Source organism: Phoca vitulina, unplaced genomic scaffold (genome assembly GCF_004348235.1).
Source record: "Phoca vitulina isolate PV1807 unplaced genomic scaffold, GSC_HSeal_1.0 scaffold4, whole genome shotgun sequence".
NCBI classification, from domain to species: Eukaryota; Metazoa; Chordata; class Mammalia; order Carnivora; family Phocidae; genus Phoca; species Phoca vitulina.
The window spans coordinates 54240039-54371750 of record NW_022589707.1 but is presented as its reverse complement, the minus strand read 5'-3'; the positions used below and the strand labels follow the sequence as shown (position 1 = coordinate 54371750).

The following is a 131712-nucleotide window of genomic DNA, read 5'->3' as shown; positions in this document are numbered from 1 at the left end:
TGGAAAAAAAAAAAAAAAAAATATATATATATATATATATATATATATATATATTTTAAAAGAAAAGGGGTGCAAAAATCCTATCTGCCTGAAATAATGCTGTAAAACCTATGATTTCAGGGAAGGGCAAAAATATCTAGAAGAGGAAGCTTAACATGGAAATAGTACCAGCCAAATTGCTTAATACAGATCCATGTGGCAGGAAGTGTCATGGCAAGAAATGGTCTAGCCAGCTGATGCAATTTCTGACCAACCATCAAGCTTTAACAGTCACATCAAATTGCCCTAAGCTGGGATCAGCTATTTGGTTTTCTTTTGGGGGCACTTAGTCATCCGAATAGCAAGATGGGACTGTGGACCAAATAATGTTTAAAGTCTTATCCATCTCTCAGTTTCTAGCTCTGACTTCATTCGAATTTCACTATGAGGAAATTGGCTACCCAATTTATATAAAGCTGCATTTTTGCAACCACCTTATGCCAAAATATTTTATATGTAGATTAAATATCTGAAGAGTAAAAACAAAGCTATAAAATGGTTAGAAGACAATATGAGAGAATATTCTAAGTTTGGAAAGGCCCACTTAAAAAAAATCTAGACATTTTATCCCCACCAATAGCTGAGGACAACATATTTGTAACACATAAAAGAGAAAATGAATTAATACTCCTAATATATACAATGATTAAAGAAATATAAGAAAAAGAAACCACACAAAAGATACGTAAATAATACGAAAATAAAAGTTCTGGAATACCTATAGGCAGCCAAAAAATATTTTTAAAATGTGCTGAACTTCACTGTTAGCCGGGAAATGCAAATTAAAACCAAATGCAATACAATTTCATACTCATTGGATTTGCAATAATTAAACTGATAGCACTAAGTGCTGACTAGGGCCTGTGAAAATGAATAGTCTTATACGGTTTTTAGAAGAATAAAATGGGCATGATATACTTGGAAAATACTTTAGATCTATCAGATTTTAAAATAGAAATATAATTTGATCCATTAGTTTCACTTTTACAAATCCATTCTTCAGAAAGAGTGGTATTCATATGTATAAAATCCTGTAGGTTTAAAAATTATTTGTAAAGCAAAAAGCCCAGAAAGGTACACCAACATAAGATCAGTACATCAATATAATGTGCCAGAAGACAGCGCTTTTTAAATGAGATAAATCTTTATGTACTTCCCTAAAAAAAGTAGTGCATGGTAAGTAAAAATTGCAAGGTAAAACCAAAAGGCATACCATTTTGGTTCATATATGCATATTTATATGTATGTGTATATATGTATATTTATTTGTGTGCTTCTGATAATGATGATGATTCTGTTGATATTGTTGATGATATAGCTAATACATACTGGCTGTTACCTTGTGCTAAGCCCTATCCTAAGCACTCTACATGGATTGACTCAACTAATCCTCAAAACTACCCTACCAGCTAGGGATTAGTTTTCTCCCTTTTTGAAAGACCACAAACAATTATACCTGAGACACAGAGTAGGTGACAGAACTAGAATTGATTTCAACAGTTTGTCTCCAGAATCTGCTTCTCTTAAACCTTTCACTGAAATGCTGTGAACAGGTCCAGCCTGAAACAGGACAGTGGACCACACAGCCTGGTTAGTGTTGTCAAGCTCTCAGAGTCCCACAGATGCTAGATTCTCCACTGAGCCAGCCAGGAACATTTGGAGAGCTCTTGTGATTTTTTAAAGGCCTGGGCTCCTTTTCTTCTCCAACAATAAGCAGTTGGATTCTATCTTTGATGTTTCAGTTAATATCTCTAGGGAATAAAATGATGGAAAGTTAATGAATATAATATACTAAGGTCCTATTAGATAAAGAATAGTTTTGGGGGAAAATATTGGCACCTGTTGGGTGAGAAGCTTTTAATTGGAGCCACACTAATATCGATTTGAGAATATTAATAATTAAGAACTGAAAGCAGTGAGGAGAAATGGTCTATATTTGTGTATAGTTATGCAACAATGGTGAGCCGGAGATGAGCCTGTTCACATTCTTACAGTCAGACAATTACATTAACAATCAATAAAGGCCCGGGTGCATAACTGGCTGCTTATATTTCTCTTTGTGAAAGTTTTGAGCAATCAAGAGACTATCAAAAAAAAAAAAACAAAACACATTAAATGGCATTTTTGTCAGGATCATGTGGAGATTATCAAGCACTTTTTTTTAGGAAAAAAGTGCAGTGATTTCCAAGGCTAACTCAAACCAGATGCAGTCTGAAAGTCAAAGTATTTTCCAGTGAGAAAACTGTCTTTTTTAGGGAATTTCAGGGCAATTCAGAATCATTCAACTGTGCAGATACATGCTGCATTTTTGTCTCATTCTGTACAACAAATGTGTTTTTTAAACTTCTTTTCAAAGCAGTTATTTTGACAGTCATACATATCTATTGCTATGTGTTTTAAATTAAATGTAAATGCTATCCCAGAGCCAATAATAATTAATATTTACTGGGCACATTCTATAAATGTGCTAGTTACTTGTTATGTACCTTTTATGTACAATTTAATTTAACCTGTACAACAGTGTGCACATGTTTTTATATGTATGTGCCCAGTATATATTCATCATCACTATTTTACAGATGGAGATGTTGAGGAGGTTACTAATTTGCCAAAGGCCACACTGCTTATAAATGGAACATCTGGAAATAAAATCTAAGTAGCTCTGTTTCTCCAGATTCCTAACTATTATACTCAGTGCCTCTAAGAGCTATAACCATGCAGGGGGCAGGAAACAGACTTCAAGTATCTTTTCATCTCTAATTTTATCACTGGAAAACTGACTGCTAAACTGTATCTCCTAAACTACAAAGTATTTGACATATTTGTTTGTCTATAAAATTTGACACACACACAAAAACGGCTTTTTATTTTTCTCTGAAGTTTGAGGAATGTCTTTTCCACATTGTCTAGGATGGGAGATACAACATCAAGCCAAGATAACCGCCATTATTTTTTAACAACTGTTGAGGAACATTCCATTTTTTCATTGGTTGAAATACAAAGCAAAAATACTCAAATGTCAAACTATTTTCCTTTTAGCAAAGTAGAACTTTAAACTTTTGAATTCCAATTTCATCATAAAACTTTTCAACTTCTCTTAGCAGATGGACAGAGCACGTTCTGCAGAAAAGATTCACTTTTACAGTCTCATAATCCCAAGAAGGAAAGTTGAAAGCTAGAAAAATTGAAAACCTGTCCTGGTCATCCAAATGACACAAGAAAGTCAACCGCCTGATGACCTTTTGAAAGATGTGACCCTTTTCTAAAGAATGAGTTTGGTTTACTTGACATGACAAGTGGAGGAAGCCAGCTGGTTCCATTAACCTATTGGAAAGCCTACTCTGCACAGACCTCCAGAGCGGTCCTCATCATCTTCCCCCAGATTTTAGTACTCATAGCTTGAAATGTTTAAATCGTCACAAACCTTAAAAATACATGCTACTAATTTCCAACTAGTATTTTATTTTATTATTCTATATCCTAATGGTCTTAATTGCTATCCTCTTCCATAAATGGCCTTTATTATGTGACTGCAATATTTATTTAAACAATGGCAAAAATGCAATGTATTATTCCTTAAAGACAAAGGTAAAAAGGGTAAAAACATCCCATTCTCATTTAGAGATAAAGTAAAATATTTATGAATAAAAATGACACAATGTCACTTTATTTATTTTTTAAGATCTTATTTATTTATTTGAGAGACACACAGAGAGAGAGAATGTAAGCGGAGAGAGGGAGAAGCAGACTTGCCACTGGGCAGGGAGCCGGATGCTGGGCTCAATCCCAGGACCCTGAGATCAGGGCCCGAGCCCAAGGCAGAAGCTCAACTGACTGAGCCATGCGGACACCCCAACACAATGTCACTTTAAATTCCTCCAGGAAAGAAGTTGGGGAGAGAGAGATAAAAATGAAATTGGTAAAGTGATAATAGTTGTTGATATTGTGTGATGGGCATATAGGGGTTCACTATTCTCTTAGGCCAACTTTTGTGTAAGAGTACAATTCTCCATTATAAAACAATTTTGTTAAAAAGATAATAAACTTGGGCTTTGTGTGGTTTTAAAAATGATTTTGCTATAAATGCCTTCTGAAATATTTATGAGATGAATAAATCTCCTAGAGCTGCATGGCGGGATACATTTGGAAGAGTTTACGATGCCATCAAAAGACCAGCCACATTTAGGATGAGTATGGCCTGACATGTCTCTCATTTCCAAAACACCTGGCAGGAGTGGGCTGCCTTTTCTTATGTGTGGTAATCCTTGGTGAGTTTTCTTCCTCTCTGAGTGTGTGGGGGCAGTTCCTGTCTACAGACCTTGCTTTCCCTCTCATTGAGCAATTTCCAAATTAAACCGGGAAGTAATGAATATTTACTATAATCAAATAACCTTGTAAAGGAAGAGAAAGGATTTTGTTTGTTTGTTTGTTTTGGTTTGGTTTGGGTTTGTTTGTTTGTTTGTTGGCAATTTCCCAAACAAGCTGCAGAAAGCAATTGCCCAAAAAGAGATTGGTGAGGGAAATTGTTAAATGTTATTGGCGCAGTTTAAACCAAGTCATTTGTTTTAAGGAGGATTTTCTATATTAAAATACTAGTTGGGGCGCCTGGGTGTGGCTCAGTCATTAGGCATCTGCCTTTGGCTCAGGTCATGGTCCCAAGGTCCTGGGATTGAGCCCCACATGGGGCTCCCTGCTCAGCGGGAAGCCTGCTTCTCCCTCTCCCACTCCCCCTGCTTGTGTTCCCTCTCTCGCTGTCTCTCTCTGTCAAATAAATAAATAAATCTTAAAAAAAAAAAAAGACCATTAGAATATAGCTGAAAGAGAAGAAATATTTTCCTCCTTTTTTTTTTTTTTTTTTGCCTTTTCTTACTCTAAGTACTCACTAAGCTTCTTCCTCTTTGCTGTTTCCTTGATTCAATAAATAAATACATTTTGGGGTCATTGTAAGTTTTGGAACTAGACCACAAGAAAGGCCAATATATGCAACATAAGGCATTTTTTTCCTTAGCCATCATTGAATGTAATGATAGTTTGTAAGGCTGCAAGATTTCCGGTCACAGAAACAAGTATTTTTCTATGCATTTTTAAGCCAGATAGCAATAAAATAGTAAATTAGTAACCCAGGTTTTACAATCCATGTGAAACACTTCCTGAGTTAAAGGTTTTCCTTTTTGTCACACAGCTAAAAGAATATACAGGGATAAAAGGGATTAGAACCACTATATTCATCTCCAATAATTCTCTCTGTGCTATTCTATAGGACTCCTTAATTTCTTTAAATCCCTACATAATTTTTTATTATCATAGGTCTAAGTTCTATGTAACTTTTATGTACTGATATGCCAACATTAAAAAATATATATATATCAGATAGATAGATTTTAAAATTTTGTTGCTATTTCTATTTTATTTATTTATTTTATTTGCCTTGGGATTTTTGGATCTCAGGTGCACAGAATTGAACTCCTTGGGTCATGGAAAATTTTTATTGTCAACCAGTGTTTTATTTCGTGATTCTTCCCATTCATTCCTCCATCATCAATCCCCTTCCCACACCCACCTGACACTTACTCACATGCAGTTAATTTGCACTCTTCCATGCAACAATCCACATAGTTTGTGGTCATTTGTAAGTATGTGCATCCTTGAAATTTCTTTCTTTCTTTCTTTCTTTCTTTCTTTCTTTCTTTCTTTCTTTCTTTCTTTCTTTCTTTCTTTCTTTCTTTTTCTTTCTTTCTCTTTCTTTATTTCAGAGAGAGAGAGAGGGCACAAGCTGGAGGGGCAAAGGGAGAGAGAGAATCTCAAGCAGATTCTGCACTGAGTACACAGGCCCACGAGGGGCTCGATCTCATGACAATGAGATCATGACCTGAGACGAAACAGAGTCAGTCACTCAATCAAATGCACCACGCAAGCGCTCCTGAAATTTATTTCTAACATAGGTATGCTTTTAATGGCATAAATGGTGTCACATTCTGTTTCTTACTATTTTATTCGATTGTATGGTTTTGAAATGTGGTTACACAGCTATTTCTTCCATGTTGCTCATTGGCTCTGACACTGTAAGTATTCCTCTTATGCATATCCATATACCACACTTTACGTATACAGATGCCTATTTTAGAACTCCTGGGTTGCCTTTCTACCACAATATGCCTTGGGGGGCATCGTTTTACATGTCTTCTGGTGCACCTGTGAAGAGCGTCTCTGGGGGGCAGACCCAAGAGTGAGAGTTTGGGGCACAGAGTATGTGCCTATGATTTTCACTATTGCCAGATTGTTTTATAAATGGCTACATTGTGTTGGAGCTGTGCTTCTCAATACTATATGAGATTTCTCATTTCCCCACACCTCCAGCAGCCTTTGATGTTATATCCCAAATTTTTAGCAAGCTGATGACTCTACATTGTGTAACAGCCTCAGCAAGAGTCACGGTGGTTGTAGAGATGAGGTGCATGAACTCAGAGCCATCCTGGTTGGATTCAGATTCTAGCTCTTACCATTGAATACTTGTATAATGTATACTTGTGTAACGTTCTGTTCCTGATTCCTGATCTGTAAAATGAGATCATAATAATATCTAGTTCATAGAGTTGTAAGAATCGGGGCACTTATATTTTAAAAGCACTTAAAATAGTGCCTGGCCAGAGTAAGCACTCAAATATGGGCTGTTTCCGCAGTTCCTCCAGTGAAGGTAAGGCCCAATTCAATGAGCGCTCTTCATATATTTAGTGGCCATTCAAATTACTCCACAGCTTTAAATTACCTTTCTCTAAGGTTCTTTGACATGATTTTTGCTGAGTCCTTTCTCCTTGTATACATTCTAAATCCTTAGTTTTTTATGGAAATTGAAAGATTTTTCACACAGTCTACTGCTGATGATTTAACTTTGTATTTGTCATCCTATTTTGAGGGCACATCTTTTGTTCAATGTAGTAAAGCTATCAATTTTCCCCTTTATATTTCATGCAATTTTTAGTGTTGTTTAAAAAGTCTCTATTCTGAAATCACAGACACATCCAATTTTATTATTTATAAAATTTATAAAAATACTTACAAAAATTAATTAGAATAATTACATTATTTTATTTCTTTTGAATTTATATTTCATTTTATATCAATCACATTCTTTTTTTTAAAAAAATTTTATTTATTTATTTGACAGAAAGCAAGAGAGCACAAGCAGGGGGAGCAGCAGAGGGAGAGGGAGACGCAGGCTCTCCACTGAGCAGGGAGCCCAATGTGGGGTTCTATTAGTTTGTCAGCAGATTCTTTTAGACTCTTGATTTTCAGATTATCATCAGCAAGTAATGAGTTTTAATTCTTCCTAGCAATTCCTAATACCTTTTATATCTTTTTTTGGTCTTCTCATATTGTCTAAGACTTTCTGTGTCCTGTTGAAGAGTAGTGAAATATTTGGTTTCTTATTTTTTTAACCTTAAATGAAATCCTTCTAAAATTTTTCCATTTGATATGTTATTGCTATACTTCATTATTTTGTCATTAAAGTAAGAAAATCCCTTTTCTACCTAGTTTTTTTTTTTAAGATTTTATTTATTTGACAGTGAGAGACACAGTGAGAGAGTGAACATAAGCAGGGGGAATGGGAGAGGGAGAAGCAGGCTTCCCAATGAGCAGGGAGCCCAATGCGGGGCTCGATCCCAGGACCCCGGGATCATGACCTGAGCTGAAGGCAGATGCATAACGACTGAGCCACCCAGATGCCCCTCTACCTAGTTTTTTAAGAATGTTGTACATGTGGGGGTTTTATTTCTTTTTAATCTATTGAAATTATTATTATTTTAAAGAAAACACATTTTTTATTTGGTTGGATAAAATTTTATTTATAATATTAATGTTGATGTTCATAAATGAAACTGAACCATAATTTTATTTTCTTGAACTGTCTTTATTGGTATTTGTATGCTATAATAGCCTCATTAAAATAATATTATTTATTGAGATCAAGCCCCAGGATGGGTTCCATGATTGGCATGGTCTGCTTGAGATTCTCTCCCTTTCCCTCCGCCACTGTTTCCCCCCACCCCGTGCACTCTCTTTCTTGCTCTCTCTCTCTTAAATAAATAAATAAATAAATAAATAAATAAATATCAACAAATAAAATAAAAGCAAGCCACATATGAATGTGCTCTCCATTTAGGTTGAAATGTGTGTGATTATGCACGTATGTATTTGTATGTGAATAATAAAATGCGTTTAGTGAGAATTTTACTCTCTGGTAAGAATTCTTTCAAGCACTTTATCTGTATGAACTCATTTAATTGACACAGCAGTTCTATCCTATCAAATGTCTCCCCCGAGAGACAAGAAAACTGAGCAGCCAAGGAACCTGCCACAGACCACACAGCTAGAACTGGCAGAGCAGGACACTGAACCCAGGACAGATGGCTCCAAAGCCTGTGCTCTTAAGCACCAACATGGAGACAGGTGGGTGGATGGATGACCAGAGATAGACAGATGGAAAGACAGAAAGATGATGCATGAATATGTCTGTATACTCAAACATTTGAAAAGGATATGCACTGAATTGTTACAATGTTGCAACCTCTAAGAGGTAGAATTTCATGGGCCAGAGATAGGCGTTCACTTCTTAATTGATAAAATGTTTGTCAAAATGGGGAGCAAGAAAGATACCATTATGTGTAAGTGTAATTCCCTTATCATTTTTCAAATAAAAATAAAAGTTAAAATTATGGCATACTTTCCAAGACTCTAAAACGACCTGGGATTTGTTCATGCCTAACAAATCAGGGTTTCCCAGAGGGGAGGATGAGATTTTTGGAAATTCTACATGTTTTCAGCCCCCACCCCCCCCCCAAGTGAAAAGACCTATGTACCATAGGGGATAAAACAAATTACAAATCAAAAGGTAAAGTTTCATGTCATGATCTTAATTTGGTTTAAAAATGTTATCAGAACTTACCTGTGGGTTGTGTGATTAGAGCTAATTTGAACCTTATTCATAGTTGGTACTTTAAAAATCATCTTCAGTAAACATAACCATTGTGATCAGAAAAATTCACAATAAATATTAAAATAAAAAATTAGTGGGAAAAAATAAAAAAGATTCTTGCCTTTCAAAAGTCTCCCAAGTATCTTAGTGTCCCACAATTTCTTTGGTGAAACAAACTGCCTTCCATTTTCTCCTCAGTGGGCCTCAGTTGGAAAAATGAGCACCAAGTGTCTAGGGAATCATTATTGAATGGCTTACTTTTAATTTTTGTCACTTCAGGAGACGGACTGAGTAGATCTGGAAGTGATGAGGCTCCCTTTGCCAGGTTCAGAGCAGTGTTCTCTGAAACACATAAAAGACAAAACAAAACAGAACTCTTCAAAAATCCTTTCAATCAATTTGGATAGTCTGTAAAGCCTGTGATTTTAGGGAAACCTCAAAATATCGAGGTAAGAGGAAGCTAAGAGTAAAAGGAATAACCAACTGCTTAATTTAAACTCATATTGAGACACTGAGTCAAGAAGAGAATTTGCTAAAGGAAGTGATTTTTGGTAAGTGAGAAGCAGGTCTTCATGCCTTAACTCTTTTAAACAACCTGCCATTTTGTTTAGGTGAAGTAATTAACCTTATTTTTGTAAGTCCGTGCACACAAAATGATGATCTGATCATGTTTCATTTCCATCATTCTCTATGGTCATACAGTTCTGACATTCAAATATTCTAAGTAGTTGTGGATATAGTCCATGAAAATCTGAAGTTATTTCTCACAGGCTGGTAAAGTCAGGGCTACACACAAAACTGAATGAAATGTTAATTGTGATAATTAGTAAATAGATATATTTAGAAAAATCAGGCAAAGAAAAGCTGCTATAGTCTCAAGCATGTTAGCCTCAATTTTATCATATTTTAAAACCAGAATTATCTTTAGATCTCTATCTGCATAAACACAAACTTAAAGCAAAAATTATCATAAATCAGAAATCTCCATGGGACTTCAGATCCTCAACCTTTCCTTTTGTCATAAGCATTCCCTAATATGTGAACTCCTAAAATAATGATGGTGTTTTCTCCCAATAGTCTTGCAGGGGTTAGCTATTTCCTACATAATAAAAATAATAAATGACTTTTCATATATAATGAAAATAGTAAAAAAAAAAGTTGCTGAATCAACCTGCTGTAGTAAGTAGGTTTACAAGAAATGAATTATTTATCAAAACAGCAGACATTCACGACCAATAAAATCGTGACCATAGTACTGAGTCATGACAATGTTTTCATAGTGTTATGTATAATTTATTTAAAATTATAATTAATTAATGAAAAGGAAAATCATAGATTCTGACTGAAGCTGGAAAAAAAAGGTGAATTTTTTTTTTTAAAGTTCTAGTTTGTCTAGTATGGTCAGGAACAATTTAATTACGACTTCCCTAGAGTGTATTTTCCCTTCTAATAATCACACAACTTTGATATGTACTGGGGCTAAGGGCCCTTGCTAATTATTAACTGTGTTTATTGACTGTGTTCTCACAGCTTTGGCATACATTATCACTTTTAATCCTCACAACACTCAACTCTTCTGACTCTAGGTTCCATACTTAAACTCTCAAATCATTTGGTAAATCAAACAAAAGTGATTGCTATTTAACAAGACTACCAATAAAACAAATGTATTTTTAATTACATTATTTCATTATTCATAGACAAAAGAAAATAAATAAATGTCAACCTTGAAGTATTTCCCTCTCCTGGAAAAAAAAATATACACTTCCTGTCTTCTGTATGTATTTAATTTCAACAATTCTGTGGTCACAATTCAGTAATGGAAATAAAATAAAATTGTCTGAGCTCTAAGATTCTGCAACTTGAGGAATGAAGATCACTTGGAAACGAATTTATTTTTGTTTGTATGTTTTTATTTTTGTTTTATCAACTCATCCCAATTAATAGCACAATGAATCAATTATATTCTTTAATTTTGTTATTTATTTCAAGGATTAAACTGTGCAACATTTCCCCTTGAGCATTAGCCTTCTAGAAGAACACCAGTCTTGAATTTAAACACAGTCCTCACACCTCAAACCTCTTGATTCTTAGTAAAAGACTTAATTACCTTGCCTGTTTAGACCTGGACTAAGAGAGTATTGGTAAATTGATAAAAAAAAAAAAAAAAAAAAGGTAATGTAATCCAAAATCAACTATTCAACCACATCGATTCAATGTGTATTACCATAAGGCCAGAGAAGAAAATGATGAGACCCAAGTCACTGAGCGAGCCTACAATCTTGTGAGAGAAAACACACTTTCCAGTGTGGTAACTGCATACCAAGAGCACTGGGAGCATGCAGGTTGCTGAAATTCAGTAGAGCCAGGGTAATAATGATGTTGAGTCTGTGTATTTTTACTTAAACCTTAAAGAATTGGTAAGATAGATATGGGAGAAGGACTATAACACAAAGGAGAGAAAAGAATCCACTTTTAAGAATCTAGGATATAAGAGAGAGAAAATATAGGCACGGACAGGAATTTGTTATCTGGTTTTAGGAAACTTTTTTGTGTGGAAAATGGGCAGTCCTTATTTCAGTTAGACTTAGAGACATTATTGTTATAGGAGTGCATTTAGAGAGGTGGATTAGCCACTAGCCACTATTCTAGGTTTGTATTTATTTATCCATTTAATATTCATGACAATCCTACGAGGTATTTTTTTTTTTATTGGTATTCCCATTCCACAGGTGAGAAAAATGAGACACAGTAATGTTAGGTAACTCGTCCAAGCTCAATCAGTTGAAAAGTACAGGAGCCATTACTCAGCTCGGTCAAGGCCCTACTATACACTAGGGCACTCACTTCGAGGCATGCCTCTCCTGAAGATGGGACTCAGAGTCATAGCAAGAAATGGCAGCTGGGATGGACTGAGAAACATTTTGGTTACCCTAGTTGATTAAATGTGGAGATAAAATGAGAATGCTGAGTCAAAATTACATCATGTTAATGAAATTAGGAAGAGGAGAAGCATGTTTGGAGGGAATGATGAGATTGTTTTGAACATGCTGAACTTGAACTTGGCAGGATCAATTTAAGGAGGTCTGTCTAGCAGGAAGCTGCAAATTTAAGTCTAAAGGCTGCTTAGCCAGGACAGAATGGTATGATAGAAGTGAGTTACTTGCCTCAGGCACAAAATTTAAGGGGAATGGAAAAAAAGTAATCAAGATCAATAATATTTCAATGTGATACTTGTAAAAATATCAAAATCAATGCAAAAAAATGACAACCCAAATATCAAAATTTTAAGAAAGATCAGTATTTTTCCTTTCCCTTAGTCTCCAATATGGCCCCAGATAGCATTATTAACAATTCTACCTTTATTTGAAAATTTTTAATTTTTATCATGATTTTTGCATCAATTTTGATTTGTTAAAATACTGCCTTAAAAGAGAATTGGTCTTGGGGCGCCTGGGTGTCTTAGTCAGTTAAGCATCTGACTGTTGATTTCAGCTCAGGTCATGATCTCAGGGTTGTGATATTGAGCCCTATAGTCAGGCTCCATGCTGGGCATGGAGTCTGCTTAAGATTCTCTCTCTCTCCCTCTGCCTCTCCTCTCTCTCTCTCTCTCCAGAAAGAGACTGGTAAAGTCAGGGCTAAAAAGAGAGAGAGAGGGAGAGAATTGATCTTGATTACCGAGCTTTTTTGTTGCATCCTGAAATTTTGCATCCCAGGCAGATGCTTCATTTGTCTTACCTTAGTCCTGGCCGAAGAAAGAGGAAATTCCACGTATCTGTACCAAAGTTCTTTTTTATTTCTTCACTAAAAAGAAATTATTTCCTTTTATTTTTTATTTCTTCATTAAAAGGAATTCCTTCACTAGCAGGAAAGAAATTATTACTAAAACTGAAACTGAATTTAAGTGATGACTCTGGTTTTTAAGTTACCTTGTGTCCAGATCACCAGTTCTCATAATTTTTCACAAGAAGGAAGAGAACAAACAATTTCTCCTTTACAGATAAGGAAACCAAGACATATAATGACTCAGTGACAAAGTTAAAACTAAACTTCTTGGTGTTGCATGGGACATGCTAGATCAGAAGCTTCCCTGGGGATAAATTGGAAGAAAAAAGAATATGAAGTATATTTATGTGAGCAAATCTTAGCTAAATAATTGGACTGAAAGAATGAGTTTTGGTAAACAGCCTTGAATTCCCCCTCAGCCATTTACAGCTGGGCAACCTTTGACAAGTTCCAAAGCCTTACTTAGTTTTCTCATCTGTAAAATGAGCCTCATTATACCTACCTGTTATTGTTTTGGTTGGGTGGGGGGAAGAGACTACAGCTAATGATATTTATCAATCAGCATCTCAACCTATAAGCACATGATACTCACAAAATAGGAAAATCCCAGAAGTTTTTTGTTTTTGTTTTTGTTTTGTTTTGTTTTAGTAGGCTATATGTAGAAGTAGAAGGACAGAAAAACCAAGAAGGATAATGCACCTGGTTGCTGGAAACCAAAGAGAGAGAAAAAGCGACATAGAGTTACAGTGACTTGGTAGAAGGGACCACGTAAATAAATATTCTGGCCTCACTCTTCTTTCTTCCTTTGATTTCCAACCAAACCCTAAGCTAGAGGTTATCAGAGACCAGTTGCTTTATTCCATGCAAGTCAGCCCTAAGGGAAGACTGTAGGATGCAGAAGGGTGGAGAAAGCACCTAGAGGAGCAAAAGAAAGCTGACTCCCACAAAAATAATAGCTCATGATTAGCGAGCATTTTACATGTAACAGACACAGATGCTTTACTGTGTCATTTCATTTCATCCAAATAATGTTCTTTATGGTGAATACTATTTTCCCATTTTATAGATGAGGAGCCTGAGATTTACTACAATTTGCTAACTTGCCGAAAGCCTCAGAACTAAGAGGTGTAGGCAGGAATTGATGTGCCATAGCCCATCACTGCAGAACAATAAATTGTAGTGTTTCATAATTATCATCACCACCCTCAAAACCATTTAATTCCAACCCCTCCAGCAATTATATTTCTAGGAATTTAACTCAGTTATAATAATGCATGTGCATAAAGAAGTATGTTCAGAAATGTTGTTTACAACACTGTATTAGCAAAAGATAAAAAATGTAAATGTCTATGAACTTGGACAGATTAAAGAAGCTACAGTACATTTATAAGATGATATTTCTATTTACCACATAGTAAAAAAGGCAGCTCTAGGAGCACTGTGTATTAATATATATTGATAATATCGTTTAAGAACAGTGTGTATAATACCGTTTCTATTAGAAAATAGAAATATTATCTATATTCTAGTAGCTAAAAGAGTGTTTTTGGAAAAATACATAAGAAACTGGTAACTTAGTTGCCTCTGGGGAAAGCAATTGGGTGGCAGGTGAAATGAAGTTAATTTTTTTATTTCACAACTTTGTACTTTTGAAATTTTTCCCGTAGTCATGTAATACCTACATAAAAAACATAAATTAATTAAGGGAAAATTGAATTGTACATGATTAGGGACCTTCTGGGGACTCTTGTAATTTGGGAAACAGTGAAAGAAAATGCACATGAATAAAAATCAGTTTTCTTAATCTTCAGATCCTGAGCAATTTGCTTTTTCAATAACAAAATCCTTTGCCATACCAGCTGTGGTTAAAAGAATGCAAAATAAAGAGTAAACTTCCACATGTATGACACAGGGCTGCAAAAGCAAGAACTGTAGGGTAAACGATGAGAAATTGGGCCCTTGAAGCCAGGTACCAGGTAGGTCACAAGGCAAACTGCGCATAATACCAAAAACACAAACAACGCAGCGTGAGAACACCCCAGGAGGACGGCTATTTTTTTCAGCAACTTTCCTGGCCAAATGAAGCAGGTGGCAAAAACACAGCTCCTGAACCCCAGGGGATTTACAAGAGCTCGGTCCTCTGCATAGGACTGGCATCAGCCTTCCAGGTTTTCATCCCCTCCAAGAAAGCTGACATTTTTGTTTGTCACAGCATTTTCAAATTGGAAAGATCAAGACAGAAATTTCGGCTATCAGGAATGGAGAGACTGGCCAGTGAAATGAAGGAGCTGGTGACGAAGATGACTGTTGCCTGGACAGCCATTTTTTTTTTTTTTAAAGAAGGATGCGCCCACCAGAGTTTAAATTGTTGATCTCCTCCATGTGTTACCAGAAAGAAATGTCCTTCCTTAGACTAGGAGGCAGTTTCAGGAATTTCTGTAAATTCCCTCCGGATCTCAGGATTTCTGAGATTCTGATCCTCCTGCTAACTCGGAGTAGGGCGTAGAAGTTTGGTGCTAGGCGCAGCTATGAGAATGGAAAGGGATGCCCTACTCCCGGAGCGACTGGGGCTCGGGCACTTAGCCCCTCCCGCTTCCGAGCCCCGCCCCCCGCAGGGCGAGTCCTATAAAGTCGCGGCGAGCCGGGTCCCTCCGGCCGGTCTCGGATTAGTCCCACTTCGGGATCGACTTGATCGCGCGTCCCTTTCCGGAGCAGTGCCTGTCGGAGCCATGTCCCAGGGCCTGTACCACGAGGAGTTCGCCCGAGCGGGCAAGCAGGCGGGGCTGCAGGTCTGGCGGGTCGAGAAGCTCGAGCTCGTGCCGGTGCCCCAGAGCGCTTACGGCGACTTTTACGTCGGGGATGCCTACCTGGTGCTGCACACCGCCAAGGCGAGCCGGGGCTTCACCTACCGCCTGCACTTCTGGCTGGGTAAGGGGGTGCAGGCAGCGGGACCCCGACGCGCCCAGGTCGCGGAGGGGCGAGGCCGCGGGAGGCTGAGATTGGCAGGCTGGAGGTGGGGGTGGGGTGGGGGGACAGGGGAACCGCACACGGGAAGGGCCTGGGACCCGTCGCGCCTGTCGCGTCCCCTCCGGGCGGCCCCCTTTGGGCTGGCCGCCTTCTCCACGCCAGAGTCCGCTCTTGAGAACGCGGCTGCAAACGCGGGGCACAGAGTGGTCGGAAGCAGTCTTACCCCACGGGCTTTGACCTCTGTCAGGCCGGTCTCCCGGGCTTGGAGGCTGGTTCCTCTCGCTTCTCCCCCTTGCATCTTCCAGTTTGGAAACCGCGCTCCCGCGCAGGGCCGCTGCTTAGCGCACCCTGGCTCTGACCAAGCCCCGCTCACCTTCCGACAAGTTCAGTCCTGGTTTCCCTGTCAGGGAGGAGATGAAGTCAAACAAGTTTGTAGGAATCCGCCGCAGCTGTGGAGAGGTACCCCCCCACACACACCCCCGCCTCCCTTTTCTCTAGTTAATTTAATTTTTTGCCCTTGGGCCCCAGCTTATATTTCTCCACACATTTTGGCAGTTAATGCTCTGGGCGACTTTAAATCAGAATCCACTTGCTCCACACTGCTCACACGGTCGGCTAACAGAAATTCCTGCTGATCAGGATGTTGGCGACCCTGGGTGGAAAAGAGAAAAAAATACAGATCTTGTCAATATAAATAAATAGCTTTATATGGCACATGTATTATTTAAATGAGTTGCTTTATTATAATAGTTATTTGTATTATTGTTATTTATCTATTTGAACAAGGACACAATGTGAAACAAAACAGCTCCTTCAGCAATAGTAATTATTTTGGGCGGCACTTGCGCCAGGTTGTCAGAATACTGGGCCTTGTGTGTTCTACTTTTTCCACCTTCTACTTTTACTCGTAAACATCCTGAACGTCCAACCTCTCCCTGTAGGATCCTGTGCCAGTGGACACACCCCGTCTAACAACGTGCCGATTATCTGAGACTTAGGGCCTTCTTTTAAAACTAGCTTGCCTCCCCTGGACTTCTCGTTCTTTATTTTTAGCTTTATTCCTGAGCCTGTGGGGAGACCACACAAAACCACACACACACGCATTTTGAAGTCCTTGAAAAGCCATCATTTTTATTTCTAACATCTGAAGAACTTAAGAAATAACATGGCAGAAACGATTAAGAAGTGATGTTCTCAACGGTAGTGAACCCCTGAAACAGACACTCCAAGTGAGAAATACAAAGAGGGAGAAGGATTGTTTTTATTATAGCGTTTGATGTTAAAATTTTGTGCTTGCTTGACGAAGCTCAAGCTGAGTTCCAAACACTTTTTGGTTTCCCAGTGCAGTGTCACTATTCCTACGATAAATAGACAATGATCTACTTATATTTTATACCAGAAATCACTGAAACGTTAATATAAAACCATGTTCATGAATGAATGATGCCAGATAGAATAGTAATGTCCTCATCTTGGTCTTTCTATTCAGAACTTGGATCTAGAATGAATAAAAGCGTCTGAAATGCCACATTTGTAATTTTGGTGAATTAAGATATGAAGGGACCTCATATCTTGCTGTAGACAACAGTTTGTCAGAAGACTGCAAGAGGCTTTGAACACAGTTTGTGGGGGTTTTTTGGGGGTAGTGGTGGTTATTCTATGGGTTCTTTCTTATCCAAAGAAGCTCGCTCATTAAACAAATTGTTTTTTAGGGTTTACAGATTCACATTAACTCAATCATTCATTTAGTGCTCACCAATTTTGAAAACTGTAATAGAAAATGCTTTGGGCAAAAACACTTCATGATTGTCAAGATCTACTAAAACTGAAGTTAATAGTGTGTTAATTAATAAGTTAATTCATTCAATAATTATTCAATGTGCCCAGCATTGTGTAAGGCATTTCTGCATGTGACTGATTTACGAACCTTCTCCGAAAGTTTATAATCTCAAAGATACAATAAGACAAAAAGTGATATAACACAGGCAGAACGGCTAAACGCTGTGAAAGAGACAGTGTCTATAGTTATGGGGAAGCAGGGAAGGAGAGAAGCTGTGACAGAAAAAAGGAAAATGAGGGTGATTGGAAGGGATCTTGTCCAAGAGAGAATCCTGGGGAACGTGGAAAAGTTTAGAGTAAAATGGTCCACTGGGCCTTTCGATGGAATTGTTCGGCAGCTCTTCCTACTTTAGTTCCCGGAAGCAAGCTGGATTTCATCCAAAATCTTCTACCCTAAGACCTAAATTTGGGTGAATTCATGAGGATTAATCAGAGAGACAGATTGAGGAAACGTTCCAAGAGGGAGAGCTGAAAGTTCAGGGGGAAAGGAAGTTTAACTAAAGGAAATCACTAAACTAGAACTAAACTCAGAAACTAAAGAGTCCTCTTTCCTGCCTTGTCTCTCAGAGGCTTTCCATGATACCCTCACGTATCTCAGATTATTTCCTTTTATTATTTTCTCTTTTACTTACTTTACTAAGTAAGAATTTGTTGCATATAACTTAAAAGTTGTTGCACTGGTCCTTCCATAAAAACCATTTCAGCTTTGTACCTAGCCGTTTAAATGCATCTACCTTCTGCTTCTCGTTACTTAGAGCATCATGTCTATGAGCACAGCTGGATGATAAAGCTACTCAGTCACATCCTGGACCTACGCTACAAACACCCACCCTCATCATTTCTCTTTTCCATTTTTAAACTTTACATAAATGTATTTGAGAGCAGTAAACATTTGTAGTATATCTGGTCTGTGCTAGCTTCTATGCAAGACACAGGGAATCCAAAGAATTAGATTACAATATACAGTGTATAATTCAAGGAACTTATAATATATAAGGGCTGGTGAGGGTGCTGAGAAACCAGATTTTTATACATTGCTTGGGGGGGGGAATATAAAATGGTACAGCCATTATGAAGAAGAGTTTGACAGTTTCTTACAAAACTAAACTTGCAACTACCATATGACCCAGCAATTGCATTCATGGGCGTTTATTCCAGAGAAATGAAAATTTATATTCATGTAAAAACCTACACATGTCCATAGCAGCCTTATTTGAATAGACAAAAACTTGCTTCAGTCCAGATATCCTTCCACGAGTGACTGATTAATCAAATTGTGGCATATCTATAACAGAGAATATTACTCAGCAAGAAAAAGGAACAAACTATTGATACATACAATTCAGATGAATCCCCAGTAAATTATTCTGAGTGAAAAAAACCAATGCCAAAAGGTTCCATACTGTGTGATTCCATTTATATAACATATTTGAAATAACAAGTTTAGATTTGTTGTTATCAGAGGTTAGGGATGGGGTGGGGGGGGGTGATACAGGTGGGAGATGGGGTAGTTATAAAAGGGCAACTTAAGGGATTTTTTGGTGATATAACTATATAGTATCTTGACTGGGATGATGAATACATGAATTTACAGGTGATTTAGAGAACTAAACACACATAGAAGAGTACAGGTAAAACTGGGGAAATATGAGAAAGACAAGTGGATTGTATCAGCCTCAATATCCTGATTTTTGCATGCTGTACTATACTGTGCCTATATGCTTGTGGTTTAGTATATTGTGGTATACGAGACTATACTCTAGTTTGAAAAATGTTACCAATGGGGGGAGTTTGGTCTGTCGATCTATGTCTCTCCTCCTACCAATACCACACTGTCTTAATTATTGTACCTGTATAGTAAACCTTAATATCAGATAGAGTTATTCCTCTTATTTTTCTTTGTCAAGATATTTTAACTCTTTCAGGGCCTGTGCCTTTTCATATAAATTTTACAGTAAACTTATATAATCCAAATAAACCTTCCTATGATTTTTATAGGAATCGTGTTAAACTTGTAGATCAACTTGGGGAAAATTAACATCTTTATTATATTGGGTCTTACAGTCCATGAACGCTATGTCTTTTTTTTTTTTTTTGAACACTATGTCTTTATATTTATTAAGGTCTTTGATTTTTTTCATTAACATTGTATAATTTTTAGCATATAGATCATGTACCTGTCATCACATCCCCAAAACAATTTTAGGAAGTTTGCCGCAGATGTACAAATATAATGTAAGGCAACAGAATATAAAATAACATAACACAAAAGAACATATCATAACTTGAAAGACATTGGTAAAAGACATCAGAAAAGGGAAAATAAATGAGGTCATAAGCAAAATTCATAGAGCAAGTTCATACGTTCCTGAACATTGCTAAAACTGCATCATGATATCACTGAATTGGATTCTAGTTTTCACATTCAAAGGCTGGTATTGGCTTCTTTAGGATCTTTCAACTTCTTTAGAGCAAGGGTTCTAGTTTATTCATACTGATATGCCTTGGCCCAGCACAGTACACAAGCATCAAAAAAATGATAGCATAATTTAATTAACTTACTTTCAGTTCATTCGTTAATTGCATGCCTGTCCATTTATATCCGTGTAAAGAAATTTGCGTTTCAACTTGTGCTCAAGTAAGAATGTTTATGTCAAACACATTATCCTTAACACTTTCGATATTAATCTTGATTTAAACTTCCCTCTTAAAACATCTCTGTGCAAATCTACATCTATGTCTTTATTAGTATTCTCATTTATGGATGGGAAAGTGGGCAGAATGGCACTAATGTTCTTTCTGACTGCAAAGTCGCATATGTGTTTTTTTTCCTGTGACCACAAGTTTATAAAATTGTTACCATGTCAAATACTCTTACAGCTAGTGGATTCTTTTCCTGAGAAGATAAGTTGCTACACAGGTTCCCTTTGAGAGTAAGGGAGGAATGTAAAGAAATACAGTTCTTCCATTAATATAGCTGTTTCCCTTTCAGCTCTGGTGAATACTCTCAATTGGGGTTTCCTGTGAACCGTAGTATTGTTACGGCTTCTAAACTTTTCTACATCAGTTATCTGCGGAGGAAAATAGCATAACCCAGTCACCACAAAATGTTACTGCTAATGAAATTCTGAGTGTAAAAAACTATCAATTGCTATTGTAGTTTCTAAGAGCCTGTGCTTCAGAATCACAGAAACCTGCCTCTGTGTCATATTCTACCAGAGGTCAACTTTATGATGTTACTCGGCCTCTCAAAGCCTTTACTGGGTCTGTTGTACGTAGTGGAAAATATTTTTGCTGCATGTGTTAGCTTGAAGATTAAATGAGATCATCCATGTAAACCACTAGCACAGTATCTGGCCCATATCAAGGATAGTATAAATGTATAAATGTTGGCTATTATTATTTCTAGAATCATTGATGATTTTTACACAGCTCCTATGTAGTAAGGGTTTTGAATTTGAGTTTCCCTCAGGACTGGCTCGGATCCTTGGGCACATGGAAGATGCCGGTGCTGAAGAATTGGTGTTTTGACCTCAGCGAGGTTGCCTGGATGGGATTTATACTAGAACTGTGAAAATTAAATGTGTGTTGTGTGTTAAATTCTTGGGTTAATAACACCTGTGACCACATTCACATTCAATAGATGTGAATCTTATTAAGATTAATAAGATGTGAATCTTATTAATCTCTTATTCTCCCTTTCCACGTAGAGAATATGATCTTACACCAATAAAATAATGAAGTGGGGGCACTAGGACTTAAAAATAGGGATAAGGTCAAGTGATATTCATTTTCCCATTCTAAAAACCACTTGCTTTTCTAAAGCTATTTATCTATGGCCTATGATGTTCATATTCCTTACAAATACTAACATATTGGCATCTTGATGCTAATAAGAGCTAAAACAATTGGAAAACATTCTCATAGTCTGATCTGATTAGCCAACGAATCCGAATCCTACTAGAGTGTAGTGCTACATCTTCTTGAACATATACAGATAGCAGTGTTATGTCTTGTTTTTTTAAGATTAACTTATTTATTTTAGAGAGAGAGAGAGGGAGGGAGAGAGAGCATGAACGGGAGGGGCAGAGGGTGAGGGAGAGAGAGGGTCCCAAGCAGACTCTGCAAGGAGCACGGAGCCCAACATGGGGCTCCATTCCACGACCCTGAGATCATGACCTGAGCCAAAACCAAGAGTAGGACAGTTAACCGACTGTCCCACCCAGGTGCCCCCGGCAGTGCTTCTTTTAAACAGTTTTTAAAAAGAATTGAAAAGCAAGAACAAAACAATTCTTGTAGCTATTAACAAAATAATATTTTTATATTACAACATTTCTGTCAAAAGATTGTTCTGCTGAAGACGGTTTATTGTATTGATGTATATATAATTCAAAGAAAATTTCTGAGCCTTTCGTATCAAAAATTCTGCCTTAGTCATTTTCCGGGCTTGAGAAATGCAGTGCTGTCCTTTGCTGTTTCAGGAAAGGACTGTACTCAGGATGAAAGCACAGCGGCTGCCATCTTTACTGTTCAGATGGATGACTATTTGGGAGGCAAGCCAGTGCAGAGTAGAGAACTTCAAGGCTATGAATCTACTGATTTTGTTGGCTACTTCAAAGGAGGTCTGAAATACAAGGTAAGCCGCTCCCTTGAACTCTTTCCATTATGACCCCCTTTCTCTTCCCATGCATCCACACCTCATGTCTTCAGAGAGTGGAAGTTCATTGAGGGCAGGGTTTTTTTGTTTTGTTTTTGTTTCAATCTGTTTTGTTTACTGATATATACTAGTACCTGCTGGATACATAGTAGGTACTCAATAAATGTTTGTGGAACATGAGTGTAATATGTGAAATGTTCTGGATTGATTTCATTTAATAGGTTAATTTTTAATAAAGTTAAGAGCTTTCAGAAATGTTGTCACAAGAAAGCCCTTTAAAATTTTGTGGAGTTACTTCGATAATTAAATATTAGCAACTTGGGTATTCACAATTTCTGTTAATGCCATTCTAGAGAACCTCTGAAGTTGCTGCAAATGACCCAAGACTTGGGAATCTCAGTTGTTCTGGAATGTCTTAATGCAATATTTATAACAATTATAATTCCAGCTACTTCTATAGAAAGAACTATACACACATTTCTCAAATAGTGTGGTTTGATCTTGGAAATGATACAAATGAAACAAACCATTGAGTTAAATATATGTGTGGTTCAGCCTCACAAAGTCAAATATACCCACACTGCTACACACACATGCACACAATTTATGTGTTTTGGCCTGAAACACTGATCATCAACCAGCTTTTCTTCTGGGGGAAAAAGAAAAAAAACAAGTTAAGTAGTTGTATTCTTTTAAGGCAACCTTCAATGAAAGACAGCCTTTTTTTTTTTTTTTGGGAATTCCCTCCATGATCCTTGTGGACTGGCCACTCTTCACAATGTCCCCTGCCCCCAAGAGTGTTCAGTTACAGTGTGAGAAATACCTCCCTAGACAAACATTTCAGAAGCAATCCTTTTCAAAATCAGACATGCTCCAACAGGTCTTCTGCAGACCCCCACCGCCTCACCCTTTAAGCCTGTTAGCTTACTAAAGACTTAAAACCTCAGAGCTAAACTAGAATTCTGAATATGTATTGAATTTATCTACTACAATGCCAGGGTTTATTTCTACTTTTGCCTGATCAGAGCCTCAGTGAATATTTTGTGATGCTATTGAGGTGAGGATAAACACATATAAATTCTCTTCTCTCTTGAAATGATGTTTTTCACTCTGGGTTATGAACAACCCTAGATATGAAACAATGTATGTATGACTTCTCATTTCATTTAATTCACATGAGTTCCTACAGTTTATGTCAAATGATCCTGAAACTTCCTTTATGTCAATGAAACCAACATTTTGAATAAGCTGGGTCATGTAGTTACTAAAAGCATGTAATGTGACAACATCCTGGTTATGACCCATTTCTGCTACATATGACTTGTTTACTTCAGGGCAAGTAAGCTTTCTGTGCTGTTTCCTCAAATATATAATGGGTATAACAACAGCTTCCTCATATAGGTGTTGTAAGGATTAGGGATCAAATTAAATAATAACGTGCATATACAGTCAGTAGGAAATTGTGATATTATTAATCCTTCTGGCTGTTAGCAGGACCTCTGAAATCAAACTCCTGGATATATATTTAAAGGTGGACATGAAAAAGCAATTTTACAGTTATAAGGTAATTATCTTCTACATTAAAATCACTTACAAATCAGCATTTTTTAGAAAGATGGTATTTGCTAATGGAGGTCAAATTTATCAGCAAAAAGATCAGTTCACTGTCTTATCATTAGTGACATTGAGCAGATGACAATGTGTGCAGTTGCAAAGTACTTGATAAGAAATTTGGAAGCAAGGATAATTTGCCACCCAGAATAGCAAAGACTGTTTTTTTAAAGATCTTATTTATTTTGAGAGAGAAGGAGAGAGAGAGGATACAAGCGGGGGAAGGGGCAGAGGCAGAAGGAGAGAGGGAGAGAATCTCAACCAAACTCCATGCTGAGCTCAGAGCCTAACACGGGGCTCAATCTCATGACCCTGAGATCATGATCTGAGCTGAAATCAAGAGTCAGATGCTTAACCAACTAAGCCACCCAGGTATCCCAGAATAGCAAAGACCACTATGTTGTACTTAATTTCATACTTACAAGAATGTGCTAAGCACTTCATGTCTATTATCTCATTTCATCCAAATAACACCCCCTAGGTGCAGTTTCTATCATTGTCGCCCTATTAAGATAAGTAAACAAAAGCTTTGAGAAACTATGTAACTTAACAAGGTCTAACAGTGGATATGTGACTGGGTGACCATCTGACTTCAGTGCCTAAGCTAGTAATCACTATACTATGATGCTCTCAATATAAATAAATGGCTCAAATATCAGGATGAATTTTTTTATTTAAGATTACTCTGTAAAACAGGGTATCGTGTCTGTTTGGAATGGACACAGTTTGGCCAAGCCTACCATTACCAAGCCAGCAGCTGCCATATTTAGTTGCCGTGTATAAGGGAAAGATTCAGCGAGGCAACATTAAGACCATCTTATCAGGTCATTTAATTCACCTGAGGTTTCTTTTTATGAGGCTTTTTAGGCTGGGGGAGTTCTAGAGGAGTAATATTTACCACTACTTCCTTTTTTTTTTTTCCTTTTTTAAAGATCGTATTTATTTATTTGTCGGAGAGAGAGAGCACGAGCACACAAGCAGTGGAAGCGGCAGGCAGAGGGAGAAGCAGACTCCCCGCTGAGCAGGGAGCCCGACCTGGGAGACTCGATCCCAGGACCCTGGGACCGTGATCTGAGCCAAAGGCAGACCCTTAACCGACTGAGGCACCCAGGCCTCCCTTACCACTGCTTCTTTATATTAAATCTCTTTCCCAAGCTCAACAAGACCCGGCTCTTAGCCATGACTGTAAATAGTGACCATCAAACATCCATCAGCCAGCAAAACTGTGTTTATGGTGTCACTGATTTAGAGGATCATCCACCTTGCTTTCATTCTGCTGTGTGAAGGTAGAAAGAGACTGGGAGCTTCTAGGTTTAATTCAAACACTATTCCAGAAATACTTACTATCAAATACCAACATATATGAAACTTACAGTTTTTCTTTTGTGCCTTTTTCACATCAAATTTTATTAAGACAAAATTAATTTTTAAAGTACTGTTAAATGTTCACAGACTATATATCACTCTGATGGTTCACTATATGACAGTAGCTTAAATGTTATGTAAGTATCCTCAGTCTGTTTTATATTTTATAACTTTTTTCAGATCACAGCGTTCTTACACTGTTTATCAGATCACAGTGTACTTATTTTTTTGAAAAGTGAAATGGCCAAGAACAGTAGTATATAGATGAAAACTTGTGTTTATTTTTATTGTATAATAGTTTGTTCATTTATGGCAATCTTGATAACATTATGGACTGAGAAATTATTATATAGTTCATAAAATTTGTGGTTATAATTGTCCTGAAGTCAACTTTTAGCCAATTGTAATAAAACCGTTCTATTCATGAGGGTCTTTTCTCTTTTCCTGGAAAATGGTGGTAATTTAAAGTCAGTGGAAATTTCGTGGCACCTGGGTGGCTCAGTTGGTTAAATGTCTGCCATTAGCTCAGGTCATGATGCCAGGGTCCTGGGATGATTCCCACCTCAGGCTCCTTGCTCAGCGGGAAGCCTGCTTCTCCGTCTGCAGCTCCCCCTGCTTGTGCTCTCTCTCTCTCTTTGACAAATAAATAAATATATAATCTTAAAAAAAAAATAAAGTCAGTGGAAATTTTAGGAATGTGCTAATGATTACATAGGCAGCTTAACTTCTTTCTCTGGATTTACTATATATGTTTATGAATAAATTTTTTAAAAATATTTTGTTTATTTATTTGAGAGAGAGAGAGCACACACAGGGAGAGGAGCAGAGGGAGAGGGACAAGCAGACCCCGCACTGAACATGGAGCCCGATGTGGGGCTCGATTTCATGACCCTGAGACCATGACCTGAGCTAAAAAATCAAGAGTCCGATGCTTAACCAGCTGAGCCACCCAGGCATCCCTATGAATAAATTTTGAAAATTGGATCATTTTATAGATTTCCTATACTGCTAATTTTCTTACCATATTATTGCAGGAGGCCTTTGAGCAATAAAAGTGATTTGCTTACGCCGCATCTTTATTATGCACATTACCTCATAATTAATTGTGGGAATAAATAAAGATTATCATTTCTAACATTTAATTAAAGGGAAAAGTAAAAAGGTAAAAGCTGATTTCAAATAAGACAAGAAGATGTAGTTGATATAGTTCATTGTTTTCCTTAGCATTTTATTTATTTATTCATTCATTTATTTATTTATTTATTTTTAAAGATTTTAAATATTTATTTGACAGAGAGAGACACAGCGAGAGAGGGAACACAAGCAGGGGGAGTGGGAGAGGGAGAAGCAGGCTTCCTGCCGAGCAGGGAGCCCGATGTGGGGCTCGATCCCAGGACACCAGGATCATGACCTGAGCCGAAGGCAGAGGCTTAACAACTGAGCCACCCAGGCACCCCTCCTTAGCATTTTTTAATTGAATATAGTTTTCTTTTGGGATGTACAACCAAATTTAGGGTATAAATACTCAGGCCTGGCATTTAAAGAAAAAAAGAGAGAGAGAGAAAGAGAAAGAAGAAAGAAAGAAAGAAAAAGAAAGAAAGAAAGAGAAAGAGAGAAATAAAGAAAGAAAAAGAGAGAGGGAGAGAAAGAAATAAAGTAAAAAGAGAGGGAGAGAAAGAAAGAAAGAATGAATGAAAAAAGAAAGAAGGAAGGAGAAACAGTTTTTATGGGTGGCTGGGTGATAGACATTGGGGAGGGTATGTGCTATGGTGAGCGCTGTGAATTGTGTAAGACTGTTGAATCACAGACCTGTACCTCTGAAACAAATAATACATTATATGTTAAAAAAAAAAGAAGAAGAAGAAGAAGATAGCAGGAAGGGAAAAATGGAAGGGGGGGAAATCGGAGGGGGAGACGAACCATGAGAGACTATGGACTCTGAGAAACAAACTGAGGGTTCTAGAGGGGAGGGGGTGGGGGGATGGGTTAGCCTGGTGATGGATATTAAAGAGGGCATGTACTGCATGGAGCACTGGGTGTTATACGCAAACAATTAATCATGGAACACTACATCAAAAACTAATGATGTAGGGGCACCTGGGTGGTTCAGTCGTTAAGCGTCTGCCTTCAGCTCAGGTCATAATACCAGGGTCCTGGAATCGAGCCCCACATCAGGCTCCCTGCTCAACGGGAAGCCTGCTTCTCCCTCTCCCACTCCCCCTGCTTGTGTCCCCTCTCTATATATTTAAAAATTTTTTTAAAATATGTAATGTTAAAACAAAGATCATAAATAGGATCCACCCACATCTGGCCAGGACTCAACTCCCCTTCTGTGTCCTAACACTGTGTGGGGCATGGGAATTTGGGGGTGGCTAGTTCTCTCCTCACTTGCTGTTGTTACCTCTGACTCTCCTCTATCCTCCTGTCTTCTTCCCTGAAATCTTGTCTGCCTCTCACTTAATGGTTTTAGAATCATTCGTTCCCAAAGGACACGAGCTACTGCTTCTTTTCATTTATGTCACAGGTTTTATCCACTGAAGGTTCTTAGTAAATACCTGCAATGTTAAGTTGAATGATTAAAACAGGAAGGACAAAAGGCCTTAAAAGAAAAAAAAAATGGGTTGATTTGCCAAGGCATTCTCTTCTGCATACTTACTGCTTCACATGCTCTGAGGTGGCTCTTTTGTCTTGGGCTGACAGGCAGTTTTGGCACGTACACCTGTGGTTTTATGTGTTTTTGTGTCTAGTTAGAAGCCTCATCTCTTTTTGTTTTGTTTTCTGTCTTCCTCCCACTGATCAGGCCGGAGGTGTGGCATCTGGACTAAATCATGTTCTCACAAATGACTTGACCGCTAAGAGGCTCCTGCATGTGAAGGGTCGGAGAGTGGTCAGGGCCACGGAAGTTCCCCTTAGCTGGGACAGTTTCAACAAGGGCGACTGCTTCATCATTGACCTTGGCACTGTAAGTATTACACACACATGCAGACGTCTAATGGAGAGTGAATTGTGTTCAGATCAAATCAGATGTACGTGCCGTGGAGGATAATCACATTTTCGACACACAGGGAACAGGTCATGTTTATGTGAGAGGCAATCATATCATAGGATGAATTGGCAAGTATTTAAATCACACAAAGTGAGACTTCAAAGTTTTTATTTTCTTTGATAGGTTTAGCATGGAGTAATGATTTAGTTCTTCCTACCATAGAACACACATAGAATAATTTTTAATATATTTACCCTCTGTCTGAATGGAGCTTCCGCTAATTATTTTTGTCCTTAATTGGGTGTGGGAAAACATTATTTGAGGGGCAAATGGAATTTCCTCCAGAAAGCAAAGTTTCTAGGATTTCAAATGGACATAGGATGAGTCTAAACAGCTTGCCTGAGGAGATTTTAGGGGATATTTTGGGATATATATCACACATTTACTACACCATACTATTTCATACTTTTTAATTATTTTAGGGTATTAAGAGAAAAGGCACAAGTATAGATATTAAGTATAATCTTAATGGGATGGGCAATATCTGACTTATGTTTTTTTCCAGGAAAAGAGGCCCCTCTGAGTTCACGTATACTTACTAATAATTATTTTTTTTAAAGATTTTATTTATTTATTTTGAGAGAGAGAGGGAGAGAGCACAAACGAGGGGGAGGGGCAAAGGGAGAGGGAGAAGCAGGCTCCCCGCTGAGCAGGGAGCCAGATGCGGGGCTCGATCCCAGGACCCTGGGATCATGACCTGAGCTGAAGGCAGAAGCTTAACCGACTGAGCCACCCAGGCGCCGCAAATCATTATTATCGGTATTATTGCAAAGTCTTGTGCTAGACTCTAGATGGTGGGATTTAAGTTGGGTCTTTTAACCTTTGTAAGGTAGAAATAAAATAAAGTTAGAATAAAAGGCATTCTCTACCATTGAAAACCCATGGGCGAAGCAGAGAAGGCAGGAGAGCACAGAGCCTTTATGATGCCCTTTTCCTTCTCCTCATGGTCATCCTTCTCATTACACCACGTATATCAGCATCCTGCTCGTCGTCAGGAACATTTCTGTGCTCAGCATTGTACAGAGACTTGCTCTGACTAGTGCTGCTTCAGTTAGCCTGAGGCTTGCACCGGCTGTGGAATTTCCTCCCAGGGCACAGCCAGTGAATGGTGAAGCCAGGATTCCACCCTGGGGATGTCTGATTCCCACCTGAGCATTTTATTTTATTGCCTCTCCATGGGCAGTATTTTGGGGAAAAGCATCAGACAAAAGCCAAAAGAGTTTATTTTCCACGTGCACAGAGAAGGGACACTAAGGGTTTTGAAAACGGAGCCCCGCAGTCAAGGTTCTGTTAAGGCAATATTAACTTAGCAACAGCACAGAGATTAAGTGTGCTAAGGTTATAAATCATTTGGAAAATGGCTCCAAGCTATAAACTTCGTGGGTTTCTCTCAGTTAGGATACACCTATAGTTTTATTACTGCTAATGTAATTCGGCTATCTTGGATCACACCAGCTTGTGTGCACAGTTGCGATCATCATATTAATAACGCCCAAAGTACAGTTCTCAGTGTCACACTTAGACATCTGCACCCAAAATGGCAGTACCACTGCCCTGAACCTCACGGTGAGTTTCTTGGAAAAGCCCTTTTCAACTTTAAATGCTAACCCGTTCTCCTAACCGGCTTCTCCTAACATTTTTATAGCCCTTTATCCCTTGATAATTTATGAAGTGTTTTAACATAGAAGATAGTATTTTTCATAGAAAAAAGAGACCTCAGTTTTCCTCCAAGCTGACTTTAATCTTAGATTCTCATCTATAAAAGTCGATTAGATGATCTCTGGGGCCCCTACACAGAAGAGACACTTTCCGTTGATAATGTAATTCATCACTGCCGTTATGTGAACACACTTCTTTCTTAAAATAGCTTTTCATGTGTAATGGAATTGCTCCACACATGCAATAATCTCTTTAATTACCATGAATGGCTTCCAGTTCAGCTTTCTACCTGCTCTTTAATCTTGAGCAAGTTATTAACCTCTCCAGAGCCTTAACTTCCTCATTTATTGTTTTCATCTTGACTCCGATTTCTGATGGTGCTTCCAACCTTAGCTGACTATGATTCACTCTCCCCTGACACAGAGTCACATCTGGAAATGACAGTTGTCATCGTGGTTTCACAAGAGAAAAAAAGCCGTAGAGGGTGGGAGCAAGTCACTTGCATTAATACAGGTTGAGGGGAACCTGTGGTTTTCTATTCTTAGTTTACATTCTTTCCACTACCCTAAGCTAACTTGGTGGGATATAAGATGGCATGGCTCTATAACAGAGTATGTTGCGATAGTTTCTGAATCTGCTCAATTCAGAATTATGTCTAATCTAGCTTAAAATCTTCTAAAAGTAGTATTGTTAATGAAATCATTATTTTGTTGAGCAAGTATTGCGCTTCCACAGTGGATTAGATGGTTGGGTGCTGTGGTAGGCAGATGGTGGTTCCAGTGCCATATTCTGTCTTCCCGTGGGTAATGTCTGCCATGGGAGTATGACCAATAAGTACAGCCTCCTATAATACGGACAGAGCCTCTATTGTGAGATTCAAGGACATTTATCTGTTTAAGAGTAAATTATCTTTATTTTATAGAGTTAATTACCTTTAATGACTTTCAAGTTGTTTCCTGCTCTCATGCCTGGTTAGAGAGACATATGGAATGATTTTGTTGCAGAGATAGCTGATTATCTCTTATGTTGTAGAAGTATACTATACCCCAGAGGGATACCCTGGTAGGAATCAAGCAGTACTTCATACACTCTAGTCGTTTATTCACATGATCTCTTTTTATGTAATAACCTTTAACCAGTTGGTATGTTGCCAACAATCTCTGAATGGTGATAAGATCTTGCAATTACCTTGGAGACTTTATTTTTGGGGTGTGTCACAGTAAACAAAGAAGGACATGGGACCAAAATTTTCTCTACTATAAAATCTTAATGAGTTCACGATTTCAAAATTACCTTCTGCATTAGAGAGTACAAAAAGAAGCCAGTGCAATTTCTTCAAGTTTGTTTTATTATCCGGGTATGAAAAAAGTAGGTTGGACCTCCAAAGTTCTCATCCAACTAGAGCCAGCTGGCCAAAACTAAGGTTATGGACATAACCTAAATCCTATATTTTGATTTTGTTTGGGGAAGTCAACTTTTTTGATGAACAATCACTAGTATTAATATGATATGCCATATACCTTTGAAACATATGCTGTTACAGGATTTGAGACTACAGAAAATATTTCCTGATATGACCATGTAACCACCTCGATCAAAAGCATGAGATTATAAAATTACCCGTTTAATCCCTTTGAACTTTAAGAAATCATCAACATTTTAGAGGATGATTTGGATAAGCTATCTTGTATTTAGTGTATTCTCAGAAAATAATATGGAACATGGCTAGATCTTAGCAATTTGGAATTTATTGAATCTTTGGAGAAGTGCTTTTGAACTGTGTATTTTAACGTTGGTGAATTTATCAATCATCAGTTTTAAAGCTATGAGGTAGTTGAGGTAGTTGTAGAAATGACTCACAAAATCACATCTAAATATATTGCAACAAAGCCATCAGTAACTACAGAATGTGAATGATAATGGAAAGAGTCTATAATTTCAAAGTTTGGGATCTGGAGCTAACGTTTTTGGAAATATGTGTCAGAGCCAGCCAGTAGTGGAGAGTCGGATTTCACAGGCGGAGGAATTTCTGTGGTGAGTTACTAATTGTGCTGTTGGGCATGTTCCGTTTCCTTGTTAACTTGTTTGGTCAGTTTGCCCCACTCGCCTTGCTATTTATAACCTATTGCCCCTCTCTCATTGTTCCCTCCTGCTGCTTTGAAACAGCAGTCTACACTTCCTCATTTACCAGTTGGTCCGCAACCCACGTTTCCTGACTTTTGCTCCCACCATTTCTTTGAATCTGTTCATCCTACGGCAGCAATGGCTTCTGCTAAATCCAGTGGACACTTTGTTCATTATCCACTCCATCCCTGTGCTGCAACTGACACTGTTGATTACTCCCTTTTATCTCAGCCTCACTCCTGCTCTGGCTTCCTGCTTTTCCTCCCTTTCAAGCCATTCTTTCTCATTCTTCTTTGCATGGTCTGCCCACCCCGTCAAGTTTTTTTTGTTTTGTTTTGTTTTTTTTAAGGATTCCACTTTTGATCATTGTCTTTTTATACATTCTTCCTGAGCAAACTTACCCTCACCCAAAGCTTCAACTACTCACCCACTGGTAAATCTCAGTTTTATAGTCTCGCTCAGAACTCTTACGGGAGATCTATGTCAGCATTTCAGACTGCCTCCCAGATATTTCTTGTATCATAAGAACCTCAAACTCAACAAGTCTAAAAATGGAACTCATCAACTTCACCCTCTCATTCCAAAATGATTTCTCCTCTTATTGTTCTTATAATGTTGAATGGAGCTACCCGTCATTCAGACCTCAAACTCCAAATCTAGAAATCATCCAGATGGCTTCTCCCAGAGGCTTTATGTTCAACTGGTCACCGGGCCTACTCTCTTCTACCTCCTGAGTGTCTCCTGAATCCTTCCCATGCTCTTTATCACCATGATACTGTCTCATTGTCCTGCACATGACACTTTCCCTCGAGTCACCATGCTTTTGCTTTGTATACATTGTTTCCTTTGCCTACAGTCCACTCTTGCTCTCTATCACTTTTCTTTGGAAAGCATCCAATATCATCTCATCTTTAAATATTCAACTCCAATGTTGCTTTTTTTATGATGTGTTCCTTGGTCTCTTCCTCCGTCCTTCCCCAGTCCCACCTCGCACCCCTGTAGAATTAGGCAAGCCTTTATCTCATATTTCCTATCACCTTGCAGACTTGCCTTGAGCATTTCCCACATTGCCTGTCCATTCATTTATCAACCTCACTCACTCACTTTGTCCTTATTAGAAGACCCAGAATTTACAGTCACTCAACAAATGTACACCTGTCCAACACAAAGCATACAGTCTCATGCAGTCATGTGGATAGAGATATAATTTTCTTTTTTTCACCTGTAGCTCAACCTGTGTTCATAGCCAAGCTTCTATTTCCACAGAAGGGTTAAAAATAAAATAATCTTGGGCGCCTTGGTGGCTCAGTTGGTTAAGCGACTGCCTTCGGCTCAGGTCATGATCCTGGAGTCTCAGGATCGAGTCCCGCATCGGGCTCCCTGCTCAGCAGGGAGTCTGCTTCTCCCTCTGACCCTCCTCCCTCTCATGCTCTCTGTCTCTCATTGTCTCTCTCGCAAATAAATAAAATCTTAAAAAAAAAAAAATTAAAAAAAAAAAAAATAATCTTGCCCTATTAAGGTGAACCTTGTTTATCATGAAAGCAAATCAAACTTATCACACCCATCCCCTTTTCCATCCCTCAGGTATAGGGGATGTGTGTATGTGATATTATGGCCTGAGGATAGGGGACCGGGTTGAGAATGGAAGTGAGTCTGGTTTGCATAGTTTAGCCCTCACTCCTCTCTAACATTCACTGAGGCCTTGCCGTTTCATTAATTCTTGAGCTTTGAGCTTTGAACTTTGGCCTCTGTCCCAAGACTTTTGCTGGAAAATATCCATGGCCTTACTTTGGTCTTTTGATATGCCCACCCTTTCTGGTTCTGTCAGCCATTATAGTAGCCTCTCTGGAATTCTGCCTTATTTTTCCCGTACCACATGCTGTTGTGGGGACACTGTACCCACATTGTACCAGTGCCCATCGGTCCGACTGCATGGACACTGCCCACTGTTGTTTCTAACTAATGTTCAGGGTCATGGATGAATATATGACAAATGTGTTGGAGGGGAATGTACTGAGCTCTTCTCAGAGATTCATTGCATCTGATCGAGTTTCCTAGTTCTCTTGTAATCCCCATACTTTTCTCTTCCTGGACCTGACCAACCAGTCTTATACCATTTCACAGTGTTGCCTACTGTGTGGTTCCTGCAATACACTTTAGTCCCTAAAGCCAAGACTCTTGATTCTTGATATGTAAAACCAATTTTCTGTAAATTGCTGCATTCTCACTCCTTCCCTCAGAAAACTTTACTCTCACAAAATCAAGGTTCTTTTAAATTAAACCTATGTTGGCTTTTGGAATTTTGTCTCTGCTATGACTTAAACTGTTTATTTTAGAACAAAAAACTAGGGGCACCTGGGTGGCTCAGTCGTTGGGCATCTGCCTTCAGCTCGGGTCATGGTCCTAGGGTCCTGGGATTGAGCCCCAGATCGGGCTCCCTGCTCGGCCAGGAGTCTGCTTCTCCTTCTCCCACTCCCCCTGCTTGTGTTCCCTCTCTCGCTGTGTCTCTCTCTGTCAAATAAATGAAATCTTTAAAAAAAAAAAAAAAGAACAAAAAACTGAGCAAAGTCTTCTTTGTTCTGGCTAAATTTGTCCTTATCTGAAAGTAATCCATTCCACTAGTTTTATAAGGAGAAAGCCTTGAGGCAACAAGAAAAGATAATGGGAAAAATAAACCTAATGTTAAATCTGTAAAATTTACCCTTCAACAAAAGTAGGGATGAATGGTATTTATTGTGCACTTGGTGTGTGCTGGGTGCTGGAGTATAAAGATGGAAACCAAATAGTCTTTGACCTCCAGGTGCTGTCAGATGGTGAGAGGCACAGACAGCTACACAGCTGGGAGTATGACGAGGTAGAAGGTAGGAAGGGCTGGAATGGAGACACAGACACATTACAATTAGAGAATAGATGAGGGACTAGGAAAGACAACTCCCAAGGTATTAGGATTTATGTTTTCATTCTCACAGTTTCACATTAGAATCATTAGGAAGAAGTTTTTAAAATATTGATGCATGTGTGATATGACCCCTGAAGATTCTGATTTTAAAGTTTTGGGATGGGACTTCAGGGTAAGTACTTTTTAGGCCCTACCCCAGGTCATTTTATTATACAGTTAACACTGAGAACCATTTCAATATGGGAAATGTCTAAAGGTGCAGGAAAATTCAGGGTTACATATCTGAAAAGAATAGTAGATCAGTTAAAAATAGTTGAGTCACCAATTTATGTGGCTGACAGAAATTATTTTTGATGAAATGTGACTATAAAACTTCTTTGATTTGCCAAATACTCTGAAGAGTATAGAGAACATAATTTTACCAACTCTCATTATTGCTATGAAAAGAATGCTCCAAAAGCTGTCACCTGGTCCCAGTAAGTGACATCACTACCAGCAGCCAAGCTAAAGGGGTCCAAGTCATTTCCACTTCTCCTTGTCCTCCAGTTTACATCCAAAGGACATTGTTGACCAATCCTGGAGGCTTTAACCTTCTAGCTATCCCTTGATTCCTCTCTTTTCCATAGCCACTGCTCTGCCCTAGTTCACATGCAATCCCTTCCTTTCTGGTCACCGAGCCTTCAGTGGCCATGCATACCCATTCCATTCATCTCCCATTCCTCAATCAGAGGTGTTTTTAAAAATACATGTATGTGTCATTGAATGGTATTGAGTTGGCTTGGCTTTGGACAACAACAAGATAGGATGTAAATAAACACCCATTCATCCAAAAACTAAAAAAAAAAGTCATGGTTTAAAGTTTAAAAATAGAAAAAGTTAGATTCCTGGAGGTATCTCACAAGTCAGTATGGTGTTTAAGTTATGCTTAGACTAGAGCCTCAGGCAGAGAGGATATCTGAATGAACTTTTATATTTTGTTAACTAGATCTAAGGGAAAAGTAAGCGCAGTAAAAATAAAGCCAGTAGAGACAAGGGAGAGCAAGGGGTCTGGCCACCCTTCTCCTTTTATAAAATTGTAGATGTATTTAGAATAAATAACTTAGCAAAGGACAAAAGAGTAACAAGGCTATGCTGAATTCTTTGCACATGTTATGAGTCAACATCACATGGGCTGGTCTGGGCGCTCCTTTAAACTCAGCTTCTGAAATCTTGCTTCCCTTCAAGGGCATCGTTGAGCATTGTTTTATTTCTCCTCTTATTTCCTGCCCCCAAATGAGGTTTGGCTGCACTTTGATGTTTTTACTTGTTAACTCTGACCACATGGTTTAAAGGAAATTTTAGAAACCTCTAGTCTATCCCCCAGTACGGTTGTTTCCATGAATATCACTCACTCACTATTATTTCTTGTTATTGGTGGTCCAAACAAATTGCCCATAACAGATTTGTCTTTACTCCCTTATTTACTTTTCCAGCTATCCAGAGTAATTTTGTTTTCCTTTAATAGTTTGTATATTGAGAGTTAATTATAATTTGACACACTCCAGCACAGGGTGTTCATGGGCAATATGTATATCAACAGATTTTGGCCAAAATTTAAGTGCATTTCAGTCTGAATTGAATGGATCCTTTCATATTGACAGGGGGCTTTATGTCCCTTCCCCCAAAGAAGTATAACACTTAGTGTTGAATTGTTAAATTCTTTAGAATCTTAGACGGTAAATAGTTGCCTCGGAAACCATGTTTGCTTTATCATTTTCAGTGTCTCATCTGCTTAAATCACCTTTACAAAAGAATTTTTATCTAAATCCCATCAAAGTATTATAAATAAAACAATTTAAATTATGAAAACTTTTTGTTGTAATAATAGTATGAACCTGTTACATCAATTTGGGCATTTTTTTAGCTCTGTGTAGCATTCTTGGGTTTTTTTAGCTCACTCTCTCCAAAAAACAGGGTAAGTTGAATTATAGGAACGTTTTTCAAGCACGGGGCCAATTGAGCACAGAGTTTCCTTGTGCACAGAGCAGAGAAGTGGTCTTGCCCAACTACCTCTGAATAGAGTAAGTGTTGGTAGTGCAGCTTATTAATAGTACTATACACATTTATTTAGCACAGTAGAGCTTTGTTAAAATGAGATGTCCTAACCACATCATCCATCCATGATAGAATTTAAATTGCTCAAATTTAATGAATTGCTAAAATTCTGTTTAAAATCTAAACAAATTTTCTGTTTAAAATCTAAAGCATGTTTTAACTGTGTTGCTGCTGTGATTGAATGAAATATATTTGCAGAAAAACTTAAGTCGCATTGAAAGAAAAGGGTTTTTTAAATAGAACTCCTTAAACAATTCTGGCTTTTGGCAATTTATAATTAAAGTCCATATTTTATTGTATTTCTTGTCTGAATTCACCACTAAAAATTAAGTCTAGGAAATAAGATGATATGTCACTTTTATAGAAATAGTAGCACAAAATTAAGTGAAAATAATAAAAGAGTAAGCATAACACAAAGCATTCATTTTCATGCCCAATAAGAAATTTTCTGTAACACTTTCTTTAGTGATTGGGTCATCTTTGAGTTAAAAAGGAAAATTTTACTTTTAACAGTTTTATTGTTTTCATGAGCATTTCCTGGATATGTTTCTTGCTATTTTAAAATTTTTTTATTGAAGTGTTGCTGACATACCATGTTATATTAGTCTCAGGTGTACAACATAGTGATTTGACAACTCTGTACACTACACAGCGTTCACCACGATAAGTGTAGGTACCCTCTGTCACCATACAATGTTACTGCAATATTATTGACTATATTCCCTATGCTGTGCTTTTCATTCCTGTGATTTATTTATAACTGGAAGTTTGTACCTCTGAATTCCCTTCACCTATTTCACCCATCCCTCTGCCCTCTGGCAACCACTAATTTGTTCTCTGTATTTATGGTAATATTTCTGGGTTTTGTGTGTTTTATTTTTTAGATTCCACATTTAAGTGAAATCTTATGATATTTGCCTTTTCATTTTGTTGATAGTTTCCTTTGCTGTGCAGAAGCTTTTTAGTTTGATGTAGTCCCAATTGTTCATTTTTGCTTTTTTTTCCCCTTGCCTGAAGAGACATATCCAGAAAAATGTTGCTAAGGCTGATGTCCAAGAGATTACCGCCTGTGATTTCCTTTAGGAATATAATGGTTTCAGGTCTTACATATAGGTCTTTGATCTATTTTGAGTGCAGTTTTGTGTATGGCGTAAGAAAGTAGTCCAGTTTTACTCTTTCGCATGCAGCTGTCCAGTTTTCCCAACACGTTGAAGAGACTGTCTTTTCCCCAATGCATATTCTTGCCCTTTTGTCATAGACTAATAGACTGTGTAAGCATGGGTTTATTTCTGGGCTCTCTGTTCTGTTCTATGTGTCTATTTTTGCACCTGCACCATGCTATTTTGATTACTGTAGCTTTGTAGTAAATCTTGAAATCATGGATTATGATACCTCCAGCTTTGTTCTTTTTGCTATTTTAAAAGTATAAACTGAGGTCTGTCAGTAATGGTGAAGAATATTTTCTACAACTGAATTTACCTGTGAGCTGATACTGCACATAAAAACTCCCAACCCAAGGTAATGTCATAGAAAATATTTGGGGATCCATGGAATACTGTAAAATTCTACATTAAATAATAATTATGTTAGTCAAATTATTATCTACATTTCTCTTCTAAACACATTTTACCAAGCTTCCATAATGCTCTACAGAAGCTAATAAAATTTAGTGTGATTTTATATAATCTCTTTGAAGTCGATGAGAGGTCACTTATATGGAGAACATAAACATCTGTTGGACAATTATATAAATGCTGAGGAAGTCAGTAGTGAAAGTTGCTAACAAGTGAGAAATCTAGAGATCTAATCTTCTGATCTGCTTCCTATATTTCGCTGTAATGTAAATATTAGAAGTTTGCTTTCTCAGACCCACTGAGAAAAGAATCAGTGGCAAAATCTCATGGAATAAGATAGGGAAGAAATCAGAGCCGAGAGCCCACGTGTATTTAGCAGAGTAGCGTGTTTTGCTGCACTGGGTAATTAGATGTTGCAGATTCTCTGCAAATGCCTGCCAGTTGCACTGTGCTCAAGACCACCAGCAGGGATTCTCAGTTGAATGCTAGAATCATCTGGGGAGTGTTCAAAAAACAGGGCTGCCCAGAACATACCTGAGAGTCCCTAAGGGTAGTGCTCAGTTTTCTGTATTTTTAAAAATCACCTTCCTACGCCACCACCTGATGATCTTAATGCATGGTGATAGGCATTGACTAATCGTTGGGGACCATTCGTTTTCACTCTTTGTAATTGCTGACCTGGGCATAGTATTCAAATTGATTCCAAATGTGAGTCTCATATTCAGATGCCCAGATGTCGAAAAGAAATGAGAAACAACAGCGGTGCACCATTCTTTTAAAAACGGAAAAGAAATGCCCCTTGATAGATTCTAGAGTGAAAGGAGTTGCAAGGCATAGTCTTTTTTTATTTTACTTCTTATAAAGACTCGAATTGCAAAAATGTGTATTTTATTCTCGAAGAGGAATATGGAATAAGTGCATCAGGAACCTGGGGGTGGGGTGAGGGGTCAGAGAATCTCCCCCAGGTCTGTGTGATTCAAATTTGGGCCCCCAGGTCCTGGAAGAGAGCCCATTTTAGGCAATCGGTAAGCTATTTGTGAATAAAGAAATGACTCTGGGCTGGAAATGTTTTATCATCCGAGAAAAGAGCCATTCTGTCTGTGGATGCCTGGGTGCTCTTTTATTTTGCTGTTGTTAATTGATGTGCTCTTTTAAACATTGCAGACACAAGGTCCTATAGCTGGTAAGTTGCAGCCTGGGTCTGTCTCCTTCACACTTAACCACTGCGCTAACCACCTCTCCAAGACGGACTGCACACAGTTTGTGTGGAACTTGTTTTGAAAGCAAGTGTAGTGCAAATACATTATTAGCATTGGTTGTCTACATGTCAATCTCTCCTTGCTAGCTTTCTCTTATTCTTCTCTCTATCCCCAACGTCTAGCTCATCATAGGCACCTAATATATGTGACATTAAAAAAAAAAAAAAAGAAAAAAGCTATTAGATAAAAATTGAAGGCTCTCTTTCTACATATACATGCCTCTCTCCATCTGTTAAAACTGTATATCTTTAAAAATCTTTCTTTGCAAACACAGAAACAGCGCTTATGTTTCTGCTTCCACTTAAATGGAACTATACTATTCGTGGCTTTATTTTATTCTTGATGGTATACCTTGAATGATTTTCTGTGTTGGCATTTAAACACTCTTCTCAGGTTTTAGGCATTAAAGAACAGTCTGCAGTCTCCATATAACAACATTTACACAGCCATCGCCCTACTGATGGACATTTGTGGGGTTTTTGTTTTGTTTCTTTGTTTTTGTAAACCACGTTTGAATACCTCTGTAGCATAGAGTCCTAGAAATTGAATTTCCTGATCCTAAAAGCACATGTAATTTTTTGATACGATACCAAACTTCCCTCAGAAAAGGACTGTGTATCAGTTTATACAACCCAAATAGAATGTGATGATGCCCATTCCTACTCCCCCACCAAGACTAGGCACCATTAAATTTTTCTTTCTTTCATTAAAACCACATTTAATGGAGAAAATGATATTTTATTATTTAAATTTTATCTATATCTTCTGAACACTGTACCCAAGTCTAAAATATACAATATTTTAATCTAAATGGCAGCTAATATAATCTACTGATTTTAGAATATATCGAACTGTCATTCTATTTTTATTTTTATAAATCTCTATGTTAAAATACAACTTTGCTATTAAGTATCTGTTTTTTCTCGGTATCATAAATATATATAACTATTATCCTATTATAGAACATTTAATGTCTTCCCAATGCCTCACTAATATAATTATATAGCAATAAAAACCCTTGTACATATGGTTTCTTCCTAATCTTTATGAATAATTTATTAAAATGAATTCCAGGGACGCTTGGGTGGCTCAGTCGGTTAAGCGGCTGCCTTCGGCTCAGGTCATGATCCCGGGGTCCTGGGATCGAGCCCCACGTCCGGCTCCCTGCTCAGCGGAGAGCCTGCTTCTCCCTCTCCCTCTGCCTACTTGTGCTCTCTCTCTGTCAAATAAATAAATAAAATCTTTAAAAAAAAAAAAATGAATTCCAGATAGTATTATTACTGGGTCATATGTCTTAATTCTTTTTATGGCTTTTGATAAGATTCATTAAATTGCTTTACAAAAGCATTAGATCAATTTTTATAATCATCAAGAGCACATTACTGTAACAGATTCTTTATTACCTTTCCGAAATATGGTAAAATTATTATTTTAAATTTAGGTAACATACAAGTTTACTTTCGTAAATTGTAATTAGTGGATATACCCAAAGCATGGTGAGATACATACTTATATTTTCCATGTTTAAAAAATGTTTACTTTATGATGCTAACTGAAAACAACAGGATACAGAATGAGGTATAAGTATGTAAAATTATATATACCTCAACAATAGATAACTTTCATTTTTTTTTTAAATATCTTTTTGTTTTTTCCTAATACTAACAGTGAGTATTACAACAGGGCTAAATGCCCTCCATGTATTTCAGGGTCAAAAGATCTGTCCTTTTCTTTTAGGAAATTTACCAATGGTGTGGTTCCTCGTGCAACAAATACGAGCGTCTGAAGGCAAGCCAGGTTGCCATTGGCATTCGGGACAACGAAAGAAAAGGAAGATCTCAACTAATTGTGGTGGAAGAAGGAAGTGAGCCATCAGAGCTCAGAAGGGTATTGTGACTTGTGTTGTTTTTTAAAGGTTTATCACTGTAAGTGGGGTGTGTGTGTGTGTGTGTGTGTGTGTGTGTGTCTGTTAGTTTTAACAAATTCTCTAATACTGGGCCTAGACTAAGATTCGGTAAGAGGAAACATCAAGGTTATCTATGTCATGATATAGAGAAAATAGAAGGTCATGACTCTTTTCTTTCACCACTGGTATGACTCTGACTTCATCTTCTGTCGTGTAGGCGGACAGATGGGTAACACTTCGACATTGAATATAAGAATATATTTTGGAAGGCAAATAATAGTTTATTCATGTGGGATTCTGAATATATATTTTTTTAATGCCATGATATTCTTCAATTTTAGCATTCATTACTTTATTAAAAGGATGAAATAAAATCTTATTCCATGAGAACAAATATACCAATATTTTAAATATTTCAATCATTTTAAACTAAGAATTCTTGGTAAGACCCTTACGATTTTAGTATAGTTGTTAAATTAATTTGAAAATTATCTCCATGTCTCTTTATACCTTTGTTATTTACTTAACAATGATAGCAGCCTTGGACATTTAGTTGTGACCAGTTTTTCCCCTTTAAGAAAACTGCAGCGAGTGCCTCAGTGTATATATTTTATATTTTCCCTTAAGATTATGAGTCAAGGGTGTAATCATATTCAGGTGTCTTGATACATGTGGGTACATTGACTCCCGTATGTTCATTCCACAAAATTTATTGAACTCCTATGGTATATCAGGCCCTAAATGTTTGTACCAATGTTTATTCCCTCATGACTTCGCAGAACCCTGTCAAAATTTACTGTTGTAATAATACCATTCTGAATCTTCCTGCATTTAATAGTAGCAGGTGGTGTCTCTGTGAGTTTTCATTTCTTGGGATAGTACACATTTTCCTCAATGACTTTCGCTATCTGCACTCAAGTTTTTCTAACGACTGTCTCTTATAAACGTGTTTTTAATAATTTTGATTTAGAGTGATTTCATGCATTAGAGTTACTTGATGTAGTGATAGCCTCAATAGCCCAGTGATCAAAAATTATATGGGATAATTTTATTGTCATAATGTCTTTAAACTTTATTTTTTTTGATAACCACCAAACACAGACTTTCATGTTAGTGATGTTTTAGAAATGACTTTTATTCAGTGGGAAAATGTTCATGGTCAAATGCTAAGAGAAAAGGCAGGATATAAAATTTTATATACAATAATATCTTAATATATAAGTTTATATGTAGGAATATAGGTATATATTTGTATATACATATATATCTGGGAGGAAATAGGCTGAAATATTACAATATTACCAATATTGTCTTTGACTCTTGGGATATGGCTCCTTGTTATTTTTTTCTTTATTTGTCCTTGCATTTTCAAAATTTATTATAATAGATGTATATTCTTTTTATTATTATTTTTTATTTTTTCATGTGTTTTCCTTTTATAATCAGGAAAAAAAGGCCAACTAAAAAAAACAAAGTAAAATTAGGGATTAACTCAGTTTCCAATAGTCATAATAACATCACTAATAAATTACACTTTGAAAACTATTCAAAACAATTTCTTGAACTTTTAATATTCTTTCAAGGCCTCTGTTCTAGAGATATAATCACTGTTTAAGTCTTGCAGATTTCATATTTGGAAGTAAAAATCTGTAAATAAGATGTATTTCTAATTGATTGTACGTCTTGTTTCAATAACTATGCTTTGCTAAGAGTGGACCCAGGACTCGTCCTGGTGGAGTAGTGAAGGGGGTGCTCTGTTAACTATCAGACTAGCTTCTCCTCTGTCATCTTGGGTCCCAAATAAGTCCCTTAACCTCTGTTGTCTCTGGTTCCTCATTTGTAAAGTGCAGGGTTAGACAGAGTGGCTTCTATGGTCCCTTTAGTTTCCAATGATCTGTGATCCCACCTTGTCTCTTAAGCAGTTTCTGTGTTTAATTACCAAATCGTCTGAACTCTGTACCAGGAAGTGAAGCCACAGGCTGAGGGCCTAAACTGTGTGTGTATACGTTTGCTTGCTTATTGGATTTCATTTAGAGTTTTGAGGGGAAAAAAGGTTAAGCAGTAAATTAATACATTAATTAATACATTACACTGTGAAAGTTAAAAAGAAAATGCAAACCTGAGTAAAAATATAACTTCAATTTTAAAATATTAGTGATAGGGATAAGGGACATAATCCTTAATGTAAAATGTGATGTTTATGTGTTAGGGGATTTTCATTTTTTGTTTTTTAAAACATTCGAGAAAACACCTACCGTGCTTTCTTTTCAGTGCATTCAATGTATACTGTATTATATTTGACAGCTCTCATTTACACAATGAATTTTCATTTTTCTTTCTTTTAAAAAGCATTTGTTGGGCTCTTTGTTTTCACAAATGTTGTTTTGTAGCCTGATTAAATAATTGTTTAAATAGTTGTTTGATGAATTAATTATGCACCTATAATAAACTAGTTTGACTTTCTAGGCTTAGTATTGTACCCATAGTGATAAAATTCAAAGAGGTCATGAACTTGTTTGGGAAAAAATTACTTTATTTTCACTAACCTCTTAATTAAAATTTTCTCCAGTTATGAATATATTTGACAAACCAGTAGCATGAGCAGCATCTGTGACTTTTCAGATCACATTATAGTTATTGTAGATAACTTTAAAATATTATTTGTGTTCATCACTTCTTGGTAATTATGATAGCTATTAGACCTGCTGTTCAATAATATTTTATAATGAGTAAATGAAGAAGCTCATATATTACTTTATCACATTTAGAAAATACATTTTTATAGCTATATTCCAATATAATAGGTTTCCATTATAATACTTTGTATCTTATTTTATGCATTTAGAAAGTATTTTTCTTAGAAGGGGCCCATAGGCTTCGGAAGTTATCCCAAGTGGTTAATATTACACGCACACAAAAGGTTTCTTTGTTGAAGACAATGGAATGTCATTTCTTTTTCTGAGACTCTAATGGAACTATTGATATTGCTAGAGAAGGATTCCAAAAATCTAAAACTCTCTCAAAATATCTTTTAAAACTGTCCTTTTAAGTGATTCATTTTTAATAAGACTCTTTTAAAGTTATTTATCTTCAAAAACTTTGAAAGTTTCTATATGAAGGTAAGTAATAACTTAAAATCAAGGACTTGCTGTAACTAAATTGATGTAACTAACTAATAGCTTAAAATATTAACTAATAACTTAGTTGATGTAACTAATAGCTTAAAATCAAGGACTTCATGTAACTAAACCAGGTACATGATGCTATTATCATTACTCCATATTTGCTGCGGAATATTCAGAGTGTGTCTTTCTAACACATCAAAGTGCTCAACACTATAAATAGTGAAAAGTACTTTTTCTGAGACTTTTTTTTTTTTTAAGAATTCATCTTTATTTCTAGGTATTTCAGCTATCTGTTCATGCTATTATAGTCCTACCATTTTAACATGGCTTATCTCTAGGATGATCATAAATTTATCCTTCAAACCAAAGCACTTTGGAGAGTAATAGGGGGGCACTAACCAGACAGGATTAGGAGACAACATGTATTAACAAGACTGTCTGGGGAAATAGGGTGTATGTTCAGCCTCTTACCTGTATCGTGAGCACTTTTAAAAACTCATATGCCTAAATATGAAAATTATCCTGTACATGGAACTAACTAAGGCCTGTAACCAAAGTCACATTTTACCCTGTGCGTGTTTTTTCTTCACTGTAAACGTATTTACCAGGAAAAGCTGCACATAAATTATGTAAAGCTTTTTTCTTACTCTTTCTTCTTTTCTTATTTAAAATAAACAATCTGTGAATGTGAAGGAACCTTAAATATGTCACTAACCCTAAGGTTCCAGACTTTCTTCATTGGTCCTATTCATCCTCTAAACATTAGGAGGGAAGCTAAAAAAGTGCCCTGAGGAAAAATTGCTAAAGTCAATAATTTATCTGTTTTATAGACTTTCAGTTTTTAAAAAAGAACATCTGGAGGATATCAACAAGAGAATGCAGAAGGGGCAAGTTTTTTGAAGTGATACCAAAAATCAAGTAATTTTTCTAATCCAGAAAGACTCTTTTCAATATAATTTAATGAACTTATGAAGTCTACAATAATTGTAAATGCTAGTGGCGGAATACTGGCAGTAAAAATATAGGGAGATTGTAAGCAACTGCTATATTGCTGAATTGTTAGCGTTTCTCACTTTTATAAAAACATGAAGGCCCCCTGGAAAGTCATGCACAATCATTGTTTTGGATTCTGGACAAAAAGAAAGGAAATTGGAAGGAAAGTTGGAATATCATGTTACATCTCAGTTAATAAGTGTTTATTGAGCACTGGGTTCGTTCCCAACGAAGCTCAGAAACTGCTTATTTTATCATCTGATTGAGATAAGCAGACACTAGATCAAGACAGAGTCAGAAAGTGGGAGCAGATGGTGAGGATCCGCAAACACCAGAAAGCATAGCTGGGTACCACCATTATTGAAAGGTTTCTCACGATAAAATTCATGTATTTTAGACTGTATGATAATAGCATATAGGCTAGATTAGCCCCCAAAGGATCTCTCAATATAGGACTTGTATTCATCTTATTATAAGTCATAATTGACAGCTTGAAAATAAAATAATCCTTTCAGTCATTCTCTTGGCAAGTTGATTGGATATGTACGACGTGCCCATCTGGATATCTTGTAAGTAAAATCTAGAGTTGAATAGTGCAGATATTTTTTAAATTATTCTTTGAGATGTCTATTTAGGCTACGAGTAAAATCTTAGTCATATTTTCCCAAAGTATTTTGCCAAATAAAATTTATATGTTGGAGCACCTGGGTGGCTCAGTGGGTTAAACGTCTGCCTTCAGCTCAGGTCGTGATCCCAGGGTTCTGGGATGGAGCCCATATCAGGCTCCCTGCTAAGCGGGGGAGCCTGCTTCTCCTTCTCCCTCTGCCCCTCCCCCTGCTTGTGCTCTCTTTTTCTCTCTCTCCCTCAAATAAATAATAAATAAAAATCCTTAATAAAAAAATAAATAAAATAAAATTTATATGTTATCATTGCCGTGCTAAGTTCCTTGAGGGAAGGAAGTAGAAGTACACTGCCTTTATGTCTATGCCACCTTTACAGCTCTCATTGCTCATTCATATTTGGATAATTGATGCAATTAACTGTGAACTATAGGGTACCAGAAACCCATTATATTTGTTTTTCTGTTTTCTAGAGGATAGTAGGACCTCGTAAAAAATCTTTACTATTTTTTAGATAATAGTGTTGGTGAAGATTTAAAAAAAAGCCACACTATTGATGGTTTTAAAATCAACTGTATTTATATAAGAGCAGTTGGTATTTAGATAAGGACAATTCATATATTTTGCTAGTCTTCTGTCTGCAGGCAGATAGTTACAACTAACCTTTTGGAAAGTCGTAACTGAATCTTGGGCTTGTTTATATTTACTGCAATACTTTCCCACGGATTAGGCTGCATGTACTTCAGGTGAAAGCATGCAGCACAGTAAGAAATAAGTAACTGGGTCTAAAACTTTTCATTCTGTGATAAAAGGCATGTTCCTCGGAGCTGTAGTTGGATAGTCTTATCTGTAGAATCCTTCCTCCCAGGTCAGGTAACCTCCCCATTTCGTGTCCAGCAACCACAAAAACCCACTTCTCTCACTGCTTAGCACACAACACTGCTGTCCACTGGCCTTGACCATTTTGCTTGGCTGTTCCCCACAGCCCTGGTGCTGCCCCTTCTCATCACTAGATTAAAAGTGAACATGCCCTGTGAACTCCAGGGAACTACACAAGTATAGAGCTTTATTTTTGAAATCACCTAATATATTTGTCTTACTCTTCCCCCAACATCAAAAGGCTGTGCACATTACTAATGCTTCCCAAGTTCTAATGCAATTTAAATTTACAGAAAAGTCAAACCAGAAGTGATTTTGAACATTAAATAACCTAAGCATTGGAATATTCATACCTCAACATGTAAAGTAAGATTAAGAAAGAAAAAAATTGGAATTTGGAAATTTAGAATTCTGTCAACATTCCTTAAAGTTTCTTTCTGGAAATGTTTGTTTAATAGCATAATCTTGGGTATTTGGATTTACATGAGATTGCATTTTAATCTTTTAACTTAAATATTATTGTATACCTAAATCAAGCATGATCATTTTGAACATGATTCTATAGAGAGTAGGAGAAACTATTTTCTGGGGATGATCTTTGATTAGATAAATCAATCCCCATTTATCTTTGTAGAATATCAAATGAATCTTGGAAGTCCAAAAATAGAAATGGGGAGCTGTTTTGAAAATCCCCCTCATGACCATTTTGGAACAATGAGTATACAGTATTTTTTTAAAGGGTCTAAAAATTTATGGAAAAGTAATACAAGAATAAAAATCACATTGCCTTTTAGCATCTGGGAACAAACATGGGTATTTTGAGCTCCTTATACGTAAGACCTAATGTTGTTTTGTAGGTTTGTAATAGCCACACACACACACACACACATACAAATCACTCAGTAAACTATTTTCTGTTGCCTTCTTATTGATTTCATTGTTAGTCACAACTCTGTACTTTGTAAGGGCAGAAATTTGAGTAGCTTGAGATATTAATTTGGTCAATAGACACAGTAAACACTTTGACACTAAGAGACAAAGATTTTGTTGGAGAAAACACTTCTCCTGTGTGCTGTCCAAGCAGCTTTAGCTTCCTTGTTTATCCCTCCTTTATTTTCCAGGGTCTTTTTGTAAATTCTTGGGAAATTGAACAATGTCTTAAATATTTTGTAATTTCCCATTCTTGGAGCATGGTGTCTGGTACATAGGTGCTCATTAGTATTTGTTGTCTGAAATAACATTATTATGAGAGCCATGTAGAAAGAGGAGGTCCATTTATGGGCTTACCCATTCAAAGATTTTTAAGTTAAAAGGTTTCAAAATATTTGCCACTCTCTCTACTTTAGTCCTGCCTAGAGAGAAAGTATCAGAGGACCAGAAAATAGAAATCTTTCCTTTTCTTCTATTGCATTATAATTAAATCATTTTCTCCATTTTGCTTTACAGCCATGATACTTAGCACATACTGAAAATCCAAAAAATTATAGTGACAAGTAGCACGTGCTGCAGGGTTATAATGCTTTCAAGAACACTGGTTGCTATAGCTCTCTCGCTCTCTCTCTTTTTTTTTTTTAGTATAGCTAATTTTATCTACCATTTACTGATAGTTCACTATGTCCCAGGCACTATTCACGGCACCATTCATTGTTGTCATTTATTTTAATGAATCTTTTATTTGGATTTCTAGTATTTAATTCAGGTACTCATTTTGTTCCTTGCCAGTTCATCCAGCGGGGAAAGTTGAAATATTCTCTTTTTTTAAGATTTATTTATTTATTTGAGCGAGCGAGAGAGAAAGAGAGAGAGAGAGAGAGAGAGAGAGAGAGCCCTCACGCATGCGTGCATGAGTTGGGGGAGGGGCAGAGGGAGAATCTCAAGCTAACTCCTCACTGAGCGTGGAGCCTGATACCAGGACCCTGAGATCGGGACCCGAGCCAAAACCCAATAATTGGATGCTCAACTGTCTGAGCCACCCAGGCGCCCCAGGAAGTTGAAATATTCTGAACAAAGATAAGAAAGATAGTAACAGTATAGTTAACCATATGCTGCAATATAATATTTCAAATAATTTACCACTTTATCACACCAAAGTTCAATTTGAAGACTTGCGACCTTACTGATCAGGTGTCACTTTTATTTAATGAACCCAAATTGATACCACTTGGCAGTCATTTCTAAATGAGGCAATTTTTCCTTTAGTTTGTGGCTCAAGTGAGGGAATAGTGTGATAAGACCTGTAAATAAGATAGTACAATTCTAGGACAGATGGACTATATAGAAGAATAGATCTTTGTCCCCACAAGGTCCATATTGGAATTAACTAAATCAATTATTAAGCTAGAATATTAGATATTAACTATTTAATATTTATAAATTTAATTTAAATATTAAACTAGAATGGCAGGTTTCATTTTAATTTTATATTATTCCTCATGTTTGTTATAATATTAGTGATACTATGTAATAAAAAAATTAACAGTAAGAGTATATTTTCTTTCAGCAATTTTAGGACAATTTCATCTTATCCCAATATATGTATGTGCATATGTATACACATATATGTAATCTGTCTAAATATGCATATACATATTTATCCATAAAAAGGGATTTTAAAGTGACTTTGTCAGGAAAGCATGGTTTGTTCAGGTAAATACAGTATATTTTCAGGGGAAAGCAAGAGGCAATCCTCAGTTCTGGGTATAACACTCTACTAATCAGGAAAAAAGTACTAACATACTGTTAAAAAATATTAAAATATTTTAAGTACCTGCACGCAAACAAACAAGAGCCATGCAAATATACAGGGAAATGAAGTCCTCTGCCATGCCTAGTGGATAAATTAAATATCAATGCTCAATTTCAATGAATGCTGGCAACTAAAAAGCAAACCCAAACTGAATATAGATTTTAATGAAGTCTGACAGAGTGCATGTGGACAAGACTAATAGGTTAATCAAAAACCATCTCAAAGCAAGCAGCAGATGCACTATAGTTAAGTGTCAGTTGCTGTGGTATTTATTCCCTGTCGTGGAGCTCTGTTGCTATGTGATGACTTAATTTCTCTCATCTTGCTGTTCTGCAGGGGTAAAGGCAAGTGGCTCGCTGGCAGGCTGAATTTTCTGTGTGTTCCTTAATCTCTCTAGTTGCGCTTTCCTTATATCATACAAGTACTTCTTATCATTAACCCAGAAATTCCATCATCTAAGAAAAAATCTGTGATAGTTTTTTTTTTTGCTGTAGAGGAGATAACAGCAGCCACCATCATGGCAAACATCCAGTGCCTGCCGTGTGACTGGCATTCTTCTATGGGCTTTACAAGAATGAGCTCATTTTGTTCTTACCACAACCCCAGGAAGTGGATACGTCTGTTACCCCCTGTCTTGGCTTGTGTTCCTCCAAAAGCCAACTCTATACAAGGACTTGGGGGCAGGCGGTTATTTGGAAGATGGTCCTGGAAGCAGCAAGTAGGAGTAAAGTGAGGCAATACTTTATAAATAAGTAGTTTACAGCTATGGGGCACTGGGGTTTAGTCCCAGAGGAACCCTATGAAAACTGTATGGAACACCCTTCAGAGTCAGCCCACAAGTGGTTGAGGTTGCTACAGGATTTAGCCAATAATTTCCCATCCTTCATTAGTTGAAGGTTGCTCCTTGGGTGTTAACTCCCCAGAATTCCAGCCTTCCTTGTGTGTGGATACAGTACAGCTCGGTGGCCAGATAATGCCATCAGACAAAGAGCAAGAGGCTTTGACCTTTAAGAAATTATCTATAGATGACCTCTCAGGTAGACCAGGGTGGGATGGGCAGAGCACCAAATGGGATCTCTATACCCTTACTTTATGGTTAAAGAAGTAAGACATGGAGAGCCTGCCTAACTTGCCCAAGGGAGAGTGGGAATGGGAGAGTGGCAACTCACCAGGCAGTCTTCATTACAGAGCAACCATCTTGAACATACAGAGAGATGGGAATCCCATCTGCTGGGAAGTTATTTTAGAACTTCCAAAATCATGCCACATGCTTCTGACAATCATACCTATTTTATGTATTCCATATCATAATACCTTTAGTAGTATATGTTTGTACTCAGTAGCTTGGCTTGTCCCTTTGTTTCATATCTCTTAGTGTCAGCATAAAATCTTTCGTCCTTACTATGGAAGGTAATACAGGGTAATTGGGGCAGACATTTTCTTGGAAGGAAAATACATTTTTTAATGTGAGTATAAAAAGTATGGAAATATTTTTCAAGCACCTCAGAGTATATGAAAGCCTTTTTGAGTTTGCTTGGTTAAATTTTGGTATGGGGAAATTTTCTGAATTATGTCGATGGAGAGGAAGTTTTCACAACTCTCTTACCATAAAACTTGGCTTAATCCAGTTAAAGGGAATATATAAATCAGGTTTATTTACCTCTCTCTAAAGGGATAGAAGGAGATAAAAAGAAATAAATTTGTGTAAATACGTGCATATGTGTATGTGGTGATAAGGGACAATGAGAAAATACTCCTAGAGGTTTGTTTAGCTCATGTTCTCACAGTAGGGGTGCTCTGTGTAGGTCTTTGTCTTCTTGTTGCCTCAGAAGAAGAATCTGTAGAAGAAAGCCAGTTTCTTCTTCTCCATTCCTCCCCTCACCCAACCAATAGTAGTTTTCCCTCTGGTAATCTCCAAAGTTGGTGAAAATAGGCAGTAAGTGATGAGGGGAGAAGCCTAAAGGCATTATGATAGAGAGCCAACCTTGAGAGAAGGGTGATCCTCTCTGGATAAGATACACTTTTTATACATCTCTGAATTTGAGAATCCCTGCAGGCTATTTTCATGTATTTAGGATTGAAAACAAATGGAATGTGTCCTTCCACTTCTATCGCTTGTCCATGAGTGTAATAGCTGGTGGATCATGTCAGACTTCCTCACTAAATTTGGAAGCAACCTCAGAATGTTTCCCTGTAGGCTGCTCTAGCAACCTCCAGCATTTAGCAAGGATAGGCAAAATCTATTTAGCATCCCTGCACTGAAAGTCAGCTCACTGAGGACAGGGGCCACGGCTAACTTATTAATCATTATAGCCCCAGGTCTTTCCTATGGTGCTGATATAGCACAGGCACTCCATACGTCAACCTTACTGATAAATAAACTGTAACTGATGTGTGCTGACTCACCAAGATAAGGTCATGTGTACAGGACTAAATGGGGAGATATGATTGAAACACATGGGAAGACCAGAGAATCTGCTTTATAACCAAGGACTAATGTCATCCTACATACCTCAATTGTGGAGAAACTTCAAAGAAGAGAAGAGAGTACTTCCTTTTCAGCATTATTATGCCCTTGCTGATACACGGGAGACTATTCTTCAGGTTTTGCTTGAAGAGGGATATTTAGATCTGTCTTCAACTTGTAGTTTTAAATCTAAAATATAAGACCTTAAGGGTACATGGTCAAGACATAGAGACTACTTAGTGGCATCATTAGATCGAGATGTAAACAAGTAATAAGTGAATAAGTAAATATAAGTCCACAGGGAGGTGTGTGGCAAGAAGTTCAGTGGTAAAATCATCATGCAAAGAATCAGAGTGGTGACTGGCAAGGTCATACCAAAGAGAGAGAATGACCCTTTGAGCAAGGCAGGTTTCATTCAGTGTATATAAGGGTGGAAAAAGGATGAGACCTGACTTTTGTGGAGTTCTCACGATGTGCCAGGGATAGTGACAGTCACTTCACATACATTATTTCACTTAATCATCCTGATGATTGTGAATGGCATTAATTATTAGACCATTTTAAGTGTGGAAACAAAGTCACAGAGTCACCCAGTAGTGGGTCCATCCAGCTCAGAGTGCCAGATTCTACCAAATGAGGATTGTCAAGAAGAAAGGTGTGATGGTCATTGTGAAACATACTAATTAGAAACTCCAGAGGCAAACAATGGGAGTGACTATTCAAGCACTAATCAGGTAGAAATGTCCAAACGAGTTTGCGGTCTTACCAAAAAAAAAAAAAAAAAAAATGATTTCCAGAAAGAGCAGATGGGCTAAAGTCTTTACCTAAGATTTGCTGTGGGGTAGCCTCCAGACTGCCAGGCCATTACCATTTGTCCAGGGAAGGGTTCCCTGAGAAGCTATTTTAACATCAGAAATGCTTGGCAGACCTGTCTTGATGGTTGAGATGGATGAACCAGGTTAACAAAGTTGATGCCACTAAAAACTTGAATATATCACAGAACCAGGCCCAGAGGGCTTTGAAAATACACCGTACCAGGGCTTCAATCAGAATTTTGGGCTCACATTCAGACTTTAGTAGTCATTATCATAACTCCCCAGATGGTTCTAATATGTAGCCAGTTAAGATAACTGCTCTGATTTAGTAAGTTGGCATTCTGGCTTATGTATTTTAATAATTTGTGAGTTAGCTTTTTCCATGTTATAGTATCTTGTAAGTTAGCTTTCCATTGTATAGTAACTTGTCAATTTGCTCTCCATATTATAATCACTTAGGAGTTGACTTTCTTGTGAGTTGGACCCTCTAAATCTAATCTCTAATATGGTGATGTTACTGTCACACTGAGGATCAGACCTGCATCATGGTGAGTTTTCCAAGGTCATGGCATTCCCTGAGTCCTCTAGAGCTACACTGTCAAATACAGCATTGTCAGACACAGATGGGTATTTAAATTAATTAAAATTAAAAATCCAGTTACCTGGTTACACTAGCCACGTTTCAGGTGCTCAGTACTTGGAGGTAGCTAATGACTACCATGTTGGACAGGACAGGTATGAAATATTTTATTTACAGAAGATTCTATTGGACAGTCCTAGCCCAGATTATTAAATAACCAAACCTCTCTTGCAGGCTCGTCATTCACTTTATCCTTTTATCCAAACATGTACTTCACATGCTTTCTCTCAGTCTAGAATGACTTTACCCACTATTTGATATATTAAATTACCCTTTTTATTTGATCCATCAGTAACAGGATAGAGGCATTTCAGAGGCAGGAGAGTACACACTGAGATCAGGAGAGCAAATGTTGGAAGATTAGGTGGAGCTAGCTAAACGGGGTCACAGCTTTTCTCAGAATTGCCTGTAATTTTATATCTCTGTATGTCTTTCCTGTTATCAAATATTTGTCTGACCTAAGCCATAAAATTCCTGGAAGCAAGAAAATATACCATAACAAGGCTATATTTCGCCTTTATAATTTTTATCTATTCACCATATGTTAACGATGGACTGATTTTTTTTCCAGTTAGGGAAAGGAAATAAGACAGGTGAATTTCTAGGTAATTAAAGTGTTAGCTCTGAGGACCCGAGAGCTTCCTTTGCTTTTTTAGTGAGACCAGAGACAGCCATGCATACTAACGTGATGACGTAAGAAGACTGTGAGGTCTCCCTTGCTGTGGGGAGCACTGCAGTAGGAGCTGGGAAGCCTGGGGTTTGCGTCCTTGCTCTTACTCTTTATAGGACTTGGACCTCTGGCACAACTCCTAACTTCTCTCATCATCAATTTCCTGATCTGTCAAGGTGAAATCACAGTTGAGAAACATATAAGACCCTCTATGTTAAATCCTCTGGGGACTTGTCACCAGCTTGGAACATTTTCATCCAGAGTGATCTGGAGTCTTGAGTTAGGTATTGTCCTTCCTCCAGAGCACATATTATCCTTTCTTTTCCTACTCTTCACTCCAAATACTTACTGCAAATTGTCCAAACATCCTAACTTTTCTGTAGAAAGTTAAAATAGAGAAAGTGTGTCTTGAGGGAGCAAATCATAAATGTTGGAATTTCATATTCCAAATAGGTGGGGCTGGCTAAAAGATTCAACATAAATAAATAAAGGCTGGTGCAAATGTGAAAATTAAGTAAAGATTGTGAAGAGAGAGTAACTTTTTTCTTAACTTCCTGGTCCTTCTTTCTAAAACAAATTTACACATAGGCCCATTTATGTTTTAAAAGAAAAAGTCACAACGGGTCATTGAGAGAAAACACAGGACGCTAAGGATAGTCTTGACCCATGTCATGAGGACCCAGAAAATCTGAAGCTGGGGGACTGTGAATCTAAAGCAAGTTGGTGTATTTGCTGTAATGATTTAGTATAAATATCTTCTGAATTATTTTGAATTGAACGCCCGTTGAAGGCAAAGAGTGAACAGCACAACAGAAGGTCTACTTTGGCATAGAACAAAATTTTATTTCCACAAATTTCCAGCCTCTCTAATGTACTTAGAATAGTGTCTTAAGTTGTTAAACATTTCTGTTATGTTACTGACAGAGAGAAGATAGAGATACTCCCATTTTTCTACTCAGATCACATCTATAACAAAATAGTACCTGTGACCTTTGGAATCACTTAATTTCTAGCTGAATATTAAGGCCCCTTTGTCACTGGTAGCCAGTTCTAGGTCTTTACATTAACAAAAGTTTCTCTGATCAAAATGCCTAGAGCATTTAGGAATCCATCAAGAATAGTTACTATGCTTTGATGAACTGAATGAGGAAGCCTGAGGGAGAAGCTGAAGGTAGATTATAAATTAAAAGGGAATTATAATTATTCCATTTGAGGTAATGAAATGGCAACTGTTTTTTCCACTGGGGAGAGAAAATAAATACAAAAACAAGAGGTCAGTATTTTTGTTTGTTTGTTTAATAAAAGCTTTTACAATTTTATTTATTAAAGGACAAATACCTGTTTGTTTGTTTTAAAGATTTTATGTATTTGACAGAGAGAGAGACAGAGAGGGAACACAAGCAGGGGGAGTGGGAGAGGGAGAAGCAGGCTCCCCACTGAGCAAGGAGCCTGATGTGGGGCTCGACCCTGGGATCATGACCCGAGCCAAAGACAGATGCCTAACGACTGAGCCACCCAGGCGCCCCCAAATACCTGCTTGTTATTGAAATTTTAAAAAATATATATAGTCACAATAGAGAAAAAATATATCCCCAAGTCCCACCTTTGAGGAAAAAAATAACTAAATCCTTCCTAATCTTTGTTTTCATGTACGTATCTCTGTGCTTTCACAAGAAAGAGTTCATACTGTAGATAATGTCTTGCAAACTAAATTTATACTTGAGATATTACGAACATATTCCTGACCATCGCATAATTTTTATAATACTTTAATGCCTGTATAGTTTTCTATTCTATCGATACAGCCTAATTTATTCAATGAATCCCTTTCATGTTGGGCATTTACGTGGTTTGTGTCTTTTAATATTGTAAAATGCTGTGATGTATTTATTAGGTTGATCCTTTGCTCGTATTTTAATTATTTCCTTGGAATGAACCGTTAGAATAGAATTATTGGGTTAAATAATTGGACCGTTTCTTGGATTTCTGTTACCTATTTCTCACCAGAGAGTGCTTAGTAGAATACAGAATCTTTCCCAACATCGGGTGTTGTCAGTTGTCTCCTAACTTGTAACAATTTTATGGGTAAAGAAGTATTATTGCTTTATTTTACATTCCTTGGTAGTGCACTCAGGTTGGTTGGACACTCTCGTATCTTGTCTGAAGCGCTGTTTGTTCGCACGACACCCTGATGTGATGGAAGACCTTCCCTCTGTCAGCCTTTGAGGCCCCCAGCATGGGCAGAGCCGCCAGGAAGGGGAGCGGAGAGAGGGTTTGGGGAGCGATGAGGACAGCTGTGGAGGGAGGAGGGCGGAACACCGTCACAGTATCGACCAGCGTGCGTGCTGCGCGGTAGACGTGCCAGAATTGCTCTCTTCAGAAAGAGAGAACTAAGAGTGTCCCCTCTACAGTCTCTGCTGTGAAACACTTTCTGCTTTATCTCCAGAGGCAAGGCCTGAGCAATTAAGTGTGAAGACCTTTCTGAAGCTCCCACAGAGGCAGCGCGCCGTGCGAGTTACGGCCCCCCACTCTGGAGCCAGAGTTCAAATCCTGACTGTCATTTGTTGTAAGATGCATGACAGTGGGCAAGTCACTTAGTCTGTTTCTTGAGGCATAAAATGGGTTAATAAGAGTGCCCAGTTGATGTGACGATGAAATGACTTAATAAATCTAACGTTCTTAGACTGGTGTCTAGTAAGTAGGGCTATGTAAGCATCTTTTATTTTTTTATTTATTTTAATTTTTATTTTTTGAGAGAGAGAGAGAGAAAGCACGCAAGAGTGGGGAGGGGGGAGAGGGAGAGAGAGAATCCAAAGCAGGCTCCACACTCAGGGTGGAGGCTGATGTGGGGCTCGATCTCACGACCCTGAGATCATGACCCAAGCTGAAAGCAAGAGTCAGATGCTTACCGGCTGAGCCACCCAGGCGCCCCTGGAAGCATCTTTTAAAATTTATGAAGTCTCAGGCATGGCACACAGTAGCGCTTGAGAAGTGTTAGCTGAAGACATGTAATACACAATAAAAGGCAATAAATATGTAAACAGATTTCAATACATGTGGTTCAGACGAGGGGTACTAGGTGTTAAAAGGTAGTTGCAAACAAATAAAATCATGAGTCTCATACAAATATAAAATAACCCATATCAAAAATTTTTATTTAAGTAATTAAGCCTAGGTGGCTCAGGTCATGATCCCAGGGTCCTGGAATCAAGCCCCGCATCGGGCTCCCTGCTCAGCGGGGAGCCTGCTTCTCCCTCTCCTTCTGCTCCTCTTCCCTGCTCGTGCTCTCTTTCTCTCTCTCTCAAATAAATAAGTAAAATCTTTAAAAAAAAAAAAATAAGAGAACTAGTAAGATATTGTAATTAGTTCAAAGAAGAATCTAAAGAACAGACAAGTGAATGGGTGGTCAGTGTTAAGATGAATTTGCTGACAAATGCAAAGCTGGCCTCTTCCACAGGGGAGAAATTAGTCTCATCTCCACCAGAAAAAATTCCTGTGCATCTCTGTGGACGAAATCATTTGCTGCTATCAATCTTCTACTGAATTAGAAAATAAAGAAAAGGAAAGAAAATAACTTTATGGTATCAGATCACCAGAAGGAGCCCCTAGACACCATCCTTGGAAAGAATCTTTTTGTCTGTTTCCAAGACTTTCCTAGTTTCCCTTGATTTAGGGAAGTATGCAACTAATTATTCTGAAAATGACTGAAGGGCGCCTGGGTGGCTCAGTCGGTTAGGTGTCCAACTCTTGATTTCAGCTCAGATCATGATCTCGAGGGCATGAGAATGAGTCCAGGGTTAGGCTCTATGCTGGGTGTGGAGCCTGCTTAAGATTCTCTTTCTCCCTTTACCCCTTCCCCCCAACCCCGTTCTCTCTCTCTCTAAAAAAATAAAAAATTAAAATTAAAAATAGAAAAATTTAAAAAATCATTAAAGTTACGGCATTGAAGGAATCTGTGATGGAATTTAAGCCTCAACACTTAGCAGTTCTGTGGAACATTCACTTCTCTTTGAGCATCGGTGAGCTTTTCTGTAAAATGAGGATAACAGTATCTAGCTCATGGGATCTCTTATAAAGATGAAACAATATGCGTCCAAAGCTCCTGACAGTGCGTGACTCATAGTAGACACTCAATAAGCAGTAACTATTCCTGGGCCAATTATAATTAGCTGAACCAACCAAAGAATAATTGCTCAGTTTTGCTTCTACCACACCCAGTCAACCTGGGTAGAAGTTACATACAGCATTCCAGAGAGCCTTGGGGAAGGAAAGTGTGTGGCTCCCACAAGGGACACTGAAAACATCAGCTTGATGAGAGAAGGGAGGTGGTAGAGAATGCTGAGAAATAATGCAGTGTCGGTAACATCCAGCCTCTGAAGGGGCTTTGGAATCCAGACAGAAGTTCTGGCTCTGTCAGTAAAGCAGCCAATTCAGCATCATCTGGAATGCAGTTCCCTGGGCCTCACCCCAGACCTGACGACTTAATAGCTGGCTGTTGAGATTGTGTATTTTATCAGGTTACCCAGATGTTGCTTGAGCACATTGAACTTTTTAAGAGTCACTGGTGCAGATAGAGGATATAAGCCTTTTTTTCTGGAGTCATATTCTTGAAACTTAGGAGTAAAGTGAAATGAGGGGCCTTCCAGCCAGTGTACAGGATAACTTTCTGGATGAAAAAATGAGGTGAGCCTGAAGGCAGGAGGGAACCGAAAGGAGTAGGTGTAACCCATCGCTCAGGTGGTGAGGGACTTCACTGAGGTGGGAATTAAGGTGACTCCAAACATTATAAAGAAGCAGAATTTAATGACTAAGTGAGTAGGAGATTCAATATGGAGGACAGGCAGTATTCAGAACTGACCTCCTGATTTTAAGTCCAGGTGAACAGAATAGAGATTCACTGACACAAATGGAGAATTGAGAATGGCCAGTTTTGTGGAAAGCTAAGTTCACTTTGGAGCATGTTAAAGGATGATGATACTTTTAAGTGGAAATTTACAGAAAATAATTGAAGGAAGGGGAGGGGTGGGGAGACTCCAAGCTTGAGTGACAGGTCTTGGCTGGAACAATAGATGAAATTTTTAAGAAACGTCATCAGATAAGGCTTCTCTGTTTCCCTTCCTCTTTAAAGTTTATCTAATTTTTGTTAAGATTTTATTTATTTAAGAGAAAGAGAGCACAAGCAGGGGGAGGGGCAGAGGGAGAAGCAGGCTCCCTGCAGAGCAGGGGGCTTAATCCCAGGACCCCCGGGATCATGACCTGAGCCGAAGGCAGACGCTTTACCAACTGAGTCACCCAGGTGCCCCTCCCTTCCTCTTTAAATTGTCAAAATATATGTTTTTTTTTCACACACCAAGGATTACATGAGTTAAATGGTAATCACTTGACAAACCTAAAATGACTGTTTAAAATTTAGGCATTATCCTACCTGTAAAAAAAAAAAAAAAAAAAGCTGTATTTACAGTCTATTTCAAAGATCATAATGTATGGCATAGTTGATAAAGAGAATATGTTTAGTTACTTTCCTCTTTCTATACAAGATGTAAAGTCCTTAAGGTTTGAGAAGATGGTTGGAAACTAATTTGTATACCCCAATGAGGTTTTTGGTAAATGCTTAGCTGTTGTACTGAATTTTAAAATGATTCTTGGACAATGTACAGCATCCCCATACCCCTGCAGTTAAGCTTGTTCCTGGTAAATCCCGTGGGTTCAATTCCCAACTGTGCTACAATCCTTTGAGAGGCTAATTAAGAACCTTGGTTCATATGGGAATTATTGTCTGAAAATTAAAAGTTAGAGTGTGCCCCAAATCTCAGACTCACTTGGCCCACTGGGAAACTTCGAAGTACTAGATATGTCCTCAACCCAAATTGTTGATTCCAAACTACTGTCTTGGTTAGAGTAGAATCACAAAAGGGTATATAAGGAGGCTTTTCCTGCTCTTAGAAGATAAACATACTTCTAGCACAGTAAAGGTGTTTTAAAAAAGCACCTTTGATTCCAAGTGTTTTGTGTCTTGATCCTACTTTTAGCAAAAAAAAAAAAAAAAAAACTGTATTATAATCATTTAGTATGTACAATAATTAAAATGTTTTATTGATCACTGTGTCAACAAAAAGATGAGCATATTCCCAGAGAAAATAACTTCTTTTTTTTTTTTAAGATTTATTTATTTATTTGAGAGAGAGAGAATGAGAGAGAGAGCACATGAGCGGGGGGAGGGTTAGAGGGAGAAGCAGGCTCCTCACCGAGCAGGGAGCCCGATGCAGGACTCGATCCAGGGACTCCAGGATCATGACCTGAGCTGAAGGCAGTCGCTTAACCAACTGAGCCACCCAGGCTCCTGAAAATAACTTCTTTAATGTGTTTTGAAACTCCAGGCAGTGCCCATACTTGAACAAGGATTAGAATTTATACACATTTTTATTGTTGCCTGGTATTTGGCAGTATGTACTTTCATACAATGTATTACAGTGAACATAAAACACATTATGCAAGGGATTTCATTGTATATGAAATATTTATTGAGTTTAAATGAATACCTTCTTTGCATGTTCTAAATTTGAATTTATGCTTATGTTGTTATAAAAGGCACATTGTTTAGATTGTTTATATTTTTTTCCTGTCCTTAACATTCTATATTTGTGTCAATTAATTTAATAATTAAGTTGCTTTATATACCTTTTTTGTGATTATAGTATGTAGAAAATCAAAGCCGATTTAAATGTACTTTCTACTAATGCTTTATGTACTTAAACTTTGGATTGTATCGTATATGCAGAAAATACATAAATACATTCATTTATTCATTTGACTATTACTTAATGAGCATCTCTTATGTTCCAGACACTGTTCTAAGTGCCAAATATACAGCAGGAAATACATCATCATGTAGTTAAGAATTTGCTCTTTATCTGATGATAATGGTACTCTACCCTCAATAATTTGATCCAAGATTTTTTTGTAATTAAACCTATAGATTGCTTCTAGAAGCAGAGGTCACAAGAAGTGACCTTCTTTGCTCTGTAACAGAAGTGAATTTAGAACTCATATTTTAATTGATTCCTGCTAGTCTTCAATAATATGAATACCTATGCTTTCAAGTGTAGGATTTTACTTTCTTGGAAGTTAGTATCATGAGCAAACTCAGTGTTTGTTGACTGAATGCAATTCATTCATTTGATCCATGAGCAAAGGCCAATGCAGTATGATTGGTGAGAAATGTTTGAGCCTGGTCATTTTAATTGCAAATATTTTATACTCTATGTCTTTAGAAATATAAGATAGTTTACTTTTTTTTTTAACTCTGCATTCTTTAATGAGCGGTCTTTATCTTTTATCTGTTCACTTTTTTCCAGGTTTTAGGGACAAAGCCGGAGCTTAGGGATGGAGACGATGATGACGACACCGTAGCAGACATAACCAACAGGAAAATGGCTAAACTCTACATGGTGAGTTCACTGTTAGTGAGTTCTATTGTTTTTACTAGACTGGATACAGCCAGGAGACCTGTTCTGGAAGGGACTCTGCTGTAGCTGATAATTCTCATTGCTCTCAAAGAGAAGTGTGTAGGTAGAATCCATTCTATGCTCTAGTATGTTTATTAAAATTCTTCTTTTTATTACTTTTTGTTATTTTTTTTAAATGTCAAATAATCAGTGAAATTACTGCTACAACTTAAATAGAATTATATAGTGTTGCCGTGCTAGTTTGCAACAATATGTTTTGATACATGACATTCAATAAAATGTTTCCTTCATGGAATAAAAATACTCAGTAAGGTTTTTCTTACAAAATTTTGATAAACTATAAAAGCTTCACGTTATTTTAAATATCTTATTCAGCCATAATGAAGGCTTTTTTTGTTACAGAAGGGCAAAGCTATCAAATCAAACAGCTGGGAGGAAACAGGGTAAAAACAACCCTGTCCTGGCCATTGGACTCCTAGTTCTATGTCACTGCTGTAGTGATGACCCCTGGATGACCTTGGGCAAGATATGACCATGCTGGGTCTCAGTTTTCTTATCTGAAAAAAAGAAAGACAGATTCCATTAGAAGATTATTCAGGTTCCTTACAACTCCAGAATTTTATGATTTTATTGCTGGTGAAGGTAACAGAAGTCACAGATACACCGGTATCTGAGACTGCTCAAATGGGATCCTTCAGGAGTTCCCTCCCCTTGTAACTTTCCAAGAGCATGATTTGGAGCAGACCACTAATCTCCCTGCAGAACTAGGTAGTCATCAGTCATCACAGGAAGGAGTTATATTTGCTATTCTTGAAGGGAACTTCTAACTCAGTTGCTGGAGTGGTGGGGGGTGGGAGGGATGGGGTGGCTGGGTCATAGACATTAGGGAGGGTATGTGCTATGGTGAGTGCTGTGAATTGTGCAAGACTGTTGAATCACAGATCTGTACCTCTGAAACAATACAATATATGTTAAAAAAGAAGAAGAAGAAGAAGATAGCAGGAGGGGAAGAATGAAGGGGGGGAAATTGGAGGGGGAGACGAACCATGAGAGACGATGGACTCTGAGAAACAAACTGAGGGTTCTAGAGGGGAGGGGGGTGGGAAGATGGGTTAGCCTGGTGATGGGTATTAAAGAGGGCACGTTCTGCATGGAGCACTGGGTGTTATACGCAAACAATGAATCATGGAGCACTACATCAAAAACTAATGATGTAATGTATGGTGATTAGCATAACAATAAAAAAGAAACTGATTTTGAATGAAGATCAAGTTACTAACTTGTGTCTAATAACTTGCGTTTTGTAAAGGGGAAGTGAATTATTTTCTTCCTAGATGGCAAAGGAAAATGTGGTCATGACTGCTGCTAAATACTCATGATTTTAATATAAGCTACACAGAAATTGTTATTCTAAAGAATTCGAGGGGGCGCCTCGGTGGCACAGTTAGTTAAGCGTGGGACTCTTGGTTTCGGCTCAGGTGGTGATCTCGCAGTCGAGGGATCGGCGTCCCACCCCCCTCCCCAGACTGTGAGCTCAGTGTAGAGTCTGCTTGGGATTCTCTCTTCCCTTTCCCTCTGCCCCTCCCCCCGTGTGTATGCGCACTCTCTTTCTCTCTCTCTCTCAAATAAATAAAAATTTAAAAATTAAGACTTCATGGCACCTCTTTTTTGTTACTGCTTCTAAAACCCATTTTCAACAGCTTAACAAATACCTTTTATGCCGCCTCATCAAATAAAACGATTCTCCCTCTTGGGCAGCATTAGGAACTGATGAAGAAATGTTTTAAAATGTGAAGATGTTAATCCTGAATCATTGCTCCCTCTAGTGGATGTATAATGTATTGGATATATGTAAAATACAAAGTCTGTTTGAAAATACTTTAATTTGGGATCGCAGAACAAAGCTGGGAAGCAGAGTCACCTAGGCAATTTCTAAAAAAACAGAATTCAAGCCCCACCACAATGCTGCAAAACTCCACCACTGGGAGGGCCCTGGAATCTGCATATTTATCAAGTGCCCAGGTGATTACCTTGCAGCCTATAAGCTGGCCTTTGAAAAACGGAATTCTAACCTGGGCATTAATATCACTTTCAATTTTGCAAGACCACCTTTAACTTTAAAAAATTGTTCTTTTTAAATTTTTTTTTAATTTTTAGATTTATTTATTTGAGACAGAGAGAGAGAGCATGCGTGCACAAGGAGGGGCAGAGGGAGAGGGAGAAGCAGACTCCCCGCTGAGCAAGAAGCCCCATGCAGGGCTCAATCCCAGGACGCTGAGATCATGACCTGAGCCGAAGGCAAATGCTTAACCGACTGAGCCACCCAGGCGCCCCTAAAAAAAATGTTGTGTGGTTATTTCCAAACTTCAAGAGTCTAAGTAAATAACTATTTGTGACAGAGGAAATTTACTTTGACAATTTGCAGGACCTAATTTGAAAACAGTCTATAAGCATAGACTGTAATGTGCCAGTGCTTCTTAGCATAGTGCTTGGCATATGGTAGGCACTCAGTAAATGTTAAATGAATAAATGTTTAAGCTTTAGCTTTTGTGTGTGTGCAATGAGTATAAGACTATTACCTAGTTGAAAAAATTGCTATAAAAATTAGTAAATAATCATGTAAAGTTCATCACTTGGTGCCTATTATATAGAAATCTCAACAAACCTTAGCCATTACTATTATCATTATTTTCTCATGCTTTAGGTCCAGTGTTGAAACTTCACTTTTTATTAATGGTTCTTTTACTCCAAAAGACTTTATTTTAATTCCATATAGTTAGCATATAGTGTTATCTTAGTTTCAGATGTACAATATAGTGATTCAACAGTTCTGTACATTACTCAGTGCTCATCGTCATAAGTGTACTCTTAACCCCTTCACAGATTTCACCCATCCCCCACCCACCTCCCCTCTGGTAACCATCAGTTTGTTCTCTATAGTTAAGAGCCTATTTCTTGGTATCTTTCTCTCTCTCTTTTTCCTTTGTTCATTTGTTTTGTTTCTTAAATTCCACATATGAGTGACATCATATGGTATTTGTCTTTCTCTGACTTATTTCACTTAGCATTATCCTTTCTAGATCTATCCATGTTGCTGCAGATGGCAAAACTTCATTCTTTTGTGTGGCTGAGTAATATTCCATTGTTTATATACATGCCATATTTTCTTTACACATTCATCAGTCAATGGACACTTGGGCTGTTTCCATAATTTGGCTGCTATAAACATAGGGGTGGGTGCATACATCTTTTTGAATTAGTGTTTTAGTATTCTTGGTTAAATATCCAGTAGTGGAATTACTGGATCATATGGTAGTTCTATTTTTAATTTTTTGAAGAACCTCCATAATGTTTTCACAGTGGCTGCACCAGTTTGCATTGCCCCCAACAGTGCATGAGGGTTTCTTTTTCTCCTCATTCTTGCCAATACTTGTTGTTTCTTGTGTTTTTGATTTTAGCCAATCTGACAGGTTTAAGTGATATCACATTATGGTTTTGATTTTTATTTCCCTGATGTTAAGTGATGATGAGCATCTTTTCATATGTCTGTTGTCCATCTGTATGTCTTCTTTGGAGGAATGTCTGTTCATGTCTTTTGCCCATTTTTACTTGGACTATTGGGGGTTTTTTGGTGTTGAGTTATGTAAGTTCTTTATATATTTAGGATACTAACCCTTTATCAGATATGTCATTCAAAAATATCTTCTCCCATTCCGTAGATTGTCTTTTAGTTTTGTTGATTGTCCAAAGGACTTTGAAGAAGCCTTTTAGGGTATAATTTGGCTCATGGATTTTTGTTGTTTTTTTTTTTTTTAATAGCTTTGTTGAGATATAATTTACATACCATACCCATTTAAAGTATACAATTCAATGGTTGTTACATTTACAGAGTTGTACAGCCATCACCATAATGTAATTTTAGGACATTTTTATTATCTGCAAACAAGCTCATGGTTTTTATATTAGGTTTCAGATGCCAGTGGATCCATGAGAGTGACTGTGGTTGCAGAAGAGAACCCCTTCTCCATGGCAATGCTGCTTTCTGAAGAATGCTTTATTTTGGACCACGGTGCTGCAAAACAGATTTTCGTATGGAAAGGTAAACCATTGATGTTGTAGCTGTTCTTCAGATTTACAGCTATTTCTTTGAAGAGGTAAAGAAAACGTCTTTTCTGATTAAAAAAAAACCTATGATTTTGAGACTTGATCTGTAAATAGCTCATGTAAAACGCAGACATGAAAACCATATTTTCTTTCTACTAGTATCATTTGCCAGGAACGATGGGGTTAAAGAAAGCATTAGGGCAATATAAAACGAATCTTTTATACATATATAGCGATCATTATGATATTAATAAATATATTTAACATACCAGGACATTTTTGCCATTCTCAGTGTCATATTTAAATTAAATTATAATTATGTTTATTACTTGGTGTGCAAGTATTTCATAATCATGTAATACCTTCCCTCTCTGGGATTCTGTCTTTTTCATTTATCCTCTATTTTAGGTAAAGATGCTAATCCCCAGGAGAGAAAGGCTGCAATGAAGACAGCTGAAGAATTTCTGAAGCAAATGAATTATTCCACCAATACCCAAGTAAGTGTGCGTGAAAATGAGCTGGCTAGAAAAAAAATTTTAAATGTGGGAGCTCATCCTATCTCCACAAAACTCATGAGAGAATTTGGTTCAAAGTAACCTATGCATGGAAGTCATTCTTCCCTTATGTGTGTGCCACATTGTGCCCCATGTCCCTAGAACCATAGCTTTGTGGAGGATGGAATTTTGCAGAAACTGGAGATCAGACCTTCCATGGGGCTGCATGATAAAAAAAAAAAAAGACCCCATCTGTTTCTTCCATGGCATTTCAGTCAAGATGATCAACCACAGTTGAATGCACTGAGAGCACTTTTCAGTTAGTCCTGAGAGCAAGTTGGGCAGACATGGGCTAATACCCACATAATATTTGGCTTCATTGACATCAGCTTAGTCACCTGACTAGGTACTCTTCCTTTTCTGAGTCTTTCAGCCTCATCCTTTCTCTTCAGTTTTATGTCCTGGCACAAGGAACATAATGAGATCATTTCTTCCAGGTCACAGATCTCTTATAAACCTAATGCAGAAAACCAGTCATATGTGTAATGGTAACACAAAAGAACTTTGTTCTTACTTCAAACATCCAAATTCAGTGGCAATCACTTTAGTTGTGACAAAAAGTACAGTTGGATTGTTTTACCTTCATATCTGATAATCTTCCATTTTACATTCACTTATGGATCCCAGCTTCTAATTTACATCTGTCATCACAGAAACCAAGACAGTCTTTTCATTTCCTTAGTTTTTTCTCCATTCCTGGATGAATGTTTTTCCCTCTGTCTATTTTCTTTTTATAATAATTATTATTGTTTTAAATTTTAGATTCAAGTTCTTCCAGAAGGAGGGGAAACACCAATCTTCAAACAGTTCTTTAAGGACTGGAGAGAGAAAGATCAGAGTGATGGCTTTGGGAAAGTCTATGTCACCGAGAAAGTGGCTCGAATAAAACAAATTCCATTTGATGCCTCAAAACTACATACTTCTCCGCAGATGGCCGCCCAGCACAATATGGTGGATGATGGTTCCGGCAAAGTGGAGGTATTTGGCTGTTCCTGTTTGTGTTTGTTTGTTTTCATCAAGTCCATTTATGCCAGTACACCTGGAAATGTAATTTCAGAAGACTACAAACTTGTCATTTTACTTGTTAATTTTACTTATTAATAAAGGTGGACCATGACTGTATATTAAATCAGGGAGTTTAAATCTGGAAGAGATACTCTCTGACCTTCAATCCTATTTTACAGTGTGTGTGTTCAGATTCCAAGAAGTTAGGTGATTTGTGCAAGATCACCTCATTATCATCTTAGAGACGTGTTGTGGAACCCAGTCATCTTGTTTCCTGGTCCAGAATTGCTCCCGCTCCTGGAACTGGGATTATCCAGTGAGGGCGAGTTGCTCTGAATGTACCAATGACCATTATTTAGACCTTTCCTTGTATGTTACAGGCATTCACAAAATCAAATTGGGCATGTGCTAAACTCATAGATATTTTTAGAGCATTCAAATTGTTTGTTGATTATTCCCATTTTTTGACAAAAAATTGCTCATAACCCCCTTATAATTCTCCCTAATTCAACTCTCTTCACCCTCTACTCTTAAGTCATCTAACTTAATGAGACCTGGGTAATGTTACGTCTTATTATAAAATATTTTAATGGCACTCCATCTTCAGCTGGGCCCGCAAGGTCTTCCAGGATTTGATCCTTGCTCTCCTTGCTGCCTCACCCTCCTCCCTCTGGCTAAAGTCTCCACTCGTCCTCCTGCCTAATTCAGTTCAGTCACAAGCTGCACCTCTTTGAGAAGCCCTCCCTCTGCCCTGGAGCAGCCTTTCTCTGTGCTCAAACCATAAGTGATATTTTTCACAGAACCATCATCTAAGGACTGCAAAACTGTTTATTTTTCTTCCTAGTGCTCTCGTTAGTTCCTGGAGGGTAGGAATTGACTATTTTATCTTTGTATTCCCAAGGCTTACTACAATGTCTGGAGCAAAGTGAATGGGAAAGAGATTTAGGAAGTAGTTTTGCCTCTTTTCAAAGACATGAAGTATGCATCTAAGCCATCGAGGGGTTGTGGGAAGTGCAAAGGGAGAAAGGCACCTCATGGCCATTGTTCCAGGGGTATCAGCTTCCGGTCTGAGCCTGTCTCCTGCTCACATGTGCTTTTCTGCAGCTCTGCACAGCCGCAGGGCCTCTTGGCAGATGTGGCTCCCCAGCACCATGTCCCAGCTGCAGTCTCCTTGTGTCGGGTCATGTTGTCTCCGAGATGTCCTCCTGAGTCGTCCCCGGACTTCGGAAGCCTGGGGGCTTTCTCTAGGCTTTTGGTCTTAGCCCGATAGTGCTGTTGTTTCTCCCCTGCTCACCAGGATGTCGTGCGTCTCTCTGAAAGCACTGCCGCTCCTTCATCTCCAGATTTCAAGGGAAGGGGTGCATCCTCCCGCTCCCCGGGAGGGTGCGCATGCGCACAGTGCCTGGCAGGTTCTCCAGTGTTACTTTCCTGGTTCATCTGCAGCTCTCATCTCTCCAACTTGGAGTGTCTTTAATCTGTGATGAGGATGAGAAACTAGAAAACAAAAACAAAAACAAAAACTGGTTCTGCCTATTTTTACCTTTTCAGTCTTATGCCTAGATGATGCCTCTTAAAAATACTCAAGTAATTGGCATCTTGATTATTTGGTCCCAATCTGCCACTCTTGCCTAAAGAAATAATAGTTTCATGCCTTACAGTGCAGGGGAAAAATGTTTTTAACAAACAAACAAGTTATCTCCTAATGGATGAAATATTTTATGCAAGTTAAGAGACATATTTCTGAGCCGAATATTTTAGTTCCTTATTCCACCAGAGTCTCGTGTTATTTTCACTAATCAATCAAACAGGAGGTATGTATTAATAGTGAACAAACGGTCAAACTGATAAAATTTCTTCCCATTGCTTAATTTGTAAGCTAGTTAGAAAAGTATTTAAAAGTTGTTTAACAATAGATCTAACCCCCCTCCCAAAATTAACTCCTGAGAAGTACTATTAGATCAAGAAAATTTTAATTTTGTTACACACATTCCATTCCTTTCAGATTTGGCGTGTAGAAAATAATGGTAGGATCGAAATTGATCAAAACTCATATGGCGAATTCTATGGTGGTGACTGCTACATTATACTCTACACTCATCCCAGAGGACAGATTATCTACACCTGGTAAGTTTTCCTCTTTCTTAAGATCTCGAGTTCCAAGGAGGACAGATTTTGCTCCAAAGTTACATTTCATCAAATTCCATGGGATATGAGGTAGAATTATCCTATAGTTACCCCAGTGAGATTTGTATAGCATGCATGTGGTATTTTCTTTCAATATGATTTTTGACTGTATTTTGTAGCCTTGTCCACAAGCAGGAAGGGTTAAATAAAAATCATCCTTTCTAGGGGCACCTGGGTGACTCCGTTGGTTAAGCCTCCAACTCTTAATTTCAGCTCAGGTCATGATCTCAGTGTCAAGATCTCAGGGTCATGAGATCAAGCCCTGGGTTGGGCTCCCTGTGCTCAGAGTGGAGTCTGCTGGAGATTCTCCCTCATCCTCTCCCTCTGCCCCTCCCCCCACGCTTGCATGCTCTCTCTCTCTCAAATAAATAAATAAATTTTTTTTTAAATCATCCTTTCTAGTCTAGGAAAAAGATTTTGGTATCTGAATGTAGTGTTCTTTTAGTGGATATATAGTTGAATATCTCACCTCCGGGGCAAACTAACTCCAGTTGGCCAGCACTCGCTACCATGTGTTCTTATTATTAAAATTCACAGAGGTCCATCCTAATTGGAGCTGCAGAGTTGCAGTGAGGCAAACCCTCTAAGGGATATATATCATTTATACTGTTTCATACTCCAGAAACCTCAAATTGATGCATTTTTTACTCTTGGTCCCCACGAAATTTGTGGCAATAAAGGAGGAAAAAATGCCAGTGTATCCACATCTTACATGGTTTTGCATAATGATTTGAGTTAATTGAAGGTTAAGATACTTAGAGTCCAGTGCCAAGGCTCTGATCAATGGGGAATGTCCAGTCAGGTAAGGTAAGTATACATACCATGCTGGGCTGTTCCAAAGGGATGGGGATTCTGCAACAAATCATATAGTGTGGGACTCTCAAACTTTTTACTAAGTGAAATCAGGTAAAATAAAATATTTCTGAGGAGACTGGAAAAAAGAAAAAAAATTTCCAAAAAGATCTTAAAACTGAGAGGTGTGGGTGGAAGGTGCAGGGGTGAAGCAGGATCCTACTTTTGCCTACATGGTGATGGCAACCTTCAGTGGGTGGGAGTGTCATGGACATGGGTCTCTGCTGATATGGTGACATTTCTCTATGGTGAGGGTCCTACCAGATGACAGAGTCACCTCTATCCTGACAGTGTGACCACTTATCACTTACACTGACCAGTGTCTTGAGCCCAACCAAGTTCAGGAGATGGGATGATTATGTTTATCCTATAGGGTCTTGGTACCCAAAGGGTGGTCCGGGAACCAGAAACATCAGCATCCCCTGGGAGCTGGTTAGAAATGTAGATTTCCAGTACCCACCTTTGGCCCACTAAAGCAAAACATGCATTTTAACAAGATCCCCAGATGATTCACATGCACTTTCATGACTAAGGCACTGCACTGCCTTAGGCAATGGTTCCTATCATATCCTGTCAGAGATTAATGTATTTAGCTACTTAACTCTGTGTTTATGATGTCATCTTCATAGCATCCATTTTTTTGGGCAGCATGTTTGTGCCAGCAAAGTGCTAGATGTTTCCATTTGTTATGTTTCTTCCTCACAACCAGGTTATTTTCGAAAGACAAAAAGGGAGGGGAGAAGCAGACAGATTAAGTAACTTAACCCAAATTCACAACTATCGTAACTAGTGAAGCAACATTTCACACCCTGATCTACAGCTCTCTTTAAGTCTAAAGCTGAGTGCAGCTATACCCTGGTATAAGCTATGTCTTTCTTTTGCAATTTCCTCTTCCAAAATTTTAATTCGGAAAAGTGTTTGTGCAAAGCATGGCATTTATAGGGATAAATCAGTTGTTCTCAGTCAGCTTTTCTTTTACATTCTGTTTCTTGGTCTTCCTCTTAACTCTGATTTGTATATAAAAAATATAATTGATTGTGGCACTTAGATCAAACAAGAAAGACTAAATAAGCAATTCAAGAGAATATTTTGAAAAATTAACAATTTGCAATCTATGTAAATAACTATGTAGCTGTAACTAAAACAGACTAAATCAGATGATAAATGTTAAATGTAGTTACTATTTCTCGAATCATTTGAAAGTATTCACCGAGCACTTTCTATGTGCCAAGCACTGTGCTAGATAGATACTAAAGATACAATGGTTAAAAAAAAATGAGCTGTGTCCCAAGATTTTATACTTTAAAAAGAAGCAGGTGATTTCAATGAGGGCACTGAACAGGCATTTCAATGAAGTATGAAGGATTTAAAAAATAAAACCAAGCTGATCTTTGGGGAATTCTAGGCAAGACACCAAGCCCACTCCTAGGGCTCCTAGAAGTGACATCTAAGTGGGAGCAGAAGTAGCAGCTAGGCAAGGGAGCAAATAGAGATGTTGTTCTAAGCAATGCAGGGAAAGTGTGCTCTAACTTACCAGTAATGACATATGGCTGGAGCAAAGTTAGGGAGCAAAAGATAAAATCAGAGAAATCAGAAGGAGCCAACCTGTGAATGGCCTTGTAACCGTCTTGGGGATAGATGAACTTTATTTTTCAGGGCATTGGGAATCAGTCAAAGAATTTGCTCGGGGGAATGGTATGATTGGCCTTCCTCTTAGAGAAATTATTCTGGTTGACCTCTACGAGAATGGGCTGGTGGGAGAAGATCTGTGGCAGGGAAGCCATTGGGAATGTGTTGCAGTAATCCAGCTGAAGGATAATGTGGCCAGAACTTAGTGTTAGAGCAACAGGGAGGGAAAGGATAAGTTGAGTTTGTAGTATTAAGGTGTTGGCATCTGAAAGACTGGCTATGGGAAACAGGGAAGATGGCCAAATCAAGGGTGACCCCAGATTTCTGGTCCATGCACACACGTGGGTAGTGTTTCATTCACTGAGATAAGAAACGTAGAAGGAGGGCAGGTTTGGCCCTCACTGTGAAAAATTCAAAGGGAAGAAAGGTGAGAATATGCCACACTCTTAATAGTTACTCTCTTTGGGATGGGACTGGGATGGAGGGAGACGTCATTTAATTTGTTCTTTCCAATTTTATGTGTTCAAGTTTTCTATGATAATTTATCATTTTTTTTGAGATATCAAGAAGATAAGTTAGATACTTGAGAGTCCTTTGAGAGTCTTTGCCATTTAATATCATGGATGTTAAATATGTAAGTTTGTTAACATTGCATGGTTTGCAGGACTTCAAAAGCTTCTATAAAGGCAGTGAAGAGACATTTAGAAAATAAGTAGATCTCTTGAAGATTAGCTTTCAGACTAAACAACTTGCCAGGCTATGTGATAATTTTGATGCAGGGGTATAAATGGTTAAGTCCAGAGGCACATTAAGTCCAGGGAAAGGACTAGAATTAAATCAACAGCTGAATACACATATTTGTTGTGGCTTATTTTAAATTTCTGAAACCACTTATATTCTAAAATGGTAGGAGAAAAATAATTTCAGCAGTGATCTTTTCTCTGGAATGTCAGGTAATTGAAATTGAACAAACATTGAACAATGGCAGTGGTGAATCTCTGAAAGCAGTAAATTCTATTTTCCTGCAGCATTTATTTTAAATGAGTAACAAGTGCCAAAGGTTTATAAAGAAGAAATCATGTCAAAGTAGATTGCGCTCCACCTCCCCCCCCCAACCTCCGCCCCTAAGCATAGGTTTTCAAAACTAGAGGCAAAGAGCGACTTTATTATGTCTTAGTTGTAGTGGAGTATTTGACCCCCTGGGTCACAGATCCATAAAGCAAATTACTCTGAATCTGTGTGGATGGGAGCAAGGGTCACATTGACATGAAATGGCAGAGGGGCTGGAGGTAAGTAGTAAAAAATTTATTGCGAGTGTCAGAAGGCAGGAGTTTGGTGAGGCTTTCCAGGTTTGCTGGTTGAAATACTTCAGGGGATAAAAACCAGAAATTGGGACAAAAGTTTGTTGATACTGTCTATAGTCAGTTGAATGTTTTCCTACAGAAAAAAAAAAAAAAAAAAGGAAATGGAGAAATAGGCAGGGAACTGCAGATGTGACAGAGAAAAGACAGGTGGTCACAGACCCAGCTGTCATTCTCAGCTCTCTGTTACTCCCCACTCTGCTCCCGTGGCTCACAGAAGTGTTTGATGACATTATAGCCTCCTGGAAAATTTAGGCTATTGGCATTAAAAGACTATATTTTTATGAGTGTCTTTATTAGGGAAAACATTTTTTATTTTCTTTTAAATGTGTGCCTCACATGAGCATGTCCTTTTTTTTTTTTTTGCCCCCCTTTGTAGAACATTTTTATATCATTTGACTCTGTTGATGCAATGAAATATTCTGAAATAAACAAAACGTGTTTCCTGTACCCAGTGTTTGGGGTATGTGTATGTGTATGTGTGTATTGCCCAGGATGGGAGGTTATTGCTAATCTGTTCTGGGTATTGGACAAGTAGGTCATCTTAAGGTTTCAGAAGAAAAGATATGGTTAACTTCTTTTTTTAAGATTTATTTATTTATTTTAGAGAGAGAGAGGGAGGGAGCGGGCGTGTGTGAGTTGGGGGGAAGGTCAGAGGGAGAGGGGGAGGGAGAGAGAGAAACTCCAGCAGCCTCCCCGCTGAGCAGAGAGACCAATGAGATCATGACTTGAGCCAAAATCAAGAGTCGGACACCTAACTGACTGAGCCACCCAGACATCCTGATAGGGTAAACTTCTGAAATCCGATTCCAGGATTAGTATTTTTCCTGCTAACCCCTAGTCAGACAGAGATGGGAGAATTGGCTAGAAACAAACCATGCTCAGTGCTTTGGCTTTTCCTCCCACAAACTCATCAAACAAGCAGATCTCCCAAAGGTTCCTATACAGGTTAAGCTAGTGACTGGAGTTATAGCCACAAGCTACCTTAGAAAGAGAAATTGCAAATGAACTGGATGAACTGATTTATTGACCCCTATCTGGGTCTCTGGTAGTTGAGCCACTCCCACGGTTTTATTACTAACTCCTTTAAAGAATTGCTAGAATGACAAAATGGGGCCACTCCATCACCTACTTCTGATGATTCTTTCCTTGATTTTTTTGGGTCCAGACATTTGTTACTATGGTCACCAAATGTTCAGGTAAAGATAGGATGCTTCTAAAATCCAGCCTAATAGATGAGGCTCATATTCTACTCAAATGGATTATTTTTACTGTGGAGATGGTTTCCCAAAATAGGCAGCTCCAACTTGAAATAAGACAGACCTGATTACTTAGCTAAGTTATGTAAGGAGCTAAGCCTCAATTTCTTTTCCTATAAAATGAAGATAAAAATATAATTATCATGTGTAGTTCTAGGCAATACACAGGGTAATTCATGGCTCAATGTTAGTACTTTAAAAAAAAACGGTAAGGGCGCCTGGGTGGCTCAGTCGGTTGAGCGTCTGCCTTTGCCTCAGGTCGTGATCCTGGGGTCCCGGGATTGAGCCCCGCATCGGGCTCCCTGCTTGGTGGGGAGTCTGCTTCTCACTCTGCCCCCCACCCTGCTCTCGTGCTCTCTCTCTCACTGTCTCTCAAATAGTTAAATAAAATCTTTGGAAAAAAAAAACCTGATAGCTTCTGTGGCCATATCATGTCAAAACGGTTTCATCTTGAACTTTCCTAATGACTTAAGTCTCTGAAATGCCTACACTAGAAAGTCTTAAAACTTAAATACAAGCTAATTTACTTTACTTTGGTTCCTCCAGGCAAGGAGCAAATGCCACGAGAGATGAGCTGACAACATCCGCATTTCTGACTGTTCAGTTGGATCGGTCCCTTGGAGGCCAGGCTGTGCAGGTCGGGATAGTTTTACTCCCAGAACTCATCCACGTTAAAGTTTTGCTAGCTCAATGACTAGTTAAAGCCTTCCTCCCAAGTTGGGATGGGAATTTGACATTTTCTAAATATATTTTTTTCATTTTGCAACTTAAGTGTTCCTAATCTCATGCCATACTAGTTCTCTCAGATTCTGGAAAAGAGGGAGCAAACAAAATTGAAAAACAAAAGCAAAAACAAAGAACTATTAACAGATCTAAGGAACCAAAAGAATCGACAGTTATTTGACATAAAACCGTTCTACACAAGTTATTACCTCCAGCTGATCACTTTCCAGTTTTCAGATCTTTGTAAATGTGCAATTACTTCTTAAAAGATAATAATTAAACAGAGAGGTAAGTCAGATACTTTAGTACATGAAATCTAAGATGTGGACGCCAACTTTGGTCTTCTAGCTGGTTTCTTTCCTGTCTTGGTACTTCTTAGTCGATATATAAAGCAAGTTAGATCTAAATTTAAAGGTTCATATTAACTTTTTTATTTTTTTACAAATTAGCAAGGTGACTGAATTCTTTAAATGCACTGAACTCTACTTTCCCCTGAACTATTATATTCACTTCTTGAATGAAATCTTTCTAGATAAGAACTGACATGAGTGTCATTTAATTGATCTTTAAAGTGTTCCTTACCAAATTATGCAAAAACTTTGAAGACATGCATTGTGACTTATAAGTTCTGTATTTTGTAATAAAATATTTGATATACCCATGAATGAATTTCCATTGTTAGCCTATCACATCCTAAATTCACAATGAAATGGTATGTTTAGTTTAATCACTAGGTGGCAGTAGTTTACAATAATGTATAAACAACTCCAGTCCCTGGTAGAGTATGTTAACAGTAGTGAAAAATGTTCAACTTACGCTTTATCTCTTTTATTTTAATTTAACAGTGGAAAATGAGTCTTAATCATTGGCCCTCTTTTTTTTTTTTTTTTTTATGTTGGCGATTGAGGTTTTCCCAATGTTATGGGAAATTCCAAGCCAGCAACAGTTTTAGGTAATCCTAGCTAACCTCACCCCAACAGCTTTGGGATTGTGATTTAAAAGACATTTCTGTAAGTTGCTACTTGCTTATTCCACTGCTAATTGGAAGATACCTGTGGGGGATGCCTGGCAGGCTCAGTCAGTAAAGCATGCGACTCTTTTTTTTTCCCCCCACTTTTTTTTTTAAATTATGTTAATCACCATACATTACATCATTAGTTTTTGATGTAGTGTTCCATTATTCATTGTTTGCATATAACACCCATTGCTCCATGCAGAACGTGCCCTCTTTAATACCCATCACCAGGCTAACCCATCCCCCCATCCCCCTCCCCTCTAGAACCCTCAGTTTGTTTCTCAGAGTCCATAGTCTCTCATGGTTCGTCTCCCCCTCCGATTTCCCCCCCTTCATTCTTCCCCTCCTGCTATCTTCTTCTTCTTTTTTTTTTTTTTTTTAACATATAATGTATTATTTGTTTCAGAGGTACAGGTCTGTGATTCAACAGTCTTACACAATTCACAGCGCTCACCATAGCACATACCCACCCCAATGTCTATCACCCAGCCACCCCATCCCTCCCACCCCCCACCACTCCAGCAACCCTCAGTTTGTTTTCTGAGATTAAGAATTCCTCATATCAGTGAGGTCATATGATACATGTCTTTCTCTGATGGACTTATTTCACTCAGCATGATATCCTCCAGTTCCATCCACGTCATTGCAAATGGCAAGATTTCATTCCTTTTGATGGCTGCCTAATATTCCATTGTATATATATACCACATCTTCTTTATCCATTCATCTGTCGATGGACATCTTGGCTCTTTCCACAGTTTGGCTATTGTGGACATTAAGCATGCGACTCTTGATCTTGAGTTTGTGAGTTCAAGCCTCATGTTGTGCATAGAACTTCCTCAAAAATTTTTTTTAAATAAAATGAAAAAGAAAGATATCTGTGAAGTTAATTATTTTCAGTGCTCCCTAGGCCTCCCTGCTATGGTATGTGCATCTGCATTCCCATTTATTTGGCTTTTAGAAAAAGATACACCAGGGTGCATAAGACAGTTCAATTTTAGCATAGGGCAAAATAATTGAAAAAAAAAGTAGAGAGCTGACACAAAAGTTGAACTCTTTATGTAAAAAATTGCATCAATAATTTATGTAAGAAATAAGAAACTCATTTCTAACCCAATATCTGGTATTAAACTAATAGGTGAAATTAAATAATTAACCATTTACTTTCTTCAATTTCCTTATCCTGAAAAGTCCTTAAATTACATACTTTTAAATGCTTATATTAAGCAAATCTATTACCATTTCTATGAATAAAAAGTAGAAAATATATTCTATTTATTTTTGCCAGATTTTGATGCTTGGAGGCCAGATTGTCATAATTTTTTCATTTCATAGTTACAGAGATGTAGAAATAATGAGTACGCTTTGGTGTCCTCTTATTTTTGGAAGCATTTAAATGCACATCTCTTTACCTTCTGAACAAGATCCAAAACATTTCAGAAACAAGTGTGTCACTACACAGCTATCAAGTGTTGGTGCTCTTGAAAAAAGTCATTTTCACAAACGATGGCGTACATCCGCACTTTGTTGGTTTGTCTCTTATGGAGACGTACGTGAACACACTTACAGCTTTATACTTTCTGGAAGCAGGAAGTGGTGCCATACGGTGATGTTTCCCCCCAGAAGAAACGGCTCAGCGTGCTGTGTCTGGAGTCTGAGACTCTTAAGTCAGCCAGAAAACTGTGCTTGATTAGCATTAACCTGTATTGTCTGTTAATCGTCATGCCTCCTGCTCTTGATTTCTTATTTATTTTTTGTTTTGTTTTCAAAAAGGAAAATAACACATGTGGAAATACAACCCTCCTTCATTGCACCCTTCATTACATTTCTTTTATCCCGCCCCCCCCCCCCAGATCCGAGTCTCCCAAGGCAAAGAGCCTGCTCACCTGCTGAGTTTGTTCAAAGACAAACCGCTCATTATTTACAAGAATGGAACATCAAAGAAAGGAGGTCAGGCGCCTGCTCCCCCTACACGCCTCTTTCAAGTCCGGAGAAACCTGGCATTTATCACCAGAATCATGGAGGTAATGTCGTGCATTCAATAAAATGTGCCCTGTTTATGGACTTCCCAGTGGACCTGAGCCATCAACAAATATTAGTCTTCAAAAAATTGGCAAGCAAATTCCCTCTATTTCGATAATTAATCCATTGTTCACAAAAAAAAAACAAAACAAAACCAAAAAAAAAAAAACCCAAAAGCAGGAGAACCAAGTTAAAAGTTAACTCTGGATACCAGGCCTCTCACACTTTTCAACTGCATTGTACCAAAAAAAAAAAAAAAGAAGAAGAAGAATTTTAAGAGTAATGTAACAAATCAAATGGTCAAAGGCCCGAAGCTTTATCTTCGAAAGGCCTAGGAGAAGATGGATGGCAGGTGATGGTCAGGCGGTCACACGGGAAATTCGAGAGGGAAAGCCCTTGTGTGTACAAGTGTAACAAATGTGGAAAGCCAGCTTCACCGTATCGGGCCGGAACCATAATTCAACTGGCCAAATAAGCCGTCTCTGACAGCAGCTGAGAAAGAAATCAAACCCCATGTCACAGGTCAGAAGACAAGAAGACCTCTAGGTATGGACAAGCCAGCAGGCCCAGGTGTTTAAATGGCTGAGTGTTTTGCCTCTAGGACCATCCATCACATTTCATAATCTAGACATCTCTCTCACTATTGAAATCCAAGTCTCTCCCGTCACCCCTAAACTGCCCAACGCATTCTATAAATCCCCACACCTGGACCCACCTGCTAAGCCTTCCCCTTTGCACAAGCCGTTTGGCCGAGCCCTTGGAACCAGCTGGGTCATGGCATACCCTCCACTTGCAATCTCTTCTTTAAACCAGCCTCCCAATTAACCTTCTTGTTCTATGGCTATCCTCTGAGGATACAGATTCCCATACGACCCTCACGAGGGGAAGTTGTTTTTCCTCAGTACCCTGTTACCAGGTATGGGTGTGGGTGGGCTACCCTCCTTGCTCACTCTTGCCTCCTTGACTTTTATCAGTCTCTCCCTCCCTCGGCGTCATTGTGCCATCATCCATGGAGCTGCCCGTCCTTCCCCTCTTATTCTTTGGTGGCTTTGGCCATTGTCTCACTAACTCCATCCCTCTGGCTTGTCCTTGACCCCTTTCATCTCACACTCATGTGGTCCCGTACTAAACCTTACTATAATTTTAGCACCTCGGGAAATCTGTTTCCGACACCTAATCTCTGACAACCCTCTCCTGTCGTTTGGCCCCTTTGCTCTAGGATGCACATCCCAGCAATTTCCAGTCTCAAACCTGAATCCATGCACACTCTCCATCCATCACACCTTTTGCGTCTTCTCTCTCCAAACCTCCAAAATGCCTGCTCTCCACTGAGCACTGAGTCAGAGTTCTCAGAGAACATAAATGTAATCACACAAGAGTCACCTTATCTACCCCCCACCGGTGTCACCAACGTGCCCCTGTCTGTACATATATATTCTCCTTCCTGCCTGTTTCATGAAATAAATATAATTTATTTATATTTAACAATTTATAAGTATTTTATAATAGTTACTTACATATAAATACTAAATTATTTTAAAAATTAATATCAACATGCTCTTATCCATAAATTAATATTACAAAGTAATGTTTGTAAAAAGTAATATATTACATAAACAAATAAAATGTGACTCCCGTCCTAAGGCGAAATTCCTACCACCACAACCCCCAACTTCCGTCCAGAACCGCCCCCCGCCCTCTTGACTTCCTACTTTCCTGAATTTCCCTCTGTCCCATGTTCTTACCTCACGTCCAGTTCATCATTATGGCGGGCAGTAATCTTTCTCTTCTCTAGCATTAGTGTATTCTTCTCTTCCGGATCATTTACTTCAGAATACAAGCATGCCTTCAAAACACTCCCGTTTTCCATTAAAAACTATCTCTTAACCCCGATCGTCCCAGCTGCCATGTCCTTTCTCCGACCTCCTTAAAAGCACAGATCCTCAAAAGCATTGGCCTCACTCACTCCCTGTCCCTACATAGTTAAGCCTCTTCTCTGTAAAGCCACTCTCCTTGGGCATCATTCCAACCACTCCTAGCCTGTTACCTAGTGCCCGTCTTTCAAGAGGTCAGAAGTATCTTTTCTGACCCCTTTCCTTAGCCTTCCACTGGCTTTTTCCACAGTTGCCCTTCCCTAGCTTCTTGAAACACTTTTTTTCACTAGGACTCTGGAGCAACCACGCTCACCAAGATTTCTTCCAAGCTTCCAAAGAGTGTTTTCACTCCACTTATGCCAATTGGGTTTCTGCTTTTCCTCCTCTGCCCGTCCTCCAAACCCCCAAGGCTCAGTCTGGGCCCTCTCCATGGCGATCTCATTCAGTCATATCATTTAAATGACATCACATGTATTGACTTCATCTAGAACATTCTGTACATGGATTCTCATGTGTTCGATTATGACTATTTTTTTTTTAAATCTATCAAGTTAACCATGAATAGCTCTCCTCCGCAGGCACTCTCAGCTGACTTCAGATGGAAGAGTCGAGAATCCTTGCATTCCTAATCTCTTCCCAGCAGGCATATCTTCATGAGACATGCGAGCTGTTTGTGATATGGTTCCTCTGTTTGCTTGCAGCCTGTCAAACTGGCCTTCACATTCCCAGCCTCTCTGAAATGTGCTCATCAAAATCATTGTTTGTAAGGCTTTCTGGGAGGCTAAAGCTTTATAATGTTCTATTTTGGAACTACTTCCCTGATGCCACACTAGTCTGTGTGTGGGTCTATTGTCCCCTGTCTGTCTGTCATCCACACCCTTCCCTCTGTACCTATAAGGAGACATTTGGATGAGAAATTGGCAGTCCCGGTTCTTATCAGTCTCCATCATCACATCTGGTAGATTCCTTTAAATCTTGGTCCAAGAGGCCTTGCTCCTACTGCAAAAGGACGATGCCCACTTCCCTGAATGTTAGCAACCCCTAGAACACATCTAACATTTCCAACAGATTGTGTTTCAACTATACTTTAAAAATAAATAAATAAATAAAAAATAAAAGTTCCAACAACCATTCCTTCCTCCTCTAGTGCTCTCTCTGGAGACAGTGTCCTGGTAAACCTGGTGAAATTCAGCTCTCCACATAGTTGATGGCAGCTCGACCCAGTTGGCCAAACACCATCATTTGGCAGTTGAGCATCTCCTCCCTCTTGAAACACCCTCTGCGCTTGGCCTCCAGAACACCACCCTTGTATTTCCTTCCTCTCTCACGGCTGCTCCATCTCAGACTTGCCCACTGGTTCTTCTTCATCACATTGAGTCCCACGGACATACTGTCCTAGTCACGTAGCCATGTGGTCAGACAGAGGTTCTCACAGAGTCTGACTAGTCATAGAATCCCAAGATCATAGACATGAAGGCAGAAGCCCGTCATAGGACCCTCGGGCTCAATCCCAGGGCTGAGACTGCACATGCTTGTCCTGCCCTGACGGTCCGCCTTCAGCCTCCCCCTCAGGTCAGAGTCTGGGCCCAGGTGGGTCCTCCTCATTCCTCTGTGGCCACAGGGAGCACAACTGTGCTCACCTGGCCGATCCCAGACAGTGGCCACAGCTTCTTGGTTGAAAGGAGGGGGTATGTCAGTGCTGTGTTACTAATCCGCTACAGTCTTTTACAGTTTGAGTTATAATTTATCTGAGCCTGGAGACCCCTTTAGTGAATTTGCATTGTTATCTCTTTGCCAAAATTGGACTCCAGTCCCTGTTTTATGATTTTTGGTGTCCCTTTGTGGGTTTTTTTTTTAAATTTCAGTATAGTTAATATACAGTGTTATATTAGTTTCAGGTGTAAAATATAGTGATTCAACACTTCCATATATTACTCAGTGCTCATCAAGAGAAGTGTACTCTTAATCCCCATCACCTATTTCACCCATCCCCCCACCCACCTCCCCTCTGGTAACCCTGTTTGTTCTCTATAGTTAAGGTCTGTTTTTTGGGTTGTCTCTTTTTTTTTTTTCCTTTGTTTGTTTGTTTTGTTTCTTAAATTCCACATATGAGTGAAAGTATATGGTATTTGTCTTTCTCTGACTGACTTATTTCACTTACCATTATACTCCATAGATCCATCTATGTTGTTACAAATGGCAAGATCTCATTGCTTTTTATGGCTGAATAATATATATATACCCCTTCTTCTTTATCCATTCATTTATCAGTGGACACTTGGGCTGCTTCCATAATTTGGCTATTGTAAATAATGCTTCAATAAACATAGGTGTGCATATCCTTTCAAATTTGTGTTCTCAGATTCTTTGGTTAATACCCAGTAGTGCCTTTACTGAATCATAGGATTGTTCTATTTTTAGCTTTCTGAAGAACCTCCATACTGTTTTCCAGGGTGGCTGCACCAGTTTGCATGCCTACCACCAGGGCACGAGAGTTCCTTTTTCTCCACATCCTCGCTGACATTTGTTTTGTGTTTTTGATTTTAGCCATTCTGACAGGTGTAAGATGATACCTCATTGTGGTTTTGATTTGCGGTTTTTCTGATGAGTAGTGATGTTGAGCATATTTTCATGTGTTTTTTGGCCATCTGGATGTCTTCTTTGGAGAAATGTCTATTCATGTCTTCTGCCCACTTTTAATTGGATTATTTGTTCTTTTGGTGTTGAGTTACTTAAGTTCTTTATATATTTTGGATACTAACCCTTTATCAGGTATGTCACTTGCAAATATCTTCTCCCATTCAGTAGGGTGTCTTTTAGTTTTGTTGGTTGTTTCCTTTGGTGTGCAAAAGTTTTTTTTTTAATTTTGATGTAGTACCAATAGTATTTTTTTCCTTTTGTTTCGCTTGCCTCAGGAGACGTATCTAGAAAGATGTTGCTACGGCCAATGTCAGACAAATGACTGCCTATGCTCTCTTCTAGGATTTTTGTAGTTCCAGGTCTCACATTTAGGTCCTTCATCCATTTTGAGTTAATTTTTGTGTATTGTGTAAGAATGTGGTCCAGTTTCTTTTTTTAATATATTTTTTAAAGATTTTATTTATTAATGAGAGACAGAGAGAGAGAGAGGCAGAAGGAGAAGCAGGTTCCCCATGGAGCAAGGAGCCTGATGTGGGACTTGATCCCAGGACCCCAGGATCATGACCTGAGCCGAAGGCAGACGCTTAACCAACTGAGCCATCCAGGCGCCCAAAAGTAGTCCAGTTTCATTCTTTTGCATGTAGCTGTCCAGTTTTCCTAACACCATGTGTTAGATAAAGAGACTGTCTTTTTCCCATTGCATATTTCTGCCTTCTTTGTCAAAGATTAATTGACCATATAAGCATGGCTGTATTTCTGGGTTTTCTATTCTGTCCACTGATCTGTGTGCTATTTTTGTGCCAGTACCATACTGTTGTGATCACTACGGCTTTGTAATATACCTTGGGAGTCTGGAATTGTGATGCCTCTAGTCTTGTTTGTATTTTTCCAAGATTGCTTTGACTATTCAGGGTCTTTTGTGGTTCTCTACAAATTTTAGGATTGTTCGTTCTAGCTCTATGGAAAAATGCCATTGGTATTTTCACAAGGATTGCATTAAATCTGTAGACTGCTTTGGGTAGGTATCCCTCTAATTATTTGGAAAACCTCTTTAGCGGGGGAGAGAGAAACTGAACATCTTTGCTTTACGTGTGTCGTTTGTGTCTATCACACCCGCTTCCCAAACATCAGTTATAGCCCATACTTGTTCTTATGGCTCCTTTGAATATTATATTTGTTACTTCTCACTTAAGTTTGGCTAATTTTATCCCTAGAGCCCTGTGCTGCTGTCTGTGGGCAGTTGAGCATTAAAGTGATACAGAGCAAAGAGCTACTAAGGTTTCTAATACCAGAGTGGTGTCCTAGTGCCACCTTGGGATCAGGACGGAAGGCGACGGGTGGTTTGTCCCTGTCACAGCTTCTCAGACATGTTTACTGAGGGAGTAGCAATGAATCTGAATCACGGTGTTGTTTTCCTTTATACCCTAGGTAGATGTCGGTGCACATTCTTTGAATTCCAATGATGTTTTTGTCTTGAAACTGCGACAAAACAGTGGCATCATCTGGATAGGAAAAGGCGCTAGCCAGGAGGAGGAGAAAGGAGCAGAGTATGTGGCAAGTGTCCTCAAATGCAAAACCACAAAGATTCAGGAGGGCCAGGAACCAGGTGTGTACTGTGGGGTCAAGGACACGAGCCAGGACTTACATTTGGTATAATTGCTAATCATGTAATTTATTTATTTTTTCATAAATAGGACCTTTGTAACAGTTATAGGGCATTACAGATCCTTCCATTAGTTGCAAAATTGGGCGACGGTACCCGCTATATTTAAATAATTTCCTAACATTGAAATCAAGGTGAAATCATATCATTCGTTAATGTAAGGCAAGACCAGCCCTGTGCTCCTGGAAATGCACTGGATAACTCATTGTGTTTTTCACAGAGGAGTTTTGGAATTCCCTTGGAGGGAAAAAACACTACCAGACCTCTCCACTGCTAGAAACCCAGGCTGAAGACCATCCGCCTCGGCTTTACGGCTGCTCTAACAAAACTGGACGATTCATCGTGAGTGTCTTGCAAAACACTGGGGTGAAACCAAACAACATTGGGAGGGGTAGTTCTGGCACTTTTCAGCCATGTCGGTGCTCTGGCTCTCAGTTTTAGCTTGCTTATCTGCAAACCAGACATGATAGTCTTAGCTCTCAACGCAGGCTTGTTTTAAGAGTCAATGACATAATGGATGTGAAAGCATAGGAATGCTGTAAAGTACTATATAAATCAAGCCGCTCTTAAAAATATCAACTACTTTGCACCTGTGTCAGCATGAGGTTGTTGCTATATGAATATGCATATGGTTGGATTTCCTAATTTAATAATTTGACACTTTCTGTGGGAAACCATGGTGGGTTCTGATCAAACTGTGTCAGTTTTACACTTCAATTTCCCAGGGAATAAAAAGTTTCACCATGTTGACTGACTAGAGATATTATGAAAATATTATGATCATTGGGCAGAATCGTAAAAAGCTACATATGCACCTGCAAATTGAATGAAATCAGCAAGAAGGTTTTATTTTATAGTCATTCACAGGTTTTAAATTTCAGACTGATTTTTTTTTTTTTTTAAAGATTTTATTTATTTATCTGACAGAGAGAGACACAGCGAGAGAGGGAACACCAGCAGGGGGAGTGGGAGAGGGAGAAGCAGGCTTCCCGCAGAGCAGGGAGCCCGATGCGGGGCTCGATCCCAGGACCCTGGGATCATGACCTGAGCCGAAGGCAGACGCTTAACGACTGAGCCACCCAGGCGCCCCCAGACTGATTTTATACTGGGCTCCAAAATATCCTGGAGTGCAGCCCCTCATCTCAGTTTAAGCATAAAAATTCTCTTTTCTCTGTTTGACATGTAGGTTTTTGAGTAAATTTTTTGTTTAAAGGACAAACTTCTTTCCTATGTAAAATTTGATCTAAAGATTTGGTCACCATGTCCTGGTGAATACAAGCTTTATTTTTCAACACACACATGAAAATCGTCTAAGTCTTTTCCCAGCTACATTGTTTGCTAGAAATAAAATGCTTTGAGGAAGAAACTGCTCATATTCAAACCACACTTGAAGATGATAAGTGATTTGACCTGAAAATTGAAGGTTCAAATTAAAGATTCGAATTGTGATAAATATTCGTTGTTGGGCACCACAGTTGCTCACCTATTTTCTAGGAAATCCTTGTATTTTAGAAACTTGTCAGAAAAAATCTGTTATTTTACTCTTTTGACTGTTAATTTGATATGGCATCCAACCAACTTCTTTTTCAACTAATGCTTCTATAATTTATTAGTATTATTTGCTAATATTGTTGTAAATAACCTGCTTGTCTCCAATGAAGATGTATTTTACAAAAATAATACCTAGGCTTTGTTCTCCGTCAGGTTTAAAAAAATCTGTTAGTCTTTGGATCTCACTGATATGAGGAATTCTTAATCTCAGGAAATAAACTGAGGGTTGCTGGAGTGGTGGGGGGTGGGAGGGATGGGGTGGACTTTTCCTCTACACCAACTGATTTTCTTGTTTGGTATTTGGAACTCTGACTATTCCCTTCACAATTTAAGGAAAGAAATGTCACTGAAAAGTATTTGATCTAGTTATCATAATCAAAAAGCAGGCTTTAGACATATAGATTCACACAAGACAGCAGAGCCTATGGGTTAATAGCACAGGTTTTGGAACCAGTCTGCCTGTGCAATATGGCTTACTTGGTGATGTTACTTACTAGCTGTGTGATCTTAGGCTGGTTACTTACCCTCTCTGTGCTGTAGTAGTCTCATCTGTAAAATGGGGATAATCCTAGTACCCACTTCATAGAGTTGTGTGAATATTAAATTAGTTGTTCATATAAAGGATTTAGAACAGTGCCTGACATGGAGTGATATTTAAAATTTTTGCTTTTTTAAATCGTTATGTGATTGGTAAATATTCTGTAAAAAAGATAATATAAACTAAGTTTTTGCCTTCTGTAAGTAGTTTTTGTCTGTTTTTGTATAACAGTCTCAAAATTTCATCAGGTTATAATAAATATGTGTTATGCTCAGAAGGCTGCAGGTTGCCTGGGACCAAGTTAACCTAGGTCCAGCCCAGCTGGGTGGTTCTCCTTTGGGCTGCAGGCTGGATTCATGCCTGTTTTTCCCACGACTGAGCCCAGGAATGCAAGAGGGCCCCTGATGAGTCACATTTGCTAATATGACGTGGCCAAGGCCAAAGCCACCTCCACTTACTCGACTGTACTATAACAAAGTCACACAGCAGAGGGAAGGAGTGAAGAATTAAGAACCACAACCCTATCTACCACACCTTCCTAAGGGTCAGGGGGTTCGTTATCCAGAATCTTTTAAAAATTTGGAACTTTGGATTAATACCTGCCCACTGGTAGTGGGTGTGTTAAACTAAACCTCCCTAGCAAACTTTAAAGTTAACTACAGAGAACATGATTTAACACATTTAAGATAATAATAAGAAGAAAACTTTGCATATGAAATATTATATCATCTTGTCAAAAATTGTTGATTTAAAAAATGACCAGACCTATTGATTTTATTAAAATAATCTTGACCTACACAATAAAAAACAATTGAATACTTAGACCATAAACTCAAATGTCTTTAGGGATGAGGAAGGCAATGGAAATCTGTGAAGCAGCTTGTCACAAGGGACCGGAAGTGGAACTGGGGTCCGACTGCCTGTAGCCTCCCTGAGGCATTCAGGGGCCATGTTCGTAGTCAGCACTGTGCTTCCCAGATAAGATTCCATCAGCTTGTGATAGACGATGAAACAAATAAACAATTTTCTAAATCTTTTTTTTTTAAAGATTTTATTTATTTGAGAGAGAAAGAGAGAGAGAGAGGACGAGAGCAGGGTGAGGAGCAGACTCCCCACTGAGCAGGGAGCCTGACGTGTGGCTCGATCCTGGGACTCTGGGATCATGACCTGAGCCGAAGGCAGCTGCTTAACTGACTGAGCCACCCAGGCACCCAACAATTATCTAAATCTTTATTACCCAGAAAGAACAAAAAAGGATGACTAACAAACTTTATTTTTGTGGTGCTTTAAAATAATACAATGCATTGGTATCCTATATATTAGAAAAATTATTGCTTTACTCTTTGATCCTAAGGCTTTTTCATACATTTCAGATTGAAGAGGTTCCGGGAGAGTTCACCCAGGATGATTTAGCGGAAGATGATGTCATGTTACTAGATGCTTGGGAACAGGTAAAACTGTATTTGGTGTGCTTGTACTTGGGAGCTGGCAAAACCTGCTTTGAAAAATGGCAAGTCTAATAATAAATGGACCTATGGATTTAGGCTGTATTTTAAAAAGACTCAACACAGTTTGGCAAAAAATAAAACTGATACATGTAGCAAATTGATTTCTTAAAATGGAAAAAATTCCATGGCTACCGTCTGTGGCTGTATAGTTTTAGGTGAAAAACTTCTATTTTTCATTTATTTTTAAAATTGATTCACTCCTAATTTCTTCATGCATTCATCCATTCATTTAACTAGTAAATGCATTAGTGGATACAATGTCATGGGGGAACAGGGCCATGGGGACGTCAAAGATTCAGAATTTTTCTTGAAATCTGATGAGAAGTCATCATAGGGGGCCTTTCCCCTGAGGAAGAAACAGACATAGGATAGTTTTGAATCTACACAGAAAATATGTTGCTGTTATGTATATCTTTATTTGGGAGAAAATGAATGGGGATTTGGCATGCCATATCTGATAGTTGGGTTTTTTGTTGTTGTTGTTGTTGTTGTTTTTTACCCTTTGTGTAAACTGATAATAGTGGAAGGGAAAAATAAATATATTAGGAACTAAAATGTATAGAACAATTATGAAACCCGTATCTGAATTAGGCCCACTCTTAGAGTCAACCCTAGTAATTGTTACTTCTAGGTCTGTTCTTAATTGCTAAAGTCATTTGGTTATATTACCCCTTAGCTTCTTGGTATAGAATTGCCATATTTGAATTTGGAATCTAGTCACAGATTCTCCCCAGGTGAATGGATCACATATTTATAGATATGAAATTTAAAATGTCATGTCAATAAAACACCTTTGTATATTAAGAATTACAAAGTAAGAATGGCATTTCCTTATTCAAAACAATTATGTCCATTTGTAGTCAGTTCTGCAGTCATGGATACTTGAGAATATTTCCCTTACTACGTTTTATTTTTTAAATCATTTTTTTCATTTACATGACCAAGCTGTCGTTGTTTGTTCTATGCCCTGCAAGCAAATATTTCAGTACTTTCAGTATGAATTAGAATACAATCAAAACTAATTTGGCCAAAATTTCTCTGCCAACAAGTTATTTTAAAGTGATTTAAATATAAGGTAATTCGGGGCACCTGGGTGGCTCAGTTGTTAGGTAAGCGTCTGCCTTCGGTTCAGGTCATGATCCCAGGGTCCTGGGATCGAGCCCCCCATTGGGCTTGCTGCTCAGCGGGGAGCCTGCTTCTGGCCCTCCCCCAGCTCGTGTGTGCCCTTGCTCTGGCTCTCGCATGTGTGTGCTTCCCCCCACCCCCCTCTGTCTCAAATAAATAAATAAATAAAATCTTGTAAAGTAAATAAATATAAGGTAATTCAAGAGAATGTTTCAGCATTGAAGTTCACAGCCTATACATTTGACAAGAAGGATACATACAGAATATGTAATTACATCAGTTTAAAAAAAAACTCAATATTTAAATACTAAACATTGTAGCACTTTTACCAAAGCGTTAGAAGATACAGTTTTAGGTGTACACTACAGGCTTACGGCAGAGGCTTTGCAAGGGAGGCTGAGGTCCCCCCAGGATAATAATATGGGGATAATGACTGCCTTACATACCCTAAATGGGTGGCTGCAGAAAATAACCAATATGTTGTTTTGAGAAAGTGTATAAACTAGAAAATACTATATAAACCTGAAATATCAGAATGTGGATTCTGGAGTCAAACTGGCTGGGTATCAATCTAGAGTATCTCTTAATAAGTGCAAACATTGGGAAAGTGATGGGCCTTCTCTGCACCTCCTTCTCCACATCCCTAACTTGGGGGCTCGCTGTGAAGGTGAAATGAGCGATGTGTGAGAAGCACCTGGTACAGGGCTTGCACTGAGCCTTTACTCCCCAAACCGTACATATTATTGTTTCACTTTTCAGATTTTTATTTGGGTCGGCAAAGATGCCAATGAAGTTGAGAGAACAGAATCTCTGAAGTCTGGTAAGCGAGATCCCATGGACAATGAATGGCATTTATCCTGAGTGCTTATTACAAAGCTCCTGACTGCTCTTTTCACCACATTCTTCAAAACCACATATTAAAACTGAGCAGAATCTAATAAGCTTTTGCTTTCAGAACTTAAGTGTAATGGAATTTTTTTGAACTGAAGAATTTCAGAATAAGAATAAGAAAAATGTTTTATTACCTAATTTAGAACATGATTACATCAGTTTATTCTGAAAACTTTAAATTCACTTAAACAATATTGTATTATAGAAATAGTAAAACCTCTATAACTATGATAACCTAGATTTTTTAAAGTTTTTTGAGTAATGCTGTTCTTTCTGCACAATTTTTTTTATTTTTGAAAAGTACAGGAATAATTATGCCATAAGGATAATTCTATAAAGTTTGAAATTTTTTTAGGCAACCATTAGACTCTCATGTGCAATCCGTGGCAGATGAGAGAAATCAATAAGGAATTGTTCATATGGAACGGTATTTGGCTACTTCAGGGCAATGAAAATTTGATTCATTATTTTTATTGGGAGACGTTTCATTTCTTAGTTATTTTAGTTTAATCAAAACTAACTGACCCTACGACCCAGGAATTGCACTACTAGGTATTTATCCAAAGGATACAAACATAGTGATTTGAAGGGGCACATGCACCCCAATGTTTATAGCAGCAATGTCCACAATAGCCAAACTATGGAAAGAGCCCAGATGAATGGATAAAGAAGATGTGTGTGTGTGTGTATACACACACACATATACAATGGAATATTACTCAGCCATCAAAAAGAATGAAATCTTGCCATTTGCAATGACATGGATGGAACTAGAGGGTATTATGCTCAGTGAAATAAGTCAGTCAGAGAAAAACAAATACCATATAATTTCACTCATATGTGGAATTTAAGAAACAAAACAGATGAACATAGGGGAAGGGAAGGAAAAATAAAACAAGAGGACAACAGAGAGGGAGACAAACCATAAGAGACTCTTAACTATAGGCAACAAACTGAGGGTTGCTGGAGGGTTGGTGGGTGGGGGATGGGGTAACTGGGTGACGGGCATTAAGAGGGAACTTGAAGTAATGGCACCGGGTGTTGTATGCAACTGAGGAATCACCGAATTCTACCTCCGAAACTAATAATACAATATATGTTAATTAAATTGAATTTAAATAAAAATTTTTTAAAAAAACAACTAACTGAATGTGTTTGTCTTTCAATTCTTTATAGCCAAAATGTATCTTGAGACAGATCCTTCTGGAAGAGACAAGAGGACGCCAATTGTCATCGTAAAGCAGGGCCATGAGCCGGCCACATTCACAGGCTGGTTCCTGGGCTGGGATTCCAGAAGGTGGTAAACTGGTTTTTGTAGGAAAAAAACAAACAAATATTTTGGAGCCACTGTCCCATTGCTGTTTTGAGGGGAAGAAAGGTTTTTTGGTTTGTTTGGTTTTAGAAAATTAACCGGCCCTATGACTATTTTTTAATGCCTACTATTGGTTTGAAATTCTTTTTAAACTAGAATTTCCTTATGTTAGTATTTTAAAATAACCTAAAGGAAATTTTTGTTATGGACCAATGTTAACTCTGCTGGAAACTGACTTATATCTTTTTATATGACCTTTTAAAAGTGAGAAGCTGCACATAATCTAGGGGAGTTCATCAGGGAATTTTATAATTCAGGAAACTTTAGCCAAACTTGTTCTTTAATATGCCAGAGAAGTAAGCCATAATGCCTTTGAGGTTATTCTCCTTTCCATGTGCTGTGTTCAAAAGAATTGTATATTTGCAGTGAGGTTTATGTTAAGATGGTTTAAAAGTTTGTTGTTATTTTCCTTCTTCAGCCAATGTGACTCTGATACCATTCACTCCTAAGTATCTTTTTCTGAGTAATTTTACCATTTTTGCCTTTTAAAAAGCCTTTGAAATCACAGCTTTTTCATGACAAAATAATTACAGTCTTATCCGGTTGTATGTATGTATGTATGTATTTGACATGTTTAATACCACAAAGGTTATGTATGAAAAAATTCACTAATGCTGTCTTTCATCATTAAAATGCATCTCTTTTGGAAAGGTTTTTTGTTGTGACATTTTATTTAAATATGACATGTGAGTTAATTACACAGTTTTAAGGTTAAATACTTTTATGCATAAATAAATATGAATTTAATATTTCTTAATTCATCCTCATTAAGTAGTCAAACTTAAACAACTTTTCCAAGGTTACATAATTATGAAAGATTTTGAAGATCAGTACCTATGACATCTGGGCCCTGTTAAAGGATAAACTGAGGCGTATCACACATTTCAAGAGTTTATTTGAGCAAAAATCAATTTGGATTTGGCAGTGCCAAACTACCAGCAGGAGCGCAGGGAAAGACTTTTCTAAAGAAAAAGTAAAGCAAAGTAAGGAAATTCTTTTTTTCTTTTTGTAAGATTTTACTTATTTATTTGTCGAGAGAGAAAGAGCGAGCGAGCACAAGCAGGGGGAGCAGCAGAGAGAGAGAAGCAGGCCCCCCACTGAGCAGGGAGCCCGATGCGGGGACTGGATCCCAGGACCCCAGGATCATGACCTGAGCCGATGGCAGACGTTTAACCGACTGAGCCACCCAGGCGCCCCAAGTAGGGAATTCTTGATTGGCTAGGCTGAAAGCCCACTTGACTGTGCTTGGTTGTCCTCAGGTTTTGACTTTGTAACCTGGAGGCATTTATAGCTTAGATTTTGGTTTGCTTACATAGGTCTCCACAGCATTAGAACCACATGAGTCTAATGGCCTCCTCGTTTAACTGATTTAACAGGCCCCAGAAAACAGGAGTCGGGGCAGAAGGTGGGATGCCAGTAAAGCAGAAACCAACTTTGGCAGCAGGCTAAGAGGTGGCCCATAGAGGAGCAGGAACCACTTTTCCGTGGAAAGGGGACTCAGAGCCAAGGAATGATCTGAGGAATTCTCACACTGCCTTGGGGGGGAAATGAATGGTGGATGTGTTTCAGACTGGGTCCTGGCATGGGTCCTGGCGTGGAGAATCGAGCCCAGGACCATTATGGTGGAAAAGTGAATGGTCTTGTGGGGACCTGCAGCTTGTGTAAGTGGTGAGGAAGCAGTGAGAAGCTGCACTTCCAGAGACTGTTCATTCAGTCAGGAAATATTTTTATTAGGCATCTACTGGATGTGGGGCACTATTCTAAGCCCTTTGGAGCCAACATGAATGAAACAGACAAAATCCAAACTGTCGTGGAGTTTATATTCCAGGGAAGAAGCTAACAAAAACAAAGCCAGTAAGTAGATACAGTCATCCCCACTTACCCTCAGTCTTGCTTTCCATGGTTTCAGTTAACCACGGTCAGCTGTGGCCTGGAAGCAGCCGATCCTCCTTCTGACGTATATTCAGAAGGCCAATAGTCGCCTAACGCTACGACACAACGGCTATGCCATTCACTTAATTGCGTCACACAGGCATTTTATTATCTCACATCACCACCAGAAGTAGGGTGAGTACTGTGCAATAAGACATTTTGAGAGAGAGAAAGCCCACATTCACATAACTTTTATTACAGTATATTATAATTGTTCTATTTTTTTTAAAGATTTTATTTCTTTATTTACAGAGAGACACACAGTGAGAGAGGGAACACAAGCAGGGGGAGTGGGAGAGGGAGAAACGGGCCTCCTGCCGAGCAGGGAGCCCGATGTGGGGCTCGATCCCAGGACCCCGGGATCATGGCCCGAGCTGAAGGCAGACGCCTAACGACTGAGATTTCGTAAGAGCTAATTTATAAATTAAACCTCAACAAGAGCTATGTATGTATAGGAAAAAAAATAGCATATATAGGGTTCTGTGCTAACCTTAGTTTCAGGCATCTACTGGGGATCTTGGAATGTATCCCCTGTGGATAAGTGGGGACTACTGTATATTATAAAATGTACTAAAATATAAGTTCTATGGAGGAAAGATATGTAGGGAATGAGGACAGGAAATATTAGGTGAAAGCCTTAAAACTCAAAATATATGTAAGCCCTCATAGACATTAGTTGTCTGGATTTAAAATGCAGTTTCATGCAACCTAACTTTTTAAGTTTCATAACTTTCTATTTTTCCTGGAGCTATTGCTTATTAATTTTTAATATGAACTTTAGATTTCTTTCTTCTCTTCGATCTTCCTCAAAGATTTTTAGGATGAAAAACCAAAACAAATACAGTTGTTTCTCAGTGACTAGTGCTTTTGCAGACCTTTCCTTGCTTCAAATAATATAGTACACTCTTTTGTATGAAATGCGTGACTAGAAAGCAAACAAAATTTAGCACGGGAAAACCAAGTGCTAACCAGAAATAAGTATTCTAGTTAGAAGTAGCACATCTCAGGAATTTTATTTTTTTAAGATTTTATTTATCTATTTGAGAGAAAGAGAGAACACGAGCAGCGGCCAGTGGGGGGGCAGAGGGAGAGGGAGCCCCTGACGCGGGGCTCAATCCCAGGACCCTGATATCATGACTTGAGCTGAAGGCAGACGCTTAACCAACTGAGCCACCCAGGCAACCCAATATCAGGAATTTTAAATAAGAAATCAGATTGTGACATTAACTTTGAGCAAAAGACCAGGAAACAAGGAACCTATGTAAAATAATTTATCAATTTGTTTGTTTTATTTTGCAAGACCACTACAGAATTGGCTTCAAAGTAACTTCTACATTGGACAGGTTATTCAGAGGGATGGAATTCTAGTCAAAATAAAGAAAAGAATAATAGTATTCATTTTATGTATACAGGATGCATATGTTGTAGTTCAAAAATGTGTCATCGAAACTTTTTTCTTGCTGTCTTATTTTTTCTCCGCTATGATTTCTTCCCTTTTAGTTTTAAAGACTACATTAGATATTTGTAAAGTATGCTATGTATTTTACAAATTATCTAAAATAATTTTCTCTCAAATACCATCTTACCATACTACCTAAAATATTAATGATGAGCTACTTCGGTGGTGGGAGAAGAAACAGAAAAGGTTGGATCCACATTTTCATGTATGTGCCGAGATAAAGTTCATATGGTTCAAAAAGTTAAACTGAAAAGGAAACTATGAAAAAACAGAAGACACAGAATTACATCTCAATAGGGAAATCATCTCTCAATAGCTAGTAGAGTGAGAAGAAAATCAGTCAGGACCTAGAGGTCTCAAACAACTTTCTCAACCAGCTTAACCGGATTGATATGTACTGAACACTCCACCAGTAATAGCAGCGTGCATGTTTGCTTTGTAAGGGCATTTAGAATGTTCACCAAGAGAGAAAATAATACTCTGAGCCATAAAACAAATTTCAACAAATTTAAGGTATTGAAAAATCATACAATGGTATCTAACCACAGTGGAATTAAACTAAATATGAATGACAGGGAGATATCTGGCTAATCTCCAAATCTTTGGATGAAAGGAGAAATCCCAAGGGAAATGAGAAAATATTTTTATTTCAGTGAAAATTGGAATACAACCTATCAAAAGTAAGGCTAACTCAGTATTCAAAAGGAAATTTATAACATTAAATGTTAACATAAGATAAATGGAAAGGCCTTAAGTCAATGATGGAAGCTTCCGCCTTAAGAAACTGAAAGAAGAGCAAACTAAACCCAAAGAAAGCAGGGAGACCCAGGAACGACTAATACGGACTCCTCCAGAAAAAGGGAAGAAATAGGAATTACTAATATTGGGAAAAAAGAGTCCATAAAACCTATGGTCACTAAAAAAATAAGAAACATAATTTTATGCTTATAAATTTGACATTGATGAACAGGCAAATTCCTTGGGAGACAGACTAGTAAGGCTGACTCAGAGGAGTACAGCCACCTTGGGAGCAAAACATGTGCATCCTAAAGAAAATGAATTCGTAGTTACACCTCCTAGGAGAGAAAAGCCTAGGCTCAATTGGACTTCACTGGTGACTTCTATCAAACCTTTAAGAAAGCAATAAAACCAGTTCTATACAAACTCTTCCACATACTAGAAGATGTTGGTAAAAAGAAAAAGGAGAGAACATTTCCTGGTTTATTGATGAGGCCAGTATTACCCTGATGTCAAAAAGAAGCAGATTATAAGAAAGAAAAACTACATACCAGCATTTCTCAAAACATAGATACCAAAACCTTGAAAACACATCAAATTGAATCCAACAATATGTAAAAATTGAAGAAGTTTATCATGGAACCCATCCTAACATTTAAGAATGTGTCAAGAATTCTCCATATTAACAGACTAAAAAGGAAAAACCATGTGAACATCTGAATAGATGTAGCAAAGCATTTAATAAAATCCAATAAACATTCATAATAAAAACTCTCAACAAAGGAATAGAATGGAAGTTCCTCGATTTTGAAAGGGATATCTGCCAAAAAAAAAAAAAAGTGTATCCTATTTGAGAAAGGAAAACAAATGTTTCCCAGTAAGATCTGGAGCAAAATACAGTTGTTTGTTCTCATCTTTCCTATTCCATATTTTACTGGAGGTTATAAGCAGTCTAATAAGGCAGGGCTTTTAAACCTTGGCACTATTGGGCGCCTGGGTGGCTCAGCCGTCAAGCGTCTGCCTTCGGCTCAGGTCATGATCCCAGCATCCTGGGATCAAGCCCCACATCGGGCTCCCTGCTCCGCAGGAAGCCTGCTTCTCCCTCTCCCACTCCCCCTGCTTGTGTTCTCTCTCTCGCTGTGTCTCTCTCTTTGTCAAATAAATTTTAAAAATCTTTAAAAAACAAAAAGCAAACAAACAAAAAAACCTGGGCACTATTGACATTTTAATAATTCTTTGTTTTAAGTAGGTGGTGCTGTGCTGTGCATTGCAGGATGATTAGTAGCATCTCTGGCCTCTGCTCCCTGGATACCTGTGGCACTCTTCTCCTCTACCAATGGTGTACCAACTGAAAATGCCTCCAGACTTTTCCAAATGTCCTTGGGGAGACAGAGAAGCACAATGACCCCTCTGTGGAGAACCACTTTAATAAGAGAAAGAGCTGAAGGCTCAAAGATTGAAAAAGAAGAAGTATTCTTGGTGAAAGTGATCTGGGTGTTAATAGTTTTTAAATGCTCCCAGGTGATTATAATATGCAGCAAGGACAGAGCCTTCTGCAAATCAAATACAGCTCTCTCCAGCTCTAGAGCCCTCTTCATTAACCAGGGAGCATACTTATATTATTTTCATATGCAGGAACAGCAAAAACGATAATTATTTATCTTTCAAACACAGTATTTGATAACTGCCAAACATCCCTTTGACTTAAAACTTCTTTCCGTGTCCTACTCTAGCCTCGAAACAAATTTGAGGCAGTGAATACTCCGTTACAAGAAATCTACACGCCAACAGCATAAGATTTATTCTCCGTTTACTCTAGAAATAGATTTTTATTTTAAAGCAATAAGAATGGAAGTTATCTATTTGTAACTCTCTTCAAATTCATTGAAATGGTGTTCTGCCTGATTAAACCAAAAATTAAGACATTTTTTTTAAAACCTTCAGAACTGTGTACGTCTAAACAGCACAGTAGAGGGCACTCTTTCTCCATGTTAATAAAGACAGACCTCATAGTTGGTCAAAACACTGAGAAATACAGTCATTTATTTTATTTTAGATTGAAAAAGAATAGTGCTTCTAGGCAGGTCAAATGTGGCTGTGTTCTCACTCTAAAAATATGTTATACTATCTTCTAAATTTGAGGTTCAACAGAGTGAAATCATGTATTGATTTTTATAATATATTTGCTCATGCCAAGATAGCCTGGCATGTATATCTTAGCATATCTCTATCTATCTATCTATCTGATATATATATATGATATCATATGATATATGATATATATGATATCTGATATGATATATATATGATATATGATATATATATAGATATCATATATATCTATATATCTATATTGATATATGTCTATATCTGTAATATCTATTATATCTATATTATATAGATATAGATCGATTTATCGATCGATCCTGGTATATATCCTTGAACTGGTGATACAGTAGAGAGCAGATAGTTAAGGATGCCCTGTCCTCAATGAAGCTACAATTGAGTGGATAGAGACAGAAAAGAAGCAAATACTCAAATATGTATTCTGCTGTATAGCAATAAGTGTTATTAAAAAAATAAGGCCAGAGAGGATAGCATTTGTGGGATGAGGGATTCCATTTCAGATGGAGTGAACAGGAAAGGCCTTTCTAAGGTGACATTTGATCAGAGACCTAAAGGAAGTGAGGGGATGAGTCTGTGATCATTAACTTTGTGTCATCTTGACCAGGTCATGAGATGCCCAGATATCTGGTTAAACATTGTTTCTGGGTGTGTCTGTGGTGTTTCTTCTTTTTTTTTTTTTTTTTTTAAGATTTTGTCTATTTGTTTGAGAGAGACAGAGACCGAGTGAGTAAGCACAAGCAGGGCAAATGGCAGAGGAAGAGGGAGAAACAGACTCCTTGCTGAGCAGGGAGTCCGACACGGGGCTCCCCCTGAGATCATCACCTGAGCTGAAGGCAGACACTTAACTGACTAAGCCACCCAGGCATCCCTGTGGAGGTGTTTCTCAAAGGGATTAACATTTGAACTGGTAGACTGAGTAAAGCAGATGGCCTTCCCCAGTATGGGTGGGCATCTTCCAATCTGTGGAGGGCCCAAATAGAACAAAAATGTGGCAGCAGGTTGAATTGGCTCTCTCTGTCTAACTGCTTGAATTGAAATATCAGTTTTCTGCCCTAGGACTATGATTTACACCATGAGCTCTCTTGGTTCTCAGGGCTTGGTACTCAGATGGGAATTTACACCACCGTTTCTCCTGGGTCCCCAGCTCATAGACAGCATACCGTGGGACTTCTCAGCCTTCATAATCACGTGAGCAAATTTCTTAAAAATAATTCTCAATTATACACACACACACACACACACCTCCTACTGGATTTGTTTCTCTGGAGAATCATGACTAATGACTAATACCCTGGACATATCTCTGGGCAGATCCAGCAGAGTCTTTCATGCAGAGGGGAAAGAAGCTGCTTGGCTTGTTCAAGGCATTGTGAGGAGGCCAGTGTCGCTGGAGAGGATTGAGACAGATGGAGAAGTACGGGAGATGAGGCAGAAAGGCAGTAGAAGCATAGATCACCTAGAAATTATGATATTTCCATTTTCCCTCTGGGTGAGATACGGTGGAGTGACATGATTTGTCTCACATTTTAAGAGGATGGTTTTGGCTGCTGAGTCAAGAAGAGACTGCGAACGGCAAGCCTAGGAGAGGCCAGGAAAGAGCTTTGATTATAAACCAGGCCAGAGCTGATGGTGGTAATGGCAAGGAGGGACTGGATTCTGATATGTTTGGAATATGAAGCCAATAAGAGGATAATGGATTTGATAATGGGTGTGAGAAAATGAGAGAAATTGACTCTTAGAGGAATTGCCATTTACTGAGCTGGGAAATGCTGTGGGAGGAGAGGTTTGACTGGGAAACAGGAGTTGAGCATGTTCCTATTTTAAATGCCTATGCTACTGGACTGTCAATGGAAGTTGTCAGGTAGGCTATTCAAGTTCAATAGAGAATTCATGGCCAGGGACATATATTTGCTATGAGTCAGTGCATGGATACATTTAAAGATATGAGAGCAGATGTGATGACATAGGGTGTGAGTGTAGATAAAGAAGGCATCTGACAGGATAACTGAGTCCCAGGATGTTTCACTATGGAGAGATGCGAGAGGTGGGGAGGAGCAGCAAAGAGGATGGTGAGGCAAGAAATCCAAGGGCATCCATGATGGTTGAGGCTGTCGGCCTCCTTTAGTCATACAACAACCCATGCCTTTCTGATAATATTCCCACAATATAATCATATTCTTGTGAATGTTGTAGTGGATGCTTATGGGGCATTTATCGCCAAATTGTGCATTACCTAAAGCAGTGACTTTCAACCAGAGCTAATTTTGCTCCCCAGGAGTCACTTGGCAATGTCTGGTGACATTTTTGGTTGTCACACGAGGGAACATCACGTGCTACTGGCATCTCGTGGGTGGAACCCAGGGATGCTGCTCCACATCCTACAGCACGGGAGAGCCCTCGTGACAAGGATTATTTAGTCCAACGTGTCAGCATCGCCGAGGCCAAGAATCCCAAACCTAGAGGAACTACATTTCAAATGGAAAAAAAAGTAGGGAGTTACCACAGAGAAATTTTAAGGAAAGAAGCTAAAATGAGACGTTAGCAAATGATAGGACAGCTGCGTTCTTTTTTTAACATGATATTTCACATAAAGGACAAATAAGGTCTTCAAATTAACTAACTGAATTTGCCATATTCTCATCATCATGAAATAGAGATCCTACACCTGACTTAGTTATTTAGCAGATATTAAAATATATGGACACAAATGTGTGTGTAGAGCCTTTTATTCAGTTTTAAACACTACAATTTTGAGATGCTATATTTAAAATTGATGTTGAATCATGGTATATTCATTTCCTATTGCTGTGTTACAAATTATCCCAAATTCAGTGGCTTTAAAACAACACAAATATATTGTCTTCCAGTTCTGGAGCTCAGAATTATAAAATGGATCATCAATGTTGTGATCCTTTTGGGGGTCCTGGGGGGAGAATCCCTCTCCTTGCCTTTTCCAGCTCTCAGAGGCCTCCTGCATTCCTTGGCCTGTGGCCACTTCTTCCATATTTAAAGTTAACAGTGTAGCATCTTCAAAAATCTTTCTCTCTCTCCCTATCTGACCTCTGCTATGTGACCATCAGTAACGTCTCCTTCTCTGACTGACTTTCCTACCTTCACTCCTTCCTTCAGTTGTAAGGACCGCTCTAATTATGTTGGGTCCTCTTGAGTAATCTCCCCATTTTAAGATCCTTAATTTAATCACTTCTATACAGTCCTTTTGCCATGTAAGGTAATATATCCCCAGGTCCCAGGCAAGTTGTGGTCATCTTTGAGGGTCTGTTATTCTACCTGCCACACTGGGTAGAAAGGTGTGCAATGAAATCAGTATTCTAGTCGTTGGCATACTGGGGGAAAGCTGAGAAACTGATAGATTTTCCAACTCTCTTCCATCTATTCCTCCTTCAGCCTTAGACCTTCATTTCCGAAATAGAAAATAAATATAATTGTAGCTAGGGGGACATCTAGTCAGCATTTCAGCTCTTTCCTAATTCTTGCCAAGTTGCTGTTCTTGCTCCAACCTGAGAATCTTATAAGGAGGCAGAAAGAAATCCCTCATCCTGGGCTTACGTAAGGCAATTGCTGTCTGTACGATTATAGTAACACTACTTGAAAAGACAAAAGTAAATATGGGACAGTTATGGGGACAAGGGAGTAGGTACAATATTTCATGGGGCTTTAGCCAAAAACAAAATATTTTGAACAAGTAAGGATCCAGTTCAATAAGAGATTTTTGCGCTTTGGTTTTTGAGAGTGGCATTTTTCTATTCTCAGGCACAACATATCTGTGAATGCCCTGTGTTTGAAGATACAGTAGAGACATTGCTAGAATGATAATAGTCTCAGCAGGTCATCAGTGAGGTTAGCCAACAGGCTTCTAATGGTACATAATATTCAGCCTGGGTTTGAATGAGAAGAATCATTATTTGAAATTTTGACTTCTGAATATAAGAGTATTTCAAAAAAGGTCATATTTTTGTTAGGTCAAGTATTATTTTACATGAACCTTTATGAGGGCACTACAGATAACATCTGGTTTTACAATCCTTGAATCAGCTGCTCATTTAAGTCTGTATTTTATACTTTCCTTTGTAATGTTTTAGGCCCCAAGAGGTCATCAGTCACTCAAAGCGGAAAATTGGTACAATGCCTAACCGTTCCTACAGAATCCACACAACCCTCTGCTTCATGTTCCCATGATGATATTCCTTAGGAAAAGAGGCTGCTGCCAAACACCATATATTTCTCAAGGAATTTTATAAAAGACACATGGGAGCAAATCATTTCATGTTCTAGTACCAAAACTGCCGTAAGCTCAAAAGAATGTGTAGGCAAAAATAGCCACAGAATAATGAGTCCACAGCTTTTAATGAAACAACATTAATAGCAAAGTTATTATGTTCTATTTCGTGGTAAGGATTAGAGGTACTCTGTAGTTAGTTAAAATATTCTATGATCCTGAAATTTCTAGCTCTATGGGTTTTTATTTTTTAATGTATTTAGTACTTGTGGACTTTTAGGGTGATCATTACATGAGACCAAAAAGGAAAGGGTGTAATTTCATTCCAGGCATGGTTTTTCCCACAGAAAGGAAACTACTCAGTCTCAGCAGAACCAGATGCCCTCCTGGGCATCCCTATGATGACACCTAATATAAATATAATGGAAAGATTACTGATCTGTTGGACTTCCTTTGTTTTGTCAGAAAGCAGCGTAGTTGGTTATGGTACCAACGCCACACTAAAGAACACTGCATGGTGTCTTCATAGGTCCTTTAACTAAAAGAGACCTTGGGAAGAACCCTGGCTCTATCATTACTAGTTGGCACGGGGATATTAGGTAAATCGCTTAATTACTCTGTAACCTCAGGTTCTCTAATAGGTAAGCATACATTTGCTTGCCTACTCACCTTACAATCCACATATAAGATAGCCTTCACTGGTGAGTGTGGATGCTGGGAAAAACACCGGAAGTCAGAGGAGGTCATTGGGCTGCCACCCCAGGCTAAGCCAAATGACAAGAGAAGGAGACAATTAACAAGAGCATGGCCAGTCTCTGATGGACAGAATATGGAGAAGACAAGATAAACTGTGTGAACAAAGCCAAAATTAACAGACGCGTCAAAAAGTGGATATGCTGAGGAATGGAGTAATAAGCTTAATTAATTATTCACTACTCATAGAAAGCTTGGCAAGAAAAGGAGGGGGTGTTGGGAGAAGCTCAAGGATTGAGTAGAATAAATAAAACAATAATGGTGGTGAGGGTGGGGCGATGTTGAAGAAAACTGAGTGCCAGAAACTCTCTTACTGCTTTGAAGTGCTCGATGAGATTTGTTATATAAGCAAAGGTGAGAAGTAAAAAATTAAATAAACAACACCTATATAGAAGGTAGGGAAAATTCCTTCATTTACGGAAGAAATTTTTGGGGAAGGAATTTTTTGGGAGAAAAATATCCACCTCATATAGGAATGTTATTAACCATTTTATATATCCACTCACTTTTTGCATTTACCAGATAGAGTCTTCTACCATCAAGCACATCAGTAAGACATTGCAATTATATTGAACATTCAGAAAGTAGAAGGTAGAAGTTTAGAGAGGTATTCTCTCTAGCTCTGGAAAAAAAAAACAAAACTGAGTGTAACTTAAAGGACAAAGAACAATAAAAAAGCAGAATGTATTGCAAATAAACAATATTTTTATTGATAGTGACTTGGTGCTGATAAACAGTCTGAATATTCAAAAGATATGAAATACAGATTGAAAAGATGTAATTTTGTATGTAACTTGGGAGCTAAAAATACTGTTTCTAAATATATGATGTCAAAGTGATGTCAAAAACACAAGCAAGGGAGGAACAAAACATATTAATGTTATATCTGTATCTGCTAATCAGTCTGTATTATGCATTCTTGCCTTTTTCCTTTTAGTAATAGAAACCCACCTCCATGCCTTCATAGTTCATATTCTTCTCATTCCCAGAAGCAAGGTGTGGTCGTCTGACTACATTCCAGCCAACGACATATGAGTGGAAGTTCTTTGAGTTATAAGGGCAGGTTTCTAGTCAATTCCTTAAAAAGGAAGTTCTCTGTCCTCCACTTTTCTATTCCCTTTCCCACTGGCCGGAAAGTGACGAGAGCTTGAATGGCTCCCTTGGGCCCAGAGACAGAAGCCACACGTAGTAGATGACAGACCTTCTCTACTATGACTTGGATCTGCTTATTTTAAGATTGATAAATAAAAAGAAAGAACATTCTGTCATATTTGAGCCACTGAATTGTGGAGTCTCTTCAGACCAGTTTAGCCTGTACCCTCATTAATATAAAAACTGATATCAGAAGTAGAGTTTTTCATAAAAATGTTCTAATATATGGCATCCCGCCTTAATGACAGACTTGCTAAGAGTGAGTAAATAGATATTTTAGGCTGAGCTGCACGTAATCTTTTATATGGTAAAACTATTAAATAAAACTGTTACCAGTGGTAACTAAGAAGGCAGATCAGATTCAGGCTAAGGTTGAGAAAATGCAGAGTGGTAATGTGTGTTGGCTGTTCCTTGCAGCTTTTTGCAATGTGCTCTCAGAGAGAGATGAAATCAGGCAAGAATTAATCAGTTTAAAGCAGAGATGAAAGGGGATCTAAGTCTGCTCTCTTCTCAGCAGGTGGCCTTTAATCTAAATTGACTCAGGGATTAGTAACTTGGAAAAGCCAACTGTTTCTATAAACAAAATAACAGTAGATAAAGTTGTCACTCAGGACCTTATTCAAGAGCCTTCTTTTGAGTGTTCTCAACCAGGAATGTGAGCCAATCCAAAATCAGATTAAGGGTGTTTTCCCACTCAATGTAGCTGCTCTTAATTTAAGGGAGAGAGGGAGGATTCGTACCGTGATAACCAGATGAAGCCTCTGATTGTGGTTTCTCTCATATACAGCTACCTGGAACCAAGCAGACAAGGAATCAGTTCTGGTTTTGAGCCAATTATACTACTAAAGAACTTACAAGTCTAGTCTACAAACATTTGCAATTATTTAACCATAAAGCACCTCCTGAGATCCTCTCAGCAGAGAGCTGAGAAACTTGTGCTACATTCTGCTCAAAACCTAGAACTCCTTGTCTATCATCCCATCTAGAATGGAAAAGAGGGTATGCTCTCCAACACGCATAGTAGCTGTGTCCCGGGGGATTATGGCCAGAGGAGAGTTTGCAAAGAACAAAGCCTGGAGACCAAAAGGACACGGGACTTTTTCAGAGAGCAAAGAAGAATTTCATTAAGGAACTTTCTCCACCACTATGAGGTAGTCTTCACACTTTCTGCCCAGCAAGATCTCAGCACTGCTCTAAACAAGTGATTCTGTATGTTTCCCATTCTTTGCATGTCCAAGTAGGAATTTTCCTTACAGTTTTCCTAGTTCTATTTCATCGCTGTTTGTCAGGGTATTTGCACTTGTGTGGGGGGGCTGGAGGCATGGCAGTGAAAGTATCTACTAGTTTATAGGTCACAGGAATCAGACAAAGCCTCATCAGGGTTCATGGAAGTAATTTGCCTCACCTAGATAATGGAGGATAGTTGGAAGAAAGGCAGGCAGGGGCAAGGGGCCCCATCCTAAGAGGAAACTACCCTTCAAAGGAAAAAGACCCCATCTTATTCTACACACCACCCTGGAAGGAGCCCTCCACCCTTTCCCACGTGAACAACTACCTGATAGGTAGATGACCACGTGGACAAAAACCTGACTGGGTGACAGGTGCAGGGAGGGTTAATCAGATTAAAACAGCCCATCAACAAGCCCGTAAATACCCCTGGCCTTAGAAATGCCAAGGCAACCCTCTCGGGTCCCCTCCCTCTTCAGGAGCTTTGTACTGTCACTCAATAAGCTATGCTTTGCTGCCCACCACTCTTCACCTGATCTACCTCTTCATTCTTCCCAGTGGCATGACCAAGAACCATGGGCATTAAAGGAAAAGAAATCCTGTAATGCAGACTTTCTAGATTTTGAGCTAAACTGGATTGGACTCTACATTGTTCACTCTTGGAAAAGACGTGTGTGGGATGAAAGGGACAGGAGATAACTGAGTTACCATGCAAATAGGTCATGGTAGAAGCTACTTAGTGTCCCCTAGTATTCAGTATCCCTTAATTCCTTCTAATCATAGAACCAACCAAAATTTTAGCAAATACATGGCTGACCAGGTAGAACTGAAATTTCTCAGCCTTATTTGGAGCCCATTGTGACCACATGACTCGGTACTGATGTTTACCTAATAGACATTTACCTAAAAAGTAATCTTCTTGCTACAGAGGTTTAACCTGTATACTAATGAAGATGGCACTTGAACATTCGACAAAAATGGTATCGGAAGGCATTTAACTATTTCTAGGAATAATAACAGAATGAAAAATAATAAAAATATATTTGTAAGTATCAGGCAAGCTTAATATTATACTTGTTTAAGGCTGATGAGAAGGAAATAGCACTTTTTCACAAAGTTAATAAAGAGCAAGATTAGTGACTCAGTGTAAATTGTATTTCACGATGGTTCTGTAGTTTAGTGGTTTTTTTCTTATCTCTGATTTCTAGGCATATAGAAGGATCTCAGTTAATATCTATTGAATGGCAATCTCAGACGGGATAGGTGGCAAGATGATTATGTTGCGAAAGCCTAAAATGATTATTCAGTTTTGTTGCGGAGTTGTAACTTGCCCAAAATAAGGAGAAGAGAAGAAAGCAGAGCTATATGATTTCTGAATGCATCAGAGCAAAAGCATATGCTCTCAGAAGGCATAAAAGAAAAAAATATGATACATTTTCCTACAAGAAAATACAGCCCGTCAGAAGTGCCATTTAGAGATTGTCTGTACTTACTCCAGCATAATTCTTGATATTCATATCTCCTATCTCAGTAGCTTATCGAATTCGTCTTCACACCACCTACTTCTAACAGTCCTGGTAAAGAGAACGGCCTCCATATTGTATTTTTAGCAACGTTTGGCCTCCAGTAATGGTGAGAAGCCCACTATAGATTCAAACATTAAGCATCTGTCCACCAGCCTCATCATTCGGCCACACAGCCGCTCTGCCGACCATTTCCCAAAGCTCCACGCTTCGAACGACGATACTGTTGTATAGAGCAACCAACCCTTTGACTAAATATAGTAAGTTGAAACTTACTTTGAATTAGAAGGAAAAAAACCCTAACATTTATTTTAAGACTAATGCATTTGAACAGGGTTTTCGTTCAGAGGCCGGCCTATGCCCAGCATATGTGGAATGACCATTCATTCCGGTTAGCTGTTGTCCCCTGAGTAAGACAAACAACCTGGGGGTGGGGCGAGAGGCTTATAAATGCACTTCACCAAAAACAATATGAAGGAAGCCATTACACCTATAAAAAGCGCTTCAACTTCAGTATTCATTAGGGAATGGCTAAAATCAAATATTTTACTTGGCAATACCAAGGAAGAATACTAGTGAGGATGTGGTGCATCTGGAACTCTCATCTACTGCTGGTTCAAGTTTCAACTGATACGTTGATTTTGAAAAACTTTCACTTTTGATTAAAATGAACATATCCATACATACCCCAGGACCCAGAAATTTCACTCCATGATATATACCCATCAGATATGCACACAGAAGTGCACCAAAAGATATAACTGAATATTTAAGTGATAAATTTATTTTTTTTGCGTTGGCAAAGAAACAAAGATACTGATTGGCAATTTCCTTATATAACGCAATCAGTGGAAGGCAAATCAGAGATATTATTTGCTTTGTGCTTTGCAACTTGTGTTGTGTTTTTCTCTTTCACACTGACGTGAATGGCAGCTGACTTATTTGACAACACCAGGCCAGTATTAAGATGTCATTTTCAGCACAGAATGGACTATGATATTTGCATGTATTTCATTCGGTCTCCATCTCTTCGGAATGATTATTTCCAATACATTTTCCTCCTAATGCCAGAATGAAAATTCAGTAGTCATAATGTTTTCTAGAACCTCTGAAAAAACAGGTCTTTTGATGTAGTTACTATGACAAAGTCCATTTTCTTTAGAGGGATTATGTTTAAGGTTATTATGATAAAAATGACACCTTTATTAAAAATGCTTGATCATAAAATGTGTTTCCATACTGATTACAAACAGTACTGAATTAAAATATTATTCCTGCAAATTTACTATGACACAGTCTAAGGTTTTAATAATTCATGAATTAAGATTAATGTTGATGTTATCCAAATTATTCTGGCTAATGTCACCTCCCAAGTAAACAAATAAACAAGAATGAGATCATTTCAATTTTCCTAATTATCTGACATTGACATTAGCGTGTGCTGGGATATATTTTATGAGATCTTTCCTCCCAGGGAACCGATGATCCCTGGCTTCAATGGAGCAAGAACAACAGGGGATGGCCCTCAACTCCTTAGAATGGTCAAAGGAAGAGATGAACGGGGACATGTTTTCACTGGAACATTGACCCACCAAAGATGCTATACAGGTGGAAATCCCTCCTGACCTCTTCCTTTTCCAATGAACTGGAAATAGCAGCTGAATATGGAGTCTTCAGCAACATATCTTCTGGAAAACATTTTAGGTGTTTGTTATGCATCACGGAGCTCATGTCAGATAGAGTTCAGGGAATAAGATGAAAAAGGCAGGTAGGCAATTGAAATGGAGCTGACTGTCTCCTTCATTTTAGAAGGATCAGATGCTTGGAAAGGGGGATTGTGACGAAAGCTCATGCCAAGGCTCATTCGTGTGATCTGTCTCTAGCTTGCTGTTTTTCCCTGCCCTTTGCCTATGGAAAGAGTCCTGGAGGTATATATATATCAATCGTATCATTTCTTTTAGATACAAATTACCACGGGGTATCAGTGAAGTTGGAGAGTTCATGGAATATGAGAAATAGAAATAGTAGTTGCTAGAGAGCATAACCCATTCTGGGTGGAGCTGCTGTATTTTTTAATTCAGCACCACTGCATATGGTTTTTGAGAGCACATTTGCTAATCCATTTGTCTATGGATTGAACCCACTTTTCTATGGATGGTAAACAGTAGACAAGCAAATACAGACAATCTGAGCACCACCTTTAAAAATCAGAAACCACACATCAGATAGCTAGACCTGTCCATGGAGTCAGGAGATTCCCTGAACTGGGGTTCCATGATAGCTTTGTATTAATGAAGGAGATAAAATCCAGAATAAGTGTCTCTATGGTCATTCAGGGGAAGAAAATGGTTTGAATAATCCATTTTACTACTACTTGACCTGGAGACAGATATCATGAGTAAACATAATACAAACCACTGTCCCTATTCTAAACCACATTTAATATGTTTAATACAGTGGTTGGCTAAAATGGCGTCGTGGCAAATCCGGGCCATAGGTTAACCCACGCAACGTATACAGCCCCCAACTTTGCACAGGTCACACCACACTTAGCCTTGGAATTTTTATATATGCAGCCTGCTGTGTGTAAGTATTTGGTACACACGATGGCCTCACTCACTCAGAATCAAATGGCAACTAACAAAAGCAAAGTGTTCAGAGCGGGGGTATTCTCCTGTTTGGGCCTCATCGGTACATTGACTGCTGGGACTCAGGGGTTCTATAATATTGCTATTGCTGCTGCTATTGTTGTGTCGGGGAAACACCCTGCCTGTAGATTATGGCATATTTGCAGTGCTAACGCATGCAGGCTATGGGGCCCAAGAAGGAGGAGCCTGGGGGCTATCCATAGCTGCTCTAAGCTACAGCAGATTATAACTGGATTAGTGCCACAGAGCCCAGAAGGCAGACTGGACAGGCAATTTCCATTTTTAGATAAGGGAATAATACTTTCGGGGTCAGTTTCCCAGGCAAATCATGCAGGGATAGGAGCTCTCAAGACTAGCAGAAAATATCTGTTGTCCAGTTGGAGGCATAGATCCGGCGGTGTCAGTCTGGACGGGTCAGGGTGCCCCTGGCCAGGGCAGAAGTAAAGGAATCTTTTCTTTTCCTGAACATCTGTAGCCATCTCTGAATACAAGATATCAAGAGTACCGTACCCTGGTGTTCACACACACACACACACATTTTGTTTTGGCAAGGAGAAATTACCTTTATTTTCTGGTTACAAAAATGTAACCTAATTTATGTGCCCCTCACCACCACACTAATATCAGCTAGTTATGCAACCTAAAGAGACAAAGACCCAACTCCAGGAAGCCTCTGAAGTAGTTTCACGGTTTGTTGAAGTTCTCTTGAGAAGGCAACAAAAGGGGGTTTAATATAGTAGAACATAGAGCAGGCCTTCCCCCAAATCTTCTCTTCGTAGTAGCTGCCGTATTTCCTACTTATTCTCTTCCCACCCTCCCTCTCCACACCCTCCAGCCCAATTCCTGCTCTTAACCTGACTCTCCTTTTCACCCTTCAACATGATCAAACACAAAAACAACAAACACAAACAAGCAAACAACAGCTGGCTGAGATGCTTGCCTCCTTACAAGGGAGGGGGAGTTGGGAGGATTGCAAATCTTATAATTTAATTGTATTTATTTTATTACTCTCTCAAATTGTCTGTTTCCTAAGGCGGCCACCACAAATTACCACAAACTTGGTGGCTTAAAACAACAGAAATTTATTCTCTCACAGTTCTGGAAGCAGAAATCCAGAATTAAGGTGTCCTCTGGGTCATGTTCACTATGAAGACTCTAGGGCAGAATCCTTCCTCCTCTTTCAGATTTGGGAAGCTCCAGGTGTTCCTTGGCTCATTGCCAATCCTTCACAAGGCCTCCTTCACTGTGTCTTTTCTTCTTATAAGGACACTTGTCATTGGATTTAGGGCACACCCCATTAATGCAGGATGATCTAATTTTAAGAGCCTTAGTTACATCCGCAAGAACACTTTTTTGAAATAAGGTCACATTCACAGATACAAATGAACACTACCAACTCAAATTTCCTTGTATAATTATGCACAGAATAAAAGCCTAGATGGACATATGTCTTTCCCTGTTATCTTCCCTGAAAATGTCCAGGGTGTAGGCTAGCAAAATTGACTGATCTGTGATTTGAACAAAGAGCATATACTTTTGACCTCTATGCCCCATCATTAGCCAATACCCATGACTGCCTAAGTGCTTCTACCTGGTAATGCCAACTCCCCACTCCCCAGCCCTACACTAGAACTTGGAGCACCTTTTCTATAGTTGAAATACAGAATATAGCTCAGAGCAGGAGTTGAAAGATGGGAGTATCTTCTTATTTCAAGATAGTTTCAATCAGCCAGGACTAAACTGGAACCACGCCCCATCCCTGCCTTTATCGGGAGAGGAAGGGGTGTGCTTCGATACCTTGAGAAATCCTGAGCACATCAACAATGGACCATCTATATGTTTATCTCTCAGAAGTTAGAAAGACTGTGACCCTGTGACAGCTCAACATGAAAAATGTCTTTGAAACCTTCTAAGAAAGGAGACTGGACAAGGTGAGGGGTGAGTATGGCTTGGCATTCATTAACACTTTGGAGTCCATGTGTCCCCACACACACATTTCAGGGATTCTGAGAGGCCAGGGTGTTGTTGACCAGTAATCAGCCTGGGCGAAGCAGAGCTACCACCCCATATCACTCTGACTTCTCCAAAGACAAGCCTGAGTGATGTATTCATGATGCAAGAGCATCTAAGCGGGGAAAAGGAAGGCTCTTGGGTGTTGTCAGTGGGTAGGTTTTTGTTTTTGTTTTTGTTTTTTTGATGGAGATTCAGTTATAAGAGAAGGGGTTTATTTGGACTGGAAGAAGTAAAACATTTTGGATAGTGAGAGGGAGAAAGTACCAATAGTTTGGTCTCCTATTAACAAATATGGAGCAAGGTTCTGCTAACCTCTGCATCCTTTTTAAGACACCAGGCAATATAATAGTGTAAGGATAGGAAACTAAAGTTGAAGTTCTTCATCCCCTAATAGAAAACTGGTTGCAGCTGAGAAGCACAGCCTGGCACGGAAGTTGAGTTGGAAGTGTCATAAGCATAATTAGAGGATGAATTAAAATTAAAGCTGTAGAAAACAGGCTAAGAGAATGAGCAGAATCCAAAGCAAAGAGTTGATTAAAGAACAATGAAAGCACAAAAAATAATTCCCCTGGCAGAGTCTGGCAAGTTCTACGGGGAAGCAATGATGTGCATGGAGGTAGATGTTCCAATGGCCAGTGGAGCAAATAAGGGCTCTGAGCTTTTTGGCAGTGGCCCACTGAAATAACTTGAAAACAAAGAAAATTCAGAGGATCTAATATTTAGCATGGGGATTAGAGCTAATAATACTGTAATATATACTTGAACTTTGCTAAGAGAGTAGATCTTAAATGTTCTCACCACAAAAAAGGTGGTAATCATTTTGCAACATATAAATATATTGAATCAACATGTACATCTTGGACTTACACAATGTTAGGTGCCAATTATACCTCAATAAAGGGGGAAAATAAAATGAGAGAAAAAATGGGGAAATACTGCTTCTAGTTTTGGGAGCAAACACTTGCCCAGAAAAATCCAGGAGACCCCTCATATTACAGCATGTGAGAAATTTAGATGAAGATATATAAAATGCATAAGGAATGGTTTATTTACAAGTTGACTTTTGACTTCACTTATACCTTTAAGTTATTCTTTATTTAATTGTTTTCATCATGTGTTCCAGAACTTATGATAGCTCACTGAAAATACAAATGCTTCACCCCAGATGTCATCACTTAGTGTCTTACATTATTTATATTAGCAAAAGTTTAAAGTTAAATTGTTTATTTGATTCAAAGCTAAGGCTCGTGTTCCCAAAGCCTAGTCTCTGCTGGCTGTCCTACTTAGAATGAAGTGAGCAAATATAAACATGTCCTGAATCTTACTTTTCAGTTTATATTTTAATTTTTCTTTAATTTTCAGAAAGCATTAATTCATAAGTAATTTATCTAGATTTTGAGCCCATGTTTAGCCAAAAGAGAGGATTTCTGTGTTAAATCATCAGTACAGATCATAAGAGAGTGATTAGCAAAGAAGTACGGAATTCTGCACTGAGAAAAAATTAGGACTAGGAAGCGTGCCTGGAGTCTTAGCTTTCTGCACGATCCAATATGCAAATCTCTAGACAAGAATTTCTAAGCTAGGTTTTATCAAACCTCCATTATTTTTCACCTAATATGAGGGAAAGGCCACTTTCCTGGTACATATTTCATCCAAAAATATTTATTTAGTGTCCGCTAAGATATTGGTAAGTGTGAGAGGATGCATAATAACATTTGAAAGTTGATGTTGATAGTTTAAAACATGAGTAAGAATTCATAAGGTGGAAACAAAGCTATTTTCTTCTAGTTAGGAAGCTTTCATTGCCCAAGTGAAAGAGAGAAATATTAGAATCTCCCTTTTGATCCATTACCTGATATATTCTTTAATCCTGATCCTTATATTAGTTGTTCATTTCTTCAAAATAACTAGCTCCTTTGAATCTCGTCGATCTGTTTTAAATATACTAACACTTGAGTATGATACCTCTGAGAAAAATAAGCAAGTAGCCCAGAGAAGGATAATTCTAGTACCATGAGAGGGGGCAGAGGGATATATTACTAATTGCAAATAAAATTAATCCATCTTTTATGATTCACCCCATATTTATTTTCAAGTATATTCTAATTTTTTGGATCTCTTTATATGATGTGGAATATATATAACATATAATGTATTATGTATATATATCTTTTCAATCACTATCCTATTCGTGTTTATTTCATATCTATTCAGCAATTTATATTGAGTACATAATGTGCTACAAACATGCAGTGGTGATCGAAATAGGCACAGTCCAGTGGAAAAGTCAGAGCGTTAAAGAGAAAATTATAGGGCGCTTGGGTGGCTCAGGCGTTAAGCGTCTGCCTTCGTCTCAGGTCATGATCCCAGGATCCTGGGATCGAGCCCCGCATTGGGCTCCCTGCTCCGCAGGAAGCCTGCTTCTCCCTCTCCCACTCCCCCTGCTTGCATTCCCTTCCTCGCTGTGTCTCTCTCTGCCAAATAAATAAATAAAATCTTAAAAAAAAAAAAAATAAAGAGAAAATTATATCACATTTTAAAAAGCCAATCATGCTGAGAGTAGTAGGGAGGCTAGTTTGGAATTTGAGGGAGAGTAGGATAGGAGAGCCTCACAGAAGATGCTCTACAAGAAGTGACATTTAAGCTAGACCTGAAGTATAAGTAGATGTTAGCCAGGCAAATAAGTGTCATGAAAAACTGTTCCAGGGGAAAGAGTTACAGGGACAACAACAAAAGGACCTTTCAGAGAATGTTTCATTATTTCAGGAACTCAGAGAAAGCTTCTATGGTAAATGCTATTATTTAGTCCATATGTAATTTTTTTTAAAGATTTTATTTATTTATTTGTCAGAGAGAGAGAGAGAGGACACAAGCAGGGGGAGTGGGATAGGGAGAAGCAGACTCCCCGCTGAGCAGGGAGCCCAAAGCCGGACTCCATCCCAGGACCCTGGGATCACGACCTCAGCTGAAGGCAGACACTTAACCGACTGAGCCACGCAGGCATCCCTAGTCCATATGTAATGTTTACTTCTTTCTTATGAACAGAACTCTGATTTTATTCAAAGGAGAAAAGCATCTAGGTTAAAAGATATAAAAACAAACACAAAAAAATACTACATGCTTTTGCTTGACTTACAGTTAAAGGCCATTTGGCAGAGTTCTGGCCAATGAGACATAAGCAGTTGTTTAGGTGATTTGAGTAAGTTTTGCTCCCCTGATATAGGTGCTATCTCTTGTTCCCCCCTCATCTCCTATCTGGAATATGGATGTACTTCTAAGGGGGAGCAGCCATCTTGAAACCATGAAGTAACCATAAGGAGAAAAGCCCGAGCTGGGGGTGGCAGTGTTAAAAGATATAATAAGGAGCCTACGAGGTTGATGATATCGTGACGCCACTGTTCTAGCCCTGAACTGTCTACCCCTGAATTTCTTGATATGGTAAAAAATAATAATAATGGACCCATCCCTCCAATTTCAGTTATTTGGGTCACCATTTACATATAGCTGGATGTAATCTCATCTACTGCAGATGGCTGGTGCATTGTGTGTGAAGATTAAGGCTGAGAAGCAAGCAGAAACAAGCTCAGTGAAAAGACCTTAAAACATGTTAAAGTGTTTGGACTTTATCCTTGGAGCCTTTGGGATACCACTAAAAGATTTTTAGATAAAGAAGCCAGTAGTCACATTTGCATAATAGAAAGTTCCCTTGGCTGCAGTGTAGAGAATGTAGTGGAAGGGGCAAGAGTGGAGGCAGAACCACCAACTGAAGCTGGCAGCCATCCAGACATGAGACAGTAATGGTAAAAACTAGAGTAGTCGCTTCAAGGATGGAGAGAAGTGAATAGTTCTGAGAGATAATGAAGTAGTAAATCAATAGGAAGAACTTTGCATATGGCTGGATGCAAAGGGTGAGACAAATAGACGAGCAGAGGTGATGGCAGTTTTCTGGATTAGTCAGCTGAGCGAGTGGTGTTGTCATTTCGTGAGAGAGAGAGTGGGAAACAGGCAAGCTTTAAGGGAGGAATATGAGCTTGGGCTGAGCATTCTGAGCCTGTGATGTCCATGAGGCCATGCGAGTGTAAGCGTTGGCAACACAGATCGGGAGCTCAGGCTGTGTCTCTAGGATATAGATCTGGGAGTCATCATCATTTAGATGATATTCGGAACCATGAGAGGAAATGCGGAAGCCCTAAGAGAGTTATGTGGAGAAAGAAAACGTGAGGTCAAGGTCAAAGGCTGGGAAAGAATAACATTTTAAAAAATACAGTAGGGAAAATAAAGGCTTCCAAGGGCACTGAGAAGAAAAGGCCAAAGAAGGAGGGGAAGGAAAACAAGACTGTGATATCTGAGAAATTCGGGGGAAAGAGGTGTCTTCAGTCTCAAAAGCTGCTGAGTGATCAAGGAAGATAAGATCCAAGCACTGTCTGTCAGATGCAGCTCTAACAGTCTTCTGCTGACTTCTGGGAGAGCAGTTACCCTGGGAGCTCAGAGGCTGAGGAGGGAGTGTGAGGTGACATCATAGAAAAAGCTAGCACAGGAAATTCTTGAAAGAAGTTTGGCAGGGGTTTTGGCTGTGCAGCCCCTAAGCCAGGGTCTCTGGCTCTCCCGAAGATTCAAAGAGCTATCTGACATTTTTATATGTTCCCTTTCTGCTCAACTAAGTGGAACTGATTTCATTTGTTGGCAGCTTGGAACCTCCACTGCTACATGCAGACCGAAGTGTTGGAATTGAGGGTTTCCTGAGGAAAAAAATATGATTTTCTAATGCAATCACCTTTAATTCTTCCCTCAGTGAGGGCTGTGATTCCAGAACGTCGGTGGATAATGCAGAAAGTTCTGTCCTCTCGGGAGAGTTCCCCAAAGTTGCTCTAGTAGATAATTTCGGATATCTTAAAAATCTAAGAAAGAACCAAAAGTTTCTTTCTTCCATGTGTGAAATGCTGTGTTGTCAGAGCTCCTCAGGATGGCAAACGAGAAATCTGGTGTCCCGGTCTCTTTTAGTCGCTTAAGGTTATGTACATAGAAGAGGCACAGGGGAAAACCAAGCAAATTTAAATTTCAGGGTTCTATGTATTTGATTAAATAATTTATAGTGTGTTTAGCACTAACCTCATGAAGGAAGATAATATGTGGTGAGATCTATTGTAACAATGGTTAAAGAACATCTTGTATTTTTTTACATGTTTTTTTATAAATAGGTATCAATATGCATCTCATTTCCCCAGAGCCAAGCACAATGCTGGCAAGAAGAGACTCTATAAATATTGTACATATGTGCAGATATACCCAGCCTTTGTACACGTGCATGTTTAATTTGTAAGACGTAAGTATCAGGCTGCAGAAAGGAATTCATATACATAACACTGTCTGTGTTTATGCCGAAGTTTTACCCGTCACATGAGTGTTCAGCTCGGTAAGGAGTCCGAGTGTTCAGCCTGGATTAGAATGTATACAAACACAGCTGTCAAAACTGAGATCTGTGTCTCCATCTACTGGCACAGTGGATTGCCAAATACCTTCACTTAATCTTTGTTTAGTCCTCTTCTTTGATGTTGTAGCAGTGCAATTTTTATACTTTATTTGGAGTGAATTATCTGTGAGATGGAAACATAGTGGACACAATCCTAAACTGAATCCCCCAAAGGCATTCTGTTGTTTTGGAAAGTCTTGCATATGTAACTGAAGCTAGTTCATGTTCATTATTTCCTTGTCAGGCAATCACTCTTCAGATGACCAGACATTTTGATACCAAAACTCAAGATCTATTAAAGCCTGATAGAGTTTGCCCTTTGAAGTAAAAGAACTGTAAAGAATTCAGTCGAATGTCTGTTCTTCTGAACACACCATGAATGGTAGCATATACATCTATCCTGGAGAGCTGGAGTAGGAGTTTCTTTTATTTTTACCACTATGAATGTGCTAGATTTAGATATGCTGGTATCTGGGTGAGTGTGTAAGTCTTTTTAAAAGAAATATGATTGGGATGCCTGGGTGGCTCAGTCTGCTTTTGGCTCAGGTCATGATCCCAGGGTCCTGGGATCAAGCCCCACATCAGGCTCCTTGCTCAGCAGGGAGCCTGCTTCTCCCTCTGCCAATCCCCCTGCTTGTGCTCTCCCTCTCTGACAAATAAATAAATGAAATCTTAAACAAACAAACAAACAAACAAACATGATATACTTGCACAAACTGATTAGTTTTTGAGAGATTGCTATTACCCTCCTTTTTAAAAAAAAACAACTCAATAATTTTTGGTATATTCACAGTTATACAATCATCATCAAGATCAATTTTAGGACATTTTTATCCCAGTAGAAAGAAACCCAAGACCCATTAGCCGTCACTTACCATTTTTCCTCATCCCTCTCTCTGCCCAGCCCTAGGCAACCACAAATAGGCTTTCTGTCTACAGATTTGCCCAAACTGGATATTTCATATAAATGGAATCATACAATAAGTGGTCCTTGTGACTCACGTCTCTCACCTGGCATGTTTTCAAGGTTCATCCATGTTATATAGTATGCAATAGTATTTCATTTATTCTTATTGCCAAATAATTTTCCTTTGTGTGGATACACCACATTTTGTTTATCCATTCATCCTTTGATGGACATTTGGGTTGTTTCCACTTTTTGGCTATTATGAATAATGCTGCTCTGAAGATTCATATACAAATTTTTGCATGAACATGTTTTCCTTTCTCTTGAGAATATACCCAGGGCTGGAACTGCTGGCTTCTATGGTAATTCTGTTTAACCTTTTGAGGAACTGCCAGACAGTTTTCCAAAGCGGCTGCACTATTGTGTATTCCTAGCAGCAACTGCATATGACTTTTTAATATCCAAATATTCACATATCTTGGGAATTCATTAAAACTTTGAATTTCTGTATCTAATAATATAATAATCTTTAATAGTTGAGTAAAATCTAAACAAACAGAATGTCTTGTTTGGAAATTACAGTTTTAAATCCAAAATATTAAATGGTAGTTGATTTTTAGAAGCCTGATTTTAATATCTATTTCTTCAAAGAAGGAGACAATTTTTTTTGTTGTATTACATATAATTATGCTTTACAATTTTACAAGTTGTATATGAACTTTAGAAGATCAAATTATATTCTACTTTTCATTCCTGCATTACAAGCTAATTGAATGCCCTCCACTAACCTCTGACTAAATAAAGGGAAACTCCATTTACTGATAAAAAGTAGAAAATAGGGGCGCCTGGGTGGCTCAGGTGTTAAGCGTCTGCCTTCGGCTCAGGTCACAATCCCAGGGTCCTGGGATCGAGCCCCGCGTCGGGCTCTCTGCTCAGCGGAAAGCCTGCTTCTCCCTCTCCCACTACCGCTGCTTGTGTTCCCTCTCTCGCTGTGTCTCTCTCTGTCAAATAAATAAATAAAATCCTTAAAAAAAAGAAGTAGAAAATATTAACCATGTTCATCATGTATAATTTCCTTTTTAAAATAGAATGTACAAAATTATTTTCCAAATATATTTCCCATTTATATGTATGAATAAACAGAACTAAAAATAGGTATAATTTTACTCTTAGATACAAAGCATTACATTTTAAATTGATCTTCTGCTACTAATAATTTAGCATATATTGTTAGAATCAAATGTTAACATATTTTGGTGGATCATTTATACTTTCTCTGTACCTCTGTTTTAGAATGAAATAAATTTTTTTTTCTGGTTTGAGACAAAAAGGATAGGATTGGGTTCTATTTTATTCTATATTACAAGCAGGATTTCAAATTGAACACGATTTATCTTTGTAATAATTCACATACACAGCTTTCTAATATTTCAGATCTTTTGTTAAACACAACATTACCTTATTAAACTTAGTATGTAGGCATCATGGAGACAAGTTTAATTTCAGCATTATAGAAATGTTTGAGAACCTGACTTGGTACAATATTTCTATGTAATGTCTTAAGTTATAACAGAAGTGATTTCTCTATTAGGATGATTTAATTTTTAGATTTCTGACAAAGCATATTGACTCTCAGTTTAATAAGCCATCCAGCACACTTTCAATTTATATCACAGAGAGTTATTATCTAAAGAACACTTGAAGACCAGTTGGTGATCACATGTGGCATCAAGAAATGGGGCGCCTGGGTGGCTCAGTTGGTTAAACAGCTGCCTTTGGCTCAGGTCATGATCCCAGGGTTCTGGGATCAAGCCCCGCATTGGGCTCCCTACTCAGCGGGGAGCCTGCTTCTCCCTCTCCTGCTCCCCCTGCTCGCTCTCTCTCTGTCAAAAAAAAAAAAAAAGCCCCAATTTTCTACTAAAAGGCAGTGCTATCTTTAAATAGAAGACAGCAGGACAGTCCCTCAACACCAGTTGTTTCTCTGTGAGTGTTAAGCTTTAAACTTGATTTCATTCCGCTTGATTTCATTGAACCACATCTGGATATGACTTAAGACCATACAATCCTTTTGGATTGAGAATATCATAAATTTGCTACCAACTCTCAATAGATTCCAGACTGATAGTTATTAATCCTCAAATACTATGTCTTCATGATAAATGAAGCATACTAAGAATTAATGTGCTAAAAACAGAAAGTGTACATTCAAAACAAGGACATGTTGACTTTCCTTATTTTTTTGCTGCCCTAATCTGTTATCCTGGAAACTTTCTGAAATAACTTCCCTTCCTTGCTCTCCACATCCCAGAATTAAGTCAGCAAGTGGTCACAGACAGAGCTCTTACCTGGAGTTAGCCAAGTTACAATTCCAAAACACTAGCTTAGTGGGGCACCTGGGTGGCTCAGTCAGTTAAGTGTCTGACCCTTGATTTTGGCTCAGGTCATGATCTCAGGGTCATGGGATCAAGCCCTGTTAGGATCCAGGCTCCGCAGGGAGGCTGCTTCTCTCCCTCTCTCCCTGTCCCTCTGTCCCTCCCTGCCCCCGCCCCCGCAAGCTCACTCTAAAATAAATAAATAAATCTTAAAAAAAAAAAAAAGAAAGAAAAACACTAGTTTAGTGACCCTTGGCAAATAAATCACTTAACTGCACAGAGCCTCAAGTTCTTCATTTATAAAATTGGGACAAATCATACAGATCTTGCTTATAAGGCGGTTTGGAGGATAATTGATGAATGGGGAAAACTCCTTTTTAAATAAGTTTGTACACTGTAACTACTCTTCATATATTTATTTAACAAATTAATTTTTATAAAATGTTAATGATTTATCAGATATCAAATTTAAGAGTTTGTTCATTAAATTACAAATAGCCAACAATTTTTTTTATTAGAAGATTTTATTTATTTGACAGAAGAGACACAGAGAGAGAGGGAACACAAGAGGGGGAGTGGGAGAGGGAGAAGCAGACTCCCTGCTGAGCAGGGAGCCCAACACTGGGCTCCATCCCCGGACCCTGGGATCATGACCCCAGCGGAAGGCAGAGGCTTAACGACTGAGCCACCCAGGCGCCCAATAGCCAACAAATCTTATCTTTCTTTTCAATAGGTCAAACATGATGCTGCATCTTTGCTCTGTTTACCTGTTTTATGCCAAAAATCTCAATAGTTTAGAGTAATTTTTAAACTCTAATTACTTATAACCAAAATGCTTTTAGGAGGGGCGCCTGGGTGACTCAGTCAGTTAAGCGTCTGCCTTCGGCCCAGGTCATGATCCCAGGGTCCTGGGATGGAGCCCCGAGTCAGGCTCCCTGCTCAGCGAGAGCCTGCTTCTCCCTCTCCCTCTGCCTGCCGCTCTGCCTACTTGTGCTCTCTATCTCTCTGTCAAATAAATAAATAAATCTTTAAAAAAAATAAAATGCTTTTAGGTAATAAGTTCTGTGAGCTTCAGGAAGCTAAAAAATAAAAGTAATCATATATAAATAAAATACCATTTTTATGCTATGAAATCATATAAAATAAAGTACTAGTTTCTCTAGCATTGTTGGTGTTATGCATAGACTAACTTCATTCAATGCCCCCAAAACAAGCCAACGAGGAAGCAAGGCACAACAAAGACCCCGAGGCACACTTAATTTGCTTATTTATTCGCTCTCCGAATATTTTCTAAAGGCCTCCATCAGTTGACAGGTGGGGTCTCGCAGAATTTTTAAGAACGGTTGTTGGAGTCATCCTCGGCTCTGGTGCCACCTACAGAGGGCGCCCTTTCACTCCTGTCTCGGTTCTCTGCTGTAAACTGATTCTACTTCCGCGGCACAGCCTTAGTGGGCGGGGCATGCCCTGCGTTCCCTCCTCATGAAAGGAAGACTGGTGTATCAGTGTTGATTCAGTGTAGCTGACCAGTAGCAACTCCTTCCTGGGCCTCTGCCCACGCCCTCTTCCAGTTCTGCCCACAAACGTCACCACATTCATAGAGCCTGGCCTGGATCGTATGCGTAATGGAGAAGCAGTCTCCCCTGCCACAGCAAACACACCTCTTCTGACTCCCATCTCTTCTGGCACCATCTCTTCTGACCTCCTCCTGACCGTCGAACAATTGTACAAAGTAATGCAACGTTTAGATATTTCTACGAACGTGGAAACACAGCCTTTCCTCCAAGTTTCTGTCCTTCCCTTGTCTCTAGTAATCACACCTACCCGGCATTTGGCCCGGAACTGGAAATTTATTCTGTACTGACTTCTGTCCTCTACTTCAGTCAGAGGTTTCCAGCTACTTTTCGTTCTAGAAGGTTTTTTTTTTTAGACCTTAGCCTTAGTCTGATTTCGTGGCTGTGGATGGGAAAACTGTAAAATCTTTCGACCATACATTAGAGTTGTATGCCTAAGAGACCATGATTATCACAAAGTGCAGTATTAAAGCAAATGTTTAGATGAAAAATTACACAAGAGAATTAGAATCTAAAAATTTTTAGTCATATAGAAAAAAACTTTCCTACACTTTTAAAAAAAATGATAGTGAATATAGCTATAAAATAGATACAAAACCAAGCAAATCCAGCTACGACTTTACATCGAGTTGCCTAATAGTGCCCTTCCAGAACTCTTATTAGCACAGGAATCCTTACATACAACTTAGACTTTTAAAAATTATTGACCTAGGAGGCGTAAAGCCACATGAAGTGGCTGTTGCCCAAGAAAACACCTTTAATTTTAATGCCTGCTGCTGGTTTCCAATCATTATTTCCCTGCTCCTTTCTGCTCGTGGTCACATTCTCATCAACGGCATTTTGTAGCAGTGTGAGGAAATCAAAATGCGTTACCTGCTTAATCAATCGTGACATTATCTGTCATCTAAAAATTCCAACTGTCGGGGCGCCTGGGTGGCTCAGTTGGTTAAGCGACTGCCTTCGGCTCAGGTCATGATCCTGGAGTCCTGGGATCGAGTCCCGCATCGGGCTCCCTGCTCAGCGGGGGGTCTGCTTCTCCCTCTGACCCTCTTCCCTCTCGTGCTCTCTGTCTCTCATTCTCTCTCTCAAATAAATAAATAAAATCTTTAAAAAATAAAAATTCCAACTGTCACAGAAATTTCGGCATTAAACAAACCAGCAGCCCTCACCAGGTGATTCTGATGAGAGTTTGGAAAACCGCCGCATATGCTACCCTGCCTCCTATGTGTATACCTGCCTCGCCAGCACGTCCCGCCTGCGTTCTCACTTCACACGGCTTAAATTCTCCCGGGCTGATTTCACCTTGGTGCTTCCTATTTTTTGTTAATGGTTCCAACATTTTCCTGGTTGTTCTGTCTAAATACATAAGAGCCCTGTGACCCCCTTCTCACCTCATGTATCAGTTTCTAGGACCTGTCAATCTTCTCTCCTAATTATTTAGCCCCCTTTTTTTTCCCGTCAAGCCATTTTCTCTGCTGCCTTATTTAGGACTTCTGTTACCTCTAGCCAGGAGTCTTAACAAGTTGCCTGACTAGTCCTCCCCGCTCTACTCTTAACCATTTTTTTTTGCCAGAGTAGTCTTCCTAAAACACAGATCTGAAATTGGCCGTCTTCAAATGAAAAAAAAAAAAAAAATCTGTGACTATTCCTTCTGTAATTGGTGGGACCCACCTCAGAAGCTGAGGGTACAAGGAAGGTCACAGAGCTTATTTTTCAAAGTAAGACCACCTCAGAATCAAATATTTGGTTAGCAGGAAGACCACTATTTTCCTCCTGGGGCTTCTTGTCACCCGTGAATGATCCCATGAGATCTTAATTTAAAGAGCCAGCCTTACTTTTAAGTACTTTGTGATGATAGAGTCAAGGATGATATGACCGGTCTCCCATTGGCCTGTTTTTCAGCCACTTTGTTTTGGTCTGTACTACAGTGTTGCTTGTTCCAAACAAGACCTACTATCCATAACGTGATTATTGGTCGAGATCTCTGCAAAGCCTGCGGTCGTTCTGACATAAAGGAAGAGCGAGCTTGAATCCGGAGGAAGTCCACCATGCTGGGAAGGCAGGATGAGGGGGGACTTTTGCATTCATCCACAGTACGCACCAGAACTGGGCCTTTCTCCCATCTCTGTTCAAACCCTGCTGTGGAGTCCAGGTCCCAGGGCAGACCTTCCCGCCACTTCTCAGAAGTTCCCACTTGAAGCCCCTTCCTGCTAGAGACCTTGATTGAGACCATATCAACGTGAAAAAGAAGATTCAATAAGATACAAGGTCTTTTATTCCTCTTCCACCCAAGAAATTCCTTGACTTCAGACACCGTTTTTTAACTTTCCCTAAGTAACAATTCCATTTGGAGTGGCAATACTGTTTACAAAAAGGGGTCCTATTCTGTCTCGCTCCCTAGGCAATCTTTACCTAATTGCCTTGCATTTATTTAGCTAAAAAGGGCATTTAACCTGCTTCTTTACAACCAAAGATATGCCTCAAGAAGACTTACACTCACCCCCAGTCAGAGAGGCAACTGGCAACTTGTACATGGCAGATGTGTTTGGATTAAAAAAGTAATCAGCCTAATAAATCACCTTGCTGTGATAAATTCTGTACCAGTATTGCGCAAGGCTTTGGAGATCAAAGAGTTTCTCAGGAGAATTAGATGTGAAAACAGAATTCCAAAGCGATGGGTGCTTAAGTGGTGGTAGGTACGTGAAACCGACGTGGCCCAAAGGAAAGAGTGATTTACTCTGATTGGGAAATTGAGAAAAGCCTCACCAAGGTGCAGGCTCCAGAACTTTGCATTGCACAATAAATAGATCTCCAAGGGGATGAGGGTCAGTGCAGGGCTGGAAAGGGGATAGACACGGGACATTGTGGGCATCGTATAAAAAGGACAAAGGCATGAATTAGTGTGGTATGCCAGGGAAAACCTAGGGAAGTAATAGTTCTGTGTGGATGGAACTCAGGAATGAGGGTGGGGAGGTGGGGATGAGGGAAGGGTAGCTGATGAAGTAGAAAGGAAGCCAAAAAAAAAAACAGTAATCAAAGCTCTACAAAGTGGAGTATTACAACTTTGGGGAAACATAGAGGTGTCTGGGGGGTATTGAAATCTATAGTGTAAACATGGTGCATTTTGCTGAAATATTAATTTTACTTTCTGATGGAAGGAGGGTAATTTATGGGGATATAATTTTTTTTTTGTCTTTACACTAAAACTTAATCTGTTTCTCTAGTAATAACTAGAGTTGTTTTATTGACACTTGATTGAATAGTTTTTTGGTTTTTTTTTTTTTCCACCTCTACTGAAACTATTCTCTGGGAGGTCCTCGGTGACCTTTTGCATGGTAAATAATTTTTGGCAAGTGACCATTGCTTCCAAAAGTTTGTTCAGCCCCAGTCCGGTATCATTCTTTTGTAACATCTTATACTTCTTTTATCTTTTTTATTCTTACTTTTAAAAAACATAAAATACATACAAAAAAGAAATCATAAGTGTGCAGCTTGGTAACCTCTAAGAAAGTGAAAACATCTTTGTAACGACTATCAAGAAATAGAACATTATCACTTACTTTTAAGGCGTTACTACTCTGGTCAGGCACTCTACTAAGTCCTTTATGTAGATTTTGGAACTAACTTGGTATAGGATGATAACACCAATGAGTCATATGGCTGAAGTCCAACTTCCTTACCAAGATATTCAAGACTCTCCACTATTAGGGTCAATTCTTTTTTTTTTTTTCCTGAATCTGCCTCATGTCACAGAGCCCTATGTTCTTGTTCGTTGATAAATTACTTGCTATTTCCTTGGAACACAGCCTGATTCTCTCCAGTACCTTTGCTTATGCTGTTCCTTCTTTCTTCCTGGAATGCAGCTTTTTCTCCTGGCCTGTTCCTCTGTCCTGCCTTCCTCCAGCACACGCCGGCTCAAAGCCTTCCTGTGGGACTCAGCGTCAATAGCATCTTTTCAGTGAGGTGTGCCTGTTCTTCCGGATTGAAGGTTAGTCCATGTCTTTGGACATTCTCACAGCATTATGTAGACCCCTGCTAGAGCCTTTATCTTTTCTGACATTGAATTATTCTATTAATTTTATATCCATTTTTATATCATTTTATGATTTTATATTGGCTTACTATTAAAATATCATCTCAAAGGAGGAACCATGGTATTTTGTCCACATCATTTTATCAGTCGTCACTTATATATATATATATATTTAAAGATTTTATTTATTTGACAGAGAGTGAGATAGCGAAAGCAGGAACACAAGCGGGGAGTGGAAGAGGGAGAAGCAGGCTTCCCGCGGAGCAGGGAGCCCGATGCGGGGCTCGACGCTTAACGACTGAGCCACCCAGGCACCCCCGTCACTTATATTTTTAACCGTAAGAAAGTTCTATATGCTCAGCAACATGAACTTCAAAGTATAATCACTGATGTCATACATTTGGTAGCACGCAAGCATTCAATACGCCGCTCAGATGTGCGCAAAGATTTTCTTGATGTAAACTGGAATGTAAAATAAAATAAGGAATAGGAATTTAAAATAAAATAAAGGGGGAGCCTAGGTGGCTCAGTCGGTTTGGTGTCTGCCTTCAGCTGGGGTCATGATCCCGGGGTCCTGGGATCGAGTCCCGCATCGGGCTCCTCGCTCAGCGAGGAGTCTGCCTCTCCCTCTGCCTGACGCTCCCCCTGCTTGTGCTCTCTCTCTCTGTCAAATAAATAAATAAAATCTTTAAAAAATAAAATATAGAAGACTCTTTCTATTTTGAGTTAGAATTTAATTATAAATTCTGCATCACAACAGAAAGCTCATCTAGGTTTCGTAATATTCTCCATAGGCAGCGAAAATATATTATTTATAAAGTGAGAGAGATCTGATATCCAAACACATGTGACGTATTTTGTCTTCTTTTTCTAAATTAAATAATCTTTTCTTCTCATCTGTCAAGAGCAAAGCTCCCAACAAAGGATGTTGTTTTTCACCGTTACATGAGAACCATAGGATGGAAGTGAAGATTCTACCTGACTTATAATTTTAAAATAAACCAAACTTCAAGCTGCCCTTAAATGCTAAATGTAAGGCAATGACAAAGTAGTTTATTATATTATTTACCATCATAAATTAGTTATTCCTTCCTCAGGATTAGTAAGTTATATTTAATTACTTGACTTAACCTTTGTCTTCCTTCCAGACTATAAACTGCCTCACCTGGTCAACTACTCAAATGCCATTATACACACACACACACACACACACACATTAGGGCAAAGATCAACCTGTGGTTTTCTAAATATCTGTTCTAGTACTAGGCTACTGCTCTACAAAAACTTTGTGAAATTTGTGTTTAAGCAAGTTAATTAACAAACACATAAAATGGGCTTAAGAGTAATGTAACAGAACTTTTCTCATTTTCCCTAGGATATTAGGCCATAGTCTTTCTAAACTGTACCAATAAAATTACTTACTAGGTTGTTTTTTGAAAAGAGAACTAATCTACTGTTTATGTATATTCATAAGACTCATTTAAAAATACCTTAAACTGTTAGGATTTCTTTAATAATGGGGACTTTTTTTTTCGACTACATACCATTTCGTTAGATGTTAGAATATTGTTTTGTTTCAATTAAAACACCAAAAATTGCTATGATATCAATTCCATTTTGGATAACATCTAATTTCCCTCATTAGCTATACAAATGTTCAGTTTATTTCTTTTTATTTTTTGTTTTTAAAGATTTTATTTTTAAGCAATTTCTACTCCTAACATGGGGCTCAAACTCACAACCCTGAGATCTGGAGTCACATGCTGCACTGACTGAGCCAGCCAGGTGCCCCTAGATGTTCAATTTAGATTAGAGAATTTGAAATGTGTTATCTAATCCCTTATTCTGTGTTTGACAAAAGAGGGAGCACTTCAATTATATATAGTGGTTCTAAACAGTCCTTTCAAGAGTGAATCTTACGTGAATTGTGCAAGACTGTTGAATCTCAGATCTGTACCTCTGAAACAAATAATGCAATATATGTTAAGAAAAAAATAAAAAAAGAAGAAGATAGCAGGAGGGGAAGAATGAAGGGGGGAAATCGGAGGGGGAGACGAACCATGAGAGATTATGGACTCTGAGAAACAAACTGAGCGTTCTAGAGGGGAGGGGGTTGGGAGGATGGGTTAGCCTGGTGATGGGTATTGAGGAGGGCACGTTCTGCATGGAGCACTGGGTGTTATGCACAAACAATGAATCATGGAACACTACATCAAAAACTAAAAAAAAAAAAAAGAGTGAATCTTACGTATTTTATGCCAGGCACAAATGAATCTTTGACATTATAAGTATAAGGATACATTTTGAGAAATTGAAAAGGGGAATTTCTGCCCATTCTTGACTCGTGGTAAAAATGTTTTTTACCCCTTATCTAAGAGGAACAGTTTGACAGTGTTAATCAAGTATACTCTGATAACGGTGCTCCCACCCCCACCACAGGATAACTACCACTAACAAAACAAAGAAGCAAATATTGGGTGCGAACAAAGAAATGGAAACGCTGAAAACAGAAAAATCTGGCTGAAACTTAAGCTAAAATGATTGAAACATGGATGGTTTGAAGGTAGAGGAAATTCTTATTCTCAAAATGGTAATTAGTAACTGCCTCAAAAGTTGTAAAGATCTGAACACTACTTTGGGTCCCCCTGCTCTTGGGATTGAAAAAACCACTTGAAGGGGTCCATTAGTTGTAAAAACAGTAAGTACCTGACTACTAGCCTCAGGAGTAGTAAAATAGCTGTTAAACTTAATGAAGATATTTTACACAGAGGAACTAGGCAATCTATTTTGTCATAATGGTGCATTCAAAGCTGTTTCTATAGGATCTGTTGCCTACTTAGTAATAAATAGGTACAGTTGTTTTGTTGGTTTTTTCTCTATGTAGAATTATGCCTTCAAGATTATCACTTGTTTCTATGGAGATCAGTTGGTTTCTGTTTGAGCAATTATTCTTAGGATCTGAAACATTCATTCAATAAATTCTGACCTCCTACTATGTGCCAGACACTGCAGTAGACACTGGGGATAGAGTGGCACATGACATTGACATTAGGTTTGCCTGCTAGAACTTATAATGGAAAATGAGACAGATAATGAGAGCGCACAATAAACAAATTCTAGGAAGAAGAAATAAAGCAGAGTAAGGGATAGAAAGTGGTGAGGGGGACGGGAGGTTGGTCAGGGCAGATACTTTATGTTTTTATTTTTTTTAAGTGGGCTCCATATTGGGCTTGAATTCCTAACCCTGAGATCAAGACCTGGGCTGAGATCAAGAATGTGAGGCTTTAACCGACTGAGCCACGCAGGTGCCCTAGGGCAGATACTTTAGATAAGATGTTCAGGAAGACCTCCCTTAGGAGTGACATTTGAGCCTGAGGGAACAACTTTCCCCTTTACCCCCCAAAGCAGAGAGACCACCACCCAAGAGGACCAGGGACACACTGGTCATGGACTGAAGTGTGGCATGGTAAGGCCGCAGTAGGGTGGTGAGAAGTAATTTGGTTTGGATGTATGTCCGTGGGATGGATTAGATATGGTGTAGGAGGATGACTCCCAGGTTCTTGCTCTGAGCAAGTAGGTAGATTGGATGCTAGTCTATAGGACGGGGAATTCTTGAGTCTGAGGAGTACGTTTAGGAATTGTTTGAGATGTTTATATTCATCTCAGTTGTGGAGTTCAGGGGATAGGTCCAGGTTGGAAACAAATTTGGGAGAATAAAGGGTGTTTAAAGTCCTGGTGCTACAATAAAAAAAAATTTAATAAAAAAATAAAGTCCTGGTGCTGGATGAGATTACCTAAAGAGAAATTATAAAGGCCTAAAGACTGAGCTTTGGAGCATTCCAACAAGAGGACATGAATGTGATGGGGAGGATTACAATGTTCATGATAGAAGATAGAAATGTAAAAAGGACACGACAGGACTGGACTGTTGAAATCAAATATAACACACAGTGCTTGTTTGCTTTTGGTTTTGTTTTTTGGATTTTATTTATTTATTTGAGCTAGAGCATGAGGGGGAGGGTGGAGACAAGCAGACTCCCCGCCGCAGGGCTCAAGTCCAGGACCTGGGGATCATGACCTGAGCTGAAGGCAGACGCATAACCAACTGAGCCACCCAGGTGTCCCAACACACAGTGCTTGTTAAAACAAGAAGAATCAGGACTCTTCTGTTCTGATGTGATAGTCTTACTGGGGTCCTGTTGGACTGGACATTCTCACTGTCAATCATGCCCGAAGAGGAGGTCCAAGGCCAGGAAATAGGAACATAGAAAGTAGACCTTGTTTGGTATGGCATGAGACCTTTCCACCAGCATGTCTTTTGGCAGCTGGGCATGACTAAGTATCCAGAGGCCTGTGACGGCCCTCTCAGAGGAAGGGGCGAACTGTCCCATGACTTGAAACCGGGTGAGGGAAGTCCTGGAAGCTGCCCATAAAAAGAAGTTCGTGGGGAGGGTTTTGGACCTGTGGGCCTGGTGAATTCTTAGCTAGGAGTTATTCTATGTAAATTTGGGATTGTACTTGCCTTCTGACATTTTCTTTTTAAAGTCTTGTCCAATTGTACCTTGGCTTTATGCTATGCTGGATCAAAGTGAGTTAGCCTAAATGTGGACTCCCTAGAGCACAATGAAGAAGAGACGAGACACGGTGCCAGCCATAGGGGACAAATCCCAGCACCACTGCCTATTAACTGAGAAATCAGTTAGGAGGCAAATTAACTAGTTTAGGAGAGACATTATGAGAACCAGATGTAAGTACTGGAAATGGAATGTAAAGAAAGAAATGGATTAAAGAGACATTGGTGGCTAATTGTAAGTGGGACGTCGGAGAATTTTTAAAATGGCTCTGTGATTCTACTTGGGGCTATTAAATGAACTACCAACAGCCAAAGCAGGGACTAAAAGAGCAGGGCCATGTTTCAGCAAAAGTGATGAAAGAGCTTTCTGACTATAAGATTATAAAACATGAATAATTTACCATAATATGAATGATACTGATACACTTTAGAAACATAAAATGCATCCACTTTTATTCTATCATTTGGGGTTTGGGAAAATACGCTTTTGTTGGCACATCTGGTTTTTTTTCCCCAGCTTTATTGAGATGTAATTGACAGGTAACATTGTGTAAGTTTAATGTGTACAATGTGATGATTTGATATATTGTGAAATGATACTACAATAAGGTTAGTTAAAATATCCATCACACTCACACATTTGTGTGTGTGTGTGTGTGTGTGTGTGTGGTGATAACATTTCAGATCTGCTCTCTTAGCACCTTTCAAGTAACAATATGGTATTGTTAACTAGAGTCGCCATGCTGTGCATTAGATCCTCAGAACTTATAACTGGAAGTTTGTACCCTTGACCAATATCTCCCTATTTTTCCTTCCTGCCAACCCTTGGCAACTACCATTCTATTCTGTTTCTATGGTTCAATTTAAGATTCACAGATAAGTGATAT

At 38.5% G+C, this 131712-nt stretch overlaps 1 protein-coding gene across 1 annotated transcript; it reads left to right on the top strand.

Moving 5' to 3' along the window:
- Nucleotides 1–15435: 15435 nt before the first annotated feature.
- Nucleotides 15436–92757, top strand: SCIN (scinderin). Its single transcript, XM_032402028.1, has 16 exons — nt 15436–15727; nt 22087–22241; nt 28039–28200; nt 41631–41780; nt 62110–62202; nt 66187–66319; nt 66733–66821; nt 67641–67856; nt 69886–70007; nt 75715–75805; nt 78760–78930; nt 84871–85048; nt 85326–85447; nt 88568–88645; nt 90587–90647; nt 91895–92757. The coding sequence occupies exons 1-16, from the start codon at nt 15529–15531 to the stop codon at nt 92020–92022; spliced, it is 2148 nt and encodes a 715-aa protein (XP_032257919.1). The 5' UTR covers nt 15436–15528; the 3' UTR covers nt 92023–92757.
- The last annotated feature ends 38955 nt before the right edge of the window (nt 92758–131712 follow it).

Excerpts from the sequence above, each read along its gene's own strand:
- SCIN (XM_032402028.1), top strand. The coding sequence starts at position 15,529 with ATGTCCCAGGGCCTGTACCACGAGGAGTTCGCCCGAGCGGGCAAGCAG. Across the intron at positions 22,242-28,038 it reads AAGGAGGTCTGAAATACAAG|GCCGGAGGTGTGGCATCTGG; the intron begins GTAAGCCGCTCC and ends CCCACTGATCAG. Across the intron at positions 88,646-90,586 it reads TACTAGATGCTTGGGAACAG|ATTTTTATTTGGGTCGGCAA; the intron begins GTAAAACTGTAT and ends TTCACTTTTCAG.